Source organism: Phodopus roborovskii, unplaced genomic scaffold (assembly GCF_943737965.1).
Source record: "Phodopus roborovskii unplaced genomic scaffold, PHOROB, whole genome shotgun sequence".
In the NCBI taxonomy this organism is placed as follows: Eukaryota; Metazoa; Chordata; class Mammalia; order Rodentia; family Cricetidae; genus Phodopus; species Phodopus roborovskii.
This window is the reverse complement of record NW_026126448.1, coordinates 17,226,342-17,360,144: the sequence shown is the minus strand read 5'-3', so window position 1 is coordinate 17,360,144 and position 133,803 is coordinate 17,226,342. Positions and strand designations below refer to the sequence as shown.

The window sequence follows — 133,803 nt, the reverse complement described above, 5'->3', positions numbered from 1 at the left end:
TTTTTTTTTTTTTCCACTTAGTCCCCATGTCTGAGAGAAGGGCTTTGATTCAACTGCAGAAGAATGCTGTGCACCCAGCAGGCCTGGGCCAGGAGGAACAGGCTGGACACAGGTTCAATCAGATCCTTGATGGGATGGAGAAGGAGAAATGATGCCGATGTGCATTGTGTTTCATGTGCCCACAGCTGGGAACATCTGGTAAGGTTCCGGGTGTGGAGCAGGAGGTAGATCTAGGCTTGTAGACCCCCGTGTGGCTCTGTTCGTGTCCTGTGTGGTCTTGGGGCTGTGTGTCTTGGCTTTGGCTGCAGGGTGAGTGTGTACGAGTGTGCCAGCTGTGAGTGCTCTTAGGGAAGATGGACACTGGCTGCAGCGACTGGGGAGCAGGTGTGAAACCGTATGTGAGTGTGTATGAGCCTGACTGGGTTGACATGCCAGTGTGGCAGCTGAGGTAGGGATAGGTGTGTGACTGCAGCTGTGGGCCGAGGGTGCCTCCTGTGGCCGTGTTTTTCATGGTTTTGTGGAGTGCCAAGGGGAGGAAGCTTAACCACCCAGAGCAACCCAATATACCCATGTAAGGTATATGGGAGAAAAGCGTTTTGGAGGCTGCTGGTCACTTTCTGACTTACCCCTGAAATATTCCAGGGGAGGATGTTGGCAGGGCCTCCCGCTGCTTGCTGGACAGCTGTTGCCAGTCAGAGAGAAGGAAGGGAGCAAGGGCAAAGCCTGCCTGCCAGCCTGCTGTTTATCAAAGGTGCTAAGCAACGGGCAGCATTCACGGGGGGCTGCCTCTTCCCCTCCAGCACCCTTGCCCAGAAGCTGTCACAAGTGTCCCCAAGGCAGCATCCTTAACTCCTGGCGGCTCCCACTAAGCTCCTTAGGGTGAAAAAATGAATCCCTACAAAGTCCCAGAAACTCAAGCTTGGACCTTTGTCCTTGCTGCTGTGCCTGTCTACAATGCCCTCTCTAGCTTCTGTTCTCTTTCAGAATTCAGCCTGAATGTTGTCTCCTCAGAGAGGCACCCCTCCCTCACAGTATCCACACACCCACTTAGCCTTTCTGCTAAGTAGGAAACACCGGGGTTTATTTGAGGCTTGCAGAAGTTGGGTTCCCAGCTCTCACACCAGGCAGCAGCTCACAGCTGCCTGTAAGGACACCTTCAGGGGGTTCCCACACTTCTGGCCTCCTCAGGAACGTGTACTTACTCACACATAATTAAATAAATAACTCTCAAAAACAAATAAACAAAAAACCCAAGAGCGTTTTTTGTTTGGTTGGGTGTTTTTTTTTTTTTTGGGGGGGGTGGTCCTGGCAGCGTTTCAATACAGGGTTTCACTTCACAGCCCTGGCTGTGCTGAAACTCGTTCTGTATACCAGGCTGGCCTCGAACTCCCTGAGATTCACCTGCTTCTACCTCTGAAGTGCTGGAATTAGACATGTGCACCACTATTGCCCTGCTAATAGTGTTCCTTTGTAATTCCTTTCTTTCCTGCTTCCTCCACTAAAATGGAAGCTCCATGAGGACAGGGACAGTGTGACTTATTCAATGCTCTGTCCTTGCATGTCCTAGAAAACTTTGTTGGGTGGTCTCCATGGGTAAGAGCACTTTGCTGAGCAAGCCTGGCAACTGAATTTAATCCCAGAACTTTCCATGTAAAGTTGGAAGAGAACGAAGTCTACACAGTTGTCCTCTGACACGCCCTGTGGCACACATGCTGCCAGGCCACACACACACACACACAATAATAATAATAAATAACATAGCCCAGCGTTGGTGTCGCATGCCTTTAATCCTAGCACTTGGGAGGCAGAGGCAGGCAGATCTCTGTGAGTTTGAGTCCAGCCTGGTCTACAGAGCTAGTTCCAGGACAGGCTCCAAAACTACAGAGAAACCCTGTCTTGAAAAACCAAAATAATAACAACATCAATAATAATAAATAGAATAAAATGCTTGTTGAATGGAGTACTGAAAAGAAGGCTGGATGATGGTATCTAGACCAATTCAGGCAGCATAGTATACTGGCTTCCTGCCAGGATCGTACTATCCATAATTAAACAGCTCCAGTGGACCATGGAAGAGATGCATATACATGTTTAGACTTCATCCACCCAGGTGGCATTTGGTGAGCAAGGTCGTGGGACCCAGTCCCTGGCACACATTGACCTTTGCCCTGTGCTGAGTTTGTATCACAGCAAATGGCTTTATTGGCCCAGGTCTGCAGGAACCTTATTGTATAAAAGATGCCAGAACCTTCTCCTGGGAATGCAAGCTTGGAGAGTAATGCCTACCACTAGGCTAAGCAATGGAGCAATAGGTATAGACACCCAGGGGCTCTGGGGTGGGAGAGGTTCATCTTGGAACTGCCTCATGGACAGGGTGCCTGGGCCTGGAAGGCTAAGAAAAGGATTTTCCAAGGTAGACACAGAAGGTGCTTTTAAAAACAAGTCTATCAGATCCTGGTGAGATGGTTCAGTGGTTAAGAGCACTGGCTGCTCAGGCAGAGGACCCAGGTTCAATTCCTAGCACCCATGTGGCAGCTCACAACTGTCTGTAGCTCCAAGATCCCACACCTTCACACAGACATACCTGCAGGCAAAACACCAAATGTTTATAAAATAAAATTTTTTATTTTTTAAAAGTGTATCCACAAAGCTGAACCCAAGAAGAGGAGAGCAGCCAGAGGCTGGTCATTCTCTGCCTAACCCCCACTCACTGTTTCTCCCCTGCCCTGCTTGTCCAGGGGCTGGTTTCTGCCAGGCTCACAGGTCCCTGGCCTTCTGCCTTCTGCTGAGTTTGCCCGGAGGAGAGATGGCAGAATAAAAAGGAAGAGAATGTGACCAGGATAGTCCCTACACTCCCCCAGCTATTCTGAGGACTGGACCCAGGGGCCTGGGACATGCCAGGTGGCACTCCACCATGGAGATATAGCCAGAGCCCGAGATCAGGCTACTCATCAAGCTTTGCTCTCTTGGCAGGAGCTATGCTCCTCTACCAAAGGCTACAACTCGTGTGTGTGTGTGTGTGTGTGTGTGTGTGTGTGTGCGCGCGAGTGTGTGTGCATGCGCGAGTGTGTGTGTGCATGTGTGTGACACCAAGCCCTCAGCTGTCAGCAGGTTTCCTGCTGAGGCTGTCTCCCCTTACTCCTCTGGCTCAGGGTCCTGTCTGTGAAGGGGCTGCGGATCCTGGAGTACTCCCCTGTTCCTGCACCTCTGGGAACAGCCCTGTCCTAGCAAAGGCCTTGAGTGTGCCTGTTTACTGATAAAAAACCTCCAAGGCAAGAACTGGATCCAAGGAAGCAGGGCCATGGCCCAGAGGTTATGGGAGGTCACCACACACCAAAATGAGAGGAGTATGACCGAGGCTGGTATTTAGCTGAGTGACAGTGACACAGACTCAGTGCCCAAGACTTTGAGGTCAACGCTCAGGAAAAGCAAAAACAAAAAACAAAAGGAAGGTGGAATCGAGATTTAGCTAAATAGTAAAGCAGTTTCCTAGAAAACCAAGCAAACGGAAAGAACCAGAGACAGAGACAGGAGAGAAGAGAAGAGAAAAGAGGGGCTGGGGAGGCGGCTTAGCGGTTAGGGGCAGCTGTTGCAGAGGGCAGAGTTCAGCTCTCAGCTTCAGTCAGAGGTCCCACAGCCACCTGTCACTCCAGCTCCAGGAGGTGTGACACTCCCTTCCTTCAACCTCCCTGGGTACCCACATATATACTGTGGTGGTTTGAATGAGCATGGCCCCCACAGACTCTCATCTTTGAATGTTTGATCCCAGTTGGTGGAACTGTTTGGGAAGGAGTAGAAGGTGTGGCCTTGTTGGGGGAGGCGTGTCAGGGAGAGGACTAAAATGTTACATCATCAAACATCATGAGACATCAAAGCCCACACCATTCCCAGCTCTCTCTCTCTCTCTCTCTCTCTCTCTCTCTCTCTCTCTCTGCTTTGTGGACTCTCCCGGTGACTGCTCCAGAGTCTCACCTGCCTGCCTGCTGCCATGCACCCAGCCAGGAGTGTTGTAGACTAACTCTCTGAAGCTGTAGGCAAGTCCCTAATTAAATGCTTTCTTTTATAAGTTGTTCTGGTGGTTTGATTGTAATTGGCCCCCATAATCTCATGGGCCTGGCACTCTTAGGAGGCGTGGCTTTGTTGAGTGGGTATGTCCTTGCTAGAGGAAGTGTGTCACTGAGGGGGGGGGGCTTTGAGATCTCCTGTGCTCAAACTACACTCAGTGTAGACTCATTTCACTTTCTGTTGCCTTCGGATCAAGATGTAGGACTCTTAGCTCCTTCTCCAGCACCATGTCTCCCTGCACACTGCCATTTCCCACTATGATAATAATGGACTAAACCTCTGAACTGTAAGTCACCCCAATTAAATGTTTTCGCTTATAAGAGTTGCTGTGGTCATGGTGTCTCTTCACAGCAATAGAAACCCTAACCAAGCCAGGCAGCGGTGGCGCATTCCTTTAGTCCCAGCACTCGGAAGGCAGAGGCAGGCAGATCTCTGTGAGTTCGAGATCAGCCTGGTCTACAAGAGCTAGTTCCAGGGCAGCCTCCAAAGCCACAGAGAAACCCTGTCTCGGAAAAAATTAAAAAATAACCCCTAACCAAGACAGTTTCCTTGGTCATGGTGTTTTGCCACAGCAATAGAAAAGTAACTGATGGAGCTGGAGAGATGGCTCAGCTGTTAAGGGCAGTGGCTGCTCTTCCAGAGGACTGAGTTCAATTCAGCAACCACATGGAGGCTCACAGCAATTTATAATGGGATCTGATGCCCTCTTCCAACATAAAGATGTACACGCAGATAGAGCACTCATACATAAAATAATTAAAAAAAAAGTAACTAAGACACACACAGAGCCATATATATATATATACATATATATATATATATATATATATATATAGAGAGAGAGAGAGAGAGAGAGAGGGAGAGAGAGAGAGAGAGAGAGAGGAGCCTTCTTGGATCTGTAGGTAGGTTCCTGAGCAATGTGAAGTGGGAGGATTTTGCTGTGTGAGTGTCAGGGTGGTGAGCTGGGACCTGGGGAGCACTAGAGAGCAAGGGAGACAACAACCACAATAGCCCCACAACATGCTGCAGGGCCTTTCCTATATAATTGTGGGAGCAATGTTCCCCGGCCTGGTTCTCTGAGCGTGGACTGGCTGCACCATCAACACCCCTTCACAGGACTGCTGTGGGCAGATGGGAGGCTCAGCACAGGAGCTGGCTGGAGTGGGGAGTTTCTCTGAAAACCCCCACTTGACACAGGTGGAAGCCATTCTGCTTGGTTCCCTTGTGCTGACAGTGTCCTGGAACTGTCCAGGGATTGAGGACAGTGATTCTCAGATGCCATGCAGGTCTCTACTGTCACCTTGTCTACAGCCTGGGATGAGTCCAGCCTTTGGAAGTGAGATGCCCACCTCTGTACTCCCTGGAGGCCCTGGGAAAGCTACTCCACTCCCCTCAGATCGCAAGTGTATAGTGAGAATGTACTCACAAAGTGTTCCGTGGAGGGCCCAGGAACTTTAGCTATCATTATCTACGTAAAAAAATAAATAAATAAATAAATAAAGCTTTAATCCCAGCACTCAGAGGCAGAGGCAGGTGGATCTCTGTGAATTCAAGACCAGCCTGATCTACAAGAGCTAGTTCCAGGACAGGTTCCAAAACCACAGGTCTCAAAAAAACAAGAACCAAAAACAAAAAAACCTTTTAAAGATTAAAAAAAAATTTAATAGATTGATTGTTATTGTGTGTCTGTGCATGCGTGCACTATCATGCAGGCAACTATAGAGGCCAGAACTTTGGATTCCTCTGGATCTAGGGTTATAGGGAGTTGTTGAGCTGGGCACTGGGAACTGAACTTGTGTCCTTTAGAAGAGTAGTATGTGCTCCTACCTGCTGAGCCACTCCTCCAGCCCCTTTTAAAACTTGTTTGTTTGGATTTCTGTTTGGTTTTTCGAAACAGGCTCTCTCTGTGTAGCCTTGGCTGTCCCAGAACTTGCTCAGTAGAGTAGCAGGGTGGCCTTGAACTCAAAGATCCACCTGCCTCTGTCTCTGAATGCTAGGATTAAAGGCGTCCACACCACTGCCCAGCTTTACAGTGGTTTTGTTTTGGTTTTTTTTTTTTTTTTTTTGGTTGGTTTTTTTGACAAAGGTTTCCTCTGTGTAGCTTTGGAGCCTGTCTTGGGCTTTACAGTGTTTTTAGTCTTATTAAGTAGCTCATGCTGGCCTTGACCTTGAAATCCCCCTCTTCAATCTTCTGAGTGCTGGCATTATAGGCATGAAGAATAGTACTTTTATTTATTCATAGTTGTATCCCTAACCTGCAGCTTTTCAATAAAGTGGTGGTTGTTTGCTGGAGGAATAAGTCTGTGCCTTTGCCTAAGAGAGAAAGAGTGCTTACCTTGCATTCTTGGGGCCCAGGTGATCCAGCATCCAGAACAGCTGAACCAATGCAGACTTGCAAACCACTACAGCCAGATTTGGCCAGGTTTCCAGGTTTTCTCAGGATCCCATGGTATTGACAGCACCCCCAAACAGTAGGAAGCAGTTTGGAGAGAACTATGCCCACATTCCCAAATATTGCTTATACATGTTTGTTTTCATTTAAACTGGGTTGATTAGTAATGGTTAATGATCACAGCCAATTTCTTTTTAAAGGAAAAAAAAGGGGAATATGATATAGAAATGAATACTTTGTATTGGTATCGATTTTGATTTATTGACACAAATTTTTGTTTTGTTTTCTTTTTTGTTTTTCGTTTTTTGTTTGTTTTTTGGTTTTGTTTGTTTGTTTGTTTTTGAGACAGGGTTTCTCTATATTGCTTTGGAGCCTGTCCTGGAACTAGCTCTGTAGACCAGGCTGGAATTGAACTCACAGAGATCTGCCTGTATCTGCCTCCTGAGTGCTGGGATTAAAGGCGTGTGCCACCAAAGCCCAGCTACTGATACAAATCTAAGGTCAATTTGTTAAATGTATATTTCTCCTCTTGTTTAGGTATTATGTTTATACAGCTCATTTTAAAATGTAATGTATAATTAAATACAGATTATAGATAGTCATCTATGATAATCAAAACTTACAATCATGTTAATTAGGTTTTCTAGATATACAGAGATATATTTCAATTGGAAAGATATTCTTCAACCTTTGAAAGACATACAGAATATGGCATTTAAAATGGTTTAGGGTTTTTCATGATAAAGAGACACAACTGCTCCTGGAAACACCAGTTATGTCAGAAAGAAAATGGGCATTGAAGAAACTCAATATGGAGTTTCTTTCAATATGGCAAGACTAGCCATTTGGGCAAGAAACTACTCTTGCCTGGACTGTTTAACTGTATGCTATCCAAATTAGACAAACAGGACCCACAGGAAAGTGACTGCTGAATTTGCTAAAGCAAGGTGGGACAGTCCTTCAGGGTTCCTGCTTCATGGAAGAGTCTGCCAGACATTCTGCAGGACACAGAGAAAAATGACTGACAAACTGCCAATACAGGTGGACAGTTTAAAGTTTCCTGCTTCCCTGAGAAGACATACTGTGATCTATGGGCTAAAGATGGATGTTCCAATGTTACAGAGGAACTTTGGGTGACTGTCCAGGCAGCGAGATGTCTCTGTCAAGTCTCGAGGTTATATATTATCCTTCTGAGGTCTTTGATGGAGTTGAAGACAGATAGTTATAGTTATGAGTTTCCTTAGTTATGATGAAAGATATAAAACTTTATACTCACAAAGATAGGATATATGATAGAATATTTTCTTAAAATATTAATGGACTAATATTGTAACTATAGTTTTTACTAGATAAATGTTTTGTTATAATTTTACTATGCTAAAATTAAAACCTTCCTTTTTTACTTAGACAAAAAAAAAAAAAAAAGAGGAGATGATGGGGGATGTCCTTCTATATATATTTTTCTCTTTTTGGTTGATAAATAAAACACTGATTGGCCAATAACCAGGCAGAAAGCAGGGCTATCAGACCAGAAGAAGGCTGTGGAGAGAAAAGCAGAGAGGGGCCCTGCAAAGAAATGCCATGCTGCAGAAGGAGAAACATGCTGGATTATGGATAAGCCACAGCCTCGTGGCAATACATAGACTGATAGAAATGGGTTAATAATTAAGACAGAGAGCTGGGCAGTGGTGGTGCATGCTTTTAATCCCAGCACTCAGGAGGCAGAGGCAGTTGGATCTCTGAGTTCCAGGCCAGACCAGTCTACAAAACAAGTTCCAGGACAGGCTCCAAACAATACAGAGAAACCCTGTCTCAAAAAAACAAAACAAAACAAAAAACCCAAATAAACAAACAAACAAAAAGAAAAAACGAAAAACAAAAAAAACCTATACAGATAAGCAAGTAAATGTAGCCTGGTGGTGGTGGTGCAGGCCTTTAATACTAGTACTTGGGATGTAGAGGTAGGTGGATCTCTGTGAGTTCCAGGCGAGCCTGGTCTACTGAGCAGGTTCCAGGACAGGCTCCAAGGCTACAGAGAAACCCTGTCTTGAAAAAACAATAAATAAATAAACAACAAGTAAATATGTTAAGGAATAAACAGTGTTGTATGCCAAACAACAAAGCAGGAATTTTACCTTCATCGTTGCAATGAATCCTCAGAACTCTCCTGTCCCGTGGAGCCTGCAATGCGGTCCCTTTGTTGATCAGAAAACAGGCTTGGAGAGCATTGTTGCCAGAATCACACTTGCAGAATGGTAGCACCCAACACTCCCCCCCTCCCCCCCCCCCCCCGCTGCTACTTAGGGCTCCTTATCCTGGACCTCGGACCTCCCGAGGCTTATGGTCAGTGTGGTGTGATCCAGAGGCCTTACCATCCTCAAGCTAACGCTCCAGAAACCCAAGCATGGCCACAGACAGATTTCTGGGTAGACTACAGACAGATTTCTTAATTTCCCTGGATGTCAGGTTTTGCTTCTGTGTTAGGTACGTATGTTAAATGAGAGAACGGGAAAATGCTGATCACTTTGCATAGCATACAAATGACACTCGTAAGGGTTACTACCTTCATTTCCTTTTTTTCCTCCCTGCTCCCACTGCTGTGTGGCATCATTCTGCAGGGATGCTGAATGCCTAACAGGGCACCAGATGGGTGGGTGAGTAACCAACCGCCTTCCACAGGTTAAACTACCCTGCATTGTCTAGTGCAGCCTATAGGGGGCGTCACACAGACACCACCTTTCCCAACCCAACGCCTGGCACGGCGGGACATGTGTTTCCTACCATGACCGCCAGGGGGCGCCCCGGACATGAGTTTTTCAGAACCGACTGTGCAGATATCAGGGAGGGCGGAGCCCAAGGTGAGCTTAGTCATCAAAGCAATAATTAGTAATAAATAGGGCGGGGACAGGATATCACTCAGTGGGCAGAGTGCTTGCCTAGCACGTTAGAACCCTAGGTTTAATACTCAGAGATGCATAAACCTAGAGTGCTGCATGCCAACAATCCCAGCAGTTGAGGTAGGAAAATCCAAAGTTCAAAGTCATCCTAAGCTACATAGCTGAGTTAGAGGACAGGTTGGGTTACTTCAAATTTTGAGTTAAACACACATACACAAATAGGAATGATTAGAAACTGATAAGGGCTGGGCGTGCAGCTCTGTCTTGGAGCTAACTTTAGTACACACGAGACCCTGTGTTCAATGCCCAGCACCTCCATAAATGAATAGATAAATAAATAACAAACAACAATATACTAAGATACAGGCTGTGTGCTCAAGGGGAAGAGCCAGACATCAAACTCAGAAGACTCTAGGTTAAATCCAGCCCCTCACCCTCATGTCTCTCCGTACTCTTGGGACTGTTTCCTTAGAAAACAGGATACTATCTCTCTTAGAAGGAATAAAGAAATTCCTAGAGAACGCTTACCTGGGCCCTGAGTGGGAAGCTACAATTAAATTCTTTTTCCATGTGAGGATCACCAGGGCCTTCTACAAGACTCTGGGAGATGCTTGTTCCTAACACAACCACAGGCAGACCCCCCCCCCCCAGTCCCTTCTGTCCTTTTTGGAGCGTCCTTTCAGACACTCAGGGTCCTTTGCACATTGTGCCTGTCTCCAACCCTCTCCCACCACCACAATTCACACCAAAGCTCTGCCCCCTGCTAGTGTCTAGACAGGGTTTCTCTGTGGGTTTGGAGGCTGTCCTGGAACTCGCTCTACAGACCAGGCTGGCCTCAAACTCACAGAGATCGCCTGCCTCTGCCTCCCGAGTGCTGGGGTAAAAGGCGTTTTGTTGTTTTATTTTGTCAGGGAAGATCTCACTGTGCAGCCCTGGCTGTCCCGGAACTCTCTATGTAGACCAGACTGGCCTCTGCCTCCCCAGTGCCTGGATTACAGGCCTGAGGCCCCTAAGTTCATACATGTGGAAGTCAGAGGACAGCTTGTGGGAGTCAGTATTGGACTGGGGATCAAACTCAGATCATTAGGTTTGGCGGAAGCGCCTTTATCAACCCAATGTGTTTTGTGTTTTTTATTTTGTGTGTGTGAGTGTTTTGTCTGCATGAGTATATGCCTGTGTATCTGTGTGTCTGTTTGTCTGTCTCGACGTAGAGTATGTAAGGATGTACACCTCATGTATGTAGTGCCCTCAGAGTGTGTTGGATCCCTTGGTTGTGAGCCACTATGTGGGTGCTAGGAATCGAACTCCAGTTCCCCGGAACAGTGGCAAGTACTCTTAACCATCAAGCCATCTGTCCAGCTCCATCTTATGGATTTACTTAAGACAGATTCTGGAACTCAGTATGTAGTCAAGGATGACCTTGATCTCCTGATCCCTGTTTTGGCCTCTTCAGGGATTACAGGCCCTGCTCTGCCATGACAGACTCCAAATTCCCTGCTGAATATAAATTCCCTCTGACTTCACAGCTGGGGCCTTGAGAGCAGGTATGGCTTTTATTAATGGCTTCAAGCAACCCTCAGAGGCTATTGCAGGGCCTGAAGTGGTGAACAGTCAGAGCATGCCCCATGAATGAGCATTATGCCCGTTAATGCTGGAATGTGTGTTTTGGAAGTTCGGGTGTTGGGAATGTGGGCCATGTGCACCCTGGCTCGCCCTGTGAGAATACCCTGCAGCCAGCACTTTCAAGTCATGCCTTTTAACTTCCTACCATCTGAAACTCTATTCCATTTTTTAGAAATTTTTATTTGTGTTTAATTTTCACTTGTGTGTGAACGTGCGTGCATGCGTGCAGGCGGGTGCAAGAATGCATGCTTGTGCATTCTGTGTGTGCCTGTGGGGGCTAGAAGTGGATGTTGGGTCCCCGGAAGCTGGAATTATGGGTCATTGTGAGCCACCTGATTGATACGGGATTGAAAAATGGAACTCTGTCTGAGGGCTATGTTTCTTTTTCCAGCCTGATAACCCTGACAGAGGGTGAATTTACCCAATTGTGTATCCTTGGGGAAGTGTCATGTGCGCCCCCTCCCCGTAGTTTGGGGGCCTCTGGGTTAAGAGTGCCTCCCTATAGTACCAGAGCTCTTGGATCTCCCTGCCTCTCACATTTGAAGTGAGGCCCTTGAGGCATATCTCTCTAGCTCACTAGTCCTGGGATCCAGGAGACAAACTGGCTTTCTCTGAACAAGCCAGGGTATCCAGGCTTGGGTGCTGTTCAGTGTAGAACACTTGCCTACCGCATTTGAAGTACTAGGTTTTCTCGGTAGCCCTGGGGTAAGGGCAGGAAGGTCAAATACTCCAGGGGCAGGCCAGGCTAGATCTTCTCCATCAGTCTGGTGGCTTCCAAGGATATGGTTGGGTCTCTGGACCCCTTCCCATTTCTACCATCTGCCCACCTCTCAGACGTTCCTCCCACCACAGTGAGGATCAAGGCTAAGCTGCGTTGTCACAGCTCTGAGATCAGTGGGAACCTCACAGTAAACCACAGAAGCTAAAGGACCGCTTGGAGGTGCTGTGTGGAAGGGCAAGGTCCAGTGGGATGGCCTGGCCCTCCTCAGAATGTCCCTGCTACTCAGAGGGTCCCTTGCCAAGCCAGCCAGTCACAAGCCCTGGGCTTGGCCTTGCCACACTCTCCCTGTGCCTAACTCCCTAACTCACCAATTCTCGCAGGTGGATTCGTGTTTCTCATTCCTCATAGATGAGGAAGCGTGTGTGTGTGTGCGCGCGCGCGCGCACGCGCGCGCGTGTGGAGTGCTGAGAAGAGTGCCTCGCTCTGTCACATGACTCCCGGTCACATGACTGGGAAGTAACCAGCTGGGCTGCCCACTGTGCAGGCACACCTCACAAAGGGATAGGAGACAGATGCTGTAGGGAGAGGTGTGGAGAGGGATGCCCAGGTACCTGGCCGGCAGCCCAGACGGTGCTGCCTCCCTAGACAGGGCCTGCTGGAGGGTGGAGTGCCTGCTAGCGAGGCTGGGAAGAGAGAAGGAGCAGACAGGCAGCCCTGCAGGCAAGACATGGGTCTGGGTTCCAGCGTCCTGTCCTAGTGGACTACCTCTCCCTCACCAGGCACTGGCTTCAAGCTCCATTCACACCCTGAGCCCTCCCCAGGCTTCAGCTTCCCTGTCTGAGAAACACAGTGAATCAGCCAGGCAAAGTGAGCAGCGAGGAATGCTGGTGCCCTAAGCCTCTCCCAGCAGAAGGTGTGGCCTAGGCTGCAGGTGAGCAGCATTGCCACATCAGCAGGGCTAACCCTGCCCTGTCCCCTCCTCCTAGAGGGAGGCCCCAGAGGCCCCAGAGGATGGTGGGAAATAGGTGGGGAGAAAGCCAGTCAAGTTGGTAGTTGGCAGGAACTCCTATGGAGGAGATGGCCTCGGGGGTGGGTGAGGAAGTCGTGTGTCCCTGACCCAACAAGTCACTGTCTGTCTGTCTGTCTGTCTTAAGGGTGGCTGTGAATGTCCCAGAATGTACTGAACCGTGTGTGGAAATACATGTGTGCCTTGATGGTCCAGATGTAATCTGATTGACGCACATACATTTGGGTGTCAGAACATGTGTCAGCCAGGCAATCCCCACCTGTGACCCCAGCACTGGTGACCCAGGCAGGAGGACTACAGAGGTCTGAGACCAGCCTGATCCACACAGTGTGTTCCAGGGCTACATGCAAGAGACGGTCTCTAAAAGCAAACAAACGGTGTGAATGTCTTCATATACTCCTTCATGTGGGTGTGTGAACATCCCTGTGCATGCTTTCACTCCCAGCACTCGGTAGAGGCAGGAGGGTCAGGAGTTCAAGGTCATGCTCACACACAGGCATTCAAGTCAGCCTGGGATATGTGAGACCGTGTTTCACTACACAGACTACAACAAAAAGGAGCGTGAGTGTGAGTGGACATGTACATGTGTGTGCATGTGTCTGTGCTCTCTCCTGTCTGGGTGGGTAGAAAGAACACTTGAATATGTGAGAGCGTGTGCCTTAGCATGGGCAGAGCTGAAGGTAAAAATGTGTGTGTGTGGGTGTGGTGGCACACGCCTTTACTCTCAGGACTCTCAGGCACAGGCAGGCAGATAGATCTCTGTGAGTTTGATGCCAGCCTGGTAGATACATACTGAGTTCCAGAACAGCCAGGGCTCCACAGTGGAACCTGTCTCTAAACAAACAAACAAATGTGTGTGTGGGTTGTGTGGATGGATGAGTTTATGAGTGTGTCTGGGTGTGTGTAGCCCCTGAGTATGTAAGTGTATGTGAATGTGCCTTTTTGTGACCAACTGGACCAGCTCATGTACACACACACACACACACACACACACACACACACACACACACACACGCAAGGCATGAACATGCACATACACTAGAGATGGAATTTAGGGCATTAGGCATGGTAGACACTCTGCCATTGAACTATATTCCCAGGTCAAGAATCTTACTCTGGTCTCTAACTCGTAGCAATCCTGCCTCAGCAGAGTGCTGGGATTACACGTGGGAGCTGCTATTCCCAGCTATTCATTCACTCTACTCTTTTAAATTAAAAAGTTTTAATTACGTATGTGTGTGCGTGTGAGCCTGTACACAAAAGTGGTGAGTGCAGACGCCCATGGTGACCAGAAGTGTCAGATTCCTCCTGGGCTGGAGTTAGAGGCAGTTGTGAGCTGCCTGTTGTGGGTGCTGGGAATCAGATGCAAGCCTGTGGAGAGAGCAGTAAGTGCTGTTACCCACCAGGCCATCTTCCCAGCCTCCAAGATGTTTGTTATTGTGTGTGCATATGGCACCCTCTGTAGGTCAGAGGATCATTTGAGGGAGTCTGTTTGCTCCTGGGAATTGAACTCAGGACATCAGGCTTGATGGCAGGTGCTTTCTGTTTTTCCCAGCCAAGCCTTCCCTCTAGCACATGTCAGCCTTGTTTAGAGATGGTTTTGGATGAGTTGGGGGGTTGAGACAGAATTTTGTGGTGTAGCCCTTAAGGCCTCAAAGTCTCTATCCTCCTGCCTCAGGCTCCAGGCCCAGAGGTCTTTGGGAGGGAGGTGTGGGGGCCGTGAGACCGTACTGGGGACTGAAAGCTGGGCCTCTGGAATATTGTGTGTGCTGCCAGCCCTACTGTTGCTGAGACAGCTAAGGCAGCTTGCCTTGGTTACAAGGGGAGTGACTAAGTTAGGATTTGAAGCCAGTCCTCTCTCTGCCTCTGGAGCGCCTACTACTAGGGATATCAGTCCCTGGCTGAGTAGCTTGTAATCCTGGAGAGACATGGTAGAAATAGGATGGGCACGCCAGTCAGTGTGCAGCTGAACCCAGAGCTGGAGTGACATGGTCTCATGTGATCGACAACAGGCCCCACAGGACCTCTTGTTCTAACCACTGTCTAGCTCCTGGCTCCTGTTCCTATCCCTTAAACTGAGGGGAAAACATGACTAAGTGAGCGTGGCCTTGAGCTGCCTCCCTGCTGACTGCTCACAAGTGCCTGAATCTCAGTGGTCTACAGACCTGTCTCCTAGTTTCTATGTCAAAGCAGAAGGAACCCTTTGGAATAGACAGAAGCAGGAACTTGGGACAGAAGAGCAGTGGGGGGGGGGATATGAAGGGCAGGCCTCTTAGGAAGGCTGGGACCTGCTCTGCCCTTCCCTTGCTCTGTTTCTTCTAGCAGCCTCTGGGATGGCAGACATTTCTCCCTTATTTTGTTTCCCCTCCCCCCCTCTCTCTCACCTCCCTCCCTTCCTTCCTTTTTTTCCCCCTGAGACAGAGTCATATCACACAGCCTGGACTGGCCTCCAGATGCAGCTCCTCCTGCCTCAGCCTCTGAAAGCAGGGTTACAGATAGCAAGGCTCTCAGGCAAACACAGAAGAGGCAGGTATTGGCCTTTGGAGCTTAAGCCCAGGGCTCTACCATCTCTCCCTTCTTTTGGTTCTGGGAGAGGGGTTAGGATGTAGAGGGGGCCAAAGAGGCAGGGCTGTAGCATCCTTTTGGGTGAAGGGGGCCAGGTAGACTGGGATACAGGTGCTTCAGGAGATGCATTTGTTAAAGCACAGGTGGGGAAGGAAGACAGACGGTGACGGCGGTACCCTCTCCTCCAGGAGCATTCATGGGTGGTCAGGAAGCCTTTGAGATCTAGTCTTCCTCCCAGCTCTGACCCCTAACTCCGGGATCACAGCAACTCCAATGCCCTTGGTCTTTGCTTCTGTCCTTCCCCTGAGTCCCTCCTGGCACGGGTCCTTATGCTCCTTGGCCCCTGCTTCTTCATAGTACTGATAACATCCCTCTCCCCAGAGGAAGATTTTTCTTGGTCCAGCAAATCAGATTCGTCAAGCACAACTGCAGGCTGCTTCATGGGCTTCAAGCTAACTGAAAGGGCCAGAGCCCAGGTCAGGCCTACCTTTAGTCCAGTGAATTCAGAACATGACCAACACTCCCTTACAGCCAGGCCCTGATTCCAGTCACTTCCATGGAAGTGGAGGCTTTGTTACTTTTCTTATTGCTGTGACAAAACACATAACAAAAGCAACCTATGGGTGTGCTGCCTCATGCCTTTAATCCCAGCACTTGGGAGGCAGAGGCAGGCAGATCTCTGAGTTCGAACCCAGCCTGGTCTACAGAGTGAGTGCCAGGCCAGTCAGGGCTACCAAAACCAAAACTAACCTAACAAAAAGCCACCTATGGAAGGAAGGAAGGGTTGCTTTTGGCTTAGTTGAGGGTATAGTCCATCATGGGAAGCCCTGGCCTCAGGAAGGTGAGGCAGCTGCCGACCTATCTGCAGTCAGGAAGCAGGGAGAGGTGAATGCTGGCACTCAGCTCCCTTGCATTTCCTTTTTTATCCACTCCAGGACCTCAGCCAACAGGATGGGGCTGCCCACATTCAGGGTGGGTCTTCCCTGCTCCAAACACTTCTAGAAACACTCAAATAGACACACCCAAAGGTGTGTTTCCATGGTGACTAAATCCTATCACGTTAACACGTTAACAATGAACTTTAGCTACCATGGTACCTTTTCTCTTTGCCTTTAAGGGTCTAGTACAAGGCCAGGTGGTGGGTGGCGCTCACCTTTAATCCCAGTGCTAGGAAGGCAGAGGCAGGCAGATCTCTGTAAGTTCCCGAGACCAGCCTGGTCTACAGAATGAGTTCCAGGACAGCCAGCGCTACACTGAGAAAGCCTGACTCAGGAGGAAAAAAAAGTGGGGGAGGGGGTCCAGTACAAGGCTGCCAGGGTAGAGCCTCAGACAGTGAGTGGGGTCAGTTAGCAGCCTGGTCACCCAGCCCTGCAGTGTGACCTGTGTTTGGAACCCTCAAGGCTTGAGCCTGACATCCTCTATGTCTCTTACATGAGCCTGCTTTTTCAAGTGCTGAGATCCTGGGGCGGGGGTGTGGCATTTCGAGCTCTTTGGTGTCTATCACCACCCCTGACTCGGGTACAGACACACAACCTCTGCCTGCAGGTTGTTGCCCACCTGGGTGCTCTCCCTTGCTCCCTCCCTTCCTGAGTATCCTATTCCCCTGACCCCAGCCTGGCCTGAAGGGTGGGGTAGGGGTTGAGGGTATGCACAGTGCAGCTCTTGTTCAGGAGACCTGGGTGGAGCCTGTCCTGCACTGGGCTCCAGCCCCTGGCTCCAGTCTTGGCAGTTGAGAAAAACTGCCTCTCTGCCCATAGCAGCATCCCGGGGAGACCTCTGCATGAGGCTTGGCTGTCATGGATCTGCCAGACAAGCTTATCTGAGCTTGCCTCCCAAGCTTTCATAGGTCCCTTTGCCACTGGCCCCTCCATCTCACAGCCTGTGCCCTGAGGTGAGGTAAAATGGCTGGTACAGCATGGCAAAGACTGTTAGATTTCTCAGCTAACCCCAGGGCTGCTCTTCAAAATGTCCCACATGGGACCTGGAGGCTAACAGCAACAAGGCTTCATCAGGGAAGCTAGGGAGCTGGGGAGGTGTGGGGCTGGAGGGAGTGGGTCTCCCAGGCTTAGGGAAGGGATAAAGGCTGAGGGGGGGAAGGGGATAAGGACACAGAGAGATCTTAAAGTAAGACATAAGGTAGGGCAAACTAGGAGGCATGCTTCTGTTCTGTTCAAGCTAGGATTCCAAGTAAGCCTGACCCTGAGGGACATGGCTGGGCACCTCGGTCCTCTAAACAACTGGGGATGAGGGGTGGGGCACTAGAAACCGGTATTGCTGGGATAGGATGTGACAGGCCACACCAAACAGGCCCAAGCAGAGCATCCAAATGGGAGGCCTTAGGGCCGGGACCAAGGCTAGGTCGGCCCTGGAGACAGAGACGAGGCCTGGGAAGCCAGGGAGGATGTGAGGCCTTGCCCAGTTTTTCTTGCTTTGCTGATGGCTCCTCCCATCTGTGAAAGCCTACCGTTTAGAGGCAGTTCCAGAAAAGCATTTGGAGTCCTAGGAACAAAGGGACCCCAGGGCTATTCCCCTTACCACTCAGTTCACCTACCCTTAACAAGCTTTCAGGATTGGGAACAGAGAAGGGAATGGGCGGAGGGTTCACACCTCAGATTCCTGGAACAAGAATTAATATGTTAATGCAAAGCTTACCTTTTGTCAAGCCTCTTCTCCCAAGGCTAAGACCCTCATCTCTTTTCTTGTTTTTTCTTTTTCCTTGGGCCCTCATCTCTTATTGGTGATCTCCCCAGGGTTCTGAGTCTGTGTCCTCTCAAGGAGTCACAAGCCTCCTTCACAGTCTTGTCACCAGAACTGGAACCATCCCTGAGCACCTGTGGAGCATCCTGGTGTGACACTAGCTCAGTCCACTCTGCCCATGCTTAGGCCTAGTGCCTGCGAGGACTGCTCATTTGCATTAACTTGCATTGGGTAATTTAATATTCAAATGTTCATGCCTAGGCTGAAGAGGACTGGCTCTAAAGTATGCTATTTGCATACTCTCTTTTTACTGGAAAACACACACACACACACACACACACACACACACACAAACCTTCCCTTTCTAGCTCCCCAAGGTCACCATGTTCACAGCCTGACTTGTAGAGAGCCTGGACTGGGATCTTCAGAGAAGAGGCAAAGGCTGGGGGTATAGGAGTTCGGCTCATCTGGTGCAGTGTTGGCCCAGCATGTACAAAGCCCTGGGCTCAATTCCCAGCAACACATAAAACTACACATAAAAATGGACCATGCCTGTAATCCCAGCAGTTGGGAGGTAGAGGACGGAGAATCAGAAGTCTGCACATTTAATTCATAAAGTCACTTGCCCCTAAACCTGAAGACCTGAGTTTGATCCCTGGGACCTATCCAGTAGAAGGAAGGAACCAGCCCCAGAAAGTTGCTGAGTGACAGCCACACAGGTGTCATGGCACTGAGGGAACATACAAAGATCTCCCTTGTTCCTCAGAGAAAGCCAAGCTCTAGAGAGTGCAGTACAAGAGGTCGGGAAATGTCTACAAGGTCAGGAGCACTTTTCCTGTCAGCCCTGAGGTGACCTATGAAGATGGCCATTACACTCTTGACCCAGAAAACCATACAAAATCATGCAAATCACATCTTCCTGTTTACTTTAAGAACACCTGTGACATGGCCCAGGCCATCAAGGTTATGCATATCCAAAAAGCCACCAAGTGTCTGAAGGATGGAACTTTAAGGAAGCCATGTGTACCATTCTGGCAGTAGGTTTAATGGCAGAGTCAGTAGGGCTACCCTGAACAAACAGTGGGGCTGGTGCCCAAAAAGAGTGCTTGGACTAGAGAGATAGTGGACTAGACAGATGGCTCAGAGGTTAAGAGCACTGACTGTTCTTCCAGAGGAGCCAGGTTCAATTCCCATCTCCTACATGATAGCTCACAACTGTCTGTAATTATAGTTCCAGGGGATCTGATTCATACCAATGCACATAAAATAAATAATTAAAAAATTGTTTTAAAAAAGGAGTGCTTGCTGGGTGGTGGGAGCGCACAGCTTTAATCCCAGCACTTGGGAGGCAGAGGCAGGCAGATCTCTGTGAGCTCGAGGCCAGCCTGGTCTACAGAGCAAGTGCCAGGACAGGTTCCAAAGCTACAGAGAAACCCTGTCTGGAAAAACCAAACCAAAATAAATAAATAAAGAGTGCTTAATTTTTGCTATACACGCTTGAAAATGTAGAGAATAATGCTGGGTTTCAGGTTTTAGATATAGAGTCTCTAGTCATTGAACATATTGAAGTAAACAAATCACCTATGACTAGGGAACAAATTTACAGAGCTGATGGCCAGTTTAAGCCATACATGACTCCCCTTGCCACACTGAGATGATCCTCACAAACAAGGAACAAATTGTTCCAAAGCTAGAAGACAGCAAGGTTGCACAGAAAGAAAAGATATCCCAGAAGAAACTGAAGAAACAAAAATGTACTGCTTGGAAATAAATTATGCATAAAATACTCCCCCCCCCAAAAAAAAGGACTATCAGAAGGAAGTGACATTCAGTGCCTCTTATGCTCAACACATGGCACAGAGCATGTACACGCCTCGACTACCTTTTCTGCACTCATGACAGACATTACTAATCGATCATGGACTCTCCACCCTCGCCTAGGACCTTTCCACTTAAGGCAGCAGTTGGCATATGGGGCCTAATCTACTTGCCATCCTTGATTAGCTTAGGCAGCTGAAGCAGGAGGTATACCGTGAGTTCCAGATCAGGGTGGACTACAGAGCTCCAGGTCAGTCCAGGCTACAGAATGAGACTTTGTTTCCCTAAACCCCTAACAGGGTGGGGGTGAAGGTGGGGGGGAGCAAAACAAAAAGGAGAAAGTAAAAGAGGAGAAAATATGACTCAGGAAAGTCTGAAGGTCACATAGCAAGGGTACATTTGTTATTCTTGGCCACTTTATATAAAATTAAATTAATCCAAATTAATGCTATGGCTGGGTTGGGTCTAGGGAACTGCAAAGATTTGCAGGGTTTGATGTATTGTGTGGTATGGCTATACTGGGAGAAGGGAAATGACTTGGCCAGTGTCTGCAGGATGTTGTGTGAAAACAGCTAGGGCCCCTAGAGAAGGCTGTGGAACAGCCTGGAGAGGAATCAGAGGCCTTGGCATGATGCCCTCCTCTCCCCGGGACCTAGACACCTCTTTCCACTCAGGACAATGAGAACACTTTGTCCCTATGCCCCCTCAGAGGACTGGATGATGGGACACCTCTGCCAAGGCTCTTCTCAGCATGGGGGAGCTGAGAGAGAACAAAAACAGTGTTGAGGAATGGATCTGAGCAGAGGGAAGTGAGGACCGAGCTCCTCCTACACCGTGACTTTGGGAAGGAAGCATTTGGTCAGGGGCTTGGATTTCCTGCCACCCAGAGTAAATCCCTGCAGTGTCAGGATGAAACTCTGGCCTTTGCACTCTACTGATAACTACAGTGTTTGCAGTCATCACCCACTAGGATGTCTCGAGCCCCTCGGAGCTGTCCATTGTGTCCCAGTCCCTGAATACCACTCCCTCTTGTATATCTATCCACTTGGGAGAGGACACATCCATAGGGCAGCTCCCCAAAAACAAAACAAAACAAACAACGATGTGCTCTTGAGCAAGCCACTCTGTCTGAGTAACCTCACCTGCACAATAGAGACAATCGGGGCCGACTTCCCAGGCTTTTCTGAACATTAGTGGCAATCACAGTAGCAAAGGACCCAGCCGAGGGGGTGAGGCAGCCTGGCGAAGGCAGTTGCTACCCCGCCAGAGGCGTCTCCCAGCCTGCCCCACACAGTTGGCAACAGCTGAGGGCATAGGAGAGTCTGTGGGGGAGGTGGCCTCTTCCTTCCTGGCCCTTCCAGCTGGGTATCAAGATCTGAGACCAGATGTGCCACCAAGTGACTCAGCTCTTTCCTGCCTGGAAACTCCTCCCTCACCAGGCTGGGCCAGGGAGGGTGAGACAGCAGGCTGGAGTGGGAGTGGCTGGTCCTGGGTAAAGGCAGGGGAGCCTTGGGCTGGGGGCAATGGAGAGGCAGATGAGGCCTGAGGACAGCCTGGCTAGGCCTGAAAGGTAGGATAGAGGAGGAGGGATGGATGCTTTCCAAAGAAAGTTAAGATGTCCCAGTCCACCTGTGCAAAGCAAAAATATTCAAGCCCACCCCCTCCCACCCCTGCCTCCTCGTATCCATGCCAGTCTTTCCCAAACCCGTCCAGAACCATCTGTCCTGCTCTCCAGGCCCCACATACTCACAGGGCGCTTTCTTCCTTCAGGTCCCTTCCCAGCCAACAGCTTCTGCTTCCTCAGCGCCCACAGGCAGCCCCCTTACTGCTGCTGGTGGCAGTGGGGGCCGTGCTAAGGAAAGTTGTTTCCTAAGGTCCAGATCTCCCACCCCACCCCAGGACCCCTCAGGGGCCCCTCAACCTCTCATCTGGTCTTTCTTTGAGATCTTGGTCTCAGATGTCACCTTGCTTGCTTGTTTACCTCTCATCTTCTCCCCCACCCCCCGCTTTTTTTTTTTTTTTTTTTTTTTTTTTTTTGAGACAGGGTTTCTCTGTGTAGCACTGGCTGGCCTAGAACTCACAGAGATCTACCTGCCTCTACATCCTGAGTGCTAGGGTTAAAGGTATGCACCCCTACTGCCTGGCTCCCATTTTCCCTCTTAAAGGTATATGTCCTCTCTTTCAGTCTTCCTGCCTACAATATACCAGTGGGATTGGGTGTATGGTACCATATGGAACTGGGTTCAAAAGATTTCTTTGGTTTTGTTTTTGAGACAGGGTCTCACATAGCCAAGGCTGCTGTTGAACATGCTGTACAGCCAAGGCTAGCCTTGAATTCCTGATCATTAGGCTTCTGCTTCCCAAATACTGGCTTTGAAGATGGGCACCCCCACACTTGGCTAAGGAACCTTCTAAGAGAGCTGGTTTTTGTTATTTATTTTATTTTTGTTTTGTTTTGCTTTGTTTTTCTTTTTGTCTTGTGGTTTTGGGTTTTTTTTTTTTTTTTTTTTTTTTTTTTTTGAGACAGGGTTTCTCTGTGGCTTTGGAGGCTGTCCTGGAACTAGCTCTGTAGACTGGGCTGGACTCGAACTCACAGAGATCCGTTTGCCTCTGCCTCCTGAGTGCTGGGATTAAAGGCGTGGGCCACCAATGCCCTGCAATTATTTTTGTTTTGTTTTGAGAGAGGGTTTCTCTGAGTGTCCTGGAACTAATTCTGCAGATCAGATTGGCTTCAACTGAGTTTGCCTCTGCCTCTAACTTCCCAGTTCTTAGGACTAAAGGCATGAACCACCATTGCCCTGCAATTTTTTTTTTTTTTTTTTTTTTTTTTTTAGCTGTGGTCTTAGGACTTACAATTTAGTCAAGGATGACCTTGAACTGTGATTCCCTTGCTTCCTCCTGCTGAGTGCTACCATTACAAGCACATGTCTGGTTTACATGTTGCTAGAGTTGGGACCCAGGGTCTTGTGAAGGCCCCTGCCTCTGCTTTTTCTAGTTGTATAAGTTTGGTGAGTTAGTTTACTCTCTGAGGCTCAGTTTCCTCCTCTGTTGAATGGGTTGATGCTTTGTACCTCCTGGGGACCAGGTGCCCCAGAGCTACAGCATTTGGTGCTTGAGCTTGGACACACGGTAGGTCTTTCTTGAGTGGTAGCTGCGGTAATAGTCTTTCTTTTTCTTGTCCAGTTTTTCTCGGTCCCTGCCCCCAACTCTTGCCTCTGGGGAATGTTCAGCTGGATGTGTCTCAGGGCCACATCAGATTCCAAATGCCCAGAAGCACACATCATCCTACACTTCAGCTTCTCTTAATGCCGCAGCTCTGTGAGTGGTCTACCATCTTTGGCCTCAGGCGGCCCTCAGGGATGTTATACATTCATTCAACAAGCACTCAGCAGCAAAGACTTAGACGATGTGATGTGCTGGGAAGACAGGTGTGGAAAATCATTACGTCTGCCCTTAAGGAACTCAGTTTGATGACAGAGCAGGCAGCCAGGCAGACGAACAGTATGATGAGATAATTGGTCCATTAAAATTTTATATAGAGGATTGGGCTAGGTGTGATTATGCATGCCAGTAATTCCAGTACTTGGAAGCAGAGGCAGGTAGATCTCTGTGAGTCTGTGGCCAGCCTAGTCTATATAGAAGGAGCTCCAGAACAACCTGAATTACACAAAGAAACAAAACAAACAAAATCTCTCCCTGGTGGTGGTGTCACAGACCTTTAGTCCTAGCACTTGGGAGGCAAAGGCAGGCAGATTTCTAAGTTTGAGGACAGCCTGGTCTACAAAATGAGTTCTAGGACAGTCAGAGCTACACAGAGAAACCCTGTCTCAAAGGAAAACAAAACAAAACAAAAAACAAAAAAACATTGTATAGAGGACACTATGCCTTAGGAGGAGTGTGTAAAACTGGCTGAGTCAAGCCAGGAAGCCTTTTCAGGGAAGGAAGTAGGTGGCCTGGCACCTGCGGGCAGAATAGGAGTTTGAAAGGTGGACAAGTCAGGGCTAGGCAAAGATGACATCCCCAGGCACCAGTGTGAGCTATGAGAGAGCAGGGATTAGGAGCTCAGTTTCACTCTCTGAGAGTTGCTGTGGGGCAGCTGGGAGGGGGGGGGGACCGAAGCCAAGGCAGCAGAGAAAGGGGTGTGGGGGAGTGGGGTGTGTTTTACTCTTTTGTTTCAGTGGATGGAACACAGACCATCCTGCATCCTGGTTAAGAACTCAATGAGGGAGCTGTATCTCTAGCCCCTCCCTCCCCCCAGTATAAAATGAGGGCCCCAGAGTGTGCTCTTGCTCTGCCATGCTTGGGCTGTGCAACCTTGGGAAAGTCACTCAACCGCACTGAGCTTCCTCCCCTCATTTGTCAAATGGAGATAATAATAGGCACCCACGGGACGCTGGGGAGGGTGGGATGAGCTAATGGATGGGAAAGTGCTGGATGAAGATAAGCTGTTGTTATTGCAGAAAGACCATCAGGGCAGGCTGTGTCCAGCCACAGCCTCACCTCAAAAATGGCCTCCCTGAGTCTCCTCCAAGTCTGGCCCACATCCTCCTGGCTGGGGGCTGGGATGCAGGCTGAAGAGGAAGGATGAGTACACACCTGTTTTCTATTGCTCTCCCAGGTAGGCCAAGGAGCCTGAAGTTCAAAGTCTAATATCTTTTGTCTCTGTGTCTACAGTGCCACCATAGACCCGGCACTGTGAGTCCCCTAAAAGGGCTGGAGAGATGGCTCAGTGGTTAAAAGCACTGACTGCTCTTCCAGGGGACCTGGGTTCAATTCCCAGCATCTACACGGCAGCTCACAGCCATCTGTAATTGCAGTTCTCAGGGACATGAAATCCATGGCAAAACACCAGTGCATATAAGATAAGAATTGACAAATTAAAAAAAAAAAAAAAAGCAGGATGATCCTAAAGGATGAAAAACACTTTGCCAATCAAAAAAACAATGGTAAAATCCAGGTGGTGGTGCATGTCTTTAATCCTAGCACTAGGGAGGCAGAGGTAGGCAGATCTCTGTGAATTTAAGGCCAGCCTGGTCTACATATGGAGTTCAGGACAGGCTCCAAAGCTACCCTGTCTCGAAAAACCAAAAACACAAGAAACCAACCAAACAAGCAAAAGGTAAGTGAATCCTGGGGCCAAAGTTTGAGGAACTCTATGCCCCCAGGAAACTGAGGACACCCTAGAAACAACAAGAAGAGGTTTAGCATGCAGAGAGGCAAGCTCCACCTTGACTTCAAAAATGGATTGAGGAAAAGAGGGGTTAGGACGGGATCACTGGTGTGATGGGTCTAGGGGTAGAAGCTGTGCATGTCACCATTTAGTCATCTGAATGCTACCTACAGGTCAGTGAGTGAATCAAAGATTCCATTCCCAGCGATGTGTCACTGCTTAATAGGAATGGACAGGAAGGGACAATGGCTTTGGCCAGAAGAACCTTCCCAAGGGATTAGATCAGGCTCCATGCCTCAGAGGGATCCAGCAGTCAGGGGGGCTGGAGGGAGCTTTCTTTCCAGAGCAGAGATTCTGCCCCTCCCCCTGCCCCTGCGGGCGGGCCTCTCCTCTGTGGATTTGTGTCTCTGTGGTTGTCTTCAGGCTGAGGCAGCAGAAACAGCATTTTGAAGCGAGCTAGGCAGGGCTAAATCCAAACCCTGATTCTACTAACAACTAGCCGTCTGACCTCAGTCAATTTTCTCATCCTTAGTTTTGTGGAAAATGTTCAAATTAGAAGCATCTTTACATGTGTGTATGGAAAGTATACAGGAGAAGGCTAGAAGAATAGAAATTGTCTATTAAAGAGAGTAAACAGGTAGTGACTGTAGGGGAGAAGCGTTTTCAGAGAGTTTATGCTCTTTATTTCTGCTGTGCGTGTGTGTGTGTGTGTGTGTGTGTGTGTGTGTGTGTGTGTGTTATAGTAGGCATGTGTATTTGGGTATGGAGCACATGCCTATGCATGTTGAGGCGAGAGGTCAATGCTGGTGTCTCCTTCAATTGCTCTCCACCAGGTGTTTTGAGACAGGGTTCTCTCACTGAACCTAGAGCTTGACTCATTACTGGATGGACAGGTCACAGACTGGATGCACTAGCTGGCGCTGGCCAGGGTTCCAGGGTTCCACCCCTTGTCTTCTGTCCCATAACACTAGGATTATAGGAACACCTCTAGGCCCTGGCTTTTTTTGTTTGTTTTTCAAGACAAAGTTTCTCTATGAAATAGTCCTGGCTATCCTGGAACTCACTCTGTAGACCAGGCTGGCCTCAAACTCATCTGCCTGCTTCTACCTCCTGAGTGCTGAGATTAAAGGTGTGTGCCACCACTGCCTGTGTGTGTGTGTGTGTGTGTGTGTGTGATATTTTCATTTTATGTGCACTGGTGTTTTTGTCAGTATGAGGCTGTCAGGTCCCCTGGAACAGGAGTTACAGACAGTTATGAGCTGCCATGTGGGTGCTGGGAACTGAACCTGGGACCTCTGGAAGAGCAGCCAGTGCTCTCAACCACTGAGCCATCTCTCTAGCCCAGACCCTGGCTCTTTACACCAGTGCTGGGATCTGAACTCTGGTCCTTACTTTTGTGCAGCAGGCTTCATAGCCCTCGGCACTTTGTCCAGTCTGCCTGCCTTCCTCCCCTCTCTCCTTCACTGTCTTCCTTCACCTCTTCCCCTTACTATTTATTAGGCTAGGGGTCTAATCCAGGCCCTTGGGCACCCCAGGCTAGTTCTCTACTCTGTGCGTTCTACATAATCACATTTGCAGCCAATGGGGATGATGCTACCAACCACACTGCCTGCTGGAAGAGTTTTTAAAAGATTTGACAAACATCCTTTCATGTTGCCTGCTGAAGGATTGGCCTCACTAAGGGTCAACTTTTTTCCTTCTCTTTCCATTGCCTGGACCTGTGTTTTTGCTTGTTAACTGTGGCTGTATGTGTGTGACCAGTTCATGTGTGTCTCTGTGTGGTTTATGGGCTGCTGAGCATGTGTATGTATGTATGTATGTCATGTGTGTATATCCGTGAGTATATAATATATACTCGGTGGATGTCCATGCATCTGACGATGTGTGTATTTATGTCATCTGAGTGTGCCTGCGTAATCAGATGGAGTGGGTGTGCTGGCAGTGTGTGTATTTAAGTGTGTGTGCATCTGAGTGTTTCAGAGTGTGTCTGTTCTGTTCTGTTTGCACATGTTTACATGTCTGTCTGTCTTAGCATATCTGAGTTTGTGTATTCATGTGTCTGGTTGTGCCAGTATGAGTCACTGTGTATGTGGGTGTGTGGGTTTGCCCCTCAGTGTTTCTGCCCCCTTGTGTTTGTATATGCCTCACTGTGAATGGAAGGCTGAGGACTTGTCTTTGAGAGCCCTCATCTATCTTTCCTTAGGTGATGGGCAGGAGGCTTTGCCCCCAGCTCCCAGAAAGCCACGTTGGGGTGTTGCCCTCCTAGCGCTGTCTTTGGGCCCAGGGCCAGTGTGCTGCTGAGGACTGGTGAAGTGGGTGTCAGCAAACACTTGGAGGGGGCCCCTTCCACACTCCCTCCAGGAAGTTTTTCCAGCCGAGAGAACCAGGCTGTGTCAGAGAAGCGCTGACCCCTGTGCTTGGAGAGCCGTGGAGCCTTCTGCACCTTAGGTCAGGAAATGCCTGCTCTCCCAGGCTAGGTCATCGTCCATCTGGATGAGCCTTGTGTGCCTCTCAGATACTGTCAGACAGTTGGGGGAAACAAAGCCTGTCTCCATGGTAACCCGCCTCTGCCTTCCATCTTGGGCAGTTCAGTGGTTTCACGGGGCCCAAGTTGAGCCCAGCTCTGGGATGGTGGTGAGCGGAAGATGAGTTAAGAAGACATCTGCATTTGTGGACTGCACCCTCACACCCAGCATACTCAGACACTTTCATTGGCCCACCTCATGTGCAAGTCAGATGTTCATGCAAGGAGAACTGTGTCCAGACAAGGCAAGTTTCTTGCCCAAGGACATCCACCAATTGGTTGCAAGGGGGGGGGGGGGAGTGGGGTATGAGAACCAGATTGGCCTCAGGGTTCCTTTTGTGGTTTCATTCTAGAGCAACAATTCTCAATCTGTGGGTTGTGACCTCTTTGTCAAACCTCTATCTCCAAAAATATTTACAATATAATTCATAACAGTAGCAAAATTATAGTCAAGAGGTAGCAACAAAATAATTTTATGGCTGGGATCACCATAACACGAGGAACTGTATTAAAGGGTCCCAGTGTTAGGCAAGTTGAGAATCATTTGAGATGTGCTCCCCCCCCCCCCCACACACACACTCAGTTTATTTGAAGGCCAGCAAATTGACTCAGCAGATAAAGGTATTCTCTGCAAAAATCTGACAACCTGACTTCCAGACCCAGCACAAGGAAAGAACCAACTCCCTAAAGTTGCCCTCTGATACCCCCCCACACACACTGTGGCACACGTGTGTGCCTCCACACCGACAGTAACAAAAGTAAACATCTTAAAAGTTAAAATAAGGGCTGGGTGTTGGTGGCACACGCCTTTAATCCCAGCACTCGGGAGGCAGAGGCAGGCGGATCTCTATGAGTTCCAGGCCAGCCTGGTCTACAGAGTGAGTGCCAGGACAGGCTTGAAGACAATACAGAGAAACCCTATCTCAACAAAACAAAACAAAACAAACAAACAAAAAGCAAAATTAAAATAAGGCTGGGCAGTGGTAGTGCCCACCTGTAATCCCGGCACTTAGGAGGCAGAGGCAGGTGGATCTCTGAGTTCTAATCCAGCCTGGTGTACCGAGAAAGTTCCAGGACAGTCAGGGCTGTTACACAGAGAAACCCCGTCTGGTTTGGAGGCTGAGTCTCACCCTGTAAGCAGGCTACCCACTTTCAAACTCCATCGTAGACCCACCTTGTACTTTCAGCAGCCTCCTGTTTGTCCCCTGAATGCTGCGGTTGTAGATATGACCCGTCAGACCAGGGTATGAAACATAACACCTCTTTTCTGTTTGATTTTTCAAGACAGGGTTTCTCTTTGTTGCTTTGGAGCTTGTCCTGGAGCTCACTCTGTAGAGCAGGCTGGCCTGGAATGCACAGAGATCTGTTTGCCTCTGCCCCCTGAGTGTTGGGATTAAAGGCCTACACCACCACTGGCCTACCTGAAAACATTTTTTCATTTCAAAGTAATGAAAAATGAAACACGGGGAGTTGTGCTCTGTGCTAAATTTTTGTTTTGTTTTTGTTGTTTTGAGACAGGCTGACCTGGAAATCACTATGTAGCCAAGGATGACCTTGAACTCTACACCCTCTTGTCTCTACCTCAGCAGTGCTGAGATTGCGTTGCGCGTGCGTGCGTGCGTGCGTGCGTGCGTGCGTGCGTGCGTGCGTGTGTGTGTGTGTGTGTGTGTGTGTGTAGCACCATGCCCAACTCTGTGCTAACTTGCTTTGTTTTGTTTTTGTTTTTGCCTTTTTTTCTTTTTCTTGAGACAGGATTTTCCTATGTAGACTAGGTTGGTTTCCATCTATGCCACCATACCCAGCTTTAAGCTTGGCTGGTTAGTGATGAGATGGTGTGCAGTACTCAGTATAAAGCCAACATTTCTACCAAGTTGTTAGAAACTCTCACCATTTGTCCCTGCTTGTCTCTGAGACTCAGCATTTTCTAATTACTGGCTAACTCAAACCGTGGCAGAAATTATTAAACACTGGCATTCATTTAAAACCATAACCACCACCTATAATGTGGAGGTTCACATTTTGAGGCCATCAACATGTCATCGCTACTTACTATGGCAAGTTGACGTTATTACATGGGCTTCCTTTCTTTTTCCTGTCTGGGTGGTAGGTATTCGGCTCACTTTGGATTGCTGATGCTCATGCCTTTATCTTCCAGCCAAGGCTATAAAGCTTTGATTTTTTTGTTAAAGTGTACGTATGTGGGGCTAGGCAGATGGCTCAGCGGCCAAGAGTACTTGCCTGCTCTTCTAGAGGCCCTCAGTTCAAATCCCAGCAACCACATGGTAGCTCACAACCATCTGTAATGGGAGATCAATCAGATTCCTCCTTTTGGTGTGCATGAAGTCAGAGCACTCATATATATATATATATATATATATATATATATATATATATAATGAATAAATAAATCTTTTTTGTTTGTTTGTTTTTGTTTTTCGAGCCAGGGATTCTCCACATAGCTTTGGAGGCTGTCCTAGAACTTGCTCTGTAGACCAGGCTGGCCTCAAACTTACTGAGATCTGCCTGCCTTTGCCTCTCAAGTACTGGGACTAAAGGTGTGTGCCACCACCACCTGGCTATAAAAAAATCTTTTTTAAAAAGTGTGTGCATATATCCTGTGTTTAGTGCAGGCACACAGGTATCATGATACTTGTGCGGAGGTCAGAGGACCTTGCCTCTTTACCTTGTTTGAGGTAGGGTCTGTTCTTTGCCAATGCATCTTTGTCCAGGTTATCTGTCCCAAGAGCTTTGGTGGGTTCTCCTGTCTCTATTGCCCCTCTCCCTGCAGATCCCAGGCGCCTTATACTGTGTCCAATTTCATATGGGTTCTGTGGATCCAAGTTCAGGTCCTATCCTTGTACAGGAGGCTCTTTACTCTCAGAGCCATCTCCCCAGCCCTAAAGCTTTGATTAATAAAATAAAGTCCACTCATATAGAGCACTGCTTTTGCCAATTTTATCCATTAGAGTGGGAGTGGGCTGAATGTGGAGGCAGTGTGAATTCGGAGTTCGAAGAGAACCTGGGCCATGCAGAGGAACTCTTTCATCAAAAATAAAAGGCCTGGGCAAGGTGGTTCAGCAGGTCAAGGCCTCTGCCATCAGGCCTGGCAAGGAAAGAACCAACTTCTGAAAATTATATTTTGACCACACATGCTATGGTGCACACACTCCTGCGCACGAGTGTGCTTGCACGTGCGCGCGCGCGCGTGCACACACACACACACACACACAATCTATAAATAAGTAAGTCAGTAAATAAATAAAATTTGTAAGAATAAAAAGGAAGCCAGGTATGATGGGCCATACTGTGGTTCTGGTCCTCTGGAAACTGAAGTAGGAGGACTGAGGCTAGCCGAGGATATAAAGTAAGTTTTAGGCCGGCCTGAGCTACAATATGAAACTCTGATGCAAAACAAAACAAAACAAAAGCAAGGGTTGAGAGGGCTAGAGAGATGGCTCAGCAGTTAAGAGTATCTGTTCTGGTAGAGTATCCCAGTTTGGTTTCTAGACCTCACAAGGGACAGGTCACAACCCACATATAATTCTAGCTCCAGGGCATATGATGCTCTCTCTGAGCTCCCTGGGCAGGTATGCACATATTCACATAGATACATACACATAAATTAAAATAATTCTTGAAACCCCCACAAGGGGGTTGACTAGCACTCTTTTGAGGTCCAGGTTGGTTCCTCTCCAGTACAGTATAATCTAGGAAAGAAGGCAGACACTTGTAATCCCAGCACTTGGGAAGAAGGGGGATCAGGAATTCAAGTTGAGTCAGGACCAAAAGTCATCTTCCTCATCTACATAAAGAGTTTTGTTTTGTTTTGTTTTGACTGGGGAGGGTATGAAAATAATCGTAGACTTTGAAAGAGGAAAGGAATCCTCTCCGAACAATATGTACTGAGATTTGAACTCAAAGCCTTGATGGCCTTCACTCTATCACTGAGCTCTATTCCTCCATCCCCAGCGTTTCTTTTTGAGACAGGGCTCTCGGTTTTGCCTTAGAATTGGACATTGTACGGCATGCTATTTCCAAGCAACGTAGCTAGATTACAGGTGCTGACAATACACCACCAAGTCCAATTATTACGCTCTGTAGTCAGTGGATAATAGGGGCTGAAGAGAGGATTTGGAGGTTAAGAGAACTGGCTGCTCTCCCTGAGAGTCCAGGTTCATTCCGTTCCTAGAACCCATGTGGTGGCTCATGTGGAATTACAACCATCTACAACTCCAGTTCCAGAGGACCCAACACCCTTCTGGCCACCATGAGCATGAGGCACACATGTGGTACCCATACATACATGTAGACAAAACATACACAGAAAATAAATTTAAAAAAAAAAAAAGCTAATAGGGCTGGAGAGATGGCTCAGAGGTTAAGAGCACTGGCTGCTCTTCCAGAGGTCCTGAGTTCAATTCTCGGCAACCACATGGTGGCTCATAACCATCTGTAATGAGATCTGGTGCTCTCTTTTAGCATTCAGGGACACGTGCAGGCAGAACACTATATATATAATAAATTCAAAAAAATAAGCAAAGCCAGGCGTTGGTGGCGCACACCTCTAATTCCAGCATTCAGGAGGAAGAGGCAGGTGGATCTCTGTGAGTTTGAGGCCTGCCTGGTCTATGGAGCTAGTTCCAGGACAGGCTCCAAAACAACACAGAAACACCCTGTCTCAAAAAACAAAACAAACAAACAAATAAATAAGGGAATAGGGATGGGGAGAGATGGTTCAGTGGTTGGGAGTAGTGTCTGCTCTTCCAGAGGACCCCGGTTCAATTCCCAGCACCCATATGGTAGCTCATAACTCTAGTTCAAGAGATCCAGCACCCTCACGTAGACACATATGTAGGTAAAACAACAATGCACATAAAAATATACAATTAAAAATGAGTAAATAATAATCAGTGATTGCGGCTTGTTTCTGGATGCTCTGAATCCAGAACATAGTCTAAGACTATGAAGGTGACTACCACCCATTCCACAGAGGTGGCGGCTGGATGGCAGCAGTGACCTCTTAATTCTGCTCTTAAATCTTCTCGTTCCTCCTTTCTCTGGGCTTCTAGCAAGCTGGCACTAAGTGGGAACTGGGTGCGCCTGCCTGCACTGGGCCACTGCAGGGACCCGGGCAGTTATTTCACCTCTCCGCCCAGAAGGGGTGGGGAGAGGCTCAGTGGGTGGAATTAATTTGGGGCTCTGATTCGAAGAGGGGAAGATCAAAGAAGATCCCAGCAGGGAGGTTGTTTGAAATGTTAACAAAGCTGCTAGATGCCCAAGGAGGCTCTCAGTGGAGGACACAGGCATAGGCTGGCATCTGCTGGGGTTAGGTGAGAGGTGTTTCTCTTCCCGGGGTTTACTGGGGGAATCTGCCATTTAGCAGGATTGCATAAGATTCCAACCCTTCCAATTGGTACAAAAGCTGACAGGGGAGGGGACAGGCACAGGAGCTCCCAATCCCTTTCCAGAGTCCTGCTGAAATGAGGGACATTTCACACCTGGCCAGGAGGAGTCTGTCCTAGAGGAAGAGGAAGCCGGGCAGAGACAACACTGGTCCCTGTGGGAGGCAGAGCTAGTCTTGAGCTTTCCAAGAGTATTAAGAGTATTAGCAGAGTTAGAGGGCCCTTGGGCTGCAGCCCTCAGTCTGGTTACTGCTAGTTCCTTTCTGGGGACAGGCTGGCAACTTCCGGCTGGGTCAGGTGACTGCCTGGCTCCAGGTTGGACTTTGTGCATGGGTTACAGGGACTGCTGGGAAGTCAGGGAGCTCAGTTGAGCAAGCATGAGTCCAAGGGAAGCACTCGGCCACAGCTGGAACCCGGGCTGGCCCTTCCCAGGTTGGGTGTCCCAGAAATGTATCTGAATACTAGACCAGAGGACAAGAGGCAAGGCTGGACCATTGCTCACTGGAATACACAAGGCTGTGTATTGGAATGGGGGGGGGCAGAACATAATCCTGATTTTTCCGTGTTCTCTTCTTCCCTGTCTGAATCAGGGGCACCACTCTGTGAGATATTCCAGGGTATTCTGTCATGAGAGGAACTGGATTTATGGAGTCACTTATGGCCTTGAACTCAGAAAGGTCCTGGGTGAAAAGTCCTGGGTGAGAAAGAACATTTTGTTGTTGCCCCACCCACCTGGGTTCTCATTAAATCCAGGCCGGCCTCAACCTCTCTGAGTGGCCCAGGATGATCTTGAGTTGACCTTCCTGCTTCTATGTCCTGACTACTGAATTATACAGTACTGAGGCTGAAAACAACTCTGAACTACCAACACCGGAGCTTTCCTTCTTTTCTTTCCTTTTGTGCAGTGGTGAATCCAGGAGCTCAGACTTGGGAGACAAACACTCTGCCACTGTGCTACAAGTTCATGAAGAGCAATGATTTAATAATACAACTTTTTGTTTTGTTTTTCAAGGCAGGGCTTCTCTGTGTACCTTTGGAGCCTGTCCTGGAACTAGCTCTGTAGACCAGGCTGGGCTCGAACTCACAGAGATCTGCTTGCTTCTGCTTCCTGAGTGCTGAGATTTATTTTTATGTATATTAGTGTTTTGACTGCATGTGTGTCTGTGTGAGGATGTCAAATCCTCTGGAACTGGAATTACAGACACTTGTGAGATGCCTTGTGGGTTCTGGGAATGAACCTGGGTCCTTTGGAAAAGCAGCCAGTTCTGTGTGCTTTTAACCACTGAGCCATTTCAAGAGCAGTGAGTTGTTGCAGCCAGGCATGGTGGTGGTAGCAGTTTACATAGGTCCATCGCAAGATGATGATATGATAGTTGCACAAAGGGTCTTGTAAATTATATAGCTAAACTCTGCCACTGGGAAGGAATATTGAATGAGTTGGTACTGGGCAAAAATAATGAACACTCTTCTGACTGCTCTTTCCAAAAGGCAGAGGAAGGGCTGCAGTTGGGACTCCTAGTCCACCTTCCCCCTCCTGCTGTGAAAACAAACCAATGAAAATTCAGGGTGTCTGCCTTCATACTCTGAATGCATGCAGATCATGCCTTTCCTGAGGCCCTGCTCACCTTTGTCTGCTAGTCTCAGTACCTCTTTTGACGCCTTTCCTTTGAGAGGAAGAGATGGGGTCCGTAGGTTAAGGTTAGATTTTGATCAAAAGCACCCTGAGGGCAGAGCCCATTGCCCATTTGGGAAGGAGAGCTCAACTAGAGTGTAGGCTTGAGTAGTGTTACCAGGAAACTGAGGCCAAGCTTGGGCAGTAGGTGATCTGCTCAGGGGTCCAGGTTCACCACAAGCCTTGGGACAATCAGGAACTAAAGCAGAGGCTGCAGTCAGCTCACAATGTTAGTGACTGAGGTCCACTGCAAGCCAGGGCTGATGAGGCTGTGATCAGTTCCTGTCCCTGTCCTTATGCAGGCCAGGATCAGGAGAAAGCTGTGTGACAAGTTTCAAGCTGATAATGTTGGACAACTCTAATTGGGGGCGATCATAAGACCTTTCTGGGAACCCACCCGGGAGGTTTTTCTAGCCTTCAGGCAGAGATGAGCTTCAGGATAATGTCTTACTCCTCTTCTGTCCTAAAGGGTAATATTCCCTACCTTGCTTTCCTCATGGCTTATAGAATCAGAGCTATAAAAGGGCTTGGTCATCTGTAATAAAGCACCAGAGGCCTGCAAGGAAATGAACACAGCATTTTCCAGACTTTTAAAGCCTTTCTCTTTATCAGTTTCCCCAGGCACTCTAGTCACCTACTAGGACCCACCCTAATTTATCTTCGTTGAGCATCTCAGTGGGAAAGCCCAAGCCTTAACAAGGGTGCCCTGGGGGGGATCAAAGGCCAGTTAAGGGTAAACTGAGGGCTGATCATCTCATACTAGGTACTCAGGAATCAACAATAAGGAGCTATCAAGAACACAGAACATTGCTGGAGGCTGTGGCTGCTGTGGTCCTGAGCCAGGGGAATACCTGCTACCTGCCCACAGGCCTCAGGTGTTTAGGAAAAAGTCGTTCTTAACCGAACCGGAGACAACCGGCTTTCCTGGGGTGGTCCAAGCCCTGCTCCTTCCTGCCCTTCAGATCCTGAACTCTCTCGGTGTCCTCCGCGGGAAAGACTTTCGCAGCTCGGGGAGACCCCCCCCCCACTTCCTCTGAGGCTGGACCTGGTCCTCGGGGCTCTGTTGGCGGGGACGGGCGATTTGCCACTGCGCTGCCACCGTTCCCCCCGCCCCCTCCCCCGACGGCCGCTCCCGCCCCGCCCGCCCCGCGGCCCCGCCCGCGCTGCCCCCGCCTCCGCAGCGCTCGCTCGGCCTCCGCCGCCCAAACTTTTCTCCGGGCGCGACTCCAGCGGCGGCCGCCCCCGCGCATGGGCGCTGCGCCGTAGGGGGCCTGACCCCCGCCGCTGGGACCGCGCGCCCCCAGCCCCGCGCCATGGCGGCCCGCGCGCCCCCCGCCGCACCTGCGGCCGAGGAGCCGGGGAGCCCCGGCGGTCCCCCGCGCAGGAAGAAGTCCCGCTCCGGCCTCCGCCGCGCCTTCAGCTGGCTGCGGGGCAAACGGCGCAAGAAGAAGGCGGCCGGGGCCGAGGGCGCCGAGTCAGCCACCCCCCGGGCCAAGAAGGCGGACGACAAGGCCAAGCGGGCCAAGGGCAAAGGCCGGGGTAAGGTGGCTGGGCACCTGGCTTGAGCGCTCTGAGGGCGTGGCAGGGTGGGTCCTCTGGGGGTCGGCCGGTAAGTGCAAGGGTTGTCTCCTAGGCAGTGGTTTTGGAGGAAGTGAAAAGCCCGGGGCACTCCAACTTAGGCACCACGCCGTTCCAGGGACGTAGCCTATCCGACTTGGAGGGGTCGAGACCCCTGCTGGGACAGGGATCCCCTGACTGAAGCAGGAAGTGCTAGCTGGCTGGCCCTGCTGCTGGAGAGACGTTTCCCTCTCGCTCTCCCAGGTTCTGCCCTCTGCTGAGTCAGGGGGTCAGACTTGATTATGGCCTGAGGCCAATGGGAGAGGCAGGTGGCCTTGGGTCTTGGGGTGTCGGTTCCTTTGGGTCTTTAAGGTCATCCTACTCGAATGGAGTTTTTGCCTTCCAGGTAGATCCTGGTTCCCAGCTTCACAAAGGTTTCAGCTTGGAGTCCTTTGCCTTAGGTTGTTACCAGTGTTAGCTTTTCTCACCCCCACCCTTACCTGGGCCAAACCACAAACATCCGCCTCCAGGGGTGGTGAGATCACCATCCTGAACCAAAGGCCTCTCCTCATCACTTACCCCTTTCCCTAGTCCTGGTAGGGACCTGCTGGTGTTGACAATGGGGGAAACTGAGGTACAAGTTAAATGGAGAGGCTGTGCCTAGGCCGGGTTAGTAACGTCCAGCAGCTGTTTCCTAGTCTTTGCGGAGTTTTGGCCCATGGGTCTTCCTGGAACCTAAGGGATGGGCAGCCTGAGAAACGGGGAAGGACCTGGCCGGTCCCGTTAGGGTCCTGTACTTTTGGCCACTTATTTGACTTTTCCCTCATCCGGTTCTGTCTTCAGTTTGGTGGGGAGAGTTTTAGACTCTCCCATACTGCCCAGCTCCAGGGCTGAAGGTGAGGGAATAGCAGGGGTCAGGGCCCATCCTATCTAGGTGTGTTTACCTTTCCAGTGTCCTTTAACCACCTCTGGAGAATTAGAAGGAACTTTAGGGGTCAGGAAGAGGGTGGGAAACCTGTTGTGTGATAGCATCCGGCCTGATCTTACTTTTGGATAATGGCCCTGCTTCTCTGCGGCCCAGCCACAAATAGAAGTTAGGGTGCTGGGACTGAGATGAATGGGCCAAGCCCTGAGGGAAGGTTTGGATGTGGGGTGTTTCCAAGTGTTCTGCAGTCTCTAGAATTGGAAGGTGTCTGTCAGGGTTCCCCACTGGGAATGAGGGTGAAGTCATCCCCGTCATCTCCCTTAAGGCAGCTTGGGTCAGAACTGCAGCAGTGTGGGTTGTGGTCAGGTTGTCAGGTAGGGTGTTTCCAGGGAACCAGCCTAGAGGCAGAAGGCTGTAGTTAGTACTCCAGCCTCCTGGGGTCATGGAGTCAGTGACCTAGCCTCCTCCTGCCTTGTGTTTGGTATTGAGTGGCACTGGGCTTTCTGGGCAGCAGGTCAGTCTCACTGAGTCCACGTGCAGGGGTGACACCCTCTGCCCTGAGCTGTTGTCTTCCCAGGTCTGGAGGTGGCCCCAGGTACTTCCGAGGGCAGTCTTGTTTCTTTTTGCTCCAGCCTTCTATTGTTCCGATTGTTTCCTTGTCACCTGCCTGGCCCAACTTCTTTTCTGTTTATTAAGAGAAATAAATCCGAGCTCTCTAATCTCCACTGGCCAGGAAGGGAAGGCTGGAGGCTTAACTCTTTCAGGGAAACCGGCCATCAGGATGGAGCTTGGAGAAAGAGGGACACACAGGGGCATTTCTGGGAGGACAGGGAGGTCTCTGTGGGAGCCCATCAGGTCCATCACTTCTCAGAACCCGAGATCTGAGGGGCACAGGTCCCCCCTGCTCTACTATAAAGTGGGAGAAGGTGCTTGCAATGGAATTTTGAGCCTCACGTCTTTCCCCCAGGACTCTTGTACTTCCTCTTTCAGACTTAGAAGGAATCCGACATTGATTGATTACTCTGATACTTACATCCATTTCCTCACTAGGTCCTATTTGCAAAGCCCTGTGTGGTGGCAACACACACTCCAGCACTGGAGCTGCTGAGGCAGGAGAATAAATCTGAGGCCAGCCCAGGCTACATATCAACACTTCATCTCCGAGGGGCGGGGAGTCCCATTTGTAGATGAAAAAAACCTGAGGCTTTGTGACAGTGAATGATTGCTTTGCCCAGACTGAGATTTAAATTGAAAATCAGATGTCTCCCAAACAAACACAATTCTCCACAAGACACAGGGGTGAGGCTTGGAGATCTTATGCAGCTCACTCTACAGTTAGGGGTCAGGCAGGAGAGAGGCAAGGGAACTTGACAGAGTGGGGACAGTATCAGAGTCAGGCAAGTGACTTTATTTCTGATACAGCTACTAAGATGCATGACATTGGATGAAGAACTTCACTGTGTTGCCTCATGGGAAAGGGAAGGGGCCGTTCCCCGGACACAGCCTTGACGATCCAAGGTTCTTACAAGAGATGATATAAAGCTTACAGGAAAGACAAGGCAATGTGGAATGCAAGGGGTTGCTGGGTGCTGTTTATAAATGTAGTGACAGTGACAGGGGTGGGTTTGGAGGCCAGTGAGAACAATCCTGTTGTCCCTCTCAGCTGCCCATTCACCCTTCCATGCCTGCCCTTCCTTATCTGTAAAATTAGGGTGTTCAAGAATCTAGGGGGCTGGAGGGATGGTTCAGTGCTCTTCCAGAGGTCCTGAGATCAATTCCCAGCAACCACACCATGGCTCACAACTATCTGTAATGAGATCTTGTGTCCTCTTCTAGCCTGCAGGGATACATGCAGACATAACACAGTATATATAATAAATAAAATTTTTAAAAATCCAATTAGATAACAGATATGCAAAACTCTGTGAACTGTGGGTCATGGTTCATTGGTGGCAGGCTTTCGAAGTGGGATGCTGAGAACTTGGGTATTGGTTCAGTTCATTTTAGTCTATGTCATATTACATCTCAGACACGAATGTTGATTATTACTGATGTGGAGTCAAAGGGGAGTCTTACCTTGTCTCACATAAGAGGAAGTTGCAAACAGGAACTGGTATTTTCTGTAAAGATCACCTGAACAAGTATGGAGGGATGGAGTGTTCTGGGACTGATGCCAGGACAGGTTCAGTGGCTAGCCAGGGAAGGCTTTCTGGAGGTGGCAAACAGGAAGCCAGTCCAGGTTGAAGGGAGAAGAGAATTAACAGTCTAGTTTGCTTGGACTTGGGCTTGGCTTTTCTCTGTGTTTGGAGGTAAGCAGCTTTCATCAGTACAGGTGAAAAGTTCTCAGGATAGAAGCAAGTTGCCCAAGGGCAGCTGGACTCATTGAAAAAGAGTCTTTAGTACACAATCAGGCATTGCTCAAAGTGATGGGAATACCTGAAGCCAAATTTGGGAGTTGGAGACATGGCTCAGTGGTTAAGAACACTGGCTGTTCTTCCTGAGGTCTTGAGTTCAATTCCCAGCAACCACATGATGGCTCACAACCATCTGTAATGGGATCTGATGCTCAGGAAGACAGAACACTAATCATACATGTATGTCTTTTTTCCTTTTTCTGTTCTTTAAGGACTGGCTGCTTGGGGCTAGGGAGGTAGTGCAGTTGGTAGAGTGTTTGCCTGCCCCTGGCCCTGATCTCTGTATCCACGGTACAGAATGAACTGGGTGTGGTGGCACACACCTGTAAGCCTAGGCCTGGGGAGGAGGAAGCAGGAGGTGTCTGGAGTTCAAGGTCATTTCAGCTACACAGGGAGGTTAGGCCAGCAAGGGATACTTGAGACCCTCCCTGTCAATGGAAATGATAAATGATGTCTGTCATAGCACTGCGTGACAGTCTTCAAAGGCCATACTTTCAAAGTAATGAGTTTCTGACTGGAGAGTGCTCCCTTCCACCAGGGCTGGCTTTGGGGGAGGGGTGTGTGGCCCTCATGTCTCCTTTGGGCAGTGATAGAATTCAGGAACTCCCTCTCACTGCCAGCCCAGCAGAGGTCACCCTAGGAACTCCTTACCTTCCTTTTGGCCACAGCCTCCGTGGGGCTGTACAGAGTCTAGGATGGCGTTTTGTTTGTTTTTAAAGTAGATCCCTCACTCCAGTGGGGTCACTCGATTTTACAGCCTTCAATTTTTTTTTTTTTTTTTTTTTTTTTTTTTTTTTGGTGGCGCACACCTTTAATCCCAGCACTCCAGAGGCAGAGGCAGGTGGATCTCTGAGTTTGAGGCCAGCCTGGTCTACAGATTGAGTTTCAGGACAACCAGGACTACAGAGAAACCCTGATTCAAAAAAACCAAACAAATAGGGCTGGAGAGGGCTCAGCCTTTAAGAGCACTGACTGCTTTTCCAGAGGAGCTAGGTTCAATTCTCAGCATCCACATGGCAGCTCCCAATTGTCTGTAACTTCTGTTCCAGAGGACCGGATACCCTCACACATACAGTCAAAACATCAATGCACATAAATAAATTTTTTTGAAATTTTGAAATTTATTTTATGTATGAATATTTTGCCAGCATTTATGTATGTGCATGTATGTGCCTGGTGCCCACAGAGGTCAGAAGCCTGTGTTAGGGTGCCAGATCCCCTGGGACTGGAGTTATCAATGGTTGCGAGCCACCATGTAGGAGCTGGGAATTGAACTGGAGTACTGTAAGAGCAGCAAATACTCTAAACCACTGAGTCATCTGTTCGGTCCCCCCACCCCCCTCTTTGAGATAGTTTCATTATGTAGTTCTGGCTGATTGGAACTCACTATGTAGACTGGAGACCCAGCAGGCTGGCAATGTCACCTTTCTGTGCTGAACTATATGATTCTAAATTTTATTTCCTTTATGTATCTTATGTGTATGGCGTTTTACGTGCACATGTGTCTGTGCAGAATTTGCATGCAGTGCTTGTGACAGCCAGAAGATGTGTCAGATCTTCTGTGACTGGAGTTAGAGATGGTTGTGAGCCACTATATGGGTGCTGGGAATGGAACCTGGGTCCTCTGGAAGAGCAACCAGTGCTTTCAACTGCTGACCTATCTCTCCAGCCTCAAAGTTAATGATATTTATTTATTTAGAGGCAGGTTTCACTGTGTCACCCTGGCTATTCTGGAACTTGTCATGTAGTTTAGGTTGGCCTCGAACTCAGACCTGCTTGCCTCTGCCTTTCAAGTGCTGGCCTTAAAGGTACCTGTTGTCACACTCAGCAACTAACAATAGCCTACATCATTCTGTTTTGTTTATTTGCTTCACTTTTTGTTTATTTTTTGAGACAGGGTTTCTCTTTGTATCCCTGGCTGTCCTAGACCTTGCTCTGTAGACCAGGCTGGCCTTGAAGTCAGAAATTTGCCTACCTCTGCCTCCCGAGTGCTGGGATTGAAGATGTGCGCCACAGTTGCCTGGCTGTCTATATCATTCTAAGATAAAGTGATGACCCAAAGTCTCTTGGGCACATTTTGTGTGAGGCTGGGTCTGTTTGCTTTCAGTTGTATGCCATGTATTTTCAGGTGCTGCTACATTCTGTGCATTTTCTTTGCCTAAGGTGTGTTTGCCTTCATTTTTCTGTTCACTGAGCTACTATCTATCCTTTAAGGTACCACTGTCCTCATGTCTTTGATACTCCTCAGGAACATTATCTTCCCGTTGGGTGGGTGTCTCTATCCAGGTTTTTAGCTTGGGGCCTAGGCCATGGTTATGGAGGCAGGGTTCCCTCCGCTACAGTAGAGTGGTTTTTCACAGAGGAGATGGTGGCTGTTCTGTCTGTCTTCTAGTCCCTGTGACTGGATGTGCATTACCTGCCTTGGGTCTAGACAGCAAAGGGAGACAACTAATTTCACAAATGCTCAGCACCTACTGTGTGCCAGGCACTGAACTCAAGATGAACAAGAGAGGCGAAGTCTCAGTCCTTGAACCTCAGAATCTGTGAGAGTACTAGCTCAGAAGGGTGAGTCACTGAACAAATAACAAATAACGAAGGGGCAGAAATCCTGACTGGAGCTGGGTGTGGGGCACAGGGCTGCAATCTCAGCACTCGGTTGGTAGAGGCAGAAGGAACCAGAATTTAAAGTCATCTTTAGCTACACAGCAAGTTGGGGTGCAGCCTGTTTGAAAAATCTAAATCAAGACAATAAAGAAAGGGCACCACAGAGACCCTCTGGGATGCCAAAGGACAGCTTTCCCTGAGGTAACACGTGCAGTAGAGCTGAGGGCTGAGAGGAAGCTGGGGTGAAGGGATTTGTAGCACTTGGCTGGCTTTCTGGAGAGTCGTGGGGGAACCTGGATCACCATACCTTACTACTCAGGTACCCTGAGGACAGGAGCTGGGTGGAATGGCTCTTGCCTTGGCCCTGCCCAGCACAGGGCCTGGCACTAAGTGACTTTGGGTCATGATCCAGCATGAGCAGCTTTAAGTCCTAGATGGTCAAAACTGGTACCATAAGGAAACTTCATGGTACTTACAGGTAGGCTCTGAGGAGAGGGGGGCGACTTGCTCAAGGACCTGCCTCCTTGGGGAGGCTGACCTGAACCTGCTGGGTCTTAGTGCAGGACTAGAGCCCACCTTGGGTGTGGGGGGCAGGCTGACTTTAGAGCCCTCCACTTCTTTGTTCAGACTTCAAACAGAAAAGCCCTTCCCAGAGAGGAGCCTCTACGAGGGTGGGAAGAGCAGGAAGGAAGCCAGGAGGGGCCCAGGGAACCCCCTCACCAGGAGGGGCCCAGGGAACCCCCTCACCAGGAGGGGCCCAGGGAACCCCCTCACCAGGAGGGGCCCAGGGAACCCCCTCACCAGGAGGGGCCCAGGGAACCCCCTCACCAGGAGGGGCCCAGGGAACCCCCTCACCAGGAGGGGCCCAGGGAACCCCTCACCAGGAGGGGCCCAGGGAACCCCTCACCAGGAGGGGCCCAGGGAACCCCTCACCCTCAGACACCTTCAGGCCTTGTCCCAGTTCTCTTGCCTCGTGCACCCAGCCATCTGCTTGAACCTCCCTCAGGCCTGGGAAGAGCTTGCAGTCTATGGAAGCGGCATTGGCCACAGGGTCTGCTGAACTAGGGTAGGGGGTAGCCTGACACTGTGACCCGGAAAATCCACCCCCGATGATGTTGCAGGGAGCAGAGCAGGACACCCTCCCACACTCCTGGAAATCCCCTCTCTCCCGAACCCTCAAAGCCCTCTCAGCTGCTCCTGGCCTGTCACATGCTGAAGAACTGGAATGAGAGGGAGCATTGTATAGTATTTGGCTTGAGCATAGTTGGGTGGGGAGAGGGGGTCCGCAGCCCCCAGGGCCACCTCCAGCTGCTTGGCCGAGTGCAGGAAGGAAGGAGGTGAAAGCAGCTGCCTGGGGCAGGAGGAATGAAATCTTCCACCTTGCCCAGTGCACAGCCCACTCTGTCCTCGTGCTCCACTGTTCTCAGGGCTGGTTCTGCAAAGGACTGCTTGCTCCACTCACAGCTGACTGCACACAAATGCAGTATGGCCAGCACGGCCTGCACAGGCACTGAATCTGAATCTTGTGGCAGAGTGTGTGATACCTGCTGGGTTCCTGGGGTGGGAGGAGATGACCATGTAGGCCTCCCGTCTGCTTTGGATGTTCTGTCCCGGTGGTGTCACAAGGCTAATCATGTGGCTCCTGGGTTCTTGGCCCATATGCTTACTTACCATACTGGTCCCTCCTAACCCCAGCTCATTCTGCTTCTCCCATGTATGGCAGCCAGGGGCTAAACCTCTTCCCCAGGATCCTGCAGCAGGTACCGTCTTTGAAACAAAAAGTACAAATGTGCTGTTTCCACTACCCACCACTCCCACCACCAGACAGACACACTGCCGCTTCCACACACAGTAAGCAGGCCTTGCCATCTCCGTCTTCACCACACTCAGTATCACATAGGGCACACACCTGCTGTGTGCTGAGCTTGAGTTGCCAAGGGTTATGCACACAGGTACTACCCTTTTGGATATTTTTGTAGTTGGTAAAGTAGATAGCTAAATAATTTGATGTCTTAAACTAAGTGCTGGGGTAGGGTGTGTTCAGTATTTCACAGGGTGGTACCTGTTGAGTACAGAAAGTTGGGCCAGAGAGAAGGGTATATGGAGGAGCAGGGGTCAAGCAAGGCTTTGACGATGAAAAGGAGTCTTCCAGGCAAAGGGAGGGGTCAGCAGATGTGAGGTCTGGAAGTGTACACTAGAGAGGGCAAGTCATTTTGTGTAGTTAGAGCTCTGAGAACTAAGACAGCTGGACAGAAGGCTCCTGTAATAGGCAGGGGCAGTGTGTGCAGTGCCTCTGGTGGCCAAGGCACCTTCCATTCCAAATATCCTCCCAGGCACCTTGCTTACCTGACCACACTCAATTCATGCCAGAGGACAGATGTGCACTTACTTTGTGAGTGTTCTCTGCTCCCACATGCCACCTGTCCCCACTGTGTACCTTGGTTTCCTCATCTGTGAATGGAGTAAGGTCTCTACCATCTTTCTACCCTCCTTTTTTTTTTTTTAATGTGTTCCTATATTTATATATTTATTTCTTGTGTGTGCATTCCATATTATGTGTGTAGAGGCCAGAGCAACTAATGGGAGTTGGTGTCCTCCCCTGTGGATCTTGGGAACTGTAACTTAGCTAGTATAGCATATCAGCTGGTGCTTTTACCAGCCAGCCAGCCAGCCAGTCATCTCCTAGCTTTGCTACAGGGTTCTATTCTGTCTGCAGAGCAGTGAGATTGGTGCATACAGAGCACGCCGTTTTCTATGATGAGTAAAATGTCAGCTCTGCAGGGACTGCATTGTTGTTAACCTCAGGTTCTTAGTAAGAGCAGGGCCTCAGGGAGGGTTGGGATCAGTTTTGACCCTCCCATTTTGCAAGAGAGGCAAGTGTCCTGGAATCGCTGGGCATTCCAGCAGTGCGGTATAGTAGAAAGGCTGGTTGGCCTAGCTGGCAGAAAGAATAAGCCATACTATACTGCAAAGAAACTAGAACCAAGGCCTCTGGACACATAGTCCTGTTTGAGAGGTCAGGTAAAATAATGATGACTGAGAGTTGCTGTGGATGCTGTAGGGCAGAGGGTAGGCAATGCATTGCTTACAGGCAGCTGTGAGTACGCAGAGGTTGCCTTGGGTAGTCTAGAAGGCTTTCAGAACTGGTAAGGCATAGTGTGGGTTTTGAAAGTAGAGACTTCTGTGAGGAACACACAGCTCTGAAATGTGATACATGGGTGGCTTCAGATGTGTACACCTACGTACACACACAAACAATAAATATAACTGCAATATACATAAAGCATACACAGTCTTATTGACAAACATTATGCATATATACACAGACAGATGGTTCGTTACAAACTCAAACACAAACAAATCAGTGATATTCAGCTATCCTGAGCAATACAATCACAACGATAAGCAAATATACAAAAGTACACATTCAACATTCAAACATGGACACAAGTGTACCACACATGATTACTAGTCAGGGACAACTGAATGTTTACGGTGGAGGGTATATATGTCCATCTACACAAATACCTAGTTATATTCAATGCCCCCAGTTATACACATATTCAGGTACTCATCCTTCAAGGTCAAAGACGAGAGAAAGTCATGGAAAGCTGTAGGTACTGGTGAGTCTGGAGGTGGTTCCTAGCTCTGTATGCTCTTGAAATATGGGTCAATCAGCTGACTTCAATGAACCCTAGTTTCCCCGTCGGTAAAATGAATACGACAAAAGTACATACCTTGTGGAATTATTTTGTGGATGAAGTGAAACACTGCCTGAAAGCAGGTAGCATGGTGCTTCGCACACATTGAGCACGAAGCAAAAATATGCTACTATTATTTGCAGCACCCTAAGTTCAGAGATAGTTCGATACATGTGCAGTTCGATACATGTGCAGGTAACAGTCGGGAGAGAGGCGATACACAAACACGTGACACTCACGGGGTGGTGGCCAGTGGGCCCAGCAGTAGCAGAGGTCCAGCCTCTAGTTCTTCCAGTTCCACTGCAGTCCTTCCCAAAGGCAGGCTGTGCTAGGCTGGGAGATCCCGCGACCCGCCTACCCAACCTGGACAGCCAGAGCCCTTTCCGAGCTCCCAGGGCGGGGCGGCTCAGCAGGTCTCCCTGGTCCCTTGGAGGGGTGGAGCGGAAGGGCCGCGCGCCAGGCCCCGCCCCTCCTCTGGCCCCGCCCTCAGCGTGACCATTGGCCACAGCACTAGGGGGCGTGGCCGGGCTGGGGCTGGGGGCGCCCGCGGTGGCCGCCCGCGCGTCTCGCTGCCTCCCTCCCGGGGCTGCGGGGCCCGGAGGCTGGGCTGCCTGGGCCGCATTTTGGTTCCTACGCCAGCTCCCTCACTCGCCATGGGCAACTCACACCACAAGAGGAAGGCCCCCAGCGGTCCCCGGACCCGCAGTTTCTGGCGCTTCGGGCGATCGGTGAAGCGGCCCGCAGGTAGGGGTGGGGGCGGGGCAGGTGGGGAGGAGGGTCCCTGCAGTCTGCCGCCGCTGTGCTGTCCCCTCCCGGGGCCTGGTGGGCGTGAGGGTGGGGGGCCGGGAATCCGTTCAGATCCCACCCCTCACATGCGCACGGACACACACGTACCCACTCATGCCCACGGGTGGGCGTGCGTACATTTTTACATTTTGCACACAACACCCATTCTCCTGTTTGTCAGTGCAGTGACCAAAACCGCATACACAGTCACACCCACGCACTGGCACCAGGACACAGATCCCGAGGCACAGGTATATATACCTGTGCACACGATTTACATGGCCACATGAGCTACACCCACACTCAGGTTGACACACAGGCACACACATGAGTCATGTTGGTACAGTTGTCCGGTGTCTTAGGCACCCAGCTGTACACACAGGTTCACGGGCAGATCCTAATACGCTGTGTACAACACACATGGACGTGCACACACAACACACGTACTTGTCCTCCAAATCTTTACCCCTAACAATCTGAAAGTTTGCAGGAGGGAGGGGAGACAAAGGTGGGAGGGAGAAGCAGGAAACTAGGGCTGAAGGCTGGGGACCTCCTCCATCTGGCTCGATCGGGAGTCCAACTGGTTCTCCGAACCCACCCCCACCGCGCCACTGCATCCTGTCTGTCACTGCAGCCCCCCCCCCCCGCAGTTCCCGAGGTCGCCGCCCCATTCCCCCCCCCCTTTCAATGCAGCCACCGGGCTGGAACGCAGTTGCAGCCCTTCTTCCCGGCGTGCTGCGGGATCCCTCCGCGGGTCACATTCCAGTCTCTAAGGGTGGGGGCTAGGGAACGAAGAAGGCCTCCAATCCCAAGGCTGAGAGTGCGACAGTTCTGGGTATCCCAGAGAATCCCAAAGGGATTCTGGAGGGGCTGCCTGGTTTTCTCACCTTGTAAATGCAGAGACTGGGGAGGGGCACTGTGATGGATTTAAAATTGTACCTCTTCAAAAAAAAAAAAAAAAAAAAAAAAAAAAAAGGGGGGGGTCTTCAACAGAGGCAGATGTTCTAAGTATGGCACCTGCTGGTCTGGGGTAAGGAGGGAATCCAAGAGGAAGTGGAATGGGGGCCTGAGTTACACCTCTGTTCCCAGGGTGGCCCACATTCCTAGAGGACAGCATGGAGCCTGATGATCTCATTCTTCCATCAGCTGTCCACATGAGGGTGATGGGAAGCCTAGATGGGGGGTCTGCACTGCCAGAGGTGCTGGTGACCTTGGTCAGATTCTTTTGGTTTTCTGGACCTCCTTGGCTCCTACACTGGACCTGTCTGAAAGGAGGGAACCTTAGCATTGGTGACCTGGGAGCCTTACAGTTCTGGCTGGCCATTTCAAGAGATTGGGCTCTAGAGAAAAGGGCTTCCTTGTTCAAGGTCATTTCATTTGATGATTTTGAGTCATTGTAATGATGATCAAGCAGCAGGAAAGGGTTAATATTGTTCAGGTGGACAGTTTCTCAGAAGGTGGGTGTTGATGAGGAATTCCAGTAGTTTCCCTGCTCTGTCAACTGTGAAGTCCTGGCTGTGGCTCTCCCTCCCTCACTCTGGAAGCTGCACTGAGCCAGCAGGCTGGGTTTGGGCTGGGCACTTCATTTGCTCTCTGATGGTTGATCTGATGTGTTTGTTTCCTGAGAACCAAGGGTTGGTACAAACTTGTGACTGAAGGAAAGCATAAGAAGGCGGTGTTTCGAGCTGGTCATGATAGCAAGTGCCTGAAGGATGGAACGTTCAGGAACGTTCACAGCTTTTTTGTTTGTCTCTATGACATAGGGTCTCTCAGCCTTTACCATGACTCCCACATTCTGGGATTATATAGGCTCAAGCCACTAGTCCTGGCTTTGACATCCTGTTTCACTCTGTGACTTCCAGTGACTCTTGTGTTCCACTGACCTGCTGCAGCTAATCATGCTCCAAGGTGTTGCTAAGAAGCCACAAGCATTGTCAAGGCAACACAAGGGTCAGGGCTGGGGACTGTCCAGGCTGTGCATCCAATCTGTTGTACTGGGGTCAGTTGTAGAAAGCTAAGGCAATGCTCTGAGCTCAGTCTTTGGAGTGGCTACAGGATTGAGGTTCACTCTGGATTGTTGGTGAAGCTGGAGGGCACAGCTGGAGGGCACAGCTGGGCTTTTGTGTACCTGTGAAGTATGGCATAGTATTGGGAGTGGGCATGGGGGCTAGGGAGAAGTAGTTGAGGCTCCTTCTTTGTGCCTGGGAGAAGAGGTTCTGCTGTTAAGTTTCAGTGCCTTTTGTTTACTTATTTTTTTGGGGGGGGTTTGAGATAGGGTTTCTCTGTGTAACTCTGGCTACTGGCTATTCTGGAACTCACTCTGTAGACCAGGCTGGCCTCAACTCATAGAGATCCATCTGTCTCTGCCTCCCAAGTGCTGGGATTAGAAGCATCGGTCAGTCCTTTTACCCTGAAGGTTTAAGTTCTCAGTCTCCTGGGTCCAGGTGTAGGACTGGGGTTTGAATGCTTGCAAACTTTATTGGTCTGTGAAAAGGGGATTTAGGAAGTGCAAGGTGGCCAGAGGGGACTGAAGAATCCAAGTTATTGGGAGCCAGTGACAGTGTTTGAGAAAAGGGAGGAGCCCACAAAACTGGTGTGTTAGGAAGATGGCTCCAGGGCTAAGGCAGGTGCAGGTAGGGCAGGTTAGGGTAGGGGGTGGGGTTGTGAGAGTGGAAGCTCAGAACCTATTGCAGTAATCCAGGGGAGAGGTGATGAGGTGAGGGCTGGGACAGGGTGGGGGCTGTGGGAGGGGGGGGAGGAGACAGCAGAATTGACAGTACCTGGGACTAGTAGGATGTTGGGAGCAAGGCTGTGGGATTGCATCAGAGATGTTACTGTACGGAGAAATTAGGCCCAGTGCTAGCTTTCTTCATTAATTCATTTCTCTTGCAACAGTTAACAAGAGACAGTCTTCTTCACTCCATTTTACATATGGGTAAGGTAGAGCTCAGATAAGTGAAATCACTTGTGTAATGCTACAGAATGAGGAGATAGCTAAAATGGAATTCAAACCCAAGTCTGTCAGTCCATGGGTGGAGAGGTTTCACATTGTAACTGGTCCAGAGGTCTGAGACAGAAAACGTGAACCCTGGGAGATTGGACACTATGGCACCCACACGAGTAGGAAGCACTGTGGGAGAGGGGCAGGAGTTAGGTATTGAGACCTCCAGGGCTTAGAGAGTGAACAGAGAGAAAGGGAAACCCAGACCTTAGGAAGGCAAAGTCCTGCCTTGATCAAATGCCCTTGGAGGTGGGAAAGGACCTAGGTGGGCAGGGGCGGGTCGCTAAAAAGACATTGCACACTGCTTCTTAGGTGTAGGGTCCCTGGTTCTGGGCAGGTTGGAGAATGCACACTGCAAACTGAGAGTGCTGGAGAGCCACCTGCCTTCCCACCTCCTCTTCTGGTCCTCCCATGCACACGAGGCCTGGCTAGTTATCATTTCCGTCTTGTAGGTGGGAAGACCAAGGGAAGGGGCTGATGGGCAGACTGTCTGGACTTCCTGTGTCTTCTCCTGGAGACAGAGGCCACTCCCTCTCTCACCTTCCTCTTTTGGAGGAGACTTGTGACCAACTGTGCGATATCTGAACTTGCTTGTGGAAGCACAGGGCTTCCAGATAAGGGACTTACCCAGCCCTCAGTGATCTGAGGAGTCTGATAAGCTGAACCACCTTTCATTTTTTTTTTTTTTTTTATGATTTTTTTGTTTTGTTTTGTTTTTGGTTTTTTGAGACAGGGTTTCTCTGTATTGCTTTGGAGTGTCCTGGAACTCGCTCTGTAGACCAGGCTGGACTCGAACTCACAGAGATCTGCCTGCCTCTGCTTCCCAAGTGCTAGCATCAAAGGCATAAGCCACAGACACCTGACTGTGACTTATTTTTATCTTATGTGCACTGGTGTTTTGCTTGCATGTGTGTCTCTGTGATGCCTTAGAGCTGGAGTTCCAGACAGTTTGAGCTTCCATGTAGGTCCTGGGAATTGAACCTGGGTCCTCTAGAAGAACCGTCAGAGCTCTTAATGGCTGAGCCATCCCTCCAGCCCCTGGACCACCTTTATATTCCATGTGTGATCCTAAATGGGGACCACTGCCCCCCTTTAGGGCCAGAGTTATGCACAAAAAAGGGCTTTTTAGAGATTATCTCTCCCACACTGCAATTGGGGAAACTGAGGCCTATGCAAATAGTGACTAAGCTTCAGTTAAGGGCCAGCCAAGGTGCAGGCTAGTTCTGACTTCCAGGTTTGGAGTCTGCCTGTTCTTGGGCCTGGACTGCCAGATAGGGGTTCAGGTCACTGAGGAGAGATTTGGAGCTGATGTTAAGTGTGCTTTATCAGACTTTATCTTAATGGTCATTAACTTCACTTGAGATTGGAAGAGAGCTCAGGAAGTGGGCAGGGCCAGGAAGTGGGCTGGGGCAGTGAGCAGCTGGTTGTATGGGAAGAACTTGGTTTTGTAGCTAGTCAGAGCTGGCTTACAGAGTGACTCTCCTCTGTCTTTACCAGCCCTGTGACCTTAGGCAAGTCACCGACACTTGAGGTGTGCCTCAGTAGAAAGAGGACTTAGTGTCACCACAGCTGGCCTTCAGGAATACTAGCTACTGCTGTGCTATGAATGGAAAGGCCTTATTTGTACTGCCCACACCCTGGACAGGTCAAGGCCAGCTCCGATACAATACTGTGTGTTTATGCTGGGTTGAGTACCTTTCAGACAAGGGTTTCATATAGCCCAGGCTGGCCTCAAATCCTGAGTGCAGATATTACAGACAGAGGCCACTGTGCCCCTTTTTATGAGGGGCTGGGACTTAGACCCAGGGCATCATGGAAGCATTCTACCAGCTGAGTTACAGCTCCAGTCCAATCAACTAATTTTTGTTTTCTTTTTTTGTGGACAGTGTTGGATATCAGACCCAGAACCTTTCATCATGCTGGACAAATGCTGTACCACTGAGCCTATCTCCAGTGTGGTTAGCTTCTTCTCCCTCTCAAATTATTAATTTACATATTTTATGTGTAGGTATGGCGTGCTTGTAGATTTGTTCACTAGAAGATCACCTGGGGACTGGAGTTACAGATGATAGTGAGCTACCATGTGTGTGCTGGGAATTGAACCCAGGACCTCTGGAAGAGCAGACAGTGCTTTTAACTGCTGAGCCATGAGACAGGCTGAGTCTCAAACACACAGTAGTCCTCCTGCCTCTGTCTCAAGTGCTGAGGTTATAGGTGTCATCACCATTGCAGCTGGTGAGGTCCTACCTCAGAAAAAAGCAAGCAGAGGTAGAGAGACCTAATTTATTTGTCCAAAGCCTGGGATCTGGTTTTTCTGACTCTTAGCCCTTTCCCCTGCTGATTCCTGCTGGTTGCTTCTCTGGCATCCATAAAATGGAGATAACTATGCTTGGAGGGAACAAAGAGAGGGCTTGGAAATTCAGAATTCCCTGGCCGAAGGGGCCATTATGTCATTGTTGGTAGATGCTGACCTGGGGACTCATTATGACACTTATTATATTACTATATTATTGTAGCTAATTCTTCCTCCACTACTGCCTGTCCCCCTAGGGCATCCTGTGGGACCTCATCCTCCCCTTGTGCTCCAGGCACCGCCTGCCCCCCAATATTTACATTAGAACCTGCCTGTCCTGTTGGCTCTGCCCTACTGTGGAGGGCCTGGACACTGGGAGAAGGGAAGTAGACCTCATCTGCAGAGGTGAACTGCACCGGTTTTGGTCAGGGAGGGGCTGTGGCTCTGGCTGATCTTTACCCATTAACAGACTTGGGACTGCCATGGCATTCGGTGTGATTTAAATGTGGGATCCACAACTTCCTGGTAGGGTGACCTTCAGTAAGTACAGACCTTCCCCTTGAGCCTCCTCACCTTGTTGGGTGGTGGAAGAGTGTTTGTGAACAGCAAGGTGTCTGCACCTGAGTTAGTTACGCTGTCCCTGTGTTGTCTTCTTCTGCCTCTGCCTCTAGAATGTGTGTCTGGAAGAAGCCTGCCTCTTTCCCCTCTCTCCAGCTTGTATACCTGGATATAGAGAGGAGTTGAGGCCAAGAGCCCCTAAACACCCTGAATCTTGGATAGAGAGGTGACCAAGGGCAGAAAGACAGAGCAGAGGGTTGGCCGGGGGAGGGTGCCGGCCCCTGAGCAGGCCACCTGGCCAGCTGTGCCCTCCCCCCTCATTCTTCTCCCCTGAGTCAGGCCTGCTCATTTGTGGGTGCGCCACCCCCGCCCCTTGCTCTGGAATGGGGCAGGTTGAGGCCTCACCCTATAGAGGATGGTGCCAAGAGACTGTGCACACATGCGCACAAGCGAAGGTGGCTCCAGAGGGAGGCAGGCCCTTGCCCCTATCTCCGGGCTCAGGAAAGCCCCTGAGTAGTAAGTACACACACCTACCTTCCTGTACATGCACCACTTGGCAGGCCCTGTGTGGGTCTGCAGGCCTGCAGTAGGTGAGGAGGGTGTAGGTTTCCGGGAGGCTTGTAGGCTTGTATAAGCTTTGTTAGTGCAGTCCTGGATATACCCATCTGTGGAGGTGGCTACGGTGGGACATTCGTTCTCAGGGTACTTGACACTGCCTCCACCATGGGCGTGCTGTGTACTTCCTGGTGTGCCATGCTTGATGGGGCCTGGCAGGGACGTCTCAGGTCTGGAGGCCTCCTCCCTTAGACAGGTGAGGGTGGTGGCAGCTGTGCTAGAGCCTTTACCTCAAGGTCTCTGCCCCAGGCACCTCTGGCCTGTGAGACAGAAGCCTGAACTGGGACTCTGTGTAAGTGTGGCCTTGGAAAGCTCCTCCCCTCTGGTGATCAGCTCTTTGTGAGGTGTCTCTCCCTATCAGACACTCTGGTTGCAGAGCCCCTCCCCAAGCAAGTCACCTTTGCCTTGGGGTGGCTCAGAGCAGGGTTAGGGTAGGGGGAAAGATGTTGGAGCCACCAGATGTTATCAGGTGTGAGCACCTTGGCTTACCCCCTCTCCCCAGCTGTAACCTTCCTTGAATGCTAGCTGTGGGTGTAGGACTCTGGGCTAAAGTCACCCTACCCCAATTTATTAGGAGGCCAGCCCCTTTTTCCTGTGTAAGGGGAACTGCCCTGCACAGTGAAAGGCACAGGATCTGGCTGGAGCTTGGGAAGTCTCCTAGCTCCCAGGCCTCCTGGGTCCTTGATGAGTCACTAGGGAGAGTACCTGCCTCCAAGGCTGTGTAAGATCCACAGGTTTTGCTGGGAGGTAGTGGTGCATGTCTTTTTTTATCCCAGCATTCTGGAGGCAGAGGCAGGTGGATCTCTGTGACTTTGAGGTCAGCCTGGTCTACAGAGTGAGTTCCAGGACAGCCAGAGCTGTTACAGAGAAACCCTGCCTTGAAAAACTGAAAACAAACCAAAAGACAAACAAAAAGCAAACAACTCCCCCAAAACAAAACCAACAAAAAGCAAAAACCCCTCCAGTTTTATAGGAGGTGCTCTCCTGCCCACCTTCCCCCCAAACAGGGAGGTCAGGTTTGTAGCTGACACAGTAAATAGAACATGATTTGGATTCTGGTTGTCCTCAGTAAAAAAAGGTCCTGCCACTTAATGTAATGGAGGCCAGAGTACAGCTTTACCCTGTCTCATCTCCTCATCTGTAAGATGGGGTGGAAATGCCTACTGAAGGCAGGGGGTGGAGCTCAGTTGGTAGAATGCTTGCTTAGCATGCAGGAGTCTCTGGGTTTGTTCCCCAGCAGTACATAAATCATCTGGGGCTGTGGTGCAAGTCTGTAATCCCAGCACTTGGGAGGCAGAGGCAGGAGGGCAGTTCAAGGTCAGGTCAGACAGATGGGTCAGTGAGTGGGCAGAGTGCTTGCTGTCAAGCCCAACTACCTGTGTTCAATCCCCCAGGGTCCACATGGGGGAAAGGTAGAACCAACTCTCCACCGTTATCTTTTGGCCTCCACACTTGTGGTAGTGTGTGCATTCATACACATACTCTCAAAATGTACTAATTAAGGTTAGTTCAAGGTCATCCTTGGCTGTCTAGCAAGTTTGAGGCCAGTCTGTGCTACAGCCTGTCTCAAAAGAAAAAAAAAAAGTGCATATTTCTACTAGGTATGAGGGCACATAACCTGCAATCCTAGCACTTGGGAGGCTGATGCAGGAGGATTGCCACAAGTCTGAGGCCAGCCCAAGCTAATATGTATCAGGCCAGCCAGGTCTACTTTGTTTCCACCCATGCAAAGCACACACCTTTAATCCAGCACTCAGGAGGCAGAGGCTGGTGGGCCTCAGTGAGTTTGAGGCCAGCCTGGTCTACTAAACAAAAAAATGCCTTGAGAGTGTTCTGTAGACTTAGTGTTTCATTGTTGCATATGCTGCCCCATAAATGTTTCCTCCCTCCCTCCCTTCTTCCCTCTCCCTCCTCCTCCCTCCCCCTCCCTCCCTCTTTCCCAGTTTCCCTTCTCCTTTCTGAGACAGTTTTCTCTGTGTAGCCTAGGCTGTCCTGGAACTCTGTAGACCAGGCTGGCCTCTGCCTCCCAAGTGCTAGGACTGAAGGCATGCACCACCGTTGTCTGGCTAAATGTTTGTTTTCTAGAATGAGGTTTTAGTCAGTACTTGAGTAGTCTCTGAGAGGCCAGAGCTACATGGAGGAGGAGCTGAGGGGTCTTGAAGCTTTGGAGCCATTGAATTCTGATCTCCTCAGGGAGGGGTGCAGTGAGGGACAGGTAGCCTCACACATGGGTTGGAGCAGGACATAGTGCACAGACCCTTTAGTTTCAGCTACTGGGGACGTTCTGAAGGGTCTCATAGTAACTGTCACTGCCCAGCTGAAACTCCCAGCTGGAGCCATCATTGATATCCCAGAGTAAGGGCTGGGTAGGGGGTCATGTGAACTGGTTCCTGCCCTCCTGAGTTCTTCTGCCATCCCTCTCCCCAGCTCACTGCTTCCCAGCTGTGCTGGCTGCCCTGATTAGAGAAACCCACCAGTCTATCTCGATGCTTTTGTATTAGGCAGTGACTGCCCGGACAGTGCCTCATGATTCAGGGCTAGGCTTTTATGTCCTTTCTTTTTCTTTCTTCACATTTTTAACATTCTGTTTTAATTTTCATGTCAGGGAATGTTTTGCTTGTGAGTATTATGTGCATATGTGTCCTGCTGCTCAGGGGCCAGTCAGCTCCCTTGGAACTGGAGTCTCAGATGATTGTGAGCTGCTGTGGAACTGGAATTGGAACCTGAGTCTTCTGCAAGAGCAGCCACTGCTCTTAAACTCTCAGCTACCTCTTCTCCTCTTCTACCTCCTCTTCAGCTCCTTTTTCTTTGTTTTTTTTTTTTTTTTTTTTTTTTTTTGAGACGGGGTTTCATTTTGTAGATCAGACAGTCTAGAACTTGTGACGGTATGCCTGTTATATGTGGAGGAAACAAATGTGTGTTTCTTCATTTAGTTTTTGTTTTTGATTTTGGTTTCAGTTTTTCAAGACAGGGTTTCTCTGAGTAACAATCCTGGCTGTCCTCGAACTCACAGAGATCTGCACATCTCTGCACCACCACTGCCCATCTTCCCTTAATTTTTTAATATGTATTTGTATGTGCTCTTCATGTGCTAGTGCCTGAGGAGGATAGACGAGAGTGTCCAGTCCTTGAGGGTTACAAGCAGCTTGTTATGAGCTACCCAGTGTGAGCTCTGGAAACCAACTCCTCAGAAGGAGTAGCAAGCACTTGGAATCACTGAGTGGATTTTCCACTCCCACCCACTCCCCACCCCCACCTTTTTTATTGAGACATGTTCTTGTCATGTAGCCCAGACTGGCCTGGAAGTCACTATGTAGCCTGAGCTGGCCTTGAATTTACCACCCTCCTGGTTTAGCCTCCTGAGGGCTGGGATTACAGGTGTGTGCCACCAGGCCATGCCAGATGTTGACTTGCTTTTATGAAAGGTCATGGCTTGTGTGGTAGATTTGAATCTGCACCCAAACCTGACATTCTTACTAACTTCTTTCTTCTCTAGGCTCCTTAGCCCTCCCCTCCCCTCCCCTCCCTTTCCCTGTACTTCTGGCTGTTTTTTCTGAACTCCACCTAAGGGTTGTGTCTGGGCCAATTCTTTGTTCTGGTGCCTGGTGAGCACTTACTCTCAGGATGTCTTTCCGTCATCAGGGAAGAACTCTAGGCTGAGGGAACTGGTCTGGGCCCTGCTGTTTCTCAGCGTTTCTAACCACATTGCTGAAGTGGGAAGAAAGTTCTATAGGCAGTGTGGGGCTGAGCTCCTGAGTGGAGTGGCAGCCACTCTGATTCCATGGGCATCTCCCTGGCTTCGCATTATGGGTTGTATTCTGAAGCCAGCTCTATCCCTGCCATCCTCACAGGCAGCCCTGGGCTCCTGCCTGGTTTTCCATGAGCCGAACTCTTTCCTCAGAAAATTACCTTATTCTCCAGCATGGCTGGGTCTTGGGTGTGGGCACCATGCCAAGCCTGGTCTGGTGGCTCTTCCATTTGCCATCTGGTTGCTGGGACCCTTCCCTTAGCTCTGGCACCCAAATGGTTTGACAGGAACTTAGGGGCAGGGTCAGTGACCCACAGCTAGAATTGTGTGCCATCTCTATACTGCCTCCAGTCATACTCAGTAGCAAAGCATCCAGTCTCTGGGCCTCAGTTTCCCTGCATCCTGCTTGGGGGTAGTGGGGTGGGGTTAGTGGATGGGCGGGATCTGTGGCAAAGGTGGGAGGAGAACCTGGAGCAGCCCCTCCCCCTCCTGCTGGAACTGTGCTGGGCGGCTGGCAGGGAGCTTGCTTTGCATCCCTGCATCTCCCGAGTCCCCTTGGGGCTGGGCTGTATTGAAAGTGCTGTCTGGTGCTCTGGGGGCCATCTGGTGCTCTGGGGGCCTTCTGCTGCAGACATGGTAGTGTTCCTGGGCCGACACCTCCCAGCCCTTCTTGAGGTGTCTAAGAAGGGTGAGTGGGTGTGGCTGTGGGGAGGGGGAGGGGAGGGTGACAGCTCCCTTTGCCAGACTCTTCGGTTAGTGAGGACCAAGGCTAGGGTGTGGGGCGGGGTGCTGGTCACCGGGCTGGCCGCAGCCTGAGTGCAGCCATGCTTTGTCCAGCGGCTTTGTTGCTGCCTTTGTCTGAGTGCTGCTTGTGATCGGCGAGGATGGATCAGGTGTTCTGACCTTGGAGGCTGCTGCCCTAGAGCCTGCCTGCCTTTCTGTTGGGATACCCACACTTTCCTGGGTATAGCTCAGTATCTCAGTTTAGAGAGGGCAGCCTCCTCCTTGGTCATCTCAGGGGTGGGGAGGATGTATGGGAGCGGCAAGGGCAGAGTCCCCTGGGAAGCACACTTGGAGGAGGCAGTTTTGAAGGTGGAGGCCAGGCGCACTCCGTTCCCTAGGAGCCTGGCTTTCAGACCTGGCTTCTGACTTGGAGGAGCTATAGTTTCTTGCACTATTGGAGGGTCGGGTTCCTTCTGGGAAAGCAGACTTTAGTCCTGGCTGGCTGAGCCATTTGCTGTGACTGTAGGCAAACATTTCCATGTGAGCCTGTTTCTCCACCTATAAAATCATGGAATTTGAGGAAAGGGTGGGCGGGACACCCATGACCTCCTGGGGTACCTCATAGCTCTGACTTGGTACAATTCCTGGGGCTTCTGGGGGCAGGTCCATTGGTGCGGAAGAACCCAGAGGGGAAATGGCAGGTGTCTGCTGGAGACCCAGTTCGTGGGGTGGGGTAGCTAAAAGGCTTGTTTGGGTCAGTTAAAGAGCTGTTGTTTTGTTTCTGCCCCTCTTCAGGGTACTGCCAAGGTCACATGACCCACCCAGCGCTTTTTGCTTATGTTGTGGCTTTCATTTAAAGAGGGGCTGGACTGCAAAGTGCTGACACAGCCCCCATCCTCAGGATTAGATGACTAGCCCCTCTGGGCAGAGCCTGTAACAGGATCCTTGTAATGGAGCCCTGGCTCCTCTGGACCTGGGGCCAGGCTAGGGCCTCCAGGAGAGCCCATACCTGGCCTGTTCCCTCAGGAGAGGCTAAGCTCCCAGTGGGAGTTGAGGGGTCTGATCCCTCTTCTCCCCTTCCCTGCCCATCCTTCTAGAGGGCAGCCATATGGGTAAGTAGGTGTCCTGGTCTATCCTTCCCTCAGGGTTTCTGAGACTCTGATTGTGACTGACAGCTCCCTGGTTTTCCATGCATCTTCTCCTTGGACTTGGGCCAAGGGGCAGTTTGGAGAAGGTGGTTTGTTTTCCTTTAAAGTGAAGCTTTAGGTCTCAGAGACAAGAAATGTGTTTGCTGTGGGCTCTGAATGTGTGAGGGGTGTCTGTGTGGAACCCTGAGTGACCTATGGATGCAGTTTATATGTACTTAGATACTGTTAGTTTGTATGCAGAATGGTGTCATGTGGGTCTGTGGAAGCTGGTGTAGCTACATTTGTGGATTTATACTTGTATAGTGTTGTATGTATACATTACTGAAGCCTGTGAATGTTGTGTGGATATAGTGGGCCTGTGTATTGACCTTGTGTGGTCCCATTATATGATGTAATTACACACACACGTACACACACACACACCCTTTGGTGTTGTTAGTGTGTGTACATGTGGTCTGTATGTCTAGACAGTTTCTCAAGGGTAGACATTTGAATGTATGGGCACTACATGCCTGTGTTACTGTGCATATGAATCTTATGAATCTCCAGGGCCCATATGTGTTTGGGCCTTACTTCCTCCTCCCATCCCATCCCATCCCATCAGGCTCTGCCAAGGCTGAGAGTGACAAATGTCAGAGTGCAGGGCCCAGCCAGGGGTCAGGATCTGCAGTAGATGAGCACCAGGACAATGTCTTCTTCCCCAGCGGGAGACCACCTCACCTGGAGGAGCTGCACACACAGGCCCAGGAAGGGCTCCGCTCCCTACAGCACCAAGGTAACTCTCCCTTGTCCTTTCTGGTGCTGCTCCCAGCTCCTGGGGGTCAGGGGCCTAGGCCAACACACCCTTCTGGTATCTTCTAGAAAGACAGAAACTGAGCAAGGGTGGCTGGGACCATGGAGACACCCAGAGCGTCCAGGTGAGCCCTGTGCCCAGCTCTGCCCTGCTCTTTCCTCCTGGCTTAGCTCTGGCATGCATGGCTTTGGGCCTCTCTGGACTGGTTTCTTCTGTATGTTGAGGAGGTAGATGAAATGACCTTTGACAGATAGTCCAGACTTGCTCCATCTGGTACCTGCTCAGTGCTGGGTGATGCTGGGAGAATCTGTGAGGGAAAGTTCCAGTGAGAGGCCTAAGGCAGTCTGTCTAAGCTGATCTTATTCCAACAGTCCTCTCGGACGGGGCCGGATGAAGACACCATTTCCTTCTGCAGTCAAAAGTCGTACATGACTGAGAGCTCTACAGCGGAAGATGCTCTCTCTGTCCGCTCAGAGATGATCCAGCGCAGAGGTGTGTTCACCTGCCAGGAGTCTTAGGCAGGGGAGAGTGGAGAGAGGTGACAGGCACAATCATGTCCTAGTACCTTGGGCTTCCCCTTTTCCTCCTACTCGAGTTTAGGAGACAGTACCCTTTATCCTCTTGGAGGTTCATGGTGGACACTGACCCAAAGCAAGATAATTTAAGGTTGAGGGACCCGGATTTGTGGTAACTTCGCTGCAGTATGACCAGGAATATAAAACCTTCACCTCTCTGAGTCTGACTGAAGTTCTATAAAAGATAAAGGGTTGGCTTGGGATATAGCTCAGTTGATATTGTGCTTGCCCTTGTATGCAGGAAGTTCTGTGTTGACTCTGACATTATATAAAACAGTGTGATAGTATGCACTTGGGACATAGAAGCATGAGGATCAGAAGAAATTCATCTACAGCTACATAGTGAGTTAGGAGCTGGCCTAGATTGTGTGAGACCTTCATCTGAGAAAAGAAGCCAAAGGGTTGGCTAGGGACTGACTGCCTCAGAGGGCATGCATGAGGCTCTCGGCTCAGTCTCCAGGACCTTGCTCCAAACAAATCAGATATTAAGAGCATTTACCCTATTGGAATGAATATCAAGCTTTTAATATGATGACATAATATGTTCACTAAGTAATGAGAACTGTTCGCTCAATGGAAAGATCATTGTTGAATTAGTGAGGGGATTTCCAGAAGTCTTAAAGAAACCTTGCCAGAACCCTTACTAGTACTGTGTTCATACAGGGCAGTGCTCAGTAGAGCGTTCAGAGTCCTCACTGCTTTCTCCCCCCTGGACTGGCCCTTAGGCTCCACCTTCAGACCCCATGACTCATTTCCCAAATCTGGAAAATCAGGGCGGCGACGGAGGGAGCGGAGGAGTACGGTGCTAGGGCTGCCTCAGCATGTGCAGAAGGAACTTGGTGAGCCTTTGTTCGGTGGGCAGCGGTGGTGGGCGGAGCGCCTGGCCAGCCCCTCTGCTGACTGCATCTCCTTGTCTGTTTCAGGCCTGCGGAATAATCGTGAGGCTCCAGGCACTCCACAGCCTCCTGGTCCACGGGATGCTGTCCGCATTCCCACAGTGGATGGTCGTCCCCAGGGCCTGGCTTTAGGGACAGGGGTCCGGGTGTCCCTGCAGGCTCTGGAGGCAGAAACAGAGGCTGGCACTGATGCAGAGACCATACTACAACGCCACATTGACCGTGTTTACCATGATGACACACTTGTTGGCCGATCTACAGGAGCCCGGCCACCACCATTGACTCGGCCTATGTCTCTTGCAGTGCCTGGACTGACAGGAGGGGCGGGACCTCCAGAGCCACTGAGTCCAGCCATGTCTATCTCACCCCAGGCCACCTACTTGTCCAAGCTGATTCCACACGCTGTGTTGCCACCCACAGTGGATGTGGTGGCTCTGGGCCGTAGCAGCCTGCGCACTCTGAGCCGCTGCAGCCTGCTGTCTGCTAGTCCAGCTTCTGTTCGCTCACTGGGCCGTTTCTCCTCAGCCTCAAGTCCACGGCCCCGCAGCCGACATGCTTCCTCATCCAGCGACACCTGGAGCCATTCTCAATCCTCTGAGACCATTGTGTCTGATGGGTCCACTCTCTCCTCTAAGGGGGGCTCTGAGGGCCAGCCAGAGGGCTCTGTAGCTAGCAATAATGTGGCACCCCCTCCTCCAGGGGGTAGTGGGAGAGGATCTCCCAGTGGGGGCAGCACTGCCGAGGTCTCAGACACAGCCAGCATCCGCAGCAGCGGGCAGTTGTCTGGCAGGAGTGTGTCCCTGCGGAAGATGAAACGGCCTCCCCCGCCTCCCCGCCGAACTTACTCCCTCCATCAGCGGGGCTCAGCAGTACCCGATGGGCCCTTAGGGCTGCCACCCAAACCTGAGCGGAAGCAGCAGCAGCCGCAGCTACCCCGGCCACCCACCACAGGTGGGTCTTCAGGGGTGGCAGCAGTGCCCTCCTGTCCACCCAGCTCAGCAGGCAGCTGGGGCTCTGGCTTGTCTCCAGGTGGCTCCAGGCGCCCCCCACGTTCTCCAGAACGGACACTTTCACCTTCCAGTGGATACTCAAGCCAAAGCGGTACCCCAACTCTCCCTCACAAGGGTCTGGCAGGTGCCCCTGCTTCCCCAGGCAAGGCTCAGCCCCCTAAACCAGATCGAGTGACATCCCTTCGATCTCCTGGGGCCTCTGTGTCCTCTTCCCTCACATCTCTGTGTTCCTCTTCCTCAGACCTTACTCCCTCTGACCGCTCTGGCCCACAGATGTCCACCCCCTTGGGTGACAGATTTGTCATACCTCCTCATCCTAAGGTGCCTGCCCCTTTTTCTCCACCACCTTCCAAGACCAAGAGCTCTAACCAAGCTGTCCCTGTTGTGGCTACCCCTGCTGTAGCTACCCCAGCTCTGGCTCCTGGGCCCGTTTCTACTATTGACACCAGTCCTGCTGCATCCCCTTCCAGGCCTCAGACAACCCTGACTCCACCCCAGGAGTCTTCCATTGCCCCCAAAGACCAGTCACCCCCGCCATCTCCACCTCCATCTTATCACCCACCTCCACCGCCTAGTAAGAAGCCCGAGGTGGTTGAGGAGGTCCCACCTACTCCAGAGGCGGCTGAGGAGTCCATCCCAGATTCCAGCTGGCCACCACCACCACCACCCGCACCTGAGGAACAGGACCTGTCCATGGCTGACTTTCCCCCGCCTGAGGAGGTCTTCTTCTCTGCAGGCCTGGAGCCTGGCCCTCTGGAGCCCCGCAGCTCCCCGGCTGCCACCCCTTCAGCTGTTAGCTCATCCCAAGCCTCACCCCAGCATACCCAAATCCCTCCACCAGCTCCACCCGCTCCACCTCCAGCTCCAGCTAGTTCTGTGTCAGAACCTTTGGCCAAGCTCCCTCAGAAGGACTCTGTGGGCAGGAACAGTGGGGCTCCCAGGGAGGATGCTGGCACACCTCTGGTCACACCCTCACTCCTGCAGATGGTACGGCTCCGCTCTGTGGGTGCTTCCACGGGGGCTCCAAGTTCACCTCCAGGGTCATCAGCTCCACAGAAGCCACTTCGGAGAGCCCTGTCAGGGCGGGCCAGCCCGGTGCCTGCTCCCTCCTCTGGGCTGCATGCTGCCGTCCGACTCAAGGCCTCCAGCTTGGCTGCCACTGACAGCCCTGCAAGTACCCCGCCCATTGGACCACCAGAGGCAGAGCCAAGGTCTCCACAATCGCCTGCCTCCACGGCTAGCTTCATCTTCTCCAAGGGCACCAAAAAACTGCAGCTCGAGCGGCCTGTGTCCCCCGAGGCCCAGGCTGACCTCCAGCGGAATCTGGTGGCTGAACTCCGGAGCATTTCAGAGCATCGGCCCTCTCAGGCCCAGAAGAAGCCTTCCAAGGCTCCCCCACCTGTGGCCCGAAAGCCCTCTGTGGGAGTCCCTCCTCCCTCCCCCAGTTTTCCTAGGCCTGAGTCTCTTACTGCTCCAGCCACCAATGGGCTCCCTCACGCTGAGGACAGGACTAAGGGGGAGCTGGCCGAGAACGGAGGTGTGCAGCTGGCTGGTACAGAGAAGATGCCCCGCCCTGGTTCAGGTACTGTAGGCGCTGGTGTAAAATCAGTTTCCTGGGGGTCTACCAAAGGAGGGAATGTTTTTGGATCTGGTTTTGAGATGTCTGGGATAAGTGGACTCCATCTTTAAATTAGGGATAGGAAATCACAGGAAGAAGGGAGGGATAGGTGGAACACAAACACTGGTAGCAGATGTATGTTCAGTTTTGTCACGCCATTTCCCATCTCAGTTATGTTGCAAAATTTTGGGCAGAGACACATATTCCAGTCTGTCTGATGTGTCCAGCCCCATGTCAGTCAAGCGAGGGGATATAGAATGGTCTTAGGTTTATTGTCAGAATCGAGCTGGGAAGCTTGCTGAGTGTCACTTTCCTCACAGATCCGTAGAAGAGACTGGTCTGACCATCATCCACTGGCACTGCTGACCCATCCCAGGAATACAATCTCTCAGGGACCTGAGCAGCTCCAGGGAAGAGAGGATATGGCATACAGCCTAAGAAAGAGTGCCTGCAGCCTTAATCTCCACAGCCTTCCATGTTTATGCAAGCCTGGTGTTGCCCATCCTCCAAGTCACCCCTCCCTCATGCCTTCTGAAAGGATTCACCTCCAGCAGCCTGTCAGCCTTGGCCTTAGCCTCATCTTGAAGGTAGCTGGTGGGAGTGGGTGACTGTGCCCCCACCTCCGCCCAAGGCCACAGAGGTGGGAGCAGAACATGTTTATTTTGTTTCATGTCGGGAATCATGTATATTGTAGTCCAGAGTCAAAGCACTTTGCAAAGTGGCTGTGTGTGCATCCTCCAGGACTCATGAAACCACATTCCAAGAGCCTGTTTACACACTGGCAGCACCAGTCCTTGGTAGCCAGCTCCAGCTGGGACCAGTCTGTCCATTCTGCCAGTCCAGTCCACTTCTTTCCTTAGTTCTTGGAGATGGGCAAGTCATCTCCACAGGCTTCCCAGGCCGGTGGCAGGAGTGAGGCTGTGGAATTTCCAAAGCACAAAAGGCACAGACGGCGGGGCTAGCCTTCCTGTGCCTCACCTTACCACACAAACCACTCTCCTGCCTTCCAGTTCCGTCAGGTGCTCCTCTTTATAAGGAGGTTCATGGATGAGGGGAGGAAGAAGCAGAGGTCTGTGGGCACTGTGCACTAAGAAACCAAAAAGCAGACCAGAGCAGGTAGCCATCTGGGATCTTGGCATGCTGGGTACCTGTCCTGTGACACTTGATTGGGTCTGGGTGGATGGGCACAGCTTCAGAGCCAGGAGCTCATGAGATGTGTCCATTTCACTCTGACAAGGAATCCTGCCAAGATGAGAGGAGAGCCTGGCAGGGCCTTAGTTGGGCAGTGGGCCCAGGCCTGACCTTCATCCTTTGTCTGACCTGTCTCTACTCTTTGGTGCATGTCCTCTCTGCAGCTGCCTTTCAGCCAGGTGGAGGGAGCTGAGGCTGGGTGGCAAGGATGGGAAGCCAAGGGGGTATCTTGGGCCAGATTCTTCCCTAGTCCAAGAGGGGATACTCAGTGATCCTAAGTGGGCAGTCTGGTGGCTATCCCAGATAGCAGTCTTTGCTACTAATCTCTCTTCCCGGAATTTAATGACTTATTTTCAGTCTAGACCACCTCTCTAGGTAGGCTGGAGTCCCTGTCAGCCCCCATGGCTGTGCCTCTTTCCTGGAGGGCCACCTCTTGAGTCTTTTCTATGGGGGGCTTGAGCCTGGCAAGAGAGCTTGCTTTTAGCTTCTCCACTACCAAGAAGAGAGTGACACTATCCTTGCTACTGACTTTCCCATCAAGGAACGGGTGAGGGTCCAGGTCCCTTAGCCCCTCTTGCTGGGACTGCTTGTTTGTCACTGTCTTTCCCTTGCTCAGCGTGTGATGGGGACTGCTGCTGGGTGGATGTCACTGTCCCATGAGATGGGGAGGGAGGACAATCAATTAGTAAGCACTGTTCTGCCCCAGGATCCAGGACTAGTCTGGAAGCTGCTGGGGGTGGGGAAGCAGCACCCCCCCCCCCAGTGTCACTGGAGCTCTTGCCCTGACCTTCTCTGCTTGTTTCCCCCACTGGGTGGGCCAGAAGAAAGGAGACTCTTAAGAGGGACAGCCTCTCTTTGTTCTCTGGGGTAAATAAGCTTGACCCTGTGCAAATGGAGAGACCAAAAGCCTCTGATTTTTAATTTGCATAAAAATGTTAGAAGAGACAAATATATATATATATATTTCCTTAAATTTTTGAGCCTTTGATATGTCTATATAAACAGTTCTCTCCCCACTCCCACTCTGAAGCTTGAGTGAGACACACGACAAAGCTGTGTTTCATTAAAAGGTATTAAATAAATGATTGAAACTTGGCTGTGACTACTCTTTTCCAGACACTGACAGCAGGTAATATATGTAACAAGATTGAGGAACGCACACCTCACAACAGCATGAATCTATTCCCAGGCTAATGAACCACAAAGACCTGGCTGTGTAAGGACAGGACAGTGCTCTGGGCCTCAGTCAGAAGAGGTGGTATCTTGCCTGCTGCCAGCACAGGCCCAAGAGTGAACCTCTTGCTTAATGCTGAGCAGGAGGAACTCAGGTGTCCATTATCTATCCCTGTTGCCCCATGCCATTTATAGGGCCAGAGTCAGTGGTCCCAGGTTAGGTGACACAGCCGCTGCTGTATGCTCATGCTATCTCCTAACATGGTGTGGTTCTGAGGAATCCATCCAGATGCCCTTGTTCAGACACTTTATTTGAATTTGACAGTGGCGATTAGTGATTTGATTGAGATGCCTTATGAAGTATCCCACATTCTGAAGAAAGCACCACACTGTGTCAGTCCATTCCTGTCCTGCTGCCGACACACATCTGGTTTAGAAAGTGTTCCAACCTAGCCAGATCAAGGGAAACCCCAAGAGAGCTGGGGCAGATCCTGCCACTGGTGCCAAGCCTCAGGGTAGGCAGGCCTTAGAATGCTGCCAGCCCTGGGAAGCTTGGTAGACTTCTAGGCTGTTTCCCCTTCTTTTCAAATCCCACAATTTCCTGTTGGGGAGAAACTGTAATTAGCCCAGACCAGGCAATAGATCCCAGCTAGATGTACAGCTGTGGGGATAACCCCTTGGAAACTTGGGAACCAGTATTTTTCCAATTACAAGGACGGGTAGAATAAACTCTATTGGCTCTATTGAAACCAGATTTTTCAAGTCAGCTGCCAAGGGAAGGAGGTGCTGCTGGGTAGCCGTCCTTATCCCAAGCGGCCAATCTCCTTGTAGTCAGGTGGGATGACCCCAGAGGGTAGGAAGGTGAGCTATCCCTTACCAAGTCCCATGTCTAATTAACAGTTTCAGACCTGGAGTTTCAGTGTCCTGAGATGGGAATGGGTGACAGATGACAAGTTGAGACAGCAGGTAGCATGTTGGGAGGAGGATGCGGGGCCAGTTAGCTAATGTTACCCCCTTTCAGTGATTTGCAGGAGATGGACCCCAGCTTAGTCATAAAGTTGGTTTGTTTCCATTGCGCAATGCACTCCTCAGAAATTCTAAAATCAGCCTGGATAAGACAGACAAAAAAATAAAATAAACTTATGGTGGTGGAGCATATAATTCTTACATATTATTAGCAGGAACTGGCCCAACTTTTTGATTTTGGTTTTTGAGACAGGGTCTCCCTGAGTAGTCCTGGCTATTCTGGAACTCAAAGATCTATCCGCCTCTGCCTCCCCAATGCTGGGATTAAAAGCATGCACCATCATCAACTGGCCCAGTGTTTCTGAGTACAGCTCCCTAAAGGTTACTATGTTCTTAGCCTTTAACAGGCACATTCATTTCCATGGATAAAGACCAGGACTTCTAGACTGTGATCACCACAGCACTGGTATGTGTGTGTGTGTGTGTGATGGTGCCAGGGACCCAAGCTAAGTGAGTGCTCTGCTACTAAGTACATGCAAGCTGGTTATAGCAGGCTAATAGGCCCCAGTACACTATACACATGGTCCCTCCTGATATTTAATATGAGGAAACACTTTCAGGGATCAGAAGCAGATTAACCTGAATGCCCCTCTGTCCATAAAAGATCAGAAGGAAACAATCAAGGCTTATTTTAGTAGCCTTGATAGGGCTGGAAATACATGTCCATGTTTTTTGTTTTGAGAAGGAGCTCACTGTATAGCTCTGGATGGCCTGGACCTCTCCTTTTAAGCCACACTGGCATGAATTTGGGGGCAGTCCTCCTATCTCTGCCTCTTAAGTACTGGAATTCCATATAGGCACCAGCATACACCGCAGAACTATGGATTTTCTCTTCATTTTAGCCTTGTATTTAAGAAAGTTTCTATAATATCTGTTCCACAAAGAGCCAATTTGTTCCAATGGTGTAGTCCAGGCATTTAGGACAATGCCTGATATATACATTCGGAGCAGCTGTATTCTTATTAGTGAATGCTCTCAATGCTCCTGGGCAGGAGGGACTCTCACTTGCTTTTATCATTTATCTGTTGTGGTATGGAGGGTCAAAGCCTGAGGTAAATGGGGATAACCTGTGTTGCTTTCTTGGACTATGACCACAGGGACGAGGAAGTCTCAAGTCCCTCCCTCAGTGCTTCATGTCAGCACTCTGCATATGCAGGGCCCTCCTGAGACAATAAGACCCTCACATTCATTCAGATCTAAATAGAGATGAAGGGACTCAGCTGCAGAAAGGTCAACTGGGAAAGAGGCAACTGCTGATTCAGTAACAGCACTCTGGGGCAGCTTGGGCAAAGGAGGACAGTGGCATTTTACCTGCAGCTTCTCAAAGACTTTCTTCTTGGGCTTGAGCTCCTCGTCTGGTTGGCCCTTCTCATAGCCCTTTACAAATACTCGTTCACCAGGAGCAGAGCCTGCAGGAGGGTCCAGCGGTTCAACCTGGCGGCTCACCCCTTCTCTGGAAAGACACAGGGCAAAAGGCAAGATGATGGGTTTCCCAACAGCTGTGGATAAAGTGACTGGGGACCTACAGGGGTTTAGGATGCCCTCAGTGCCATTGCCCGGGGGCTCTGGCCACTTTCCCACATCTCTGAACACGTAACCCAGGATTATATTCAATTCCTTTTTTTCTGGAAAGAGGAGTGTCTGGGTCTCCAGCAATGAGTCTGTACCTAATCTCAACAGGTCTGCATCCTGGCTCCACCCGTCACTAGTAGTGTGACACTCACGTTTATGCTTGTTTGTTTGCAGAGTCTCAGGTAGCCCAGGCTATACCTGAACTGACCCCTCTTCTACTTCCCTGGTGCTGGGATCATGGGTGTGGGTTACCACACTCACTTTTATGAGGTGCTGGAAATCAAACCCCCAGCTTTTGCCAGCTAGGCAAGAGGTCCACCAGCTGAGCTGTATCCAACCTCCATCCTTTCTTTTGGTGAGACAGTCTTACTGTGTAGCTCAGGCTGGTCTAGAACTTGAGATGTAAACCAGGCTTATAGAGACCATCCTTCCCAAGTGCTAAGATTAAAGGTAGGTGCTGCCGTGCCAAGCATCCATCATTTTGTATTTTATTTTTTAATTAAAAAAATTCTTTTTCAAGGCAGGGTCTCACTCTGTAGCTCTGGAACTGACTATGTAGACCAGGCTGGCCTTGAACTCCCGGTGATCTGTCTATCTCTGCCTCCCAAGTGCTGGAATTAAAGGCATGTTCCACTGTGCCCTACTACCTGTCTAGTTTTATCTTAACAATTTAACTTTTATGCAAGGTATTTAATTCACAGTACTTTCATGCCTTGTCTTTTAGCATCAGTGTGGCAAGGGGCATTTTCTGGGCTTGCACATGGCACATGGAAGGGCGTCCTCCCCAGGTCTTGGTCCACCAAGTCCTCACTCACGTGGAAGCACACAGTAGCATGCCTTGGGAGTCCACTCCTCTCATCTTCTGGGGTTTTAGATTGCACAACACCACCACCAGCCTGTCCTGTAGTTCTTCTTTGGGCACAAACTGTACAAGGCCGCTCACCACAGTCCTGGGCTCAGCTTCCCCCACATCAATTTTTTCCACATACAGGCTATCTGCATCTGGGTGCTGCCAGCAAGAAATTCTTGTCAGAAGGCCAGAGAGATGGCCCAGTGGGTAAAGGTGCTTGCCACCAAGCCTGACCTCCTGAGTTAGATCCCCAGGTGCCATATGGTGGAAGGAGAAAGGAGTCCTCTAATCTCCACACATGAAGCATGCATATTCCCCTCAGCCCCCAATATACACATAAATAAATGGGAGATAACCACAGTGGAGTAGGGCAAATGCCCAGTGAATCATCTCCACAAACGGATATCTGTTCTTTCCAAAGCTCCTCTGGACCTGTCTTTTTATTTATTTATTTATTTTTTTTCATTTTTTGGGACAAGGTTTCACTATGTAGCCAGGGCTGGTCTTTAACTTGTAGGGATCCTCCTGCCTCAGCTTACCAAATCCTAGGATTGCAGGCATATGCTATCATGAGAACATGCCTTGAAGAATCATTTGTTCCTCAGTGGCTAGATTTGAGAAAATGAACCTAATGGCATGTGAAAAAAATCTGTTAATGGAGATTAGGCAGCCTGGTCTGTTTGTGACTGCCATTACGTCACAAGTACTACACTAAGGGGTAGTGCCAGGTGTCTGGGAGGTGAGAGTGGATGAATGTTGGCTTCACCATCTGAGGTGGGAGCACCTGCAGCCATTTCAAGTAGTCTATCTAGTGGTTAGGAGGCTTAGGGCCATAGTGTCAAGCAAATCAACACCAGGGGATAATCGGCCCAGAACAATGGTTTCTAACCAATGAATGATCACATGACCTATCTCCTTAAAAAAAAAAAAAAAAAAAAAAAAGAAAGAAAAGAAAAAAAAAGCTCACCTACCCCCAGTCACTGTCTAAGGGGCAAATGGTCAACTTAAGGTAAGACCAGAAGCTAGTCCAGGCAAGCTGGTCCATTCTAGGTGAGTACATCAGGCCACATTAATGGCTACGTTTTCTGACCAGTGTCCTTCCCACCAGTTCCTGGATGTGTGTGTGTAAGGTTCAGAGGCTGCCCGCAATTAGACACCTGGGTTTTGACTTGCAGTATGAGCTCAGGGATGCTACTTCCTTCTCTTAATAGGTTTCCTCTTTGGAATGTAGTGATCAATGAGTACCTTCTCCACACTGATGATTTTGCCTACACGGATATCCAGCCGGGATGGGATGATTTCCTCTGGTTCTGAATTCTTGGCAGGGCCTTTGGCAGTGGGCTCTGGAAATGAGAAGAACTCCATGGTGTTGGGACTTTCCTCTCCCACCCCAAAAGCAGGCCAGTTCCTATTGCACCGATGAGGGTACTGAAACCAGGCAGGATTTAGGAGGTACTCTCAGAGCCAGTCCATTGAGTTATACTTTAACACAGGCCCAGCAACCTCACAGAAGGGACCAGATTTCCTTCCTCGCTTTCTCTGTTACTAGGCTGGAGGGTAGGGCCTGCAGTAGTCTGGCCACCTTTGGGTGTATCTACTCATGAAATCCATGCAGAATTTGCTGAGTCTCTTCTGGATGGGTCACACAAGTATCTATGGCAGCACCTCAGCGTCATGGATAACTGAAGGACCAACTCACAAGACAAGCAGAGAGAGGCTGTTAAGATGCGCTTTTCAAGATGCCTGAGCAGCTGTGAACAGACTGACAATGTGAATACCAACTGGGGACATGTTCACTAAGCCCAAGAGGCAGGTTTAGCAAACATAGACTAGAAGGTTCTAAGTGCAGTCTCAATTCCGGGCTCCTTTGCAGCTGGCCTTACTCTGTTTTGAAGGATCTGGGTAGGCAGCACTGGCCAGCTTCTTCAGGGCTGGGGTATTAAACTTTTCTCGAATTGGGTCCAACAGCTTGTTCAGGGCAACTTCAACAGAATTCTTTAGGTCTCCAGGGTGTACAACCTACAGAAGGAAACAAGGCCTAGTGAGATGAGGCCTGGGCATCAGAATCTATTGGAGAGGTGACATGTGGGACAGAGTATGTTTCCAGCAATCTTGAGCCTTACAACACTTTCATGAGACAAGGTAGAACAGAGTAGGATGACTCAAAGCCAGACAGGTGCCTGCCTGTCTCAGACAGTTCCACACAGGTAACCCTAGGCCTAGAGACTGAATTAGACAGTAGGACTGAAGTTCTGGTTAGGGGGCTGGAGAGATAAGATTGCTCAGTGGTTAAGAGCACTGGCTGTTCTTCCAGAGGACCCAGGTTCAATCCCCAGTACCCACATGATAGCTCACAACTGTCTGTAACTCCATAATCTGACTCTCTCACATAGACATACATGCAGGCAAAAACATCAATGTATATTACATGAGATGAAAAAAAAAAAAAAAGTTCTGGTTAGTTGTGTAATTAGACACTTGACCCCTTTTAACTTTTGACATTAATGACTTTCACCTCTCTCTCCCCACTTTCTCAGTACTGGGGGTTAAACCCAGTCCTTGTACATACTTAGCTACATACGTCTCAGCCCAGTCTTGGTTTACTTATAAAATCAGAATTATCAGGCTGGAAATGGTGACTCACACATATATAATCTCAACCTTAGAGAAGCTGCGGCAGGAAGTTTGCTTAGGCAGAGGACACCCTAGGCCATGGTGCAAGATTCAGACTCAGAAAACAAATACCCAAGCAAAACTTTTAAACCATTAAAAAATCAAAATGAGGATGAGAGCAGGTCTAGCTGAGTCACAATGAGGACTGAACCACACAACCATGGTGGCAATGGTGAGTGCCGTTGCTACATGATAGTGCCGCTGAGCATTCCTCACCTGTGGGGCAGATCTGGAATGCTTCCAAGTCTGAGCACCAATTAACACAAGAAAAATCCCACACATGATCTCACATAATCACATGAAACACTATAGTCAGAATACGGGCACATTGCTGGGCATGGTGACACCTGGGAGGCAGAGGCTCCTGGCTGAAATTACCTTTTTGTTCCTAAATCTAGTCTGGAAGTACTCTGAAGGGACATCCTTAGGTATGATTGAACATTTCTGTTTCTGATGTTACTTCGTATCTCCCTGGAAATAGTTAAAACTTTGAAGGAAAGGTTTAGGCCTGTAGCTATCCAGATGTAAATTAAAATTCAGTTTATTGGTTGCAGGATCCACACAAGTGCACCACAGCCACAAGTCACCAGTAAGTGGCTTCTCTCTTAGGCAGTGACACTAGACACATGGCCGGGCCCTGCTCCAAATGATATGGCAGACTTTGAAGACTCCCCATGGAAGACCTCACCCTCCCAGGGGAGCAGAGAGGGGATGGGATGGGGGTTGGTGGAGAGAACAGGAAGGTGGGGGAACTGGGATATGTAAAGCAAGCTTATTTCAAATTTAAATAAATTATAAAAAATAATTAAAAACAAAACAACACATAGGCACACTACACTTGAAATTTCACTGTGGGACTCTGCGGCTGCAGAATTTTCCAGAAGCATTCCTTCTAATTCAGCTCAGCATTCCCACAAAGAACTGCTTTCAGGGGTGTGGGTTCTGTGGCCTGCCTCAGACAACAGAGAGGGGTTTCAGAGTAATGTCTGCAACACATCCCCAAATGGGCTACACAAGCTTCCAGACCTCAAAGATGAGAGTCCCCTCTAGCCGCCACTCAAACCAGCTTACATCTAGCATTGCCTCCAAGGGGTTCTCTAGCTGTTGCCTTTTCCTCTAAGAGAAGGGAATGCAAAGTCAATCGAGGCAGCCCACTTCCAACAACTATTGAGGCTATCAGAAAGTTTTCCTTAGTTGGGGCATCTTAGTGCCCACCTTTAACCCTAGCACTTTAACCCTAGGCAGAAGCAGGTGGATCTCTGTGAGGTCCAGGATAGTAAGGACTACATAGAGACCCTATCCTAAAAATCCAACAAACTCCTTTTCTCAAAAAACAAAACAAACAAACAAAAACCAAAAACAAAACAAAACAAAACAAACAGTCAAATATATGCATATAAATCTTTTTCATTTTTCAAAAACTACATGTTTATGTGTGTGCTTGTACACGTGCATACTACTGGCTTTGGAGGTAAGAAGTGGGCAGCAGGGTCTCTGCAGATAGAGTCATAGGTAGTTGTGAGCTGCCTGGTGTGGGTAACTAAACCCTAGTCCTCTGCTAAGAGCAGAAAGTGCTCTTAACCACTGAGCTGTCTCCAACCCTTCTCTCCCAACCTACAGTCTTGCATCAACCCTCTAGAGTCATAAGAAACCTAGTTCCTCCCCCGGGAAACTCTTCTTATAGCTGAAGATGGAATATATACTTTCTGGCTAACCATGCCTACTTCTTTTTTTTTTTTTTTTTGAACTGAAGATTTTATTTTTAATTATGTGTATAAACGAGTGCAGGCATGGAGGAAGATTCTTTTTTGTAATGTATCTAGCCCCTTGGAGAGTGATGAATATCAGTATTTTAGGTATTGGCCATTCATCCATCTACTTAATAAACTACTTGAATCCAAATCTAAGTCATTAACAAAACAGCCTTGGAGGGCTTTAAGACAGAGCCGGTGGCTCATCCTCTACACTTGGCAGCTAGGAGGGAGAAGGCTGTTAGGCTTCAGTGCATTTTCATTTTTCCTGTAGTATTACCTCAGCAGCGAAGTCCTTTTCCAGTTCCAGGTAAACGGTGTAGGTTTTGTTTCCACCCCACTTCTCATCTCTCAGGATCACAAACTCTACAACATACCAACAAACAAGTCAGCAACTGCAGGTACAATATTCCTCCCTCTAAGGCATGACTACCTGTATTTATATTTGTGTGTGTGCGTGCACATTTGTACACACTGAGCATCATCTTTAAAGCATATACTTTTACTCACTGAGTCATCTCACCAGCCCTGGCATTTTACTTTTTCATATTTTAGTGCTGGGACTAAACCTAGGATCTGACACATGTTACACGTGCTCTCTACAGTGACCTTTCCTATGATCTGACACGTTAAATGTGCCCTCAACGGTCAGCCTTCCTGTTCTTTAATTAGGTAAGTTGCCACACTGTGTATTCAACAAAAAGCATGGCTTAGAATTCTTTTGTTATTCAGCTTGGCAGTGGTGGAAACACGGGTCTTTAATCCCAGCACTTGGGAAGCAGAGGCAGGTGGATCTCTGTGAACTGGAGGCCAGCCTGGTCTACACAGTGAGTTCCAGGATAGCCAGGGCCACACAGAGTAACCCCGTGTTACAAAACAAACTAAACAAAGAAGAGTTTTTGTACTCCAGTACAACATGTCTGTCGCCACTCTCATTTCTGACACCCCTCCGCAGCCTGACAATCTCTCAGATCCTGCCTGGTAATGAACGCACAGAAGACAACCGAGGGACAGTCTTACAGTGCACGTGGCATACATGAAATCAGGACAGAGATTTAGGGCAGCCAGTCCCTGCAGAAGAGTCTGTGACAGTTTTAAGTCACAGCAGGAGCTTGGCGCTTCCAATGTGCCCCCCCCCCCCCGAGAAACCAGCAGGGGGGCTCTTACCAGACTTGAGGGGAAAGAGGACATGTTTGATGAAGGACAGAACCCCATTGTTCTCCACGTTGCCCGGCTCACAGAAGGCCTTCTTCAGCTTTTTCTTCACATCCTCCTTCCGATCAATGAGGTCGATTTTAGACTCCTGGAAGTCATGAGGGAAGAGACCTCTTGTGGTTGAAAATGAGAAGGCACTCAAACTAATTTTAACATATATGATTTTTAAAAAAATAAAGTTTATTTTAATGAAGTCAAATCTATCCATTTTGTTCCCCCATCATGGATTACACATGTTTTTTTGTCTTCTTTTGAGCTGGGGTCTCTGTAACTCAGACTGGACTCAAACTTGCTATGTAGCCAAGATTATATTCTTGAACTGACTTTCTGCCTTTACCTCCCCAGTGCTAAAATTATAGGTATGTACTACAAGGCCTGCTTTCTGCAGTGTTCAAACCCAGAGCTTCATGTGTGAGCACTTTATCCCAAGCCCTAGCCATTTACCCATTGTTAAAAAAATATGTGAATGTGTACATGCCTGAGTAAATACATGTATATGTACCAGATGCATGCAGGATGTTGGATGCCCTGGAACTGGAGTTACAAGTGGTTGTCCTGATATGGGTGCTGGAAACTGAACCTGGGTCATCTTCAAGAACAAGTGTTGGGGTGGAGAGATGGCTCAGCAGTTAAGAGCACTGGCTGCTCTTCCAGAGGTCCTGAGGTCAATTCCCAGCAACCACATGATGGCTCACAGCCATCTATGGTGGGATCTGATGCCCTCTTCTGGCATAAAGGTGTGCATGCAGATAGAGCAAGCACTCATAGGTAAAACGAATAAATCTTAAGAAACAACAACATACAAACTAGCAAGAGCTCTTAGCCACTGACTCATCTTTCTAGCCCCATATGCACTCCTTATTCCTTTTTGTTTTTTTTCCCCAAGACAGGGTTTCTCTATGTAACAGCCTTGGCTGACCTGGAACTTGCTCTGTAGACCAGACTGGCCTTGAATTCACAGAGATCCACCTGCCTCTGCCTCCCGAGTGTTGGGATTTAATGCATGCTCCACCATGGCCAGTTATTCTTAAAAGAAAAAATTTTAAATGGAGATTTTTGTTTTGTCTTGTATTTTTGGGGGGGGACAGGGTTTCTCTGTATTGCTTTGGAACCTGTCCCTGGAACTAGCTCTGTAGACCAGGCTGGCCTCGAACTCACAGAGATCCACCTGCCTCTGCCTCCTGAGTGCTGAGACCAAAGCCATGTGTCATCAATGCCTGGCTTTAAATGGAAAATTTAGTTATGTGAGGTGACATATCACTCATTAACTGGTGAGGTGGTTCAGCAGGTAAAGGTGTCTGCTACCAAGGCTGACTTGTACTTTCTATCCTCCTACCTCAGCCTCCAGAGTGCTACCATTACAAGTCACCAAGGCCAGCACAGTAGGGCTGAACTTTATCACAGCCCTATGAAGGAAGACACGTAAACCGACCATCCTGGTCATCCTCAGGAGGGTTAACACGACTGGATGACAGACTGCTTCACAGTACACACCCAGACTCTAGTTAGCTAGGGGACTGTACTTTGGAGTCTTCAGTCTGTCTTTTGCTGAAGTTTTCTAGATTCAAGAAATGGTTGAGGGGGACAACCAAGATGGCTCAGTGGGTGGAAGTGCTTGCTTACCAAGCCTGATGACCTGAGTTCAATCCCTGGTTCCCACATGGTAGAAGAAGAGAACCAACTTCCCCAAGCTGACCTATTTACATGGGCCACTGCAGGTGTGGACCCACACATATACACACAAATAAATCAATGTAAGAAAATAAAAGTGGTTGTGGCCTGGAGATGTGGCTATGGAAGGGTGCTTGCCCGACACGAGAGAGGCCTTAGATTTAATCCCCAGTACTAAATAAAAGGGAAAGGAGCACTGTAATCTTTGGGCTGGTGATGTGCCTCACTGAGTAAAGGACACACACCAAACAAATAAATGTAAAGAAATGGTTAGTAATTTACCTCTTCTGACGAGCTCATTTTGCTCCCAGTTAACCCTGGGACCATGGGATTCATCAGATGGACCCGTTTTGAGTAGCCAAGTGCAGGGAGGTACTGGAATGAAAACAGCAGATATTAATATAAATTCCTCCTCAGCGTTCTGTTCTCTTCTGGTCTGACCAGCAACTTCCAGGCATATGTACCACATATTCTTCCCGGTCTTTTTTAATGAACAAATATAGTTTTCAATAGCCATCATTATGTTAGTAGGCTTTTTTGGTTTGTTTTTGAGACAGGGTTTCTCTGTGGAGCCTTGTCTGTCATGGCACTCACTCTGTAGACCAGCCTTGAACTCACAGAGATCTGCCTGCCTCTGCCTCTCCAGCGCTGGGATTAAAGGCTGCGGGGGATTAAAGGTAATCACTACCACCGTCTAGCATGTTAGAAGGCTTTAGAATATATCTATCTATCTATCTATCTATCTATCTATCTATCTATCTATCTACCTATCTATATTGTTTTAATTTTATGTGCACAAGTGTTTTGCACTCTACCCACTATGAGTATAGCTAGCCAGGGCTACACACTGAGATCCTGTCTCAAAGGTAAAATACAAGGGCTGGGAATATGGCTCAATTGGTAGGTGCTTGCCTAGCATGCACTAGATGCTGGGTTTAATCCCTAGGACCTCACAAATTAGCCATGGGGGTACATGCCTATACCTCTAGCATTTGAGAGGTGGGAGCTAAAGGATTAGATGCTCAAGGTTATCCTTGACTACACAGCAAGTTAGAAGCCAGATTAGGCTGTCAGCGAACCTATCTCACTAAGTTGCTATGCCAGGTCTGGTGACAGGCAGAAGGATCTCTGATTGTAAGGTCAACCTGGTCTCCAGGAGGTGGTGGCGCCCGCCTTTTTATCACGACACTCAGGAGGCAGAGGCAGGCGGATCTCAGTGAGTTCGAGGACAGCCTGGTGGAGCCAGGACAGGCTCCAAAGAAACACAGAGAAACCCTGTCTCAAAAACAAACAAACAGACAAACAAACAAGGATGGAAGAAAGAAGAGAAGGAAGAAAGAAAGAGACAGGGTTTCTCACTGACCCTGGAGCTTGTTGTTTTGACTACACTGATTGGCTAGTGAGCCCCAGGATCCATGGGTCTTTGCCTTTCCTGTAGACTGATTATACACACACGCCACAATGGCAGGCATTTAAGTGACTCAACTCAAGTCCTCCTGTTTGCAAAACAAGCACTTTACCCACTAAACCATCTCTTCAGCCCTCATAACATTTTTATATAACTCTTTGCCATTGGACATATTTATTTCTAAATATTTGCCTTAAGTTAATAATGTGGCAAGTACTCTCACACACAACTCAAGCTGTATTTGTTTGTTCTTATTTCCTTAGGTCAGGTTTCCAGGAGTAGAACCTAGCAGGTCAGAGGATAGGAATGTTTCAGAGTTGTCAAAGTATTCTAGGAATTTCTATTTCTGCTTGAGTTGTTTTCTGTACAACTTGCCAGAATCAGGTTTGGAGAAGCCTTGAAAAATTACCAACTACAGAGGCTGGAGAGATGGCTCAGTGGTTAACAGTACTGGCTGCCTTTCTAGAAGGTGTGGGTCTAGTTCCTAGTTCCTACATGGCGGCTCACAACCACATGACTTCAGGCCTAGGATATCTGACACACTGTTTGTGCTTCTGGTGCACAGACACATATACAGATGAAATACCCATTAACATTAAGAAGACAAAAACAAAACCAAAAATCCACCCCCCAAAACCAAAACTAAAAATACAACAACCTTCTCAATGTATTCAAATTCTTTCTAAGGAAAGAACTATGTGTTTGTGCTGATTTCCCCCTGAACCCTGGTAAAGCTTATCTCTGAGACCCAAGGTTTCTATAGAACTCACAGAGCAAACCAAATGCTCTAGGAGACAATAGCACTCCTGACTGATAGCAACAGGAAGGACCCAAATCCAGCAAGTCCCGGAGCAGTTTTTTGGGGGTAGATACCGAGACAGTGTGGGCTGCTGAGGCAGACAGATCTGGCTTGGTTACATCTGTATTGTCCTGGACACGGCTTTCTGGTCCAAGGAGCAAGAAGGATACCTATCATCCTGTATACTTCTGGCGGGTATGACTGTGTTATCATAACTGAGTCAGCATCAGCTGTGTATCTCAGAGGCATAAGAGAGAGATGTGTCTACTCACCTTCTCTGCAAAGGTAAAAATCTTCCTTTGGTCAACACCACCAAACTGGGCGTCTACTTTTAAGTACTCTTCATCCAGAGCCTGTGCAAAGAAACATGAATGTAAACACCTGCTCTATTTGTCCCCTATGGGTCTGACACAGAATTTTGAATCATGTCATTTTTCACAGGGTAGAGCCAGGAGGGAAATAAATAACACAGAGCCTCCCTGGTGGCTCAGAAACAGCTGCTGAGTACCTGTGTGAACATTACTGCAGATGGTGGAGGCCCTGCTCTCAGGATGCTCCTAGTCTATCTAATTCAGTGGGAAGGGAGTGATGCTGAAGGTCCCTCACTGAATCAGGCAGCCTGTGTCACATCAAAGAACTGGCATAAAGCAGAAACTCCTGCCTGCTTGCCGTGACATTTACTTGGGAGGTAGAAGCAAGAGGTTATCCTGAGGTTATATGTTCAAAACCAGCCTGAACAATATAGTAAGATGCTGTTTAGAAAAAAAAAAAGTGGTGTGTGAGTCAGTGGTAAACACATATGCTTAACTTGTCTAAGGTCCTGGCTTCAGTCCTAGTACCAGACCTCCACACACACAAAGGGCTGGATGACTTAGATAAAAGGTAAAACAGGTTCTTCACTTATGATGTTCTTTTACAGCTTGCAGGAGTCGATTCTCTCCTTTTACCCTGTGAACCTTGGGAACCTAAGTCAGGTCCTCAGGTTGCAAGTGCCTTAACTTTCTGAGCAATCTCACTGGCCCAGTATTCAGATCTTTTCCATTGCTTTGCTTGATACTGTTTAGGCAAGGGGAGGGTAATACTGAACTAGGTTTAGTGGCTTATGACACAGAGATTGCCAGGAGTTTTAGATCATAGAATAAAGTGAATTGCAGGTCGGCTGTCCCACTCTTTCCCAATACCAAAGAACAACCAGCAAAAGCAGCAACGTCAACAAAAACCCAAATCTAAAAGCAGCAAACCAGGACTACTAACCAAACAGTGTCTACCCCTCATTACCTGTCAGGCCTGGTGCCAGCCCTGTGGATCCAGGGATGAGTCAGACCTATATCCTCCCTGCAAGAAGCTCAGTTACCTACCTGGGGGACAGGTAAACACATCACTTCAGCAGTGTGTAAAGGCTAACTACATGCTCAGGTAAGGGACAGGGCCAATGGCAAGCAAGAGATGATTCCTGCGGTCTAGACAGCTGGGTATGGGGAAAGTCTTCCTAGAATTAGACTGTGGGTTGGACGTGGTTTAAGAATATCTAAAGCTGGGCATTTAATCCCAGCACTCAGGAGGCAGAGAAATCACTATGAATTCCAAGACAGCCAGGGCAACACAGAGGGAACTTGTGTTGAAAAAAACATCAGAACAACAATTTTTTTTTTCCTTTCTTTTTTTTTTTTTTTTTTTTTTTGAGACAGGGTTTCTCTGTGTAGCTTTGGAGCCTGTCCTGGAACTCACTTTGTAGACCAAGCTAGCCTCTAATTCACAGAGATCAGCCTGCCCGTGCCTCCCAAGTGCTGGGATTAAAGGTGTGCGCCCACTGCCTGGCTAAAATTTTTGTTCATTCTGTTTCCCATGCTTGCCCAGAACTCCTAGGATTCAGTGATTCCCCATGTCTTATCTTATTTTGGTTGGTTGTTTTTTTTTTTTAGTTAGAATCTCTCTAGGTAGCCCTGGCTATCCTAGAACTCATTATGTAAAAAAGGCTGGACTTGATTGTAAAGAAATCCATTTGCTCCTGCCTCCTGAGTTCTGGTGTGCCTTAGCATTTTTAGTAGCTGGGGCTACTGATGCATGCATGTGCTGACTTGCTCAGCTAAAGGTGTATTCACAGTGTTCTGCCTATGTATACGACTACATGACACCAGATCTCATTACAGGTGGTTGTGAGCCACCATGTGGTTGCTGGGAATTGAACTTAGGACCTCTGAAAGAGCAGCCAGTGCTCTCTCTCAACCTCTGAGCCATCTCTAGCCCACTAAAGAAGTTTTTGGAATGCTCATCCTGAAACTCACTTTGTAAACCATGCTGGCCTCAAACTCATTGAGATCTACCTGCCTTTGTCTTTTGAGTGGTAGGATTAAAAACACATGCCATTATGCCCAGCTAAAAATTTAGTAACTTTTCCCCTCCTTGTATCATTGAGGTTCAAACCTAGGCACTCATTCTGCCTTTGTAGAATATTTGAAGCCCTTAATTTTAACCAGCTCTTCTGTCTGTCTGTCTGTCTATCCATCGAGACAGACTCTGGCTATGTAACCTAGGTTAACCTTGAATTCACAATGGCAAAGTCTTAAAGAACAGAAAGCAGTGGGCATGGTGGTGGGTGTCTTTAATCCCAGTACTTGTGAGGTAGAGGCAGGCAGATCTCTGAGTTCAAGGCCAGTCTGGTTACAGAGTAAGTTCCAGGATAGCCAGGGCTACATAGAGAAACACTTGTCTCAAAACAAAACAAAAACAAAAACCTGACAACAACAACAAAACTTTCCATGTTCCGCAGGGCAAAAACAAAACAAACAAACAAAAAAACAAAAACCCAACAAAACAAAAATCAGAAAGGAAATGGGAAATAAGGACTTACAAATAAAAGTGTCTCCACGAAGGAGAAGAACCAGGAAAGAAGGAATAGTGCTATCTGAAGAGTGAGTACAGGGTACAGTTAGTGCCCTGAGAGAGGCTTGTTCCACTCATTAGAAACAGTGCAGAGGGCTTTGAGAGATGGCTCAGTGGTTAAGGACACAGACTACTCTTCCAAAGGACCTGGGTTCAATCCTAGCATCTATATGGCAGCTCACAACTGTCGTAACTCCAAGATCTAACTAACACCCTCACACAGACATACATGTAGTCAATGAACTTAAGGCACAAATAAATAAATAAATAAATAAATAAATAAATAAATAAGAAACTGTGCAGAGGGCTTGAGAGACGGTTCAGTGGTTAAGGGCACAGACTGTTCTTCTTAAGGACCTGGGTTCAATTCCTAGCACACACAACAGCTCCTGACTACGTGTAACTACAGTTCCAGAGGTTCTAACCCTGGATACGCATGTAGGTAAAAACAGCAATACATGTAAGGAAAAAAAAAAAATCTTAAAAAAAAAAAACAAAAGAAAAGAAAGTACAGGAAGATAACTGGTCCCCTGCCCTCTTGCATACCTGCAGTCCAGGGTATAACAGGCCACTCAGTAAAGGATGCTCCACCTGCTTCACAACCTCAGCCCCGGCTTTCTTGGCATCATGTTGTGTGACCACGGAGGACAGGCGGTATACATCCAGCGTGTACTCTCTGAAGAAGAAAGGCAGAGGAGATAGCTTTAAGACTGCACCCAGGCCTCAGCATCCCAGGACAACCCCTGACCTTAGGGCATTCTAAAGACAGCACACAGTAGCTCACAACTGCATGTAAGTCCCGTTCCAGAAGCACTCATATATAGAAAATAAATACACCTAAAAAAAAAGAAGAGTGTAATTCAAAGAACACCGCCTATCATGCAGTGTAATAAAAGCTCTGCAGTTCCCAGTGCCTACTCCTAATTCTACCCACTTCTGCCCCCGTTAGAGGAACCTCATCTTGAGCCTGCTGATGCTTCTCAGCCTTGTATTTGTGTCTGTAAGCAATATCCTGTAAACAAGTGTCTCCACTGGTATACACAGGCACATTTCCTCTGTGTGGCCCAGGATCAGAGGGATCTGTGTCTCAACTGTAGCGTGCCAAACCTTTCCCAAAGTGATTTTTGTCAATTAAAATTGGTGTTTTGTTTGTATGTATGTCAGGTCCCCTGAAACTAGAGTTACAGACAGTGGGTGCCATGTGGGTGCAAGGAATTGAATTCGGGTCTCTGGAAGAGCAGCCTGTGCTCTTAACTGCTAAGCTATCTCTTTAGCCCAATTTCTGTAAATTTTATTATCTATTTTGCAACTTAAAATTTTTTACCCCCATTTACTGACTACACTGTGATTTTTTTCACTACGATTTTAATCTCAATTTCTCTGTATAACACCAGGGGCCAGTTTTTTCCACATGACTACTAATCACTAGTCACTTGAGAATTGACTTTTTTTTTTTTTACTGGATCGGATCAATTTTAAAAAACTGATTGGGGAGCTGGAAAGATGGCTCAGAGGTTGAGAGCATTGCTTTTCCAGAGGACCAGAGTTCAATTCCCAGCACCCACATGACAACTCACAACTGTCTATAACTCCAATATCTGACACTCTCACACAGACACACACAGGCAAAACACCAATGCACGTAGAGTAAAAATAAATTAATTTCAGTAGGTATCCCTGGTTAGCCTAGAACTATGTAGATCAGACTAATCTTGAACTCATAGAGATTTGTCTGTCTCTGCTTCCTGAGTGCTGGGATTAAATACATATACCACTATGCCTCCCTGATTCTATAATTTTTAAAATACTGGACATTAATCTTTAGCCAGTTGTATATATCATAAGAATTTTAGCCATTTGTGGCTTGCATTTGTGTGTGTGAAACCAACAAATTTATGTGTGCAAAATATTCAGTATTCACTTTACCACAGAATTATACTCCACTCCGTGGCTTGATATTTTTAAATTATACATTTGATGTAGTTGAGGTCTTAATTTGATACGGGAGATTTCTGGGAATTCCATGCAGGACTTCATAAATAGCAAGTACATGCTCTACCACCATACTTTGACTCTCAGAGAGTTTTGATTATATAGCAATTTGTACTCTTCATTTTATTTATTTATTTATTTAGATTGGGTCTCACTAAGTAGCTGTGGCTGGTGTGGAACTTGATTTGTAGACCAGGCTGGTCTTGAACTCACAGAGATCCACCTGTCTCTGCCTCCTGAGGGCTGGGATCAAAGGCGTGCGCCCCCACCGCCAGGCTTAGAAAACCTTCACTTTAATGTAGTTCATTTTTCAGTCTTTTCCTGTGGTTTGCGCTTGGATGTACCTTGTTTCATTGCATCTACTCTGAGATTCTAACTCTCCCAGCATCAAGCCGTCATCTGTGCTCCACCTCTAAGACACTATTCTACACATATGCTGTAATACTTAACATTTACATCTTTAGAATTGGCTCTCACAAGCAATGGCATGTACATGACTTAGTAGTTATTTTAAGGTATTTAAGATACCCTTGGTGTCTCAGCACGCCATCTGTCCCTGACATAAATAAGGTGGCATCTCTGTATAACATCACAATAAATACTGTTGCAAAAAGGGTGACAACTTCCTCTCCCATTTCTTCTATCATTATTGGTTTGCTGAGGCTAAAAGAGAAAGGGAGGCTGGATGTTTCCCATCCCTTTCCCATAGGCTATGGGCTCCAAGGCTGAAGTTTGGTTAGGGTTAGGGTTACATCTATAGCAAACAGCCTAGAACCTAGGTATTTCCAAGCAGGTACATTTTTGATGGGTGAATTAAACCAACAGATGCTATAAACTGTTTAATGGTTCTTAACTGGTAGTATCAAGTAGCTTCCAACCCAAATTTAAAGAGTGCCTGGACTTCATAGCCCTGTAATTAGCAAGGAACACCAGATCTACAAGGAGAGATCAAGTGCTTACTTGCTAAGCTGGTAGTCAGTGCCTTTGATAAACTTGAGTTTCTCCAAGGGTACGCCAATGCTCTCCAGCATTGCCTTGATCACATTCTCATAGTAACTGGTTCGAAGTTCTAGAAGTTCCCAGGGAGCTTTCATGTTGTCCAGGTAAGCGTGAAGGTCCGCAAACAGAATTGTTACCTTGACAGAAACATGAAAAAGCCACCAAAATGTAAATTTGCCCCAGTACTTTCCACCCTCTTCCCCAACCCCTGCCCTCGTTAAGTATCTCTTGGTCATTTAACAGCATTTAATAGCATGGGCTCTCACCTCACACCCCGCCTTCAAGAAGTCAGCGATCTTGGACATGGGCACAAAGTAAGCCACATGTGGCTTCCCCGTGGTGGCTGTGCCCCAGTAAACTTTGAGTTCCCGCTCCTTCAGAATCTCCTTCAGCTTCTCTTCCCCAAGAACCTCCTGTTTCGAAAACAGAAGAGCCGGTTTAATGCTGATCGCCCACCTTGCTCATCCTTTACCCTGCAAACAAAGCCCTGTATCACTGGGGGTTGAAGCTCAGAGCCTATGGACAAGTGTCACTGAAGTCCAGACATGTTCTCAGTGCTGAGAGCCAACCTAAGCTGTTCCTGCTGCTGCTGGAGTATGAAGGAACAAATCTGTCCACCTTTCTCCTCTTGACCCCCTCAGTTACCTCTTACCCTACTTCCTTTTGTAATCACCTCAACAGATTTGTTTTTCTTTTTAAATTTTATGTATATAGGTGTTTTGCCTGCATGTATGTCTGTGCACCACATATATGCAGTGACCCAGAAGGCCTGCAGGGGGTGACAGATCCCCTAGGACTGGATGTACATTACAAACTGTTGAGCACCTCCAGGCAGGAGCCAGGGATCATGCTGGCAGTGGTGGCGCATACCTTTAACCCCAGCACTTGGGAGGCAGAGACAGGTTGATCTCTGAGTTTGAGGCCAGCCTGGCCTACGGTTTCAGTACAGCTAGAGTTATGCAGAGAAACCCTGTCTTGAAAAACAAAACAAGAAAAGAAGCCAGGAATCAAAGGCCAAACCCAGGTCCTCTGGAAAAAGTCAGTGTTTTTAGCTGTTGAATCATCTCATCAGACCCTGGAGCCACCTTAATTTAGCCATCTTTTTTGGTCTCACTTCAGTGAGCTCCATGCTCCTGCCTCTGCCTCCAGTGTGCATCGCTGCTCGGTGCTCCATACTCCTTTGAGGTTCACAGAGGACCCCGAGGCAGCTAAGTGTAATGAACACTGTTTAGTCCTCTTCCTCCTGGAAACACATTCTTCCTTCAGCTTCCTTATTCTTAGTTTCCCTCCTCTCTTTCTGCTTAGGCATCTTTGTTACTGCTCTCTCAATCATTAAATGTCAGCAATTCTCTTTTGATCCCACATTCTCTTTGTTTTGTTTTGAGTCAGGGTCTCCTGTAACCTAGGCTGGCCTCAGACTTCTCATCCTCTTGCCTCTGCCTCCTGAGTGCTGAGATTCCAGTTGTATACCACCATGCCATGACCAGTTAGGCATCAAGCCTAGGCCTTTGTGTATGCTATGGTGAGGGAAACCATTTTTGTGTAACCTGGAAACTATGCTGAAAACATGTCATATTGTTTTGAGCTGAGAATTTGTTTTGACAAAATGAATATAACATGTTTTGACTTAAAGGATGTTGCTGTAAAAGGAGAAAAATATTTACAAACAACATGAACACTAAGTTTTGGCTGTTAATAGAAAAACAGTTATGTTAAAATGGTGAGCCTGATAAAGCCATGGGCTGACACACTCAAAGAGTTTAAGAACTGAAAATAGGGGCTGAGAGATGGCTCAGTGGTTATGAATACTCACTGCTCTTCCAGAGGTCCTAGGTTCACTTCCCAAATGGAGGCTCACAACTGTCTATAACTATAGCCCCTCTCTTCTGGTATGCACACACACACGCGCACACACACACACAAATCTAAAAAAAAAAATCCCTATAACCAAACAGTGCACCTCAAGATTGTACCATAGCCAGGTAACTTTGAGACTGGTCACTGTGACTGTTTCCAGGGACTATTGAGTTTCTGGCATTATTGCTGTTTTCACACCAGCCCGCCTAGCTCTAGCTGATGGCTGACGCTTTAAAGAACCTTCTGGAGCTTTCAATAGTGCCATCCTCTCAACTTGCCATAGCTGAAGACCTCAGGTCAAGTTTGCTCCTGAAGTATCCTCCCAGGGGCCCAGTGGAAGCCTCAGCATTTCCTGCCCTACTGTTCCCCAAAGGTGAGAGGTCTGTTTTCATAAAACTACTGTAATCTTTGTAGGAACATGACATTGTAAGCAAATGGCTATGTGAATAAATCAAGCACATTCGAAGGGCAAATCTCACATGGACATCCTAATTACTGAGTGCCTCACAGCCCACCGGCTGTGCTTGTCACACTAGGCAAGCACTGTTTTTGTTTTTAAAAGATTTTACTTTTTTGTTATGCATACAGTATTCTGCCTGCATGTGTGTCTGCACATCAGAAGAGGGCATCAGATCTCATTAGAGATGGTTGTGAGCCACCATGTGGTTGCTGGGAATTGAACTCAGGACTTACTGGAAGAGCAGCCAGTGCCCTTAAACCACTGATCCATCACACCAGCCTACTAGGCAAGTACTTTACAACACAATTACATCACCTCTAGTTCCTAATTCTACATTCTGCCTAAATTACTCCCTTTGGTTGCTTCAAAGCATTGAAGGTATATATTACTGTATGGCTTTTGTACGTTTTAAGTATGGCTACAGATGTGGCTCAAGTGGTAGAGGGCTTGCCTTGTGAAAAAAGTCCTGGGTATGATCCTCCACACCTAATAAAACTAGGTGTGATGGTAAGGCACACACATCTGTAGTCCCTGGAGGCCACTTAGATTATATAAGAAACTATCTCAAAATCCAAAAGTTAGAAAAAAACCCCACAGATTTATTACAATTATCAATTTAGTCATTTCTAGTATTTGAGGAATGGTAAATGAGCCTCAGCCTCAATTTTTGAGTGATTCATGTCTTTAAGTCACATGGAAGTATGTAAGTTGGTGTGTACAAGCCTTTGAAGCCCACTCAGCTTCCTTGGTGTTGGGGTTACAGGCAGTTGTAAGCTACCTGACGTGGTGTTGGGAACTGAACTTGGGCCCTATGCAAGAGCAGTACATGCTCTTAATTGCTGAGATGCCTGTTCAGTACCCCAAAATAAGTCTCAGGTGAAGCCAGGTGCCTTGAACTACATAGAGAGACTATATAGTGATACCTGCTTCTGAAAATACCTACTTTCAAAGAGATGGAACTCTTCCAGGACCTTGCTGCAGTTACTATGCCTGGAGACCACTGAAAACCGTGTATTCAGTCTGCTGTCCTACTGTGGACTCAGCCTGTAAACTTAACCTGCCTTTAAGAGAACACTGCAACCAACCTTACTCGCAATCAGCTTTTACAACCGAAGCTAAATGCAGAGCTTTTAACTTTTAAGTTATATACTTTCCTATGCCCCTGACTCAGAACAATGTGTGTGTGTGTCTAAGTGTGTGTGTGTGGTAGTCATTTACTGAAAGCAGCCAACAGCTGTGTGAGGTTTTGAGTACTGTTGTGGGTAAATAAAATAATTTCTTCCTTAGTATAAAGATCTCTGTAGAAAATTGTCCCTCATTCCCTTCCTAGTCCTTATTTCTGTGCTGTTCAGTAAATTCTGAGCAAAACCCTTTGCTTGATACAGACAACAGGAACAGACATCAGACACACACACCAGACAACAGACAGGCCACAGACCACAAACTACAGACAGATGGAAGACGCAGGGAGAGAAGTAGAGAATTCAAATTTTGGTTTCTCTCTTGCTCTAAACTATTCTAAGAGGAAGTATCTTTCTTTAATTCCTTAATTCTACCATTGATGTAAGCACTGTGTCTCAAAAAATATAAAAGATTTAAAAAAAAAAAAAAGGACCAACAAGTGAGTAGAATAACTCCAATGTCTGTCAGTTATTGAATGGATAAGATATAATGCGGTATATCATATAATGGAATATTAGTCTCAGAAAGGAAGGAGGAAGGCAGAATGCAGATCTGTGTGTGAATCTACTTTGAAGGTAGATCAGATCCAATTACTGTAACCCTGGGGTATAGGCTTAAGAGTAGACAAGGGGCTTCCAGGTCCCAGAGCCTTGATAGCTAGTAGTAGGTATCGCTTTCTTTTCTTTTTAAAGACTTATTTTTTTTCCTTCCTTCCTTCTTTTCTTTCTTTTTTGAGACAGGGTAATAGTCCTCACTCTGTAGACCAGGCTGTCTTGGAACTCACTGAGATCTATCTGCCTCTGCCTCCCGAGTGCTGGGATTAAAGGTTAACACCACCACCATCCATCCCCATTTTCTTTTTCAAAAAAGATTTGTCTCAAAAGCCCAAGTACAATAAAGCAGTGGCATCTGCTTCTTTTTGTCTCAGTTCCCATGTTTTGGTCTCTGTAAGTGTCTGGGTACTGTTTGCTCTCCAGCTCTGTCTTCAGGGTCTCTGTCTCTGGGTTTCTTTCTCCTCCTAATTCTTTCCTACACACCACAGCCCTTTCCCACAAGGGAAGTAGTTTCTTGGAAGAGATCAAAGGCCAGACAGGCCAATGGGATGGGGAAAGGGACAGGGAGGCCTAGGGAGGGGAGAGAACATGGAAGAGGATGAAGGAGCGGGTGGCAGAGGCTATGTTGGGAAAGGAAGGGCACTAGCGAAGGGAGCTGAGTGGCAGGAAAGCAAGGCTAGAAGGAAAAGGAGAAATGATGGGGAAGGGGAGGACGCGGGGGCAGAAAAACAGGAGGCAAAGTGGGAAAGGGCTGGAAAAGAAAATACGAAATTCTGAGAGCAACACTATTCTGCGAAAGATGCAGATACCAATGGGCACGTTATACCATTCTAGTCACAGGACACAAACTGTCAGGGAGAAGGTCTATGCATAGAGACAGAAAGCCGATTAGTACTTCCTTAGGGCTGGGGGGCGGGGTGGGTAATGGGTAGTGATAGCTAGTGTCACAAGTTTTTCTTTTTCTTTGAGATAGGGTCTCAGGCACCCCAAGCTGACCGTGGGTTCAGCTGTGTGACTGAAGGTGGCCTTGAATTCCTGATCCTCTTGCTTTTCACCTCCGATGTGCTGGGATTGCGGACATGTGCCACCATGTTCAGGCTGGTTCACATTTTATCGGGGGAAATAGAAAATGTTTTAGAACCCCAATCTTGTGGACATACACTGACTAAATTGTACCCTCTGCAGGGGTGAATGTTCTTAGAGGCAGAGTCTCCATGTATAACCCTAGCTAGCCAGGAATATGAACACAAGGCTGACCTCCAAGCTGCAGTGACTCTGTCTCCGCCTCCCAGGTACTGGAATTACTCATCACACCCAGGAACAGAGAATTACAGCTTAAAATAAAATAAAATAAAATAAAGGCCAGAAAGATGCTTCATGGTGCAAGTGCCCTTAGCATAAGTCTACAGAATTCAGTCTTTATCCGGCGTGTAAAACAAAATTTACAAGGCCCTCATGACTTGGCTCCTGTCTGCCTCTCGTAAAGGAATGAGTCAAACCGACAGTGTTAAGTGCTGTAGAGGAACATCAGAGACAAGGACAGAGCACCCATGGAGACAGTTCTTCTGAGCAGCACTTTGCTTGCTCTACTCCGAGGTAAACCAGTATTATTGGAGTAAGGTTATGATTGGGCTCTGAAGACTGAGCCCAGGGCCTCACAGTTGCCCTACCAATGAGTTATACTCCCAGCCTCCTCTCTGAACCACAGTATTCTTGCTCCCTTCTGGCCTGCCCTCTGTCTGGAATTGCTTCTCAGGGTTTTTCTGGTTAACTCCTATACTTGTAGCTGCTTGAAAACAGATGAGCCTGCGAATCGACAAGATGCACACGTTGGACACATTGGAGGACATTTCCTCAGAGGAAGCCTTCTTTCTTAAGTGTGTGTATACCCATGGAAGCCAGAAGGGGATGTCAGGTTCCCCTGAAGCTTAAGGCTGTGTTGAGCTGCCTGACACGGGTGCTGGGAACCGAACCCGAGTCCTCTGCAAGAGCTTTTTAATCTCTGAGCCATCTCTTCAGCACCCCCCCCCCGCCCCATTTCTTTTCAGAACTCCAGTCACAGGAACTTTCCATACTTGCTTTACTTGTAGTGTTTTGAGTTATGGGTCATTTTAAATCTCTAGTTCTTCCCACAAGAGCTCTGGGAGGGCACGGCCCTGGCTCCCTAGAGCCTAGCTCTGCGCCTGGCATGTAACCGGGTGGGTGAAATGGGGTTCCTGGCTCCAGGATGACTACAGCACAAGATGAGTGCACACAAAAGGTGAGCCCGTTGTGGTTTCTTTTGCACCCTAGGAATGGCTGCTTGACTGATTTACTGACCAACTAGTAGAGAGAGCCTTAGAGCCGCCCAGGCGCGTAAACCGAGGCCCTACACACTTAGGATCCCGGGTTAGGCTAGGGATCACTGGACTAAAGAGTCCCTAATACCCAGCGGCGCATTCCAACGCTAAGGCCCGACCTGCAGGTTCCGGGTGATAAGGTGCAGCTTCTCTTCAGGGCTAGGAGCATCCCCCATGGCTCCGCTTTCTCCGCTTCCCGCGCTCAGCCGACACCCGCGCCCTTGTCTCGCTCGCCGCCGCCGCCGCCGCGTGCCAGGAACTGTCACGCTAGTCCCTCCAGGTTGCATCAGCTGAGCTCGTAGCTCCGCTTGCTAGGCCTAGATCCTCTTCCGCCCAGGAGTTAAGTCAGGAGCAGCAGAGAGTCGAAGGGATCGATGAAGCAGGAAGGGGCGGAGCCACCAGGCAGGGTAGGCGGTGCGGAAGGCGGGGTTGGGAAGGCTGCCCAGGACGCAACCCTCTCAGGGGCGGGGCGGTTTCCTGCCAATCACTGTTTGCTCGCCCTCCCCCTGGTGTTGGCCTCGCTGCCTCGGGGTGGGGGAGGTCGAGAAGGGGGCGATAAAATGGCGCAGGGGGCGGAGTGAGGTGCAGCCGTTCGCCCAGGCTTTGGCCCGGCTTCCGGAGGTGAAGAGCTGGGGGGGGGGGGGGACGGAAGGTCGGCGTTCGTCGTCTGGGCAGAGGGTCGGGGTCGCCTGTTGCATCTCCACGGGGCCGCAAACATCGTCTGCCCCCGCGAGGAGGAGGGAGGCCCTGGTCTCGCTGAGGGAAGGGCTGATTTCTCGCTCCTGAGGTGATGGCGGGCGGGGAGGTTGTCCCTGCCCCCCACCTCCACATCCGTGGGCGAGTGACGCCCCTCATCCAGCAGAGGGAGAGAGCTGTCAGGTCCTCGGGCCGCGAGCGATGGGGGCAGGGGGCTAGCTTGCCCGGTGCTCGTGCCGCGGTGGGTGTTGCTAGGGAGAGAGAGCAAGGGTGGCGGGCTTCCCGCGGCGCGTCGGGGTGGGAGAGCACGACCCTCTTCCCGGCGACCGCGGGACGCAGCCTGCTGAGGTGTGGCCGAGGGCGTGGGTCCCAGGAGGTCGGGTGCCCCGCCGGAGCCCGCGGGGACCGGTGTCGCCCCTGCCTGGGGGGAGGGGCACGGAGAAAACCCGCGCTTCTCCCGCTACCCGCGGGGAGGCGAGTACTCGCTCTCCCAAGTGGGAGGAGGGAAGTGCAAAGGCCCTGGGCGCGGCGGCAGGGTTCCTCCAGGAGAGGCCAGGCGGGAGCCTTGGAAAGGCATCCCTAGGCCACCCTTGCTCTTTTCACCCAGGCCCTTAGGGAACGCTGCAGACGTCTCAGGATGAGCCCGGAAGAGGGCCGCCATTCACTGGCTTGCCCCCCCCTTATTTATTTATTTATTTTTCGTGGTTGTTAGGGGCCCCAAGCTTTAATAGAGCATTCTTATAAAAGAAACCTGTTGCTTCAGTTCAGAAAATTTCTGCTGCCTGGACCGGTGTGGGATTCTTTGTCACCCTAGCCTCGGGAATTGTTACCTAAAGCAGAGATTCCAAACGAGTTGCCTTTCTATTTTACAGTGTTTGCAGTTACCACAGAGGGAGTCGCAAAATTCCGATAATTTCAGTTCACTTTGTTTTTGTTTCAGTTTTTTTTTTTTTTAATTGGGTCCATTATAGCGATAAAGCTTTTTCTGTGTGCTTCACCTGTATTGTGTTCCGGAGAGATTGGAACTCAAAGGCCAGTGAGAAGTCCCCTCCTTTGCAAAATGATCCTTGCTTTTGGCCCTGCGTATCAGACAGTTAATGGCTTTGGTTTTAGAGCCTTGAAAGAGGATGCGTAGTATACATATGGCATTGGAGTTTTACTGTCCTAAATAGAATGAAGCTTTGTACTGGAGGCAATAGGTTTTTTGAGGTAAGATAAAAATAGATAGGGAACCAGTTTCTGAGGTTGCAACCAGGAGGTTAGAGAACAGAGAGGGGGTGGTACACTGAGTGTGAAGAAGGGGGTGGACAGGTGAGAGATGGAAGGACAGAATAGGGTCACAGGGATGTGGAGCAGAAGAATTAAGAGAATTTGGAAATAGGAAAATATTCCCCTAAAAATAAAGAAGCCGCCATGTTTAAAGGATTTACCAGGCAAGTGCCAAGTGCAGGTGATGGGAGAGGAGTAATTGTGGGACTTAAGAGCTTCAGGCTTATTATTATTTTGAGACAGGTCTCACTGTGTACCCCTGGCTAGACTGGAACTCCAGAGACCCATCTGCCTTTGCTCCCAAATGGCTGGGATTAAAGGCGTGTACTACCATGCCTTTTGAGAACTTCAGTTTTATTGAAGGTTTTCCTCCCTTGAAGATTCAAATTGACTTTATCTCAAACACCTCCCTTCCCCTCCCACCTTCCTTCAAAGCAGCTCATACTGTTTTGTAAATCGAAATGGAGCCTCAGATAGCCTTGAACTCACCCTCCTAAATGCTAGGAATACAGATGAGTGGGCTCATTTATATTGAAGTTCAGAGACTTCAAATGAATGAGGTCTTTGGATTTTAGCCTAGTGCCTCTAGTACAAGACACTTCATGGGCTATTAATTTGAGGAATTTACATGGTATTTCAGTTATCCATCAAGTCTGGTTTAGTGTGACAATATGGTTAGATGTTTCACTAAGCGGATTATGAATTTGTCCTTTTCCCTGTGTTTAAGATTCTTATGGTGAGATGTAGGTTGTAACTGTAGCCACCACTTCTGAATTGTATCTATAGCGTACTAAGTGCTTTATGTTCATAGTCTTATTTGTTCTTGTTAATAACCTTGTGAGACTGAAGTACTGTGAAGTTTCCTTTTATTAGGGGAAAATACTTGAGACTTAGGTGTATTTTTCACACTGGCTTTATAACTTAATTTTTGTTGTTGTTGTTGTTGTGTTTTGAGAGTTTTTTGTTGTTTTTGAGACAGGGTCTCTACTGCCCTGGCTGACCTTGAACTGACAATGTAGACTAGGTTGGCATTGAACTTACAGAGATCCATCTGTTTCTGCCTTTTGAGTGGTGGGACTCTAGGTGCATGTCACCACCCCCACCTATAATTTTAAAGCCAGCCTGGTGTACATAGTGAGTACCAAGCCAAGGGATACAGAGTGAGACCCTGTCTCAAAAAGACCAAAGCCAAATCTTCCTTTGTTTGTTTGTTTGTTGTGGTTTTTCAAGACAGGGTTTCTCTATAGCTGGCTATCTTGGAACTTGATCTGTAGACCAGACTGATCTTGAACTCAGAAATCTGCCTGCCTCTGTCTCCTGAGTGCTGGGATTAAAGATCTGAGCCATCACCACCTGGCTCAATTTTTTTTTTTAAATTAATTTATGTAGTGTGTGGTGTGTGAATTTCTGTGCATGTACATGGTGTGGGAGTGGAGGTTCTTTCCATCTGTCTTTACCTGGTACTAGAGATTGAATTCAGATTACCAGGCCAGTAGGGCAAGTACCTTTTACTCACTGAGCCATTTAATCATCCCCTAAAAGTATTTCTTACTACATATTTCAAACATAAAAAATTAAACAAGGTAGCATAATGATTATAGTTACTCGCCAGGTTTATCTTTTCTCACCATATTTGTTGGGTTTTTATTGTTACTGATTTAACAAAAAAAAAACAAAAACAAAAAAACAATACCTTAGTATGGTTCCCATAGTTCTAGGATTTGGGAGGCAAAGGAAGGAAGCAGAATCAGGAATTCAGGTCATCCTTGGCAAGTTTCAGGATAGTGTGGGCTAAATGAAACTGTCTCTCAAAAACAAAAAATAACATAAAGACTGATCCATGTCTCCTTGCCATTCTTGTTTCCTTATCACTACCAGAAGTTCTTGTGATCTTGAGTTTGGTGTTTTTTATTTTTGTGAATGTTTTGTTTTTCGAGGCAGGGTTTCTCTGTAGCTTTGGAGGCTGTCTGCCCTCCAAGTGCTGGGATTAAAGGTGTTCGCCACAGCTGCCTGGCTCTTGTGAATATTTTTGTGATATGTGTATATATTCATAGAGCTTTCTTTATCAGATAATTGCTGTGGGGAAAAGGTAGGAAATCATTAGAAGACATCAACCTATTGCATTTTGTAGGCCTTATGTGGATGCTGGTTGGTTTGCTTATCCTTAACCCTGAAAAATAAGATTAAGATAATTAGAATATTTGAACAGGAGTTTAAGAGTTTAAAGTGTTTATTATTTTGTGCTATGTGTATAGATGTTTTGCATATATATATATCTGTGTACCATGTATGTCTGGTGCCTGCAGAGGTTAGAAGAGGATATGGGATCCCTTGGAACCAGTGTTACAGACTGTTGTGACCACCATGTGGATGCTGGGAATGTTACCCAGGTTCCCTTGAAGAGGAGCTAGTGCTTTTACTATTGAACCACTTCTCCAGTTCTTTAGGATAAGGAATTCTTATTTATAAATAAAATGTAATGCCTGAGCTTTGTTTCAATTAATCCATTAAGAGGAGAGAAATGAATGGAGTGAGAGATTAGCAATGGATTAGTAGTTTGGGCAGTTGAGAATGATGACTATGGAGACTCATTATGTTACAAGTTTTTGTTGTTGGGTGTTTTTTTGTTTTTTTGTTTTTGTTGTTGTTGTTTTGGAGACTTCCTTTTTAGACAAGGCTGTCCTCAAACTTGCAGAGGTCTGCCTGCCTCTGCCTCCAGACTACTGGGATTAAAGGCATTCACCACCATGCCAGGCCTACTTGTTTTAAATTATAATAAAAAGAATTTTTGAAATTCAGGAAAGTTGCAAAGAGAATGATTTATGTTAGTTAAATTTTTTTTCTGTCTGTATATGATATTGTTTTAGATGATTTTGCCATTTGGCTCATAATGAGAGAAGCTCAAAAGAGCCAGCTTTGTGACTTTGGATAATGGGTGAGGTCAAGAGTAGCTTCTGGTACATTTTAAGGTAGTTTAAGTTATTTTTCCAAGTAATAAAAATCTGTCTTCAATATTTACATATCCCATAGTTTATTAGCAAGCATACTAAATTTGAATTCTAATTTTTCCATTTGATAAATGACTCTGGAGGCAAGTCTATCATAAAAGAGAGAGGAGAAAATTACTTTTGGAATTAGTCTTTGGTTTGGATTCTTGCTCTAGCATTATTATGTAGTGAGTTTAAGTTTACTTTTTTCCTCCCTGCTTTCACTATGAAAATTTACTGAATGTTGCATTTGGCCAAGCAAGTGCTTGAACTATATGTTTTTTTTTAGAGTGATTGGCATGAGGGGGCAGTGGCCCAGAAACTGGGTGCGGTTGCTTGAGCTCAGTGCTTGTGACATTTGTATTAATAATCTGAAATTGTTGGGTTTTTTTGGGGGGGGGTGTTGAGGATGGTGATAATCCTTTCCGTGTAATCCATTCTAGTTTCCAAGTAGAGGGATTATATTATGAGCTGCCACTAGTGGGTTTTTTTGTTTGTTTGTTTTTTTAAAGCTAGGATTTCTTTGTGTAACAGCCATGGCAGACCTGGAACTCACTATGTAGTCCAGGCTGGCCTCAAACTCAGAGCTCCATCTACCTCTACCTCTTAGGTGCTGGTATTAAAGGTGTGTGCCACCACAGCCCAGCAAGGTTTGTTTGTTTGTTTCTTTCTTTCTTTTTTCTTTCTTTCTTTCTTTCCTTCCTTCCTTCCTTCCTTCTTTCTTTCATAATTTATTTTTATTCTATGTACATTGGTATAATGCCTGCATGTATGTCTGTGTGAGGTTATCAGATCCCCTGGAACTGAAGTTTATAGACAGTTGTGAGTTGCTGTGTGGGTGCTGGGATTTGAGCCAGGGTCCTCTGGAAGAACAGCCAGTGCATTTAACTGCTGAGCCATCTCTCTAGCCCTAAGCGAGGTTTTTTAAAACTTAAAAAATAATACTTTCACTTTGTAAAAGCACTGCTACTGCTGTCAAAAAGATGATTTTAATCTATAAATAACTTAGTCGCTGGGCCAAAAATGACTTTATATTTTCTTTCTACCCTAATCATGCCTTTTTTTTTTTTTTTAACTGTTATTTATTTTATTTTTGAAACAGGATGTTTTGAGACTGTTTAACTTTGGCTGGCTCACTGTACAAGTCGGGCTGACCTTGAATTTAGAGTTTGTCTGCTTAGTGCTTAGATTAGAGGCATCACTACCATGTGTGGTCCATCACTCTGAGTTAACTAGATCCCTTCTAATTATAAAATGCTATATTTTCTCCTCTTTTCTTTTTAGTGCTTTATTGTCTATATCATGTTATTATCATATTAAAACTTAATTTTTGGTGTTTCCTTGCTAACAAGATTATATGTTGCCAGGCATGATGGAGCAGATCTTTAATCCCAGCACTTGGGAGGCAAAGACAGGTGAATCTCTTGAGTCTGAGGCCACCCTGGTTTACAGATCAATTTCTAGAACAGCTAGAGCTACACAGAGAAACCTTGTTTTGAAAAACAAAACAACAAAAAACCTAAAATTATGGGAATCATATTTATTTCTCAAAAGTTATAGAGACATATTATGTAGCTCAGAAAATTATTGCTGAAGGAATGTATGAATTAAAGCTGAAAGTCAAGGTCTGGTATGGAGTGAAGGAAATTTTACAGTTTAAAAAGTTATAAAGGAAGCTGGTCTAGAGGTAATTCCTTTAATTCTAGCACTTGGGAGGTGGAAGGAGGAGGATCAGTTCAAGGCCATCATCCTCCACTGAATAGTGATTTGGAAGCCAGCCTGGAGTATATGAGACTCTGAGAAAACAAGCACTTGCCCTCTGCAGAATCCCCAGTATTAAATAAAGTAGGTGTGGTATTGTGTGCCTGTAACCCCAGCCCCTTATGAACACACACACACACACACACACACACACACACACACACACACACACACACCTACACCTACCTCTGTTTCAGTTATACAAGTAAACATTCAAGTAGAAAAAGAATAGGACATTGACGCTTGACCCTGTAGTTGATAATCAACAATTGTTGTGTTTATAGCTTTGCTGACTTTTTCTTTATATTTTATATACATTAAAATGAGGGAGGGGTTGATTGATATGGTCATAATTTTTAGAACTTGGTAGAATCTACTTTTCCAACCCTTTTCTATTTTGCAAGGAAACAAATTCAAATGGTTAAGTGACTAATGGACAGCTTGTTAGTAACAGAGCTCTTAGGACTCTCAGTCCTCATTTACCCCACTGTTCTAGCTGGGCAATGGTGGTGGATGCCTTTAATCCCAGTACTTGGGAGGCAGAGGCAGGACGATCTCTGTGAGTTCAAGGCCAGTCTGGTCTACAAAGCTACACAGAGAAACCCTGTCTCGAAAAATCCAAAAAAAAACAGTTGTTGGGAGGAACTAAATCAGTTCATAGTTGCATAATTTTTTTCTTCTAAAGATTTTTCTTTGGTGTTCTTCACTGAAAATAATCCAACTTGCTGGTATTTTAAAAAAAATCAAGATCAAAATTAATAGATGGAACACCTTGAAGCATAATGCAGTTGACTTTGTAATTAGCAGAGTTGAAAGTGATGAGAAGATCCTTTAATTTTCTTTGTGCCTGCAGGAAGGTGGGAGTCAATCACTTTGACAAGTCTTCTGAAAGGAACAGCCAGCAGGAGTTGAAACCTTTTTCCATTTGGTCTCGTGGCAAAGGCAGAGATTGCTTCAGCAGCTCCGCACAGTATGGAAGACATTTTAATTTTTGTTTTTTGAAACAGGGTCTCATTGTATAGCTCTGGCTGACCTATAATCACCTGCTTTTACCTCCTGAGTGCTGGGATTAAGGGCATGTATCTCTCACTATACCCAGCAACATTTATCTCCCTCCCTCTCCTGATTTTTTTCTTTTTAAATTTCATTTCATTTAAAAAAATAACACGTGTTTAAGTTGGATCACAGGCCTGGAATCCCAGCTTCTGTGGAGGCTGAGGCAGGAGGATTCAAGATTGGGTTGAGCAAGTTAGGTCCAGTCTGGGCACCATAGTAAGACCCTGTCTAAAAGTAAAAAGTAAAAAAAATAGTCTGGGTATATAATTCACTACAAAGGGCTTGAATTGCAAACATGAGGCTCCAGGTTCAGTCACCAGAACAGGAAAGTAATATGTTTTCTTTTTTAAAAGTGTAAACTTTGTGTCTGAACATTTATTTTGCTTGTATATTATGTCTCATGATTTTTAAACATTTCTCTTAGAGGCAGATGTTTAGGTTGCCTCTAATATTTGACTGCTTTGAATAATACTGCTTTGAACATCCTATGTTTCCATGTACATTTTAGTAGGTAGTTCTATATGATAAATTTCCAGAAGTGAGATTGCTAGATCAGATGATATTGCCAAGTTACTCTTCACAAAATATCATATTAACTTTTGCTCTTACTAGTAGTGACTGCTTGTCTCTACAGCCTCACCAACACAGATTATCATTCATCATAATTTTTGTCATGATTGGAAAAAAATGTATCTTAAACATTTATTTCCATAATGCTGGTAATGATAATACCTTAATTATTTCTCAAGTTTACAAATGGCAGTGCAAGCACGGAATTGAGATACTTGGATGCTTCTCTATATATAGTAGATTGGAGTCAGTTTAAGATATTTCTTATTCATCAGCAAAATCTCATATTTTTCCAGATATGACGTGCTCACTGTTGCCCTCTGAACAGTCTTCTGGTAGCTCTTTTTTGCCTAAAGACAATGCCCCATTTTCTTGGGGTTCCTCAGATGAAGATGAATTGGATGACTCCTTGTTGGAGTTTTCTGATGGAGAAGAAGATGATGGCCATTTCAGTTTCACAGAGGAAGAGATTGAGATGCTCTTGAAGGATGATGATGGTGGGCATGATGAGTATGGAGAGAGAAAGTGTCAAATTCTGCCTGGTACTCCTCACAAAAATTCTTTGTACAGCTTGGGACCAGCAGCTGAGACCCCTGGCTTCTTCAAACTACCTCAACTAAGTACATCAGTTAGTCATGGACCAACTCCTAGTAAATCGTTAAACAGACACTTTGTACTTGAAAAGAATCTTATAAAAGTAACTGTTGTTGCACCATTTAATCCAACAGTTTGTGATCCTGTGCTTGATAAGGACAAGATCGATTCCTCCAAAGATACAGAAAATCCTGCTTCCCTTGGGGAACAAATAAGAGAAAATGATCTTCATCCTAATGAGAGTAAACGTTGCACTGAACCTGAAGGGGTCAATCCCAGTAACTCTGCTTGGGATGAGCCCCTGCTTTCTTCTCCTTCAAAAAATAACATCGAACAAACTGCCTCTGATAAAAATATACCTGAAAGTAAGAAACCTAACCCTGTGTTCTCTCAGATTTCCAACCATTCAGAAGTACCTAATAGGGGATCATCCTGGAAAAATAGTGGATCACATAAATCAGGTTGTGAAGTGAGAATTCCAGTTGTGTCCAGTTCATCAAACAGAGTAAGTATGTGTTTTTCAAGACACAGTAGAAATGAAATTACTTTCATTCATAAGGGTTCCTATATACTTAACTCTGCAGTAGAATGTATGACTAGCATGCATTAGCTACAGCAGTCCCTTGTACCAAAAATAAAGAAATGAAGTTTGCTAGGGTTGTAGTGGTGCATGCCTTTTATCTCAACACTGCAGAGGCAGAGGCCAACCTGGCCTACAGAGTGAGTTCCAGGATAGCCAGGGCTACACAGAGAAACCCTGTGTTGAAAAAACAAAACAACAACAAAATTATACTTTAGTAATGATGTTTTCAGCTATATGATACAGCTAAAATTACTTCCAACTAGTAATTATCTCTCCTATTATATTTCTTCCATCTTTTCTGGAAAACAAATTAGCATACTTTCGACAAGGATTCTGGTGAGGTGAAAGGTGAGAGGAGACTAGGCAAAGTGATTCCTGTTCTACAAACCAGAACCAGGTAACGTAACGTACAACCAACCATTCCAGTTTCTGGTGGTTCTCTTTCATTTCTTTCTCTTCTCAATATCTTCTTAATGTGTGTGTGTGGGCCAGGGGAGCAGGGAACCCTGCAGAGAGAATAAACAGACTCTTTGTGTTATCTTGAGCAAATCAAATAACCTCTCACTTCAATTTCTGTGTCAGTAAAATGAAGCTAATGATGCCTTCTCTACAGCCTCACTAGGTTATTTTGAAAGTAAAAAAGACATACTAGTAAGATACTATATAAATACAAAATTTCTCCCATGTATGAGGAGGCCTGATCACGTATTTGAAAAAAAGTCAGAATATTAACCAAAAAAAGGTTAAAATTCTCTTAGAAAATGATTTAGTGTTATTTTTCTTTTCTTGCATACAGCTGGGTTACAGATTTGAGACATCTTTTTAGTTTACTTTTTTGTTGCCAGGAGATGGCAGTATCTGTATATGGGCATTTTCAATTGAATATACTGGAAAATCCTATTGCTTTACTACAATAAACATTGAGAAAAGTTTTTTTTAAATACACTTAGGGCATACTTGTTTTGCTTTAAACATTTAAAAATGATAAATAAGATTATTTGTCACTGAATTTTAGTTTTGTGGGTTCTGTTTCTTTTCCCATGTAATTGAGGAAAGCTCTGTCAGTTTTTTCCCCTGTTTTTGAAATTGTATTTTTATTTTTCATGTATAGGTATTTTACCTGTGTGTATAGTGTCCACAGAAGCTAGGAGAGAGTGTCAGATCTTCTGGAACTGGAGTTAAAAGTTGTGAGCTGCTATGTGGGTGCTGGGAATTGAACCACAGGTCCTCCAGAAGAACAGCCAGCATTGTTAACTGCTGAGCCATCTCTCCAGCCCTACTTTGTGAATTTCTTAAAAGTGAAATTATACCAAAACACACAAATCAGGCTGTTTGGTGGAACACTAAGAAATTTACAATGTCAGTCAATATTTTCATCCACCAATTCTTTCCATACAGAGCTATCAGTATGAACAAGGACCAGAAATTGTTGTTACCAAGATCATGATTGCCTTAATCTCATTTAACTTTTTCTGTGTGGCTCAGTGAAGTTGCTTAAATTTGAATTACTCAACAAATGCTTTCTCTATGAGCTATTTCATTTTTACCTTCTAATATTTTTTGTTATCATGAGTTACATTTCTTTTTTTCCTTTACTTCTAAACTCTGCTTGATTTCAGTTTTGTATTGTGACTAATATTACATCCTCTGTCATTGGAGAATTTGCCTCTGAAATTTGGGTTGTTTTAACTATCAATATGTGACTTTTCTACAAAGCACTATATTCATGGTTCTAATGGAGTGTTTTTCCTCCTGGTTTGCTTTATTCAAGGATGTTTTCACAATCAGATCTAGAAAAACAGAAGGATATTTATCTCAGCAAAGTCATTGCTCATATAGAAGACCCAGGGGACTCTAACCAAGGTAACATGGTAACCAAAGAATGGCTTATAAAACATGTATTGAGGCATTTTCTTTCCATGATAATGAGCTTAAACTGGGATGCTGTTTTGAATTTTCTTAAATTGATGAAGTAAACTTTCTTATGCCAAGATTTACTTTAAAGAATTATTTTAGCAGATAATTGTGCAAAGTGGTTTGGCTAACAAGTATTAGAGAAGGGACTCAGACCTTTGAGTTTCTCCCCTATAGTTGAGGGTTATAACCCAGATCTTAATGCTTTTTTTTTTTTTTTTTAAACTGGAGGTTGTCATTATTATTTTGTTTCTCAAATAGTAGAATTAGTTTTGGGTCTTTTAAAATGTGGAATTATTTTCCTTGTTGCCTTTTGCTTTTAAATGTAAAATGTAAGCATTTCAAGACTCATCTTGGCTTCTCAATACAAGCTCTTGAAATTATGAACTATGTTCTCTGTTCTTCAAACTAATCTGGGTGCTTCATTAGAAGCTTTTGCAAGCCAAAATGGAGAAATTCCTTCTCCAGCCCGTGAGATGCTGTATTGTTTCACCTAGTTAGTGGCTGATAGGAAATTCCTAAAGAGAAAGGAACAGAATTGAAGGCATGGGAAGTTATGCGGTTTTATACTGATAAAAGGATTCTTCCCATAAAGGTCACTCTATATTGAAATATGTAGCTTCTTTTCTTGTTCAGCAGAATACTTCTACAAGTGTTAAGTTTGAAGATTAGGAAGAGTGGCAATGGGTTTTGCTTTGCCTGCTGGGAATTCATAGTCTAGAGAAGATCATTAGACTAAAATAATGATTAGTGTTTTTTTTTGTTTTTTTTTTTTTTTTAAGAAATACACTTAAAGTAATGTAGAAATGAGGGACCCCTTTAGTTTGTGTTTGGGAAGAATGAAGATGATTGAGAAAGATTTTCTAGGTGTATTTCATAGAAAAGGCAATGAGTTGTTGGACTCCAGATCTGTTCTGAGGAAAGTTTGGGGGACATTCTGCAGAGCAGAGCTTCCTTTCTCTTGAAGGTTAGTAGTTTCTGTTTTTAAGACTACAGATGAATGCTGACATCCATCATAAGAAATTCTTAAAAATAACTCCCTTTTTTTATTCATGGTTTTATGAAGCAATTAGATATCACTGTATCACTGATGTTCATTTCTTAGCCCTCTGCTGATGAAATCTTTTTGTTTGAATTATTAAGTCTGTTAGAAATAAAGATATTTCCCCACCCATATCATTGGAAGTCAGGCTTTAAACAGATTTGTGCATCTTCAAGTTTGTTAAAAGAAGAAAAATCTTAGTTGTTACTTTTCTCCCCGTGAGATGACTTCTTTTGTAGCCTAAGAGTTGGCACTGATATCTAGTTATATTTTCCTTTTTCATATGAAGTGTTCAATGAAAATTGTCCATGCAAAGCAAGGTGCAGTTGCTCACATTTTAGCATTCTTTTCATTTACTTTCTCATTCAGCAATCCCTCTCCCAAAATTACTAAATTTATATTCTATTTTCAAAGAATAGTTAGAAATACAGTGGGAAAGCAACAGACTTTAGTGATTAAAAAAAAAAAAGTTTAGAGCTAACTTCTAGGTATTTTTATTTTATTACATTTTATTTCTTTTGTACATATGTGAGCATGTATGTAGAGATGTGCAGCCACAATGCATGTATGGAGGACAACTTATAGAAGAGTCAGTTTTCTTCCCCATGTGGGTCATTAGGCAGTTGCAGCATGTGCCTTCAGATGAGCCTTACCACTGGCACAACTTCTGGGTTATATCCTGGCACTACTGTTGGCTAGATGGTGTCTTGAGCACTAAAAACTTGTTTGCAAAGTGAAAACAATGTAGTTTAGCTTGTGTGAAACATAATTTACTTATGCAAATGCAAGTATTATGTGTAGGACAGTATTTAATGCAAGCTAATATAATTTTTGCTAATAGAATTTATTTTAGATAGCATTATTGACAAGAAAGTTTAGAGCTGGAGTGATGGCTTAGTGGTTAAAAACATTTACTACTTTTGCAGAGACCCCAGATTTGTTTCCCAGAGCCCACATGAGAATTTACAAACTGTAATGTATAGAAAAACAAAACAACACCTTTAATCCCAGCACTCGGGAGGCAGAGGCAGGAGGATCTCTTTGAGTTCGAGGCCAGCCTGGTCTACAGAGTAAGTTCCAGGACAGGCTCCAAAGCAATACAGAGAAACCCTGTCTCAAAAAAAACCTTGTAACTCCAGTTCCAGGGAATCTGATGCCCTCTTCTGGCCATTGCTGGGTCTAAGCTTGCATTTGGTGCACATACATGTGTTCAGGTAAACACTCGTATACACATACAATAAAACTTTTTAAAAATCTTTGAAAAGTTCATCTTTTTTTGTTATTTTATTTGTTTGTTTGTTTTAGAGACAGGATCTTTGTAGTAGTACTGGCTTTCCTGAAACTCACTTTGTAGACCAGGCTGGCCTCAAACTCAAATCCCTAAGTGCTGGGATTAGTGGTGTTTGCCACTTACTTGGGTCATGGTAGAGCTTTTATAGTTAAGATAGTGTGATATATTTTAAGTCTCAACAAATGTCATAAAACAAACAAACCAACAAAACACCTTGGGCTGGAGAGATGGCTCAGAGGTTAAGGGCACTGGCTGCTCTTCCAGAGGTCCTGAGTTCAATTCCCAGTAACTACATGGTGGCTCACAACCATCTATGGTGGGATCTGATGCCCTCTTCTGGCACTGTATTTGTTTAACAAACAAAAAAACTTGTAAAATAAAATGAAATAGCCTTGACAAAAATAGTGATAAGTGAAACAGTGTTGCTGGTAAACTGAATCAGGCAGGAGAACTGAAGACAGAGAGCCATTCAAGGATGCAGTGAATCCTTGAAGGAATAGGGAGACAGCCTGAACCTGAGTGACCTTTCAAGGCTTCATTTCATCTTTGAGTGGCCCTTTCTTCAGTGGTCTGGAGTGACTCAGTTTACCAGAATTACTCAGTTTACTAAATGTGGGGCTCAAAGAAAGGGGGATCTAGGTACTCCTGGACTGGAGGAAAGTACTCTCATGTGTAAGTGAGGACTCCAGGATTTTGGCAGGGACGTGGGGAATTCCCTATCTCAGGAGCAGCAGTATGTGCAGCTGTTAAAATGTTTACTACAAGGAAATAGAGTAAAAGTGAAAGAAAAACAGATTACCAAGCTTTTTGTGTTAATTAAATAGCATTGTTATTGGTTTCAGGCACACCCTCAAGCTGAGAATGTTGAGCTCATCAGGGGAGGCTATACCATTAAAAACTTGGTCTTTATGTAATTTAATTCCCAATGCTCTGGGCTGCTGCAGAGTGAAGAGTCAGAAAAGACTGGGTCAGATCTAGGAAATGCAAGTAAGAAGGAGGACATTCTGGCTAGAAACTGTCAGTCAGCAGAGGATAGTGTATTTTCAGAGGAAGATGAAAATGAGTGTGTATGGTATGTGGTGGTATATATCATGGCTTGCATGTGTTAGGCAAATGGCATCTTTTTGGAGTCAGTGCTTTCCACCTTTATGTAGGTTCCATGGATTTGAATTTAAGTATTGAATTAAGTAAATTGGATTTACATATAAACATATAAATTATTATATAAATAACAAATGCCTTTGCCTACTTAGCCATTTTACCAGCCCTTCATTGTTTTCCCTTGTTCGTGTGTGTGTGTGTGTGTGTGTGTGTGTGTGTGTGTGTGCGCGCGCGCGCGCGCACGTGTACGTGTACTTGAACATGCACATGTATGTGGAGGCTAGGGATTGATAATCTGATATCTTCGTTTTCATTCTGTACCTTACTTTTTGAGACAGGTTCTTTCACTGAACATGGAGCTGATTGCTATTATAACTAGACCCGGCTGGCCATCAAAACCTTGGGATCCACTTTTCTATCTCACCACTGCTGGAGTTGCATTTACTGTTTTGCTCAGCTCTTTTGACATGGATATTAGGAACCCAAATTCCTTAGGCTTATGCAGCAATTAATTTTACCCGGTGAACCATCTCCCTAACCCAGTACTAAGTTTTTGTGTCACTTTCCCTGTGCAGTAGTCACAGTGTACACATGCACAGTCTTAGGTCTTTGAGGGATTCTTTGAGATGGAGCATCATGTAGTTCAGGCTGGCCTCTTACCACTGTGTAGCTGAAGATGAGCTTGAACTTTTTAGACAAAAGTCTTACTGGCTATCTCTGGCTGGCCTGGAACTTGGTATGTAAGAACAGGCTGGCCTTGAATTTAACAGAGATCTTCCTCTGCTTCCTGAATACTAGGTTAGAGGAATTTCTTAACCATCTGCCTTTACCTTCTGAGTACTGGAATTACAGGTTCATACCATGCCAGGTTTATTTTTGGTTGTGAGCCTAGCCTTTAATAGCTAAGCCATCTCTCCAGCCCTCATGCCAGGTTTATAGTGCTAGGGTTGGAGTTCAGTGCTTCCTTTGTGCTAGGCAAGCTGTCTTGCAACTGAGCTGCATCCCAAGTGTCCTAGTTACTTTTTTATTGCTGTGAAGAGACACCATGACCAAGACAACGATTATAAAAGAAAACATTGGAGGTGGGAGGAAGGTGCTGCATACAGTTTTAGAGGGTAAGTCCATGATCATCACGGTGGGAAGCAGACAGGAGCTGGAGCAATAGCTGAGAGCTGTTTTACATCCTCAGCTATAGTCAGCAGGCAGAGAGAGAGAGAGGAAGCCTTTTGAAAACCGGAAGAACCCCCCCCCCCCCAACTAACTGGGGATCAAGCATTCATACATGTCAATCTGTAGGGGCCATTCTCATTCAAGCCACCATACCTGGCCAGTCAAATTTTGAAGTTTTTGTATTCCATATTGCAAATGAGGAAAGCACAGATATAGTCTTTATTTTTCCTTTTTTTGTTTGTTTCTTTTTGAGATAGGGTTTCACAGTGCATCCTAGACTATCCTTGAATTCAAAGCAATCCTTTCAACCTCTCAATCTATACTGCTACCAACAAATATCAAAATTAACATTTTGACCTTGTCTTTCCTATAAAGTAGAGCCTATAGAGGGAAAATCTCAATTTGTAAATTGCTTTTTTTGGGGGGGGGTTTGGGTGTTTGTTTTTTGTGACAGGGTTTCTTTTTGTAGTCCTGGCTGTCCTGGAACTCACTCTGTAGATCAGGGTGCTCCTAAACTCAGCGATCCATCTGCCTCTGCCTCCTGAGTACTGGGATTAAAGTTGTGTACTACTTGGCTATACTTAATGTATTTAAGGACTCTTTCATGTTAACTGTTCTATATTTAAATGTTTTGTTTGTTGTTTTTGAGATAATGTCTTGCTGTATGGCCCAGGCTGTCCTCAGTCTTCCAATTTATAATCCTCCTTAGTGCTGAGTGTATCACTGTGCCTGCTTTACACATTAGTATTTTTAGCCAAGGGCTTGTTAGATAGCTCAGTGAGTAGCATTAGTCTGGTGGCCTGAGTTAAATCCCCAGTGTCATGTCAAAGTGGAAGGAGAGAACTGACTCCACAAAGGTTTTATGACCTCCACAGATGTGCCATGGGTCATGAACCTACATACATCACACACACATCCAGTAATTTTAAAACAAGGGTTTTGCCAGGACAACCAGGGCTACACAGAGAAACCCTGTCTCGAAAAACCAAAATAAAATAAGCAAGGGTCTTAAAAGAGATGGTACAAGTTAATCAGACTTAACTGCTTTTTTTTGCAGAAGACCAGATTTAGTTCCTAGTACCCACATGGCAGCTCACAGTCTTCTGTAACTCCAGGGATCCAGTGCCCTTTTCTGGCCTTTGCTAATACCAGGCATGCATGTATTATACATACATGTAAGCCAGTGGTTCTCAACCTCCTAATATTGTGGCTCTTTAATACAGTTCCTCATGTTGTGGTGACCCCTCCAGCCGTAAAATTTTTTTCATTGCTATTTCATAATTTTGCTGCTATTATGAATCATAATGTAAATATCTGTGTTTCCCAGGGGTCTTAGGATCTGTGAAAGAGTCAAGCAACCCACAGGTTGAGAACCACTGGTATAGGCAAACACACAAAAATAAACCTTTCAATAATAAGTAAAATTAATAAATGAGTAAGGAAATAAAGATATATATATATATATATATAGTTGGGAGTGGGTGGTGGTACATACCTATATAATCCCAGCATTTAAGAGCCTGGACTACATACAGAATGAAAAATCTTGTCTCCAAATAAATTTTTAGCTTCTGGAATACACCTATAATCCTAGTGCTTAGAAAGATTAGAAACATGAGACCAACCTCAGCTAAAGTGAGTTTGGGATCAGTGAAGTTGCTCAGTAAGAAAAGGCTGTGTTAGCCAAACTTGATGCTTTTGAGTTTGATTTGCAGAATCACGTGGTGGGAGAAGAGAGCTGGGCCTTGTGTTTGAGTCCTCCCCCTCCCCCTTAAATACAGAAATATAAAGTTTCTTAAAAATATTGTTTGAGGGCAACCTTTTTACAAAATATTCTATCTTAGATAATTAGGTTGTGTGTATTTTCATAAATAATGTTGTAGTGAACATTCTAGTCAATAAATGTTTATGTATGACTCTTATTTCTATAGGATGAATGCCTAGAAGTGGAATTACTAGGTAAAGTATATAAACATTTTAAAAGCTCTTGTTACATGTTACAGTTGTCCTGACCAAAAACTGACATTTTTATTGTCATTGATATTGATAGACAAATTTAACTGTTTTAATTAGTAAGGTTAAATTTTATGTTCATTGATTATTTATTTTTCTTTTTTGAGACTTTTTGTAGTCCTGACTGTCCTGGAACTCATAGAGCTCTGTCTGCTTTTCCCTCCTGAGTGCTGGGATTAAAGGCATGTACCACCATTGCCTGGTTTAAATATTACTTCTTAGGACCATCTAACATCTAGCCCATATTCCAGTATTCACAAGTTTTCCAAATGTAATTTGAGGCAGAATCTGATGAAGGTTCACATCTTTAATTGTTGTCTCAATCTTTTAATGTAAGTCTTTTTTCAGAGGTAGTTTACATTCTTAATTTTGTTTGTTTTGTTTTTGTTTTGTTTAATGAGTTTAGTGTTTTGCCTGCAAGTATGTCTATGTGAGGGTGTCAGGTTCCCTGAAACTGGAGTTACAGACAGCTGTGAGCTGTCATGTGGGTGCTGAGAATTGAACCCAAGTCCTCTATAAGAGCAGCAGTTGCTCTTAACTGCAGAGCTGCTCCTATTCTTTCTTTTTCTTTTTTTTTAAGATTTTATTTATTTATGATGTATAAAATTATCTGTATGCATGCTTGTACATCAGAAGAGGGCACCAGATCTCATTATAGAAATCTGGTGCTGGGAATTGAACTCAGGTCCTCTGGTAGAACAGCCAGTGCTCTTAACCTCTGAGCCATCTCTCCAGCCCCTGCCCCTGCTCCTATTCTTTCTGATGCTCAGTTTATCTCAAATTTGACCATTGGGAGTTCCTTCAAGTAGGCATCTATTCTCATACAACCATTAATCTTTATTTTTAAATTAGTTCAATAGCATAAAATTTACTATGTTAGCCCACTGTATTAATCCATTTATAAGTGTCATGTGAGTCATTTGGTCATGTGAGTCTTCTTTTTTTTTTTTTTTAAGATTTATTCATTTATGTGTATGAATGCCCTGTGTATATCTTTATGCCAGAAGAGGACATCAGATCCCACTATAGATGGTTGTGGGCCTCCATGTGGTTGCTGAGAATTGGACTCAGGAACTCAGGAAGACCAGGCAGTGCTCTTAATCGCTGAGCCTTCTCTCCAGCCCCTCTCCAGAACTTTTTCATATTCCAAATTGAAATTCTGGGGGGTTTTTTGTTTTGTTTTGGTTTGGTTTGGTTTGGTTTTTCAAGACAGGGTTTCTCTGTAGCTTTGGTGGCTGTCCTAGAACTAGCTCTTGTAGACCAGACTGGTCTCTGAATTCAGAGATCCGCCTGCCTCTGCCTCCCAAGTGCTGGGATTTAAAGGTGTGAGTCACTCACCACCCAGCTACCAAATCTGAAACTCTGTACCTGTCAATAAACAGCTCCCCTTCCCTGCATACCCCAGTCCCTGGTTAGTGTCATTCTGTTTTCTGTTGTTATGAATTTGCCTACTTTAGATGCTTCATATTGATGAAAACATACAGACTTTGTTTTCTTAAGAGTGGCCTTTTTCACTTAATATATCCAAGACTCATTCCTATTATGGCATATAACAGACAACCCTTTAGTTCTTCAAGCAGGGTTTCTCTGTGTAACCATCCTGGCTGCCCTGAAACTCACTCTGTAGACCAGACTGAGCTGGAACTCACTGAGAACCACCTGCCTCTTCCTCCCAAGTGCTGGGATTAAAGACATGTGCCACCACCACCACCTGACAGACATCCTTTTTAACCTATTCTGTTGTGTATGTGTACAACTAGTTGTCCTGGTTGATGTAAATAGTGCTACTGTGAACAAGGGTCTGTTAGTAACTCCTTTTGAGTCAAAAATGAATAGTCCTCATTTTTGTAGTCTGTTTTAAGATGGGTTCTTGCTGAGTGGTGGTGATGCACATCTTCAATCCTAGAACTTGGGAGGCCCAGGCAGGCAATTCTCAGTGAGTTTCAGGACAGCTAGGGCTACACAGAGAAGCCTTGTCTGGGGGAGATGGGAGACTCACTCTGTAACCCAGACTAGCTTGAAACGCACTGTATAACCCAGGCTGGCCTCAAATTTGTGTTTATCCTCCTAACCTTAGCCTCCTGAATGATGGGATTATGAATATGAGCCATCATGCTTAGCTTTTTGTGATATATATCTGAAAGTAGACAAAATGGTATTTTATTTTTATATGTTGGAAGACTATCCGTATCATTTGTTTACTATTTGTTGTTTCTATCTTTTCACTTTTTTAAATGATTTATTTTTATTTCATGTGCATTCATGTTTTGCCTGCATATGTCTGTGTGAAGTTGTTGGGTCCCCTGAAACTGGAATTACAGGCAGTTATGAGCTGCCATGTGGGTGCTGGGAATTGAACCTGGGATATCTGGAAAAGCAGCCAGTGCTCTTAACTGCTAAACCATATCTCCAGCCCCTCTAGCTTTTCATTTTATGAATTATATATTTTCCTATGCTAAGTAATCTTTACCTGATTCAAGTATATTTTAGAACATTAGCTGTTAGAGCCAGATCTGTTATCTATTCTGAGATTACTTTGTATATAGTACAAGATAGAAACCAAGGTTGTTTCTTGTTTTTTCCTTTATTTTTTAACTTTTGAAAATTACATTATTTGTGTGTGTGTGTGTGTGTGTGTGAGGGTGTGTGTCGAAGCATGAATGTGAAAGTCAGAGGACAGCTTGCAGGAGTCAGTCAGTTCTCTCCTCACCATGTGTGTGTATCACAGGTCAAACTCAGGTGGTCAGCTTGGTGGGAAAGCATCTTACTTCTGAGCCATCTTGTCAGCCCGTCCTCCTCTTCTTATTTTTATGTATTTGTTTGTTTGGTGGCTTTTCAAGACAGGGTTTCTCTGTGTGGCCCTGGTTTATTTTTATGTAGGGGATTTCAGTTTTTCTACTGTTTATTGTGAGGACTACTCATTTTTGAATGATTTTTTTTTTTTTACCTTTTGTACCTTTGTTGAAAACCAGTTAATCTGAGTCTACAGAGAAAAAGATTCTAGTATCTTCCATTAATTTTATTTTGTACTTATTTTGGCTATTATATTTTCTTTGTATTGATGAATACATTTTATTTAATTTTTAATTTTTATTTTTATTGTGTGTAGGGGTGTTTTACCTGCATATATGTCTGTGTACCATGTGTGCGCAATATCCTCAGAGCCAGAAGAGGGTATTGGATCCCCTGAACTGGAGTTAAAGATGGTTCTGAGCTGCCATGTGGGTGCTGGGAATTGAATCCAAGTCCTCTGGAAGAGCAGCCAATGCTCCTAACCCCTAAGCTACTCCCCAGCACCCAGATGCTTAACTTTTAGAGTGAGCCTATCAATTTATTTAAAAAGCCTCCTGGGATTTTATTAAAATTGCATTGGATTTATAGAAATTGGGTAAAATTCAGTAAGCATGAATAACTTGACTATTTTGATCCTTAATTATCCAAATATTCAGTTTCTTTCAATAGTATTTTATAACCTCCAGTATCTTCAAGCTTTTATGTAGCTCAGACTGCCCTTGAACTTTTGTTTTCCAGACAGGGTTTCTTTGTGTATCCCTAGCTATCCTGGAACTTGCTCTGTAGATCAGGCTGGTCTCCAACTCACAGAGGTCCACACGCCTCTGCCTCGGGAGTGCTGGGATTAAAGGTGTGCGCCAGCTGGCCTTGAACTTCCTATTCTGCTTTAGCCTTCTAAGTGTTGGTCGTACAGATTTGAGCCTCCATGTGTAGCTGTTTTATAGCTTTTGATATATACATTCTTGCACATCTTTGGAATCCCCGAGTATTTTATATGGTGATGTTTTTTAGAATTTAGAAAGATGTATTTTAGAATTTCAGTATCTAAGTATTATAGCACACAAGTGTAATGCCAGCATTTAGAAATTTGAGACCAGCCTGAACTACATGAGATCCTGCTTCAAAAACACCCCCTACATACAAATAGGTATCTGTTCCTGTGGTAGTATTTAAAAATTCAGTTGATTCTTATATATTAATCAAAATTCAGGTTAGGTTAGGCTAGCTGAACAAGCTCTCAAGGTCCTAGATTCATCTGTTCCTGCTCTGAGTCTGTAGGCATGTGTAGTTACACACACATACGGGCCCTTTGTTTGTTTGTTTTTGTTTTTTAAGACAGGGTTTTTCTGTATAGCCCTGGCTGTCCTGGATTGCTGTATGTAGATTAGGCTGGTCTTGAATTCAGAGATCTGCCTGCCTGCCTGCCTTTGCCTCCCAGGTGCTGGCATTAAAGGGTTGCACCACCACAACTGATCCTAGCTTAGCTGCTGGGAATTCAAACTCAGGTCCTCTTTTCCCCACCCTTCAGCTGGTGGGGTTTTGGTTGGTTGGTTGGTATGTAACTACATAGACCAGGCTTACAGAGATCTGCCTGCCTATGCATGCCTCTGAAATACATGTGCCACCATACCTGGGCTATTTATTAGCTATTATCAGGTCTATACAGATAGCTATATTGTCAACAAATATACTTTTACTTGTTTTTTGTTGCTGCTTGCTTGTTTTTCAAGTTTCTCTGTGTAACCTTGGCTGTCCTAGAACTCACTCTGTAGACCAGCTGGCCTGGATCTCAGAGATCCCCACCGATTAAGGCATACAACACCATACCTGGTTTTTTTTCCCCTTGCTTTTTTTTTTTTTTTTTTTTTTGGAAGACAGGATTTCTTATGATCCAGGCTGGCCTTGAACTCATCATGTATTTGGAGATGACTTGAACTGCTGCTGATCCTCCACGTCCTTCTATAAACATCAATGAATCAATGATATATTGATTCATTTATTAATGTAATTTTAAATTTCTTTCAATATATTTTGGCTTTTATTATTACAGGTCTTCAGGTCTTGTATACTTTGTTAAGTTCATTCATAACTATTTAATGCTTGTTTATGCTGTGTTAAATTATATTTACATTTTTTCAATATCTAGTTGGTCATTGCTAGAAATAGAAATACTTATTTTTTTAATATTTTGACTATATCATATATTTATGCTGAATTTTTCTATTTTGTAAACTTTTTAATAGATATTTTAGAATTTGCTGTTATATGATACTATCTATAAATAAAGACAGTTGATTTCTTTTCAACTGCCTGTATCCTCAAGCACATTAAATATGATACAGGTTTTCATAGATGATACATGTTTATCATAGATGCTCTTATAGGTTAGGGAAATTCCCTCTGGTTATAAGTGATAATTTTTATCATATGAACAATTAGCAAATTTTGTTAAATTCATTTTCTGCATTTACTAGCAGTATTTACAAATACCCTAATAGTATTTTTCCTTTATTCTGTATTAGGTTACCTTATTGATAGATTGACTTTTGTGGTCCTAGAAACTCAATCCAAGGGCTTATACATGATAGGCAAAATCCCTAGCCTCTGTACTGTTAGGCCAATTTGCATCACTTTCTTAGTCCTAAATCACATTTGCTTAGTTTGCTAATTCTTTTTTAAAGGACTGTTCAATTTCTGTGTGTATGTCAGTCAGAGAGATAGAGGGAGATATTAAGTGGAATGTTTGACATGGCATGCTTGTGGAGGTCAGGATAACTTTGTAGAATCAGTTCTCTTCCATTTTTCTGTGGGTTCTAGGACTTGAACTCATGTCATTAGGCGTGTATAAGCAAGCTCCTTTATCTGGTCAGCCATCTTGCCACCTCCTTTTAAAAGGATTTTTAGCTGAGTGGCGGTGGTACATCTCTTTAGTCCCAGTACTCAAGAGGCAAATGCAGGCAGATCTCTGTGAGTTTGAAGATAGCCAGGGCTACACAGAAAAACCTATTTATTCATTTATGTATTTATTATAAATAAATAAACTTATTACGATACCTTCTCATTTTCATTTAGTTAGACAGAAGCAGTTTATCACATACAGACACTGAGAGTTTGTGCTCATGTGTGTGTGTGTCTGCCTATCTGTGCTGAGGATTGAATCCTAGGGCCTCCCATGTACTAAGCACTACTGTATCAAGCCATAACTGAATTTTCTAAAAGTACTTAGGAATTTTTTTGTGATTTTGTTCAATTGAATGAGAACAGTAGTCCTGTGTTTCTTTAATTCTTTAATATATTTATGTTTTGTGAATGTTTGCATGTGTAGTTCTCAGCACTGAGACAGAGACAGCAGGATCCCAGATGCTCATTGGCCAATTGGTGAGCTCCAGGTTCAGTGAGGTTTTAATTAAAAAAATAAGTCATAGCCTGGCAGTGGTAGTGCACATCTTTAATCTCCAGCACTTGGGAGGCAGGCGGATCTTTGTGAGTTCGAGGCCAGCCTAGTCTACAGAGTGAGTTCCAGAACAGGCTCTAAAACTACAGAGAAACCCTGTCTCAAAAAACAAACAAGAAAGTCATAAAGGATGTTACCCAGCATAATCTTTGGACTCCATGAATACATAAAAGAATTTCCTGGGCTTCAGGGAGAAGAGAATAGATTCTTAATCATATAGCTACGTCTCATAATAAAAAAGAACCACAAAGTCAAGCTCCTTGCCCTTAAAAGACACCCTCAGAAATAGGTCATTGTTTCCTATTCAGATTTTCTTTTGGCTGTCATGATCAAAGAGTGCTTCTGCTACTCTATTAACTATGTGAATTGACTACTCTCCTACCCTGTCACTACCAAACCTCACATTTTAAAGGACAATATCAAATTGATTCAGTTAATAACCTGGTGGTGCTAGGATATATTCTAGTTATTAGCCAGATGATAGATTTTGTTCTTTAGTTTTGTACTGTACTTAACTAGGTAGTGTGTCATAGAGTACAATATATATGGTGAAGTATAAAACTTGTTAGAATTGAACAGTAGGTACTCTCACTTTTGATACAGTTCACTTTCAGCTTTTTTAAAGATTTATTTTTATATGTGCATGAGTGTTTTATCTAAATGTATGTATGTACCCTCTGCATGTGCCTGGTGATAGCAGATGCCACAGATGACTGTGGGCTACCATGTAGGTGCCAGGAATCCAGGTTCTCTGCAAGAACAGCCAGTACCTTTGTAGTCCCACTTTTCAAATTATTAAGGCCACTTATTGGATGGGGTTTTTCCCAATACAAGTTAAGATTTACATTAGTGATTGAATTACTGAAGTGTGAGGGTTTTTACCCCCTCCAGTTCTTATTATTAGGTAAATTTCATTTAGCCATAGAAAAAAGGAAACTCATCACCACCTTTTAGCCACAACTTAAAAATAAAATGATACTGACTGTTGGTCCAAGAAAGCCCATCTGTTAAAGACTATGAAGAGAAGGGAACATTTAAATGTTTTAGTTCTTGTTAGCATCTCTAACTTTGGAGGAAGAGGTTGAAGTTATGAACTGAAAGAAGGTTTTTGGATTATATGCCTCACCAATGTTTGAATCCTGACTTACCAATAGTTTTCTTGTGAATAAAACAAATCATGATTTCTGTCTCTTAGTGATTATTAGAATACAATGATACATGTAAAACATTTAGCCGGGAACCCGGTACATACATACTTGGTAAATGTTAGCTACTATAGTCTCCAGATTATTAAGTCTTACTAATAATAAAGATTACTCTTGGGAACAGGGTTTTTCTTCCTTTCCCTTTTTTTTTTTTTTTTTTTTTTTTTTTTTTTTTTTGAAAGTTTTTCAGTGTACCCCTAGCTATCCTGGAACTCACTCTGTGGATCAGGCTGGCCTCAAGTTCAGAGATCCGCCTGCCTCTGCCTTCTGAGCACTGGCACTGAAGGTGTGTGCCACCACCTACTAGGAATAAGTTTTTAGTGCTAATAAGAGTTAACATACCTTATTGCATGAGCTGAAGCAAAATTATTGAGCCCTCTTTACCCAGTGCTGTATTAGGTATAACTTGGATGTGTAAGACACACTGATAGGATTCTTTCTTTTTTTCTTTTGAGACAGCATTTCTCTGTTTAACAGCCCTGGCTATCCTGGAACTCTGTTGACTAGGCTGGTATTGAACTCACAGAGATCTGCCTGCCTTTGCTTCCCAAGTGCTGGGATTAAAGGCATTCGTACTGTACCCAGTTAGGATTCTTGCTTTTAAGGAAACTCAACTCTGATAATATTTTATGTTGTTGAAACTCTGGGTCTGTCACTTGGTATATGACATTAGTTAACAGTTCTGTGCCTTGATTTCTGTTTTTTAATAGTTTTTGTCATATTACCAGGCAGGCCTAAAACATCTGGATTCGAGTGATTCTTCTGCATCTGCTTCTCCAGTAGCTTCCCAGCTGAGCATTGTGGTGTCTTACCAAAAAAAAAAAAAAAAAATGGTAGGGGCATTGGTTCAGAGTCTTGTTACATAGCCCTGGCAGTCCTGAAACTCACTACATAAACTAGACTGGACTGGAATTCATAAAGACCTGCCTGCCTCTGCCTTCCAAGTGCTCAGACTAAAGGCAAGTGCCACCACACCCACCTTGGCGATATATTTTTTCTAATTTTATTATTACACTTAACTGTGTTTATGTGTGTATGTGTTGTGAGCATACATACATCTAAAATAGGAGGCAAGCCAGAAACTAATCCAAATCTCCATGTCTGTTTGGGGAAGAGGTTGGGACAACTGGATTGTCTTACACAAAGGCCAGCGAGAACAAATGTGTCACCTGCAGAGAGGATACATGGATGGGATTCTCTGCACAGCTCCAGGGATTAACCTAAAGAGGGTGAGGAAATGACAAGCACAGGCTTATAGAAAAGCTGGGCTCAAGTGGACCGGCCTCCCGATGGGAGAAGCAACTCAGCGTGTTTATTAAATGCAGCTGAATAGGGAGACCACGTTAGGTTGTTGAATACAGCTGAGCCAGGAGGAACAATCTTCAGGCCATAAACATGAGGGAGGAGAGCTACAGTGGACATTTTCTGCACACACTGTCGACATTGGTACTTGGACCCCAGAAAGACTTTGCCATCCCTTTGAGCCTCACCCCAGGAAGATTTTTGTCAGTCCTATTGCTCTGAGGCTTTGGTTCTTGACATGGCTGTGCCCATGTCAACAATACATTTTCATTCAGGACTTCACTTGCTCCCTACAATGGAGTGTTTGAAGAATCCCAAAAAGTATATCCCTAAAACAAAATGAATTTTCCCGGCATTGATCAGGTAGTCATGCCTATAATCCTAGTTTGGGGGGAACCTGAGGTAGTTCTAAACCTGGACTACTATGAGATCCTGCCTCAATAAATTAGAAAAAGTATAAAGAAAGGGCAGACAATAGCTTTTCTTTTAAAAGTCACTTAGTAAGGCTGGGCATGGTGGCGTTTGCCTTTAATCCCTGTACTTAGGAGGCAGAGGCAAGCATATCTTTTGAGTTCATGGCTAGCCTGGTCTATGCAATGTGTTCCATGCAAGCCAGTGCTACATAGTGTCTCAAGGAGAAAAGCTACTAATTACTAATGAGTAATAGATGTTGCCTTATTTATGAGGCAAGTATCTCATGTATCCCAGAGGAAAACCTAGATTTCATTCTTCAGCAATCATCTACCTCTACCTTTGTTTTTTTGTTGTAAGGTCTCTCATTGACCTGGAGCTTGTGAATTAAACTAGTCTGTCTAGCCAGTGAACCCTAGTGATCTGCCCCTCTTCCTCCTCAGCACTGAGATTACTAGATTACTCATGGGCATGACAACTACACCTGGCTTTTTTTTTTTTTTTTTTTTTTTTTTTTTTTTTAACCAGTGTTCATTAGTCCTGGTTTAAGTAAGATAAAATGAACATGTCTACATTTTGTGTATCACCGTAATACATGTGTGAGAATCAGACGACTTGGCTGGAGTGGGTTCTGTCTTTTAAGGACAAAACTCAGGTTGGCATGCATATTGTCAGGTGTCCTGACCTACTGAGCCATCTTGTCACCCACTTTGAAAAAGCTTTGTTCTGTTGTTGTAGTACAAGTGTCCATATGAATGGGAAATAAATTTAGCAGGCAGTCTTTGTCTTGATTCTCATTGTATGCCTAGTCATAAATGTCCCCAAAGTGATGCCACTCTGCATTATGGTTTCTCCCAATGCTGCCAGTTGGCTACTGACCCCAAATTCCAAGTCTGAGATGGAAAAAGGTCCCAAGGAACACCAGTCTGTCTTGTTCATGGTACAAACCACAAGAAAATCCATCTTCGTGTGGTCAAATAGCTGGGACTGCCTGTAGAACCCACAGCCACTGACATCTCACACTCTGCCTCAGTTGCTCAGATCTACACATACAGGATTTTTTTATGTTTTTTAAAAATTTATTTAGTCTACACTGGTGTGAAGATGTCAGATCCCCTAGAACTGGAGTTACAAACAGTTGCAAGCTACCATGTAGGTGTGGGGAATTGAACCCGGGTCCTCTGGAAGAGAAGACAGTGCTTTTATCCACTGAGCCATCTCTCTAGCCCCCCACACAGTATTTTAAAAACATAATCCAATCTATGTATAGTATGGTAACACACACTTTTGATCCCAGCACTGTGGAGACAGGCAGACCTTTGAGGCCAGTCTGGTCTGCATAGGGAGTTATAGGTCAGCTGGGCTACATAGAAAGGCCCTGTCTCAAACTAATGAACAACAAAAACAGTAATCCTGGTTCAGTAAATAGTTTTTCCTTCCTAAAGATGATTGGATATAATTAGTAATGTTCAACTTTTCACAAAGATGGAGACTATTCCTCAAAACCTATTAAAGTTGAGTTTTCTATTTAGGTTTATATAACTCATTATAGGAATGTTTAAAAACTAGGAGAAAAATCTCATTGCTGTCTCAGAAATGAACAGGATTCACCTTAGCTTCAGTTTTTGTTTATTACCTTGTTCTAGGGAATGATTAAAGATGTAGAAGTGTGTGTGTGTGCGCTTATAAAAATAAAGAATTTTGTTTTTTTTTTCTACACAGTATATTTTGATCAGTTTACTTTCCCCAATTCCCTACCCACATAACTTCATATTCTTTATTTAAAAAAAAAAAATCCTCACCAAAACAAAAAACAAAAGAAGAAAGAAAGAAAAGACAATCAGAACAAACAACTAATACGATAAATAACAAAAGAAAACAAAAATTGTTTCCTAACAGTAGTTTGGGTTTTTTGTTTGTTTTTGTTTTGTTTTTTTTTTTTAGTCAGGGTTTTTTCTGTGTAGCTTTGGAGCCTGTTCTGGCACTGGTTCTATAGACCAGGCTGGCCTTGAACTCACATAGATCTACCTGCCTGTCTCCCAAGTGCTGGGATTAAAGGTGTGCACCTCCATAGCAGATATATTTTTATTTTATATACATGAGTATTTTGCCTGCAGATATGTCTGTACCACATGTATGCCTGGTGCCTGTGGAAACCATAAGGGGGTGTTAGATCCTTTGGAACTGGAGTGACAAATAGCTGTTAGCCATATGGGTACTGAGAACCAAACCCAGGTCCTCTGCAAGAACAACAGTTGCTGAGCAATCTCTCCAGCCCCAAGTTTCAGGGTATGGTTGTTGTTGCTGCTGTTGTTACTGTTACTGGAAGTAAAGCAAGCAAGCAGTTTAACAGAAGCCAAAGCATGCAATTAGCTGGGACATTTGAACCCTGAGTTTCTAGAACAGGGTTGGCTACTTTTACAGCTGGGGGTTGGGGATAAAATAGGAAGCAGTCAGTTTCAGGTTAAACCACAGATGACTACAGCTGAGACAAGATACAGGAACCTCTGCCCCGTTACAACTAGGACTTAATTGTTCTGACAGAGGACCTGGGCCTCGTTTCTAGTACTCATTTTAGTTAGCAACCATCCATTACTCCAGTTTGAGGGAAGCCAGTGCTTCTGACCTCTGTGGATACCAGGCATGCCTGTACTTCATATACATACATGCACATAAATACAATACTAAAACTTTTTTCTTTTTGAGACGGGGTTTCTTTATGGAATCCTGGCTGTCCTGGAACTGATCTGTAGATCAGGCTGGCCTGGAACTCACAGAGATCCATCTGCCTCTGCCTCCCAAGTGCTGGGATTAAAGGCATGTGCCACCACTGCCCAGCAAAACAAATTGTTTTAAAAAAGCATTTCATATAGTGACAAGAACATGGTATCACATAAGAACAATTTGAATTCTGGTTTATTAAATAGTTATGACAAGTTTGCTTCTTGTAATTTTTCATATTTCAAATGATATTAAAAACATTTACCTCCATATGTGATTTTTTAATAAAATCTTATTAAGAAGAATTTGCAAATAACCCACACAGCAAAATTATATTTCAGTGATGTTCTGTACAGTTATGTGGTAGTTTAAATAAGAAGGCCCCATAAGCTCATATGTTTGAATGGTTGGTCCCCCTATCAGTTAGTATAGCTGTTTTGGAATGGTAGGGAGGTGTGGCCTTGTTGGATAGAGTGTTACTAAAGGTGGGCTTTGAGTTTTCAAAAGCCCTGGCCAGACCCAGTCTCTGTGCCTGCTGCCTATAATCATGATGTTAAGCTACTACCTACTATTCTAGCACTATACCTATCTGCTTCCTGCCATGATGATCTGGGATCAATCCTCTAAAACTAAACAAGCCTTCAGTTAAATGCTTTCCTTTATAGGAGTTAGTTGCCTTGGTCATGGTGTCTCTTCACAGCAACAGGACACTAAGACAAGTTAGAATAGTTCTGAACATAGGTGATTTTTTTCCCTTGACAGGGTTTCTATGTGTTGACTTGGCTGTCCTGAAACTCAAGTCTGTAGGCCAGACTGGCCACAAACTCACCGAGATCTGCCTGATTCTGCCTCCCAACTACACCACCATGCCTGGCATATGTTTTTTGTTTTTTAATAAGATAACATGAAGTATGTAGTACATTGTTAGTTAAGTTCTCAAAGATTGTGGGAATCATCTTTAACAGTTTTTCTTGTTTGCAAAGAGTGCTTGTCTCCATCTATTCTAAACACCTAGTTTTTCTTTGGTGTATTTTACTATTCTTTGTCTCTGAGCCTTTATATTAGCTACTTTTCTTAAAACAAACCTACAACCTGTTACCTCACTAATTTCTATGTATCCTTCCATCCCTGACTGGTTCCACACCCCAGTAACTACTGGCATATCTCCTTATTACACTTCAAAACCACTTATCTCCCACATTAAGTGAGGGCAGGGACAGACATGATGCCTTGTTCACTGCCACAATCCTAGGTACCTGTGAAGCATGTCACATCTATAAGTTAAGTGTTAAAGGAATGATCATTGCCATTTTTTGTTTCCCTGTCATCATCCAAAAGCAGTGCCTGAGTCTGGCTTATACTTTTTGTGCTAATTGCTTGTGATAATCACAGCGATTATCATAAGGTCAATGCCTTTTTCTTTTCCCCTGAAGTATGTGCTTTGCTGTGATGGAAGCAAGCATTGTACACTCAACTGCCTTCTAAGCCCTCCTCCCTCTATCACAGGTACCTTGGGAGAGCTGGATGCCCTGATGGATCAAGTTCATATGCAGAACCCAGACTGGCAGCATCCTTCAGATCTTACTACACGGTAAGTGTGTCTCCTTCCTCCTAAAGGAGAAGAGGCTAGAGTTTGGTTGCGAGGGAACTATGAGGAGTTGTTTATTTCCAGAAAGAGAAACAGCATTAGAATGAACTAAGAATTGGACCAAAGTTCAAGTTTTAATAGTAGACGCACAATGTTCAACTAACTAGCTCTATTATGATCAATTACCTCAATTTTATGGTTATCAGTAAATTTTCTGGTTCTAAAAAAAAATCTGTTTTGTTTTGTTTTTTTTTTTTAATTTGTAATTGTGTGCATGTGATGTGTATAGGGGGAACACCTGCATTTGTGGTACATGTGTAGAGAAGTCAGTTCTCTCCTGCCACCTTTACATGAGTCTAGGGGTTGGACTCAAGTTGTAGGGTTTCTGCAGAAAGTGCTTTTGCTCTCTGAGCCATCTTGTTGGCCCCAAAGTCAGAATCACCACCTCTTCCTCATCTTTTCATCCTCTTCTTCCTTCAACATTACAAGGTCTTGTTACTCAGGCCAACCTCAGCCTCCCACATCTTATTCATTATGTAGTCATGCATTGCCATACCCAGCTTCAGTATCTGGAGTGCTAGCCTGGGCAGGGTAGCACATATCTTTAATCACAGCACTTGGAGGCAGAGGCCAGTGGATCTCTGAGTTTGAGGCCAGTCTGGTCTACAAAGCAAGTTACATAACATGTTCTAGGCCAGCCAGGGTTTCATACTGAGTCTGTCTCAAAAACAAAAACTGAGTGTGTATTTGCATGTTTTGCCATAAGGTCTCCTTATGTAGTCAGGCTAGCTTCAAAATCATGATCCTTCTGCTTCGACTTCCTGGGTGGCAACATTATGGGCATGTACTATCACATGTAAACTAAAATCTGGATTCTTCAGCTGGCAAGATTGCCCAGTGAGTACAGGCAATTGATGCCAAGCCTATCAACTTGTGTTCATCCCCAGAACTCACATGGTAGAAAGACTCCTGCAAATTGCCCTCTGGTTTTCACACATGAGCTATGGCACACAAGTACCTATACATATATTCACACGCGCACACACACACAAAACAAATGCTTTAAAAAAAAATCTGTATTCTTGATGCAGTGCAGTTTTAACTTAGTGACTCAAAAACCTTAGGGCAGGCATGGTGGTGCACACACCTTTATTCCTAGCACTTGGGAAACAAAGACAGGTGAATCTCTGTGAATTCAAGACCACCCCAGTCTACATAATTCCAGGCCAGCCAGGTCTACGTAGTGAGACACTGTCTTTTAAAAAGTAAAAAACAAAAAACATTTAAGCCTTAGTGTTACTATAATATGTTTCTCTCACATTCCATATTAGGACATCAGGAAATCATATAGAGTCTCCTATATACCCTGTCACTACTTGCTTAGAAGCCAGAGTCTTTTAAAGCACAAGTCAGGTTCCCTTCTTTCTCCCTCTCTCCATTGGCTTCCAGCCAGCTAGCCATTCTCCGTCCTCTAAGAATGCCTGTGTGCTTTGCTGGGCTCATCTACTATCGTTACTGCTTCCTCTGTACCAGAACCACAGCACTTAATCCCAGCACTCTGGGGCCAGAAGCAGGATAATTGCCATAAATTCTAAGCTATCTTGGGGTACATAGCAAATTCCAGGATATGTAGCAAGACACTCTAAATAAATAAATAAATCAAAATAAAACATAAGCAGTTCTCGGTGTGGGGATGGGAATGTAGGTAGCTCAGTTGTAATCTCCACTACACCACACACACACACCTACCTCAAAAAAGAGGGGGTAGTGTAACATAGTTGTTAAAATACATTTTGGAGTCAGATCTAGGCTTTTCTCCCTACTCTTCTATGTGGCCTTGGGAAAGTTATTTAGCCTCAAGCTTAATTTCCTTACTAGTGTAGAAGTTAATGTCATTACTTTCCTAGTAGGAATTCACTAATATTAACTTAGATGGGGTGTTCAAAGAATTCAGCAGATAGTGTCATATAGTGATAGATAAAAGTCAAGTACTGTTAAAAATTTTTTAAAGCCTTGGCTGCTTCTCACAACTACCTGTGTAATGTTCCAGCCTTTACTCCAGGGAGAAAGGGTCTAAGAATCCTTTTTTGAGTCACTATTATTGCAAAGCCTAGCTGGATACTTACCACATCATGCACATGAAGGTCAGAAGATAGCCCTCTTACCTCGTGTGAGTTTTGGGCATTAGATTCAGGTTTGTTAGGTTTACTTGCAGGTGCTTTTACCCACTGGGCCATCTTGCTGACCCTTGCTTTGGTCCTCCCCAGTGCTGGGATTGCATGTGTTATCCCACCACACCTAGCTAAGGATCTGTATCTTTGACTAGATTCTCAAGTGGTTATTGGCAACAGTTTTGGACTTGAAATTGAGTCTCATTATTAAGGGTCTTTCTCAGAAACCACAATCAGAGCAGGTGACTCTCAAACCTTACTGTGGCCTGTATTATTGGTTGTGCAGTCTCTAAGCTCACCATATGATAGTCACATGATGACTTACCTTCTCTGAGAATTCTTTTTTTATCTAATTCTAGCTGATGTGGTTTAAGCAACCTTGATCTGTGTAACAGTGAAGTCCTGTAGGAGACATAGGTCTGATGAATCAATGAAACACAGTTCCTGCTCTAAACACTTCTAGAAGAAGGAAACTATTTTGGTTTTTTTTGAGGCAGGGCCTTATGTAGCTCAAACTGGCCTCTAACTCATGTAGCTGAGAAAGCCTTGACCTCACATTGCTGAGGATTACAGGCATTCGCCACAATGCCTGGCTTTTAAACATTGCACATTGGTTTTCCTTAGAACATGGTATATGTGGCACTTACTAACAATACCTGTGTAAGAATGGGGTGACTTTGAGAGTTGTAAGGAAATAGCATTTATGATATGGCTTTCAACGTACAATTAAATAGTTTAGAATTTCTAAAATTGTAACATCAAAATATAATATTAGCCCTGCATAGTGGCAAATACTCTCATACTCAGGAGGCAGAATCAGGTAAATCTCTTGAGTTTGAGGCCAGCCTGGTCTATATAGTAAGTTCCAGGAAAGCTAGGGCTATGTAGATATGTAGAGAGACCCCCCCCCATCTCAAATAAATAAACAACAACATATATAATCTGATTTCTAGAAGTAAAAATATCTTTAAAAATAGTTGTGATAGCAGCCAGGCATAGTATCACATGCCTTTAATCCCAGCACTTGGGAGGCAGAAGCAGGTGGGTCTCTGCCTTTGTAGACCATAGGCCAGCCTGATCTACAAAGCGAGTTCCAGGACAGCCAGGGCTGCTACACAGAAAAACCCTGTCTTGAAAAACAAGATCTAACAAACAAAAAAATTAATTATGGTAGCTGTTTTGTATCCAAATGACCATTTCAACGGAAAATTCTTCCTGTTTTTACTCTCTTCTCAATAGAAATTATGCCCGGTTCCGACAGAAACCTCTACAAAGATACAGTCTGAGTCAGTGGGTCGACAGAAACAAGCGGAGTCACCATCGTTTCCAGCGTCTCCCAGACTTCTCCTACAGTCCATATGTTTCATCTCATCCACAGTGACAGTCCCTTCCCAGGGTTCAGTCCATAGCAGCATCTTAATTTTCCTCTGCTATTTTTGTTTGTATATTTTGAGTTTTATTTTTCACAAGATTTTTTTATTTAAAGAATTTGTCACCTTTTGGAAATGCCCATTACTGTCTTGAGTTTTTTTTATGAGGATCCTCCTGATTTGTGTGTCTGTCTATACATGTTTCAGCAATATTAAGTAGTATTTTTCCCTCCCTCCCTCCCTCCCTCCCTCCCTCCCTCCCTCCCTCCCTCCCTCTCCCCCCTCACTCCTTCCATCCTATTCTCCTTTCCTTTTTTCTTTTTAATTTAAAATGAAGGTAGCTTCTCTTTGAAGGCCTGCAGTAAGCCAGAACTTCCTGTCTTCATAAATACCAGCTCTAAGAACAGGCAGTAGACTACTTGTAGTGCCCCAAGTAAATCACCTTCCATTTACTGTAAGGAAGGGATTATTTTGCAGGCTACAAGCCAGTGTTACTGTTGATAACTCATTCATGGGTAGAAGTCACTTTTAACAACTCCTCTTTTTAAGTCTCTTGAGTACTTGTCAGTATTTTAAGGTTGGCAATTTGGGGCATTTAAAATAAGATGGAGTAGGAGAAAAGTCCTGCTGAAAGGATAGGTTAAAAATGTAAATCTTCTCCTTTCTGTGCCTACTAGCTACCTTTATTTTTTTTTATTTTTTTTTTTTTTTAACTATTGGCTGTTTTCCTTCTCTGTTAACTATATCTTGCTCACAGTGTTTGTAAACCTTAACACACTTAACTGACAGAAGATAGCTGACTAACCCTTGTTGAATATTCCATGGTTTTGTGACTGGTTGATTTCTTGGTCCCTTCAAGGGTTCTCCCATTCCCAGTGACCACTCTGCTCCTGGAGTTTTTACAGGAGATGTTCTTATATTCTGTTAGGTGTAAACATACCTTTCAGAATGCCCTCTGTTTACTGAAGAACTTCCGCCAGAATCTTGCCTTGGTGATGATGAGTCAGTGCCATTGAGATGTCTGGGAATCTTCAGTTTCATGTGCAAAACCCCAAGTTTATGTGTTGGTGTTATTCTAGGAGCCTCCTTCCTGTGGAAACCTTTGGAGAGGCACTGTTTTTCTCTCTAGTTGACTACAGGTACCTTTACACCCTGTATGTTAGCATTTGATTAGTCCCCATCGTTTCTCATTAGTGCTCAAGAACGTCTGGAGAAATTAGGATTGAGCCTGTGCATCACAACATTACCTACTCTTGAGTAATGTTTGGTGTTCTAACCAAAGCTCATAGGCTTTGTGTGTTTGTCTTAATGGATGTCTACAGGCAGCCCTAGACATCATTTTTGGAGTTCATGCTGCTATCATTCATTCTGTGAATGTTATTAATAGTTGTGTAGCCTCTGTCTGGTTTTCTTTCTCATTTTTTGAGTGGGTAACCCATCCTAAATATTCTCTCACTTAGAAAAGTGATTCTTTTTTTGGAGGGGAGGGGTTTCAAGATAGTGTTTCTCTGTGTAGCCCTGGCTGTCCTAGAACTTGCTCTGTAGACCAGACTGGCCTCACTCAGAGATCTGCCTGCCTCTGACTCTCAAGTGCTGGGATTAAAAGTGTTCCTCACTACTGTTTGGCTAAAAAAAAAAAAAAATGACTGATTTAGGAAAATCTTGATTTCCCCCCCCCCCCAAGCCTTCAGAGGATTTGAATAAATATTCCTAAATGTTTGTTGGTTTTATCCAGTCAAGGGTTTTCTTTTTTTCTGTTTTTTTTTTGTTTTTGTTTTTTGTTGTTGTTTTTGTTTTGTTTTTTGTTTCTGTTTTTTTTTTTTGTTTTGTTTTGTTTTGTCTTGTTTTTTAAATCTCCTGTGTAGCCTAGGTTGGCCTTCAATGCAATATTTAGCCCAAGATGGTCTTGAACTTCTGATCTTCTTGCCCCACCTCTTTAGTACTGGGATTACAGGTGTGTATCACTATGCCCAACAAGAATTTTCTCCCCACCCCCCAAGACAGGTTTCTCTGTGTAGTCTGGCTGTCCTAGTACTCACTGTAGACCAGGCTGACTTTTAACTCAGATATCTGCCTGCTTCTGCCTTGAGTACTGGGCTCAAAGGCATGTCCCACCAATGGCCAGCTTTTGACCTTTTTTCCCCTAGCAAGGATTTTCTATTCCTTAATTCTTTGGTTTAGATCCTGTGATTAGACCTTCAGAGGCAGTAAGTAATCTAGTCTCTTCTCTGAGTTGCCATAATTATCATTTACTTCATTGGTTACTTGTCTGAGATGCTGTAAATTAGCCTGATAGGATGAGATATGCCAAATAATCTACCTTTGGGACCAAGACAAAGTTAAAATTTAATCTAGCTGGAGCAGTTAGCATGCTGGCTAGTAGTTCCCCCACAGATAACACAGGGAGTGAAGGACAGCATTTGCTTAGGCAGAAATCTGAGATGCTCTTGCTCTCCTGGTACTGGGGGTTGAAGGCTGAATGTATAATGGGAGCCTTTGCCAAATCATATGAGTGACAGGTTAACTAGAAAATGTGACAATCACATTTCCTCTAGCTCAGATAATTCTGTTTTTCTAAAGCGTTAGCAGCCTAATTAAATCTGTTGGACTGGGGGAGGAGAGAGCTGTTCTCTGATGGTTAACATGGTATTCTTTAAGGAGAAAAACAAAGCCAAAGAAAACTCGTTATCTGGCATGTTAGCCATAAAGATGGTAATGGGCAAAATCTAGAGTTTTAATCTCTTCAGAGCTGCATATCTCTTATCTTATTTTTGGTATTGGCCTCTAAGTCTTATATTGCAGATTAAATTTTTGCTGTATTTTTAAATTTGAGTGAGGGTTTATGTACATTTAACTGTACTTAGCTTTTATTGTCCATGATAACAGGGGTCTTGGCAAAGCAAAGTAAAAATTTGCTGTTTAAATAGTTTATTTGTAAGTAAGGAGCCTGAGATAACCAATAGTTTTGCATCTAATATGGGCTCTGATTTACTTGCATTGTTGTCAGGATCAATTATGAAACTTAAGTTTGGTGCCTTTTTTTTTTTTTTTTTTATCATGTTTTTCCCCTTGTAGCAGTTGTGTTTAATGTCATTAAAAAGAAATAAAAGTTCTTGTCAGTGGCATATGTACTGTGGCCGTCTGTTTCGGGCTTCGGAGGAGGGTTCTTTGCCTTCCTCTGCGTAGGTCGTTTAGTAGGATATGGGAGGGTGGCAGCGTTTAGTAGAGCATGATTCTGGGAAGGAGGTGCTTGCTCCCTGCTCTTTTGAGGGTAAATTACAGTGTTGAGGAAGGCGTTCCCACAGTTAAGAAATGCCAAGATTGATGGGAATTTGCAGCTATGTACAGTGCATGTCTGTAGCCTAAGCCATCACTGTGCTTTGGCTCTTGCAGAGGGGAAGACCACGCAGCACCATCAGGCACACAGTTCCCTGTGTTCCTTTCATGGCTCCCTGGTTGGCCCCTGTGTCCTTCCCTTGAGCTAGCACTGACCAAGGAGAAAACCATGCTATTCCAAGGCAGTTCTCCCTTTGAAGATAGGAGAAATCAGATTCAATTAATTGAAATTGGTGGTGGTTCTTAGCCCAACTTCTCCAGAAATTGTTGCTCCAAGAAGCTGGCATGAAGATTGGATGGATGTGGGTAGATAATGGAGAGACGGCATTCTTTAAATGCCATTTATGAACCTAATCTTAGATTGACTCCCTAGGAGTAAGGGCACAAGAGCAACAATGATAAATTGTCACCTGCATTAGCCAGTGCTGCTGGGAAAGTAGCAACATAATTGGACAGTCTGCTTTTTACATTTTGGGTTGTTTTTTTTTTTAAACATTTTTTTATTGATTTATTTTTCTTATTTTACATGCATTGATATTTTGCCTGTATGTATGTTTGTACAAGGGTGTCAGATTCCCTAGAACTGGAGTTATAGACAGCTGTGAGCTGCTTTTTGGATGCTGGGAATTGAACTCATGTCCTCTGTAAGAGCAACCAGTGCTCTTTACTGCTGAGCCATCTTTCCAGCCCCATTAGAAGTGTTTTTGAGACGGAATCTTTCTGTGAAACCCAGACTGGCCTCCAACTTGAAGTTCTGCCTCCATCTCCAGAAAGGAAGGAGATTACCATGCCAAGTTCTAGATTACAGGCAAATGCCACCATGCTAAGTTCTTATTTTGTCCTGTGTGTGTGTGTATTCTAGACAAAGCTGTTCAGAAATGTACAGAAACTTGGTAAACACTCAGCTATTTGATACACGTGAGATATATATATATGCATTGTTCCTGTAAAGTGTAGAGGATCTGTTGGTAATTATTTCCTGTTTATCAATGTGTCAGTTTCTACCCCAGGTGTCAAAAGGTTTCAAAGACCAGGATGAAGTCTCTGAAATGATGGTGTCTCATATCTTCCGTTCATCTTGTTACAGAGAAGTGGATAGAAGAAGGACCTTTCTCTATGGGGAGCGGGCTCATTCTCAAAGAGGCCCATCTTGAGCTTTTATAGAATGAAAAACCAATGTCCTATTTTCTAGGAGAAAACAGTTATTCCCCAAACGATTGCAGGGTGTGTGTCTGTGTGTGTACATGCATGCCAGGGCACCTGTCGGGTAAATGTTTCCATTTGTCACAGAAAGAGTCAACTGGTGGTCATTGTTGAAATTCCTTAATGAACAAGCACCTGCCTTGTCATTTCAACCCATTTATTCCCTGGTAACAGCTGGAACATGTAGATGGAAAAATATGGCTTTCCCAACCAGCACCCAACCAAAAACAGGAGGAATATGATCTTTGGGGTAACCTTTAGAAGTCTAAGTGACAATCCTGAAATATATCACCAGGCTATGATCTGTATACAGAGAACTTAACCTTGGGCTCTATTTTCAGGTTTGGTTTTTTTTTCACCCATGGGCTGCTCCTGGGGGCAGTCAAGGTGTCCTGTTTATAGAAGCTGTTTGCCCCTAGAGGTACTTATTAAAAGCAAAATTCACTAAGAAAAACATAAATAGAAGTCTGAAAGATTGTCATAGATGGCCTAGTGAAATGTGTGTCTGTAAAGGGCTGGATTGAGTACAGAGGACATCTGTACTGAAAGGCTAGAGTTAGACGACAGGAGAAAGGACCCTGCTTCAGATTCCCAGCAGTCTTCCTCCTCCTCTTAGCTCCTTGGCCTCCACTGTGTTTCTAGGACAGCCTTTAGTCATTATCCTGGGTCAGTGGGCTCTGGAAATCCTCTTTGCATATGGTTTTGATAGAAAGGAAGCCTACTCCACCTTCAGAGAAGTGACTAGCCAAGGTTAAGGTCTCCTGCCTTTCTGTCCAGCATTCTTCCCACAGGACTGCTGTGGTCTTGGTCTCAGAGCTTCCCCAAATTCAAGGAATCTTTGGAGTCACCTGACAGGAATGGAGGGACCACTTCTCAAATAATAGCTGTAGAGTTTGGCTATAAATAACTATTTCAAGAAGCATGCAATCATTTCAGGAGAAAGAGGACAGAACCTTTAGCTAAAGGAGCAATTTGCTCCCTCCAGATCCTCTGTGGTATACCACAGGCATGGATGAACAGGGAACCTTGACCCCAGCCTGTTAAGGGCTCTCCAAACCCCACTAACTACCTCCACCAAATGCTTCTCAGTTGGAATACACTGGCAGAGAGAGGCTTCTAAGATCTTTCCCTCTGCTCTCAGAACCTTAGCAGCCTCCTGTGGGCACTGCACATCTGAAGTTCTGTCCCCTGCCCCTGGACAAGAATGCTGGAGGTGCCCCATTTCCTGGTTCGCTCATTGGCTAATGGCATCCTTACTCTGCCTGCCTTTCAGCCTTCTGTGGGGATCTTAATGATGTTCCTTTAGCAGCCCGGAAGAGCACGGAGTGAATGCAGAATTACTTCTGCAGAAAGCAGCCTTTGCAGTTCTTCATTTACCCACCCCAGAAAAGAGCCACGGGCCTCTGGCAGGAATAAGCACACAGCGCTATCCCCAGGGGAAAACCCTTTGTTTTAAGAACTGAGCAGGCGCCTGCATACCTATGTGGTGAGGCAGCCCAAGCTGAGCTTAGAGAGGAGCCTCAGAGAGAGGATGGTAGAGCAGCTATTTTCTTCTCCTACACGTGCACCCCCATCTGTTCGAGAATTCCCTTCCAACTCGAGCTTGGCTGGCAGGCATGTCCCTAAGAAGAACTGACTCCCTCCTCCACACATCCTGACTTGCTGCCAGTTGCCAGAAAAAGAGGGCAACATTTGGGCATTTACCAGAGGACAAGGGTGTGCCTTTTCATTTGTCTTTATTTTACATTTAAAAAGTGGTTATTGCTCTAACTGGATCGAGGTAAGGACCTCTCTTAAGGAGCCTTGGCCTTGCAGCCCCATTCAGCAGGGATGGAAGTCACAAGACGATGAGTGGAACCTCATGCCCTCCCAGGAGGAAGCCCTTAGTATTGCTGACATCTGCCCTTATCTGTCTCTCCTCCCCTGCCTGCCACACTTGGAGCAAGCAGGGTGGGGGTGACCCAGCCTTGAGAGCTGTTAGAGACCCAAATGAGGGGGCAGTCACTGGGTGATGGCTTTTAGCTCTCTGGCTGGGGCACCAGTACTCATCATTCAGTACAACAAATACTTACCAAGCACCTACTATGTGCTGGGAACAGCCTGCTACACTACCTCGGCCACCAATGGAAGACGTAGAATTCACTTTTCCCATGCAGGCATTTGGCAGCCATGGTACATCAGTCCCAGAGAAGTCTGCTTGCCTCATCAAGCACCTTTTTTTTTTTTTTTTTTAAACTGGAAAGGGGCAGAGGAGAGGAAGAAGGAAGAGAAGAGAGCACTAGCTGTCACTTCACACTTCAAGCTCTAGGGAAGGACATGAGAACTCTGGATACTTTCATAGGACCCTGAATGAGATGGCAAGATCCAAAGACTCAGAGGCCAGTAGTGACAGCAAAGCTGCTCTCTTATCTGGTGAATGGCTTTCCGACAGGTCGCTCAGCAGCCCCTAGAGTGTAGGATATAGATGTGCCTTTTTCAGTTATCCAAGCCGATGCGGCTGCAACACTGAGCCACTGCCTTTAAAAGTGGGCAGCACCTTCCAAGTCTTAAAACTCCATACTGATGCTCTCACCATAAAGAAGACTGAAGTCACCAGCAATCCGCTCACGTCTCAGCAGAATCCTGTACCCTCTGGAGTGCAGCCCTCTGATTGTGTTTTCCAAGAGCCAAAACAATAACATTACACACGTTTGCAAAGGTGTGCCTCACACCGCAGATGTCCTCTTTGACCTGATCTAGCAGGCTTGATGGAGTCAGGGCCCTGAAAGCAGACAGCCCCACAGCTTTGCTGGTGCACTTGGTTGAACAGACAGCTCCAGGCAGTCTTAGTGCTTGCTCTCCCAGAGTTTTGTGCATTCTCTCAAAGAGGAAGCCAGTCCAGAAGCAAGGAGGTGGGAGGCTGTGTCTCATGCAGCTTTGCCTTCTCCAGTGTGCAGCCAGGCCTTCTAGCTTTGTGCCTTATTTGATTTTTTTTTTTCTTCTAAAGAATTTAGGTTATAGTTCAGCCTTCATCATCAGACTTAAGATGGGGAAAGGAACTGTGGCTAGCCATGCCCCCATCGCTTTAGT

General features: G+C 46.1%; 3 protein-coding genes across 9 annotated transcripts; 2 read left to right on the top strand and 1 right to left on the bottom strand.

Moving 5' to 3' along the window:
- The first annotated feature begins 35,779 nt into the window (after positions 1–35,779).
- Kiaa1522 (KIAA1522 ortholog) lies at positions 35,780–64,718 on the top strand. 2 transcript variants are annotated; one of them, XM_051188875.1, is made up of 7 exons: positions 35,780–36,112; positions 59,251–59,421; positions 59,508–59,563; positions 59,811–59,931; positions 60,740–60,853; positions 60,938–63,502; positions 63,859–64,718. In XM_051188875.1, exons 1-7 carry the CDS (start codon positions 35,887–35,889, stop codon positions 63,864–63,866), a joined length of 3,261 nt encoding a protein of 1,086 aa, XP_051044832.1. In that variant the 5' UTR covers positions 35,780–35,886; the 3' UTR covers positions 63,867–64,718. The 2 variants fall into 2 exon arrangements, with proteins under 2 accessions (XP_051044832.1, XP_051044833.1); XM_051188876.1 differs by lacking the exon at positions 35,780–36,112 and adding an exon at positions 46,303–46,518.
- A 1,476-nt stretch (positions 64,719–66,194) lies between these two features.
- Positions 66,195–91,435, bottom strand: Yars1 (tyrosyl-tRNA synthetase 1). Its single transcript, XM_051188880.1, has 13 exons — positions 91,253–91,435; positions 85,008–85,154; positions 84,703–84,878; positions 82,297–82,426; positions 79,140–79,220; positions 76,943–77,035; positions 74,942–75,077; positions 74,055–74,140; positions 71,234–71,369; positions 70,596–70,693; positions 69,316–69,509; positions 68,240–68,381; positions 66,195–67,010 (listed from the first exon to the last, which is right to left on the bottom strand). The coding sequence occupies exons 1-13, from the start codon at positions 91,418–91,420 to the stop codon at positions 66,900–66,902; spliced, it is 1,698 nt and encodes a 565-aa protein (XP_051044837.1). The 5' UTR covers positions 91,421–91,435; the 3' UTR covers positions 66,195–66,899.
- A 152-nt stretch (positions 91,436–91,587) lies between these two features.
- On the top strand, positions 91,588–126,426 carry S100pbp (S100P binding protein). 6 transcript variants are annotated; one of them, XM_051188903.1, is made up of 7 exons: positions 91,589–91,754; positions 98,700–98,816; positions 99,769–100,571; positions 100,964–101,046; positions 102,421–102,512; positions 109,099–109,126; positions 122,573–122,657. In XM_051188903.1, exons 3-6 carry the CDS (start codon positions 99,771–99,773, stop codon positions 109,101–109,103), a joined length of 981 nt encoding a protein of 326 aa, XP_051044860.1. In that variant the 5' UTR covers positions 91,589–91,754; positions 98,700–98,816; positions 99,769–99,770; the 3' UTR covers positions 109,104–109,126; positions 122,573–122,657. The 6 variants fall into 6 exon arrangements, with proteins under 6 accessions (XP_051044854.1, XP_051044855.1, XP_051044860.1 ...); XM_051188901.1 differs by lacking the exon at positions 109,099–109,126 and adding an exon at positions 126,065–126,335 and having other exon boundaries at positions 91,593–91,754; XM_051188897.1 differs by lacking the exons at positions 102,421–102,512; positions 109,099–109,126 and adding an exon at positions 126,065–126,426 and having other exon boundaries at positions 91,588–91,754.
- The last annotated feature ends 7,377 nt before the right edge of the window (positions 126,427–133,803 follow it).

Excerpts from the sequence above, each read along its gene's own strand:
- Kiaa1522 (XM_051188875.1), top strand. The coding sequence starts at position 35,887 with ATGGCGGCCCGCGCGCCCCCCGCCGCACCTGCGGCCGAGGAGCCGGGG. Across the intron at positions 59,422-59,507 it reads CCGCTCCCTACAGCACCAAG|AAAGACAGAAACTGAGCAAG; the intron begins GTAACTCTCCCT and ends GGTATCTTCTAG. Across the intron at positions 60,854-60,937 it reads GCATGTGCAGAAGGAACTTG|GCCTGCGGAATAATCGTGAG; the intron begins GTGAGCCTTTGT and ends TGTCTGTTTCAG.
- Yars1 (XM_051188880.1), bottom strand. The coding sequence starts at position 91,420 with ATGCAACCTGGAGGGACTAGCGTGACAGTTCCTGGCACGCGGCGGCGG. Across the intron at positions 75,078-76,942 it reads AAATGAGCTCGTCAGAAGAG|GAGTCTAAAATCGACCTCAT; the intron begins GTAAATTACTAA and ends CATGACTTCCAG. Across the intron at positions 71,370-74,054 it reads AAAAGGACTTCGCTGCTGAG|GTTGTACACCCTGGAGACCT; the intron begins GTAATACTACAG and ends TTCCTTCTGTAG.
- S100pbp (XM_051188898.1), top strand. The coding sequence starts at position 99,771 with ATGACGTGCTCACTGTTGCCCTCTGAACAGTCTTCTGGTAGCTCTTTT. Across the intron at positions 100,572-100,963 it reads TGTCCAGTTCATCAAACAGA|CATACTTTCGACAAGGATTC; the intron begins GTAAGTATGTGT and ends AAAACAAATTAG. Across the intron at positions 122,658-126,064 it reads CCTTCAGATCTTACTACACG|AAATTATGCCCGGTTCCGAC; the intron begins GTAAGTGTGTCT and ends TCTTCTCAATAG.